Source organism: Scyliorhinus torazame, chromosome 1 (assembly GCF_047496885.1).
Source record: "Scyliorhinus torazame isolate Kashiwa2021f chromosome 1, sScyTor2.1, whole genome shotgun sequence".
Classification (NCBI taxonomy): Eukaryota; Metazoa; Chordata; class Chondrichthyes; order Carcharhiniformes; family Scyliorhinidae; genus Scyliorhinus; species Scyliorhinus torazame.
In genome coordinates, this window is record NC_092707.1 from 167,043,737 (window position 1) to 167,187,915 (window position 144,179).

The 144,179-nt window shown below is 45.6% G+C and overlaps 1 protein-coding gene across 7 annotated transcripts; it reads right to left on the bottom strand.

The window, feature by feature from the left end:
- Positions 1-28,125: 28,125 nt before the first annotated feature.
- srrm1 (serine/arginine repetitive matrix 1) lies at positions 28,126-111,260 on the bottom strand. Of its 7 annotated transcripts, none has more exons than XM_072501114.1 (18): positions 111,175-111,260; positions 98,140-98,229; positions 88,171-88,293; positions 85,243-85,413; positions 68,905-69,017; positions 60,294-60,509; positions 59,143-59,331; positions 58,930-59,058; positions 56,572-56,840; positions 56,103-56,183; positions 53,044-53,130; positions 41,762-41,912; positions 40,216-40,257; positions 35,834-35,926; positions 33,249-33,638; positions 32,727-32,925; positions 31,485-31,685; positions 28,126-29,491 (listed from the first exon to the last, which is right to left on the bottom strand). In XM_072501114.1, exons 1-18 carry the CDS (start codon positions 111,193-111,195, stop codon positions 29,390-29,392), a joined length of 2,667 nt encoding a protein of 888 aa, XP_072357215.1. In that variant the 5' UTR covers positions 111,196-111,260; the 3' UTR covers positions 28,126-29,389. The 7 variants fall into 7 exon arrangements, with proteins under 7 accessions (XP_072357215.1, XP_072357214.1, XP_072357213.1 ...); XM_072501113.1 differs by having other exon boundaries at positions 53,044-53,127; positions 60,294-60,548; XM_072501112.1 differs by having other exon boundaries at positions 60,294-60,548.
- Positions 111,261-144,179: the final 32,919 nt, after the last annotated feature.

Below are 144,179 nucleotides of genomic sequence, written 5' to 3' on the forward strand. Positions count from 1 at the left end.
TAAATAGTGAGAGGAACAAATCTGCAGGGAAATCACATATGTGTAAGAAATAGAGAGTGGTGATATTGGAGAACTTCAATTGCCAAAATATCAAATGGAGTAATGTTAAAGTAAAGGGTAAGGATGGGGAGGGATTTCGGAATCATGTTAAGGAGAACTTCCTTGACCAGGATGTTCTCAGTCAAACTAGGAAGGAGGCATTTCTGGATCTTGTGGTGGAGAATGAGGTTGGTCAATTGCACCAAGTATCTGAGTGGAGAGCACTTGGATAAGAGTGATCATTGTATCAGAAGATTTAATTTAGTAATCGAGTAGATCAAAGAATAATCTAAAGGAGAACTTCTAAATTGGAAGAGTGCAGCTGCAAGAGAGCCAGGGACCCAGGTTGAATTTAAACGTTGGGTGACGGTCTGTGTGGAGTATTCACATTCTCCCCATGGTTGCATGGATTTCTTCCTGGTGCTCTGGTTTCCTCTCAGTCCAAAGATGTGCAGACTAGGTGGATGGCCAATCTAAATTTTCCCTTAGTGTCCAACAATTAGGTGGGGTTACAGGCATGTTGCAGGAAAGTGAGCAGAGATAGGGTGCTCTTTCTGAGGGTTAGTGTCGACTCGATGGGCTGAATAGCCTCCTCATGTACTGTAGGGATTCTATGATTCTATGCACCCAGGCTAAAATGGATCCCAATGCTCTTCACAGCCAATTAATTACTTGAGGTGTAAACACAATTGTTATGCAAACAAATGTGGCAGCCATCTTACACAAACCTAGGTCTAATGATCGTTAATGAGCTGGTTGACTGGTTAACATATTTTAGTGCTGATGGCCGAGGAACAAATCTTGATCCTGATACCATGAGAACTCCCTTCTTTTTGAACAGATGCCATGAGATCTTTTTCAATCACTTAAACAGGCAGACTATCTGTGGCCTCATCCGAAAGAACTGAGCACTTCCTCCATGCTGCACGGAAGTGTGATTAGATTGTGTGTTCTAACGCAACTTGAACCTATGACATGATGACTAAGAAGCAAGATTGCTGCCAATAAGTGTTGACATATACATTTAGTATTTGGTAGATAAGAAAATAAAGCAATTGGATGATCAAAATGGTAAATGTTCCCAGTCTATTTTCCCAGATGGGAACAAGAGACTCAGTAATAATATTTTGGTGAGTCCATCGAGTATATTTCATTTTATTCTACACATTTAAATGCCTCATATATTTATTGGTAGAGGGAAAAAAAAAAGAGACTAAGGTTTCATGCACAATTTTAACCTTAATATTTGGATATATTGCATCCTTGCCACGAATGCTTTTCAAGCACCAAAATTGACCAGCTCTCAGATAGTATTAGCAATTGTTGTTTGTTGAAAGTTGAACTCTTTTTTTTTTTGATAAACAATTTTATTAAGACATTTTGACATAGTAAACAACAACAATATAAAACAGTGTGCAAAGAACAATCAATATAGCGCAAGAAAACCAGCTCCCTCCAAAAAGGACCAGCCTAACCACCCCCCCCCCCCTTGCTGATGATTAATTTTCCGCAAAGAAGTCAATAAATGGTTGCCACCTCCAGGCGAATCCTGACAGTGACCCTCTCAAAGCGAACTTAACTTTCTCCAGACCGAGGAAGCTCGCCATATCCGATAGCCAGGCCTACGACTTCGGGGCTTTGAGTCCCCTCATGCCAACAGAATTTGTCGCCGGGCTACCAGGCAAGCAAAGGCCAAAACGTCAGCCTCTCTCTCCTCCTGGACTCCCGGGTCCTCCGAAACCCCAAAAATAGCCACCTCTGGACTCATCACCACCCTTGTTTTCAGTGCCCAGGACATAACGTCCTTGAATCCCTGCCAGTACCCCGAGTTTTGGACATGCCCAGAACATGTGGACATGGTTCGCCGGTCCTCCCGAACATCTGGCACATCTGTCCTCCAATCCAAAAAATTTACTCATCTGGGCCACTGTCACGTGAGCCCGGTGGACGACTTTGAATTGAATCAGGCTGAGCCTAGCGCATGTTGCGGTCGCGTTTATCCTACTCAACGCCTCCGCCCATAAGCCCTCTTCTATCTCAGCTCCGAGCTCCTCTTCCCACTTAAGCTTCAGCTCCTCGATCTGCGTCTCCTCTGCTCCCCTAAGTTCTTTATATATATCCGAGACCCTCCCCTCCCCCACCCCCACCCATCCACTGGACACTACCCTGTCCTGGATCCTCCTAAGTGGCAGGCGTGGGAAGGATGGAATCTGTCTGCGTAGGAAGTCCCGCACCTGCAAGTACCTGAACTCATTCCGTCTTGCCAGCCCAAATTTCTCCTCTAATTTTTTTTATTTTTAAAATAAATTTAATGTGCCCAATTCATTTTTTCCAATTAAGGGGCAATTGAGCTTGGCCAATCCACCTACCCTGCACATCTTTGGGGTGTGGGAGCGAAATCCACACAAACACGGGGAGAATGTGCAAACTCCACAAGGACAGTGACCCAGAGCCGGGATCGAACCTGGGATCTCGGCGCCGTGAGGTAGCAGGGCCAACCCACTGCGCCACCATGTTGCCTAAATTTCTCCTCTAATGCCTTCATGCTCAGGAAGCGCCCTTCCAAGAACAAATCCCCCATCCTCTCAATCCCAGCCCTCCGCCAAGCTCGGAAGCCACCGTCCATATTCCCCGGGCAAACCGTTGATTGTCGCAGATTGGGGACCAAACCGATGCCCTCACTTCCCCCACGTGCCTTCTCCATTGGCCCCAGATCCGCAACGTCGCCACCACTATGGGGCTGGTGGAGTACCGTGCCGGTGGGAGCGACAGGGGTGCCAATCTGGTGCCCCTGCACGAAGCAGCCTCCATTCGCCCCCACACCGACCCCGCACCCACCATCCACTTCCTTATTATAGCTATGTTGGCCACCCAATAGTAGTTACTAAAGTTGGCAGCGCCAGACCCCGCTCGAGCATCAGTCTCCTCACCCACGGGGACTTTCCCACCCGCACAAATCCCACAATCATTTTATTGACCTTCTTGCAATAAGACCGCGGAATGAAAATGGGGAGACATTGGAAGACGAACAGGAATCTCGGGAGGATTGTCATTTTAACCGTCTGCACTCTCCCTGATAGTGTCAGTGGGAGCGCATCCTACCTCCGGAACTCAGCCCTCATTTGCTGCACCAACCGAGATTAAGTTCAACTTGTGCAGACGGCCCCAGTCCCGTGCCACCTGCATCCCTAAGTAGCTAAAACTGTACCCTACTAGCCCGAATGGCAGCCCCCTCAACCGACCCTCCTGGCCCCTCGCCTGGACTACAAACAACTCACTCTTTGCCACGTTCAGTTTGTACCCCAAGAACCGCCCGAATTCCTTCCGGATCCCCATGATTTCATCCATCCCAGCCACTAGATCCGTGATATATAAGAGCAGGTCGTCGGTGTACAATGAACCTCTCTGTGTTCCACCCCCGCCCCGTACCAGCCCCTTCCAACCCCTAGAAGCTCTCAGGGCAATTGCCAGCGGCTCTATTGCTAGCGCAAACAGCAGTGGGGAGTGGGGGCATCCCTGCCTTGTCCCTCGGTACAGTCTAAAATAGTGAGATGTTGTCCTATTCGTCCTCACATTCGCCTCCAGAGCCTGGTACAACAGTCTAACACAGTCGATAAAGCCCTCCCCAAACGCAAATCGTCCCAACACCTCCCATAAATTGTCCCACTCAACCCGGTCGAAAGCCTTCTCGGCATCCATTGCCACAACTACCTCTACCTCCCTACTCTCCAGGGGCATTATGATCACATTCAGCAGCCTTCTTAGGTTGGCCACCAACTGCCTGCCCTTGACAAGCCCAGTTTGATCTTCCATCATGACATCTGGCACACAGTCCTCAATCCTAGCATCCAAGAGCTTGGCCAGTATTTTAGCAGCTACGTTGAGCAGAGAGAGAGATCAGCCTATAGGACCCACATGCCTCCGGGTCTTTATCCCGTTTCAATATCAGAGAGATGGTGGCCTGTGACATCGTCGGGGGTAGCACTCCTTTGTCTCTTGCCTCATTGAAAACCCTAACCAGCACTATCTCGGAGAACTTTTTGTAAAACTCCACCTGATACCCATCCAGCCCCAGGGCTTTACCCGATTGCATGGCCCTGAAGCCCCCCAAATTTCTGCAGTCCTGACCGGAGCCCCCAACCCATCTACCAATCCCCTGCCCACTTTTGGGAAGTCCATCCAGAAAACACCTCACCCCCGGAGGGGGTTCCGAGGTGTAAAGCTTACTATAAAAGTCCCTGAACACCTTGTTCAGCCCTGCCGGATCTCCTACCAAGTTTCCCTTCCCCATCGACTATCATCCCTATTTCCCGAGCCTCCTCCCTCTTCCTCAGTTGCTGTGCCAACATTTTACTGGCTTTCTCCCCGTGCTCATAAATCACACCCCTCGCCTTCCTAAGCTGCTCCACAGCCTTACCTGTGGACAACACCCCAAACTCAGTCTGTAGCCTTCGTCATTCCCTCAGTAGCTCTGCCCTCGGGGTCTCCGCATATCTCCTGTCTAGCTATAAGATCTCCTTTACCAGTCGATCCGTTTCTGCCCTGTCTCTATGTGCTCGAATCGAAATCCGCTCCCCTCTCACCACAGCCTGCAGCACCTCCCAAAGCACTGCAGCTGAGGCTTCCCTTGTGTCATTGGCCTGCAGGTAATTTAAAGTTGAACAACTCTTAATTGTCAAAGGCACCGAGACTGATTTAACTAGTATCAGCTGTCATCTGGTATTTTAAAGATCACAAAACAATTGTATCCTTCGGACAGCACATTTTAAAAGTGGACTTCTCCATGTGACCCAATTCATCTTTTTTAATCAGTGTTCATTCGAACCACAGGAGTGCCAAATAACTAGTCTGAATCGCTAATGATCATTTTAAAATGCTCTCATCGAGCTGCTGTTTGTTTGATTAGACAGCTGAATAAATTTTTATGTAATATATTTAGCCATTAATTGTTAGCAAGGAAATAGCAGATTACTAGCCAGAAGTGAATTATGAGCTTAAGCTCTGGAAATAATAGGCACTATTTCAGGAGTACAGATCATGGTTACTTACATTTCCTTCAATTAAGCATTTGCATCAAGGTTAAGAGGAGATTGAACATAGATTTTTAAATTTATGAAAGGTATGTAAGAAAAGGTTGTTTCTTCTGGGAGGGGGGAGGGTTGTGGTTAATGATGAGTGTTCATCAATTTCAAATTGTCACCAAGTGAATGAGAAGAGATAGGAAAATGATCTTATTGCAAGAGTGTTGTTAAAGCATGAAAAGCTTTACCACATGAAAACCACAGCACGGTAGCATAGTGGTTAGCACAGTTGCTTCACAGCACCAGGGTCCCAGGTTCGATTCCCGGCTTGGGTTACTGTCTATGCAGAGTCTGCATGTTCTCCCCGTGTATGCGTGGGTTTCCTCCGGGTGCTCCGGTTTCCTCCCACAATCCAAAGGTGTGCAGTTTAGGTGGATTGGCCATGGTAAATTGCCCTTAGAGTCCAAAAAGATTAGGTGGGGTTACTCGGTTACGGGGATAAAGGGGGATAGGCTGGAGGTGTGGGGCTTAGGTGGGGTGCTCTTTCCAAGAGCCGACTCGATGGGCTGAATGGCCTCCTTCTGCACTGTAAATTCTATGATTCTATGATGAAGTACTTCAAGCAAAGGCTATCATACCTTTTGAAGTAAAACCAAAAATTTCAAGCAAAGGAAGATACTGGGCATTGGGGAGAAGAGAACAGTGGGATCGATTTGAGATTCTCTCACAATGAAGTCAGCACCAGCAGAGTTGGCCAAATGGCCTCTCTCTTGGCTGGACACTTCTCTGCTCTTAAACATCTGAAAGAACAAATATTCCTGTTCACCATAACCAACAAAACACGCGCTGAGTTTAAAATATTTTTCATCTGGGAAAATGGTTTTCCCAAATTGTTGTGAAAAGTCACATTTACAAAGACTGGATTACACTGTCATTCCCTGTGCAATTAGATGTGTGAGAATTTATGCCTCCTACTAGCCTGAGTAAGGCAGAGTTTATACCCACCTCAACTCTACTTGTGAGGTTATACACTCTGTAGATAAAAGGTGTTGGCAAGGTTATACTTCCTGTAGATAAGAGTACTGGCAACGATATACACTCTATAGATAAAGGTGATGCCAATGTTGTAATCCCTATAGATAAAAGTGATGACAAGGTTATATACTCTATAAATAAACGTGCTGATGAGGTTATACTCCCTATAGATAAAGATGCTGGCGAGGATATCCACCCTATAGATAAAGGTGCTGGTGAGGATATCCACCCTATAAAGGTGCTGGCGAGGATATGCACCCTATAGATAAAGGTGATGCCAATGTTGTAATCTCTATCGATAAATGTATGACAAGGTTATATTCTCTATAAATAAATGTGCTGACGAGGTTATACTCCCTGTAGATAAAGGTGCTGGCAAGAATATACACCCTATAGATAAAGGTAATGCTGATGTTGTAATCCCTATAGATAAAGGTGCTGGCGAGGATAAACACCCTATAGATAAAGGTGCTGGCGATGTTGCAACCCCTACAGATAAATATGATGGCAAGGTTATATACGCTACAAATAAATATGCTGACGAGGTTATACTTCCTATAAATAAAGGTGCTGATGAGGTTATACTCCCTATAAATAAACATGCTGACGAGGTTGTACTCCCTATAGATAAAGGTGCTGACGAGGTTATATTCCTTATAGTTAAAGATGCTGAGGAGGTTATATTCCCTGGAGATAAAGGTGCTGGCGAGGTTATACTCCCTCTCAAGCTGCTGGCAAGGTTATACCCCTGTAGGTAACTGTGCTGGTGAGGTTAAGCTCCTATAGATAAAGGTGTTGACTCCCTTCTACATAATGATGCTCTGCAGCAATGTTACATAGGAACAGAAGTAAGGAATTCTGCCCTTCGAGCCTGCTCTACCATTCAATCATTTCATTGCTGATCTCTAATCCAGCTGCCTGCCTGTTCCCATAATCATTAAACCTATTTTTTAAAAATCAGAAATATGTCTAACTCCTTCTTGAAACCATTTGATGATTCAGACTCTACCGCACTGTGAGGCAGCGGGTTGCACAATCTCACCATTCTCTGTGTGAAGTAGTTCCTTCTGATCCCAGTTTCAAATATACCTCCTCTCAACCTATATCTGTGACCTTTCGTTCTAGATTGCCCCACAAGGTGGAACATTTGGTCTACGTTTACTTTTTCAATCCCTCTTAGTATTTTATATCCCTCGATCAGATCCCCTCTCATACTTGTAAACTCCAATGAGTATAAGCCCAAACTGTTTAATTTCTCCTCATAGTCAACCCTTTCATCCTCGGAATCAATCTGGTGAACCTCCCCTTAGCTGCTCCCTCCCACAGGCTTAGATAAGGTTGACGAAGCAAAGATGTTCCCATTAATTAATTAATCATCTTTACTGTCACAAGCAGGCTTACATTAACACTGCAATGAAGTTACTGTGAAAAGCCCCTAGTCGCCACATTCCGGCACCTTTTCGGGTACACAGAGGGAGAATTCAGAATGTCCAAATTACCTAACAGCACGGTCTTTTGGGACTTGTGAGAGGAAACCGGAGCACCCGGAGGAAACCCACGCAGATACGGAGAAAACAAGCAGACCCGGCACAAACAGTGATGGGACCCTGGCGCTGTGAGGCAACAATGCTAACCACTGTGCTACCATGCCACCCGATTAGCTGGTGCTACAAGGACCAGGGTACACAGATTTAGGGTTTTAGGCAAGAGATATGAGGGGTGAAGGGAAGGGAAAGAACTTTTAATGCAGTGAGTGGTAATGACCTGGGACTAGCTGCCTACGAGTGGTGCAAGTGGAAGCAATCAATGATTTCAAATTGGGTAGGCAGTCGGGAACAAACTTGCAGTGCTACTGGGATAGAGCAGGGAAATAACATCGAATGAATCAGTGAGCTGACATGGACTCAATGGGCTGATTTATCATCTTCTGACCAATAGGGCTCTATGATTAAGGTGCATGACTGTGCAACCTGAAACTTCCAATGCAGGCTACACACAAGTTGGCCCCTTTGTTATTTAAGTTACACATGTGCGTAGCTATGCAAAAATATTTAAAGTGCCCACTCGCTACAATAAAATAAATTAAAGAGTACATTGCTCTGGAGTCTAGCAAAATGTGGCTATTTAGCACTGCTGCTCCCTGTCCACGCCCCTCATAATCTTATTCACCTTGATCAGGTCAACCCACAGTCTTCTCTGCTCCAACAAAAACAACCCAAGCCTATTCAACCTCTTTTCATAACTTAAATGCTCCATCCCAGGCAACATCCTGGTGAGTCTCCTTTGCACCCCCTTAGTGCAATCACATCCTTCCTATAATGTGGCGACCAGAACTGCACACAGTACTCCAGCTGTGGCCTCACCAAAATTCTATATAACTCCAACCTGACCTCCTTGCTTTTATAATCTATGCCTCAGTTGATAAAGTCCCATATACATTTTTCACCACCTATTAACCTGCCCGTCTGCCTTTGGAGGTCTATGGACAAACATGCCAAGATCCCTTTGCCCCGTGGAACTTCCCAGTGCCAAGATCCCTGATATACACTGCTCGGAGTCGCCGGTCCGTGCTGCGTGTGTCTGATGGGGTACATGTCTTCCCTCCCAACAGGGAATCAGGTACCAGTTTCAACTGTTATGGTGCTACGAAATTCAATGAATACTTCCTTGTCACTTTACTCCTTCCAAAGTGTACCACCTCACTCTTTTTAGGGTTAAATTCCATCTGTCACTCTTCTGCCTATTTGACCATCCCGTCTATATCTCGTGTAACCCAAGACACTCAACCTCACTATTAACCACTCATCCAATCTTGTGTCATCCACAAAGTCACTGATCCTACTACCCCCTACAGTTATCTATGTTGTTTATATAAATGACGAATAATAGGGGACCCAGCACAGATCCCTGTGGTACGCCAATGGCCACTGGCTTCCAGTCACTAAAGCAGCCGCCTGTCATCACCCTCTGTCTCCTACAATTAAGCCATTTTTGAATCCACCTTGTCAAATTACCCTATATCCCATGTGCATTTGCCTTCTTTATAATTCTCCCAATGGGACCTTGTCAAAGGCTTTGTTGAAATCCTTATAAACTACATCAACTGCATTACCCAAATTTACACACCTATTCACCTCCTCAAAAAATTCAATTAATTTGGTTAGGCATGACCTCCCTCTGACAAAGTAATGCTGACTATTCCTGATCAAACCGTGCCTCCCCCAATGGAAATAGGGTCACTCCTTCAGAATTATCTCCAATAGTTTCCCTACCACTGATGTGAGGCTCACTAGTCTGTAGTTCCCTGGCTTATCTCTATTCCCTGGCTTATCGTTATGATGATGTGGCGATGCCGGCGTTGGACTGGGGTGAGCACAGTAAGAAGTCTTACAACACCAGGTGATTTGAAACAAACCTGTTGGACTTTAACCTGGTGTTGTAAGACTTCTTACTGTGTATCGTTATGATGGAAGACTTTAAGTGTGCATCATTACGTCCCAATGTCACAACAAAAAATATATTTTATGCAATTTTATGCCTACAATTGTTTCATACCACAGACAGACTTTCTCCCTTAGACACTCACCAACCCTCCACTTAAAATGCTTGTTCTTAATCAGTCGCTCTGAAAATGTCTTCAGTCCTCTTCCCCAAGTATCCTCTCCTCCACAGGATCCATGTCTCCACTGATGAGCAGCATTGGGATGTTTATAGGCTAAAGGTTCTATATAGCATAATCGTAGCACTATGACTTACATAGCAACCTAACTTGGGTCATGGGACAGTTCAAATAGTTAGGTTGTGTTCAATGCATCTGAAAAGTTACAAGAGAAGTAGATTTGACATGTGACAGAAAGCATGTTAACCATAATGATCTTCCCTAGTGTTGTACTGCCCTCTGATGGTGAAGCAATTAAATGTAAGTTAGCTTTTGAATATTTGCAGCAATGTGAAGCTGGATATTTATTATCATAGAATCCCTACAGTGCAGAAGGAGGCCATTCGGCCCATCGGGTCTGCACCGGCCCTTGGAAAGAGCACCCTATTTTAGATTATTGAATACATTAAACTCTTAACATCCAAGAGATGACTAAATGGATCTTGTCAGCCAAAGGTGGTAACGCTAAATAAAATATGTAATGCAGTTTGTTATGTGCTCCACAGTGACCAAAAAAGTATCTGTAGTAAAGCAATGATTGGGGGGTGGGATTATGTACTCCTGCAGGAGTCCCAAAATAGATTAACAGCAGCGGGGTTTCCCATTGCGATTGTCCCCGTCCTCCCGATAATGACATAATGGGTATCCTGACGTTGAACGGCGGGATCACAATTTGAGAATATTTAAGTATCATTGGGCACAATTTAACTTAATGGAAACAAAGTCCCACAGCATGCTTGTTTAGCCGTGAGATTGCTGGCGCCCGCAGTGCCAAGAGACACAATGCTGTAATGTCATTCAGGTTAGATAGGGGGCCTGTGGGGAATGCACGGCCAAGGCCGCACAGAGCCCTGTTTCCTGCACTGAGGAATTCCGCTCACCGGAACGCATTAGTGAAGTGAGAGTGTAGCTCTGTCAGGGTGCCAGGCTGGCAATGCCAGGGTGGCACCAGCAGTACCAGGATACCACTTCCCAAAAGACATGATCGAGAGGCCTCCAATCACCTGGAAGACCCCAAAGAGTGCCGTTTCGTCTGGTCCCCGGTTATGGAGACCAGTACTGAACGGCGCTCACCCCAGGTCGTTGAGGCGAAGGGGATAGATCTCAATGCGTCAGGAAACTGCATAACATGCAGATTTGTCAAAACGATCCCTCCCACAATGGGCGGAATTTACATCCTAAAGTCTTGCAAGATCACGTTAGACCTTGCGAGGCGTTGTGATCGGGTAGATCCCGGGAGCGGGATCTTCTGGCTTCTATCTGCTGTGTGAATAAAGAACAAAGGACAAAGAAAAGTACAGCACAGGAACAGGCCCTTCGGCCCTGCAAGCCCGTGCCGACCATGCTGCCCGACTAAACTACAATCTTCTACACTTCCTGGGTCCGTATCCCTCTATTCCCATCCTATTCATGTATTTGTCAAGAAAAGAACAAGTGGTACACTAGTTTTTGCGCGCAGCATGACTGCACGATCCCGCTTGTTATCAGGCCTTTTATGCATAGTAACCCCACCTTCCTGTTAAATTGTCCATTCACGCCGTCGTGAATCATGACAGGTCCCCAACGACGTGCACCTGGCGAGCAGAACAGGCCAGACGTACAGGTGAGCCAGGAGAGCTGAATGAGCTTGAGCTCATTGAGCTTGAACCTGAATGAGCTTGAGCTGCACACAGACTCCTGTCTCCAACATCTCAACTGAAGTGAAAGGAGGTGAATCCAGGGAGGGTGCAGACTCTGCAAAGCTTGGCCCAGGTCTCTCAAAGACATTGACGTCCTTTGCTCCCTCAGCTTGACACATTTATTTGTCTGGCTAAAAGGATGGTCTCTTTCCGAATGTTCATAATTAATTAGGACTCTGAAAACAGCACGGGAGCTGAGTGAGCCGGGACTCTGAAAACAGCGCGAGAGGTGAGTGAGCCGGGACAGTGAAAACAGCGCGGGAGCTGAGTGAGCCGGGACAGTGACAACAGAGCGGGAGCTGAGGGAGCCGGGACTTTGAAAACAGCGCGAGAGCTGAGTGAGCCGGGACATTGAAAACAGCGCGGGAGCTGAGTGAGCCGGGACAGTGAAAACAGCGCGAGAGGTGAGTGAGCCGGGACTCTGAAAACAGTGCGGGAGCTGAGTGAGCCGGGACAGTGAAAACAGCGTGGGAGCTGAGGGAGCCGGGACTTTGAAAACAGCGCGGGAGCTGAGTGAGCCGGGACTTTGAAAACAGTGCGGGAGCGGAGTGAGCCGGGACAGTGAAAACAGCGCGGGAGCTGAGGGAGCCGGGACTTTGAAAACAGCGCGGGAGCTGAGTGAGCCGGGACAGTGAAAACAGCGCGAGAGCTGAGGGAGCCGGGACAGTGAAAACAGCGCGGGAGCTGAGGGAGCCGGGACTTTGAAAACAGCGCGGGAGCTGAGTGAGCCGGGACAGTGAAAACAGCGCGGGAGCTGAGTGAGCCGGGACAGTGAAAACAGCGCGGGAGCTGAGGGAGCCGGGACTTTGAAAACAGCGCGGGAGCTGAGTGAGCCGGGACAGTGAAAACAGCGCGGGAGCTGAGGGAGCCGGGACAGTGAAAACAGCGCGAGAGGTGAGTGAGCCGGGACTTTGAAAACAGCGCGGGAGCTGAGTGAGCCGGGACAGTGAAAACAGCGCGGGAGCTGAGTGAGCCGGGACAGTGAAAACAGCGCGGGAGGTGAGGGAGCCAGGACTTTGAAAACAGCGCGGGAGCTGAGTGAGCCGGGACAGTGAAAACAGCGCGAGAGGAGAGTGAGCCGGGACAGTGAAAACAGCGCGGGAGCTGAGGGAGCCGGGACTTTGAAAACAGCGCAGGAGCTGATGGAGCCAGGACTCTGAAAACAGCACGAGAGCTGAGTGAGCCGGGACTGTGAAAACAGCGCCGGAGCTGAGTGAGCCGGGACTCTGAAAACAGCGCGGGAGCTGATGGAGCCAGGACTCTGAAAACAGCGCGAGAGCTGAGTGAGCCGGGACTGTGAAAACAGCGCGGGAGCTGAGTGAGCCGGGACAGTGAAAACAGCGCGGGAGCTGAGGGAGCCGGGACTGTGAAAACAGCGCCGGAGCTGAGTGAGCCGGGACTCTGAAAACAGCGCGGGAGCTGATGGAGCCAGGACTCTGAAAACAGCGCGAGAGCTGAGTGAGCCGGGACTGTGAAAACAGCGCGGGAGCTGAGTGAGCCGGGACAGTGAAAACAGCGCGGGAGCTGAGGGAGCCGGGACTTTGAAAACAGCGCGGGAGCTGAGTGAGCCGGGACTTTGAAAACAGCGCGAGAGGTGAGTGAGCCGGGACAGTGAAAACAGCGCGAGAGCTGAGTGAGCCGGGTCTTTGAAAACAGCGCGGGAGATTTAAAAAGCGCGGGAGCTGCGAGTCGGAGCGGAGATTTTAAAAGATCGTGGCCTAGTTTCGGGAGCCGTTCGGAGGAGGAGCAGTCTCTGTCAGGGAGAGAACCTGAGAACATCTAAGACACTCAGAGGGTAAGAAGGTAAGTAAGTGATTTTTTTCTCATTTTTACTTTTATACCTTTTTCAAATTGTGTGTGTCGGGGGAAACTGAAGTGACATCACAGAAAAGCTGTGACCTGAGTGGCTGGTTGGGAATCTACACTAAATTAAAAAAATTAAGCATTGGTAACTAATTAAACATAATTACTTAATTATAATTTAGAGGGATATCTAAGCCAGAGATCGGAGAGTACTATATTTAGCTTTCGCATTTCTATTAGAAATCTAGTGCTAGGAAACAGATAGTTAACAGTAACTTTGAATTAAAAAAAAAAAAAAAAAATTTTTTAATTTTTTTAATTTTAATTTTAATTAATTGACGCAATGTCAGTTAGAGGGGTGCAGTGCTCTGACTGTGAGATGTGGCAGGTCCAGGAGGCTTCCAGCGTCCCGGATGGTTTCATCTGCAGAAAGTGCACCCAACTGGAGCTCCTCACAGACCGCATGGTTCGGTTGGAGCAGCAATTGGATGTACTTAGGAGCATGCAGGTGGCGGAAAGCATCATAGATCGCAGTTATGTAAATGTGGTCACACCCAAGGTGCAGGCAGAGAAATGGGTGACCACCAGAAAGGGCAGGCAGTCAGTGCAGGAATCCCCTGTGGTTGTCCCCCTCTCGAACAGGTATACCCATTTGGATACTGTCGGGGGGGATAGCCTATCAGGGGAAAACAGCAGCAGCCAGAGCAGTGGCACCACGGCTGGCTCTGATGTTCAGAAGGGAGGGTCAAAGCGCAGAAGAGTAATAGTAATAGGGGACTCTATAGTCAGGGGCACAGATAGGCGCTTCTGTGGACGTGAAAGAGACTCCAGGATGGTATGTTGCCTCCCTGGTGCCAGGGTCCAGGATGTCTCCGAACGGGTAGAGGGCATCCTGAAGGGGGAGGGCAAACAGGCAGAGGTCGTTGTACATATTGGTACTAACGACATAGGCAGGAAGGGGCATGAGGTCCTGCAGCAGGAGCTCAGGGAGCTAGGCAGAAAGTTAAAAGACAGGACCTCGAGGGTTGTAATCTCGGGATTACTCCCTGTGTCACGTGCCAGTGAGGCTAGAAATAGGAAGATAGAGCAGCTAAACACGTGGCTAAACAGCTGGTGTAGGAGGGAGGGTTTCCGTTATCTGGACCAGTGGGAGCTCTTCCGGGGCAGGTGTGACCTGTATAAGAAGGACGGGTTGCATCTAAACCGGAGAGGCATAAATATCCTGGCCGCGAGGTTTGCTAGTGTCACACGGGAGGGTTTAAACTAGTATGGCAGGGGGGTGGGCACGGGAGCAATAGGTCAGAAGGTGAGAGCATTGAGGGAGAACTAGGGAATAGGGACAGTGTGGCTCTGAGGCAGAGCAGACAGGGAGAAGTTGCTGAACACAGCGGGTCTGGTGGCCTGAAGTGCATATGTTTTAATGCAAGAAGTATTCCGGGTAAGGCAGATGAACTTAGAGCTTGGATTAGTACTTGGAACTATGATGTTGTTGCCATTACAGAGACCTGGTTGAGGGAAGGGCAGGATTGGCAGCTAAACGTTCCAGGATTTAGATGTTTCAGGCGGGATAGAGGGGGATGTAAAAGGGGAGGCGGAGTTGCGCTACTGGTTCGGGAGAATATCACAGCTGTACTGCGGGAGGACACCTCAGAGGGCAGTGAGGCTATATGGGTAGAGATCAGGAATAAGAAGGGTGCAGTCACAATGTTGGGGGTTTACTACAGGCCTTCCAACAGCCAGCGGGAGATAGAGGAGCAGATAGGTAGACAGATTTTGGAAAAGAGTAAAAACAACAGGGTTGTGGTGATGGGAGACTTCAACTTCCCCAATATTGACTGGGACTCACTTAGTGCCAGGGGCTTAGACGGGGCGGAGTTTGTAAGGAGCATCCAGGAGGGCTTCTTAAAACAATATGTAGACAGTCCAACTAGGGAAGGGGCGGTACTGGACCTGGTATTGGGGAGTGAGCCCGGCCAGGTGGTAGATGTTTCAGTAGGGGAGCATTTTGGTAACAGTGACCACAATTCAGTAAGTTTTAAAGTACTGGTGGACAAGGATAAGAGTGGTCCTAGGATGAATGTGCTAAATTGGGGGAAGGCTAATTATAACAATATTAGGCGGGAACTGAAGAACATAGATTGGGGGCGGATGTTTGAGGGCAAATCAACATCTGACATGTGGGAGGCTTTCAAGTGGCAGTTGAAAGGAATTCAGGACCGGCATGTTCCTGTGAGGAAGAAGGATAAATACGGCAATTTTCGGGAACCTTGGATGACGAGAGATATTGTAGGCCTCGTCAAAAAGAAAAAGGAGGCATTTTGTCAGGGCTAAAAGGCTGGGAACAGACGAAGCCTGTGTGGAATATAAGGAAAGTAGGAAGGAACTTAAGCAAGGAGTCAGGAGGGCTAGAAGGGGTCACGAAAAGTCATTGGCAAATAGGGTTAAGGAAAATCCCAAGGCTTTTTACACGTACATAAAAAGCAAGAGGGTAGCCAGGGAAAGGGTTGGCCCACTAAAGGATAGGCAAGGGAATCTATGTGTGGAGCCAGAGGAAATGGGCGAGGTACTAAATGAATACTTTGCATCAGTATTCACCAAAGAGAAGAAATTGGTAGATGTTGAGTCTGGAGAAGGGTGTGTAGATAGCCTGGGTCACATTGAGATCCAAAAAGACGAGGTGTTGGGTGTCTTAAAAAATATTAAGGTAGATAAGTCCCCAGGGCCTGATGGGATCTACCCCAGAATACTGAAGGAGGCTGGAGAGGAAATTGCTGAGGCCTTGACAGAAATCTTTGGATCCTCGCTGTCTTCAGGGGATGTCCCGGAGGACTGGAGAATAGCCAATGTTGTTCCTCTGTTTAAGAAGGGTAGCAAGGATAATCCCGGGAACTACAGGCCGGTGAGCCTTACTTCAGTGGTAGGGAAAGTACTGGAGAGAATTCTTCGAGACAGGATCTACTCCCATTTGGAAGCAAATGGACGTATTAGTGAAAGGCAGCACGGTTTTGTGAAGGGAAGGTCGTGTCTCACTAACTTGATAGAGTTTTTCGAGGTCACTAAGATGAGGGCAGTGGATGTTGTCTATATGGACTTCAGTAAGGCCTTTGACAAGGTCCCTCATGGTAGACTAGTACAAAAGGTGAAGTCACACGGGATCAGGGGTGAGCTGGCAAGGTGGATACAGAACTGGCTAGGCCATAGAAGGCAGAGAGTAGCAATGGAAGGATGCTTTTCTAATTGGAGGGCTGTGACCAGTGGTGTTCCACAGGGATCAGTGCTGGGACCTTTGCTGTTTGTAGTATATATAAATGATTTGGAGGAAAATGTAACTGGTCTGATTAGTAAGTTTGCAGACGACACAAAGGTTGGTGGAATTGCGGATAGCGATGAGGACTGTCGGAGGATACAGCAGGATTTAGATTGTTTGGAGACTTGGGCGGAGAGATGGCAGATGGAGTTTAATCCGGACAAATGTGAGGTAATGCATTTTGGAAGGTCTAATGCAGGTAGGGAATATACAGTGAATGGTAGAACCCTCAAGAGTATTGAAAGTCAAAGAGATCTAGGAGTACAGGTCCACAGGTCATTGAAAGGGGCAACACAGGTGGAGAAGGTAGTCAAGAAGGCATACGGCATGCTTGCCTTCATTGGCCGGGGCATTGAGTATAAGAATTGGCAAGTCATGTTGCAGCTGTATAGAACCTTAGTTAGGCCACACTTGGAGTATAGTGTTCAATTCTGGTCGCCACACTACCAGAAGGATGTGGAGGCTTTAGAGAGGGTGCAGAAGAAATTTACCAGAATGTTGCCTGGTATGGAGGGCATTAGCTATGAGGAGCGGTTGAATAAACTCGGTTTGTTCTCACTGGAACGAAGGAGGTTGAGGGGAGACCTGATAGAGGTATACAAAATTATGAGGGGCATAGACAGAGTGGATAGTCAGAGGCTTTTCCCCAGGGTAGAGGGGTCAATTACTATGGGGCATAGGTTTAAGGTGAGAGGGGCAAGGTTTAGAGTAGATGTACGAGGCAAGTTTTTTACGGAGAGGGTAGTGGGTGCCTGGAACTCGCTACCGGAGGAGGTGGTGGAAGCAGGGACGATAGTGACATTTAAGGGGCATCTTGACAAATACATGAATAGGATGGGAATAGAGGGATACGGACCCAGGAAGTGTAGAAGATTGTAGTTTAGTCGGGCAGCATGGTCGGCACGGGCTTGGAGGGCCAAAGGGCCTGTTCCTGTGCTGTACATTTCTTTGTTCTTTGTTCATAGTGGTGGATAGTGGGGGCAGGTATGTGATGGTGAGTGGCAGATTGCAGGGTGAGGCGGTTGTGCTGGTGAACGTATATGCCCCGAATTGGGGTGACGCGGGATTCATGAAGCGAATGCTGGGACGTATCCCGGACCTGGAGGTGGGAAACTTGTTAATGGGGGGGGACTTCAACACAGTGCTTGACCCAGGGCTGGACCGGTCCAGATCCAGGACCGGGAGAAGGCTGGCAGCGGCCAAGGTGCTTAAGGGATTCATGGAGCAAATGGGGGGAGTAGATCCGTGGAGATCCGCCAGACCGATGGGTAAAGAGTTTGAGAGGGAGCCATGTCCGGCCATACCCCAGTGCTTAGAGTCAGGTGTAGCACAAACTAGAGATATTAAAGTTATTGCCACTCTTGAGTTTCTAAACTTAGTTACAACAATTGGAGGGGGGGGGGTGCAGAAGAAACCAGCTGTTTCCGCTGAGGAATAGAGAGAAACTGACAAAATGTATGTCGAGCAGTATCACTCTCACAAACTTAGTCACTGATGCAGTAACTACTGGGTTGGGAACAGGTGTGTGGCAACATTCCTCTTTGTTTATCTTTGTTTAGAAACGGTTCATAATTTCACATTTCTGCCTGTGGGGAAGAAAGGAAATTTCTAAAACATTCAATTTAAAAAAAAATATTTTCATTGAAGTTTTTATATTTATACACTATGCATTCGGTTACAATGTAAAGGTCATTTTCCGCGGTGCCGATCCCCCCTTCTCCCTTCAGTCGATATTTCACGAGTCCCTCACTGTACAATGGGCAGGTATCTGCTCGTTACCTGTGGGCGGTGCCCTCCCCTTTGTCATTTGGCCTCTCCCCCGCCCCGCACTCCCTATCCTGTTTTCGGCATTTCCCTGGGGGTTCCTTGTTCTCGGCTCCCTGGCCTCTCTATCAGCGTTTTCCAGCCTCCTCCTCCTTTTCCCCTAGCCTCCACCCCATTTCCTGTCTGCTCCCTGTGGTCCTGTGCGTCTCCCACCCCCACTCTGTTGGCTGTCGGCTTAAAACAGGTCCTGGAACAAGTTGGTCAATGGCCTCCACGCTTTGTGGAAGCCATCCTCTGACCCTCAGATGATGAACTTGATCTTCTCCAGGTGCAGAAATTCCAATAGTTCTGCCAGCCAGACTGCAGTCTGCAGCTGTGGGTGGTGCTGTTGATCGCCATGCGAGCAGGATTCTCCAGCATGTGATTAGGGAAGGAAAAGCCAGGGCATCGTCCCTCTTCCCCATATGTACCCCGAAGACTGCCATGCTTGTGCATGGCTCCACCCTCACCACCTTGGACATTGCCTCGAAGAAGGCCATCCAGAACTCAACGATTCTGGGGCATGCCCAGAACATGTGGGCATGGTTGGCCAGGCCTTCCTGGCACCATTCACATTTGTCCTCCATCCCCGGGAAGAAATGAAATGAAAATCGCTTAGTGTCACAAGTAGGCTTCAAATGAAGTTACTGTGAAAAGCCCCTAGAACCTGCTCATTTGGGTTCTTGTCAGGTGTGCTCTGTGCATCACTTTGCGCATGTGGTGGAGTTGGCCCTGCAGGGTATCACTCCAGAGTCCCCACCCTATTTCCGTTCCTAGTTCTTTCTCCAACCTTTTCCACGCCATGTCCAGTGGAGAGTACGTCCTTTCTAAAAGTCGTCCATTCAGGTCCCGTTTCCCTTCCCCAGACTGTCCGCGTCCAGTAACTCCTCTAGCATTGGGCTTCACGGGGCTCATGGGTATGCGGTCGTCTCCTTGCGGAGAAAGATTTTGACCTGCAGATGTCAAGAGTTCACTTCTGTTTGGTAGTTCCAGTCTCTCAGTCTGTTTCTCTAAGGTTGCTAGTCTGTCTTCCATGTAAAAATCCATAACCATCAGTTACCATCCCCAGTCCTGTCTCTACCTCTTAAAGGTGGCATCGAGCTTGGCTGGTGCAAACTTATGGTTGTTGCAGATGGGGGACATGATGGGCATTTCGGTTAGACCGAAATGCTGCCTCATCTGGTTCCAAGTTCTCAATGTAGCTACCACTGGGCTTGAGTGTTTTGCTGGTGGGGATGGGATCGCTGCTGTGGTGAGGGCCTGGAGGGTCATTCCTGTACTGGAGGACTCCTCCAGCCTCACCCATCCCCTCACTCTTTCCGCCATGGCTGCCCAGTGGTAGTGTTGTAAGTTCGGGGGGGGACTAGGCCCTCCCATGTTTCTTCTTCTTTGTAATACTACATTGGGGATTCTTGGTTGCTATAATCATCTTATCTATTGAACGGAAAAAGGCCTTGGAGATGTAGATTGGTAGGGTTTGAACAAGAGGAACCTGGGCAGTACGTTCATCTGATCGTCTGCACCATCCCCGCCAGGGAAAGCGGGAGTGCATCCCATCTCAGTAGATCCTTTTACTTCCTCCACCAGACTGATCAGGTTCCACTTGTGGATCCGTGTCGAGTCATGGGCAATCTGGATCCCCAGGTAGCAGAATTTGCTTTGGGCTAGTTTAAATGTTAAACCTGCCAGCTCTGCCCCTCCCCCTTTCGTATTCAGCAGGAATATTTCGATTTTGCCCAGTTAAGTTTGTAGCCCGAGGGGGTGCAACGGTTAGCACTTCTGCCTCATGGTCCTGAAGACCCATGTTCGATCCCAGCCCCGGGTCACTGTCCATGTGGAATTTGCATTCTCTCCACATGTCTGCATGGGTCTCACCCCCCACAACCCAAAGATGTGCAGAGTAGGTGGATTGGTCACGCTAAATTGAAAAAAAAATTGGGGACTCTAAATTTAATTATTTAAATGTTTATAGCCCCGGAAGGCTCCGAAGTCTTCCAGGAGCTTCATGATTTATTTTATGCTGCTTTGCGGGTCCAAGATGTAGAGGAGCAGGACATCGGCATAGAGCGAGACTGCGCTTTCTGCTTCCTCTTCAGATTCCTTTCCAGCCTCTCGCCACTCTCAGGGCAATCGCCAGTGGCTCAATCATCAGAGCAAACAAGGGGTCAGAGGGCATTTCTGCCTTGCACCTCTTCAGTTGGAAGTAGCCAGAGCTAGTGACGTTGGTCCGTACACCCGCCTTGGGGGCATTGTAAAGGAGTTTCACCCATGAGGTAAACCCTGTCCCTAACCCAAACCGTTCTGGTATCTCAGTGAGGTACTTCCCCATGACTGTCAAAAGGCCTTTTCTTCTGTTCTCTTATTTATCAGTATGGTTACCCCCTCCCCCTAGTCCCACAGCAGGAATGGTAGGTCTGTCGCAACCAGCCCTTCCTTACTCACAGTCGAACATTCTCCCTCAAGTGTGTCTCTTGGAGGAAGACTATGTCAGCTTTCATACGGGCGAAGACTCTGGATCTTTTCACTAGGCCATTAAGTCCCCTGATGTTGCAGGTGACTATTCTCATTGGGGGGGGGGGTTGTCACCTTCCTCCTACAGGATCAACCATACATACCTTGTGGATGTGCCCCTGCACTCGGGGGTTTCCGTTTGTTAGGTGGCCATCCAAAATGGCTGTGGTCACCGTTCTCACCATGAGGTCAGGCCCCTGCGCTCCAGGATTTGCCGTTGTCCAGGGGCCACCCAACATGATCACCAACTGTATGTACAGCATGTGGACGAGCCCCTGCACTTTGGGGTTTGACTTTGTTTACGGACCCTACAAAGTGGAATGGGGCAGGGGGAGCGGCTTATTTTCCAGGTCAACGCTCTCTCCCTCTTGGGGGTGGCTGGAGACCCTTCCTCCCCACTCGTCTCCCGACCTGCTAGCTCGCCGCTCCTGTCCTTTGCCGCAATTCCTTGTGTCCGTGTGGCCTCTCGAGCTGCTGCTTTTTTGACGTGTTATTGTTGAGGGTGATGGGATTTTTCAGTCCAATTTTGCAGGCTAAATTCAGTCAAAATGCCTATTTTGTTGTTTTATGGGGAAGGGGGGGAGCCACTTGATGTGCGACAAGTCAGCACATCCCCGGTACTAGAAGTCCCGAGAACGATCAATTTAATATATATATTTATTAATTCAATCAAACAAGTTCCTTTCCTGTCACCAGCACAAAGTATTCTCATCCTATTTTTGAAACATAAGACTGGTGAAATTTAAACCCATGTTCAGGAGGCTGAATAACTTTAGAACAAATATGCCTTTATTTGACTCTGAGGGGTAACTGGCAATTGAATTACAACGACTGTCATTGGCTAAGTTGCACTGCTTCTTGCTCAGGCAACAAGACAGGGCATTAGAACTCCAAACTGGCTACAACAGCAGCAAGCTGGTGGGTTCAAATTATGGAGCCATATTCGTATGATCTAATACAATTTCTGAATTTTGACTTGCAGTTTTTAAGTTTCAAGAATCAGAGTAGCAATAATGGGACTTAAATTATCCTTAATTTAGGATGTTATAGTAACAATGCAAGGAGGAGGAGTGGGGGTAGAGTTCCTGAAATGAGAACTTTCTTGATCAATGTTCCCAGCCCAACAAGGAAGCAATAATGGATCTTGTTCTGTAGAATGACACGTGGGGCAAGTGTCATATTTCATTGGAACATTTGGGGAACAATAATCACATCATTGGGTTTAGAACATTTATGGAAAGTTTATTCAGTGTGAAAATACTTAACTGGTCTAACTTATGGGACATGGATTGGAATCAAAAATTGGTAGGGAAAATTGGAAGTGAACAATGCAAGATTTTGAAACGTGATGGCTTGGAAGCAGAGCAAACAACAATCTTTCATTCAAAGCTGGACCTCCTTTTATAACGAAACGGGGATATTAAAATGAAACTGGAAAAGGCTTATGGCAAACATAACTCAGTAGAAAACCAAGCCAAATACATAAAATACAGGGAGATCTTAAAAAAAGAAATGAAGGGTACAAAGGTTGAGAATACATTAATGGTTAAGAAAAATAATCTGTCTTTTGTAAACATTGAAGGTACAGTAGTGAAAGGAATTGAACAGGGACCAAAAATGTAACTTTGTGGAGTCAGAATGCATAGCGCGAGTACTTTTTGTCTGTCTCCAGTAAACAAGAGGATGATGCCAATGTTACAGTAAAGGAGGTGAGAGAAATTGGATACCCATAAGACAGTCAGCACTTTATCACCCAGTTCAGAAGAGATGCATCCTTGATTACTATGGGGACTTAGAGTAGAAATGCAGATGTTCTTGTCACAATCTTCCAATCCTTATATATAGAGGTGTCAAGAGGATTGGAGGATGCAAATGGATTGGATTTGATTGTCACGTGTACCAAGGTACAGTGAAAAGTATTTTTCTGCGAGCAGCTCAACAGATCAAGTACATGAAAATAAAATACATAATAGGGCAACACAAGGTACCACAATGTAACAAGATAACACTGGCATCGGGTGAAGCATACAGGGGTGTAGTGTTGATGAGGTCAGTCCATAAGAGGGTCATTTAGGAGTCTGGTAACAGTGGGGAAGAAGCTGTTTTTGAGTCTGTTCGTGCGTGTTCTCAGACTTTTGTATCTCCTGCCTGATGGAAGAAGTTGGAAGAGTGAGTAAGCCGGGTGGGAGGGGTCTTTGATTATGCTGCCCACTTTCCCCACGTAGCGGGAGTGTAGATGGAGTCAATGGATGGAATGCAGGTTTGTGTGATGGACTGGGCTGTGTTCATGACTCTCTGAAGTTTCTTGCGGTCTTAGAGTGAGCAATTGCCATACGAGGCTGTGATGCAGCCAGATAGGATGCTTTCTATAGTGCATCTGTAAAGGTTAGATCCATTCAATCACGTTAGATCCATTCAAATGTAAGATCCATTCAATGACAGACCAGTCAGCCTAACAGCAGTGATGGGGAAACTTTGAGACACTATAATCTGGGGCCAAGTTAATTTGCAGTCGAAAGTTATGGACTAATGAATGAATATTAACAGATTTGGAGGCAAATCATGTTTAACAAGCTTGATTTATGCTCTTTGAAGTAAAGTCACAATAGTCACAGATGACCATCAGCTGCTTTCCCCTTTGAGGGGGAAAAGCTGACTGGGGACTTAACCTGAGGATCACACCTCAGGCGAAGGGCAAGATTGAAAAGACCACAAGATATAGAATAATTCGGTCATTTGGCCCTTTGAGTCTGCTCACCATTTGATCCTGGCTATGTTTCTCATCCCATTCTCCTCGTAACACCTTCTATTTCTCTTAAAGACACTGTGACATTGCCTTCACAACTATCTGTGGCAATGAGTTCCACAGATTCACCACCACATGGCTGAAGAAATTTCTCATCTCAGTTTTAAAGGATCGTCCCTTCAGTCTAAAGCTGTGCCCTGGGGTTCTAGTCTCTCGTACTAGTGGAAACATTTTATCCATGTCCACTCTATCTAGGCCTCTCAGTATTTTGTAAGTTTCAATGAGATCCCCGAGAGCTTCTAAGCCGAGTACAGACCCAGAGCCCTCAACCGCTCCTCATATGACAAGTCCTTTATTCCCAGCATCATTCTTGTGAACCTCCTCTGGACTCCCTCCAAGGCCAGCACATTCTTCCTTAGATATGGGGCCAAAGCTGCTCACAATATTCCAAATGGTGTCCGACCAAACTGTATGTAACCTCATCAGTACATCCCTGCTCTTTTATTCGAGCCCTCGCGAAATGAATGCTAACATTTAATTTGCCTTCCTAACTGCCAACTGAAGCTGCATGTTAAACCGGCAGTTCATGAACAACCTCAGCCAGAACGGGGATTGAACCTGGGCTGTTGGCCTTGCTCTGCATCACAAACCTGCTGTCCAGTCAACTGAGCTTGATGAAATAATATAGAAAAGTCACAGCACAGGAGTCCATTCGCCCCATCTTGTTCATGCGAGCCCGAGGACATACAGGTGCCCTTTCTAACCCAACTTTCCTGCACCCAGTCCATAGGCCTGTAGCTTACAGCATTTAAGGTGCAGGTCCAGGTTTTTTTGAAAAGAGTTCAGGGTCTCTGCCTCCATCACCAACTCAGGCAGAGAATCCAGACACCTACAAAGTGGGTTGCTGAGGTAGCAGTGTGTGTGTGGATTTGAAAAATGTAAAGTACCATCACAAATAGGCGTGTAAAGGAATTAATCCATGAGATAAAATGGAAAGTGGCAGTGTAGATACAAAATTAGCAAAGGGGCAAGCAGTAGTGGTGCTTATCAGACTGGAGGGAAATGTTCTCCAGGCATCAAACATAAGCGCTACTGCACTTTATAAGAGATAATGACCTCATCTTGGGTATAACACAGCATAATTTCAAAGTCTGCAGTTGCCACAAAATTCAAATGTAGTGGAGAGGATAGCAAGACTTCAGGACAGACAATGTGAAATGATCGGACACATGGCAACTGAAAATTAACAGTGAAGTGTAAAGCGATGCGTTTTGGTGGGAAGAATAAGCAGGATTATATGGAGAAGGTTGTTGGAGAGTAGGAGTAATTCAATACCGTACCCCAGGGTTAGAGAACAGGGAGAAGCCCAGTGGCCTCATGCTGTATCATTGATTTTATCCCTACATTCCACCCATCGAGTCTGCACCGAACCTTTGGAAGAGCAACCTGCCTCGGCCCATACGCCCATCCTATTCCTGTAACCTAATAACCTAACCTTTTGGATACAGAGGGGCAATTTAACATGGCCAAACCACCTAAACTGCACATTTTTGGACTGTGGGAGAAAACCCACGCAGACATGGGGAGAATGTACAAACTCCAGAGACAGTTGCTCAAGGCCAAAATTGCACCCGGATACATGGCACTGTGAGTGCTAACCAGTGTGCTACCATGCCACCCTGTTGGAGACCAGCAGATTTTGAGAAAGTAGAGCAAGCAGGGAAACAAAAGGGAAGGTCTGTGATGGGATGGATGGCAGGAGTATAGTGCAGCCATGCACTACGATCCATACTAATCTTTATTGTCGCAAGTTGGCTTATATTATCACTGCAATTAAGTTACTGTGAAAAGCCCCAAGTCGACACATTCCGGCACCTGTTCGGTACACAGACGGAGAATTCAGAATGCCCAATTCACCTTGCAGCATGTCTTTCGGGGCTTGTTGGAGGAAATCGGAGAACCCGGGGGAAACCCATGCAGACACGGGGAGAACGTGCAGATTCCGCAGTGACCCAATCCGGGAATCGAAACTGAGACCCTGGAGCTGTGAAGCAACAGTGCTACCGTGCTGCCCAGAACAAGATCTGTCCAGTACCTAAGGCTAAGCAGCCTTACAGGAACATTAGACCAGAGGTGCAAATAGATTATAAGGGGAGGGCAAGTCAGCAAGGCCACTCCCTTGGTCCAGGAATTTGTTAGAAGGCAGGCAGAGCCCACGAGTGTGATTACCCGACTATCCCACACCGCCTCCATTCCCACTAGCTCTGATGCAGCTGTCCTCTATTACCAGTGCCTGCACTATGGAGAGAAAATGGGAGTGGTGGTTAAAATCTAAAGTTGTTAAACACAAATATACAGCCAGAAAGAATGCAAGATCCCCAGTAGATGAGTTTCTGATCAGGGTTGGGATGAATTGGAACGGAGTAGGAGGCTGAGGGCACAGGTCAGAGTGGGATGGATAATTATTAAAGTGGTAAGTGGCCACACTGTGGATGATTGGAGTTGTGCAACACAGCAACTACCGAATCTGCAAATGGCCTTCCAAATCTATATGAATTTTATGTACTGTGGTCAGCATACCTTTGAGAAAGACGAATAGTGCAGACTTTTACGACAACACAATTTCTTCTCGGCCCATTTTTTCCATTGCTCCGTTGTGTTTCAGAGCATTGGTTGTCATCCAAATCTTAAATTAACCATGGCTCCAGTTACATGCTTTCCTCTGAATCTGACATGATTGGTTCAAGTCCTGCTCCAAAAGTTGAGCACATCATGCTTCAGTGCAATACCATAGGACAAATATGTTGTCAAAGGTGCTGTTTGTCAGATTACATGTCAAGCTAGTGTGTCTTGTCCGTCTGTTCAAGTGGATATTTTTTAAAATCTCGACAGTGGAAGAGTAGCAGGGAATTGTGGCATACATTTCTTCCTTGACCAACAATGCTAAATCAGGATTATCTTATTTATTTTTTGTGGGACCTCAGTACACTAATTAGCTGTACAACAAAAATGAGACATCAGAAGTACTTTGCTAGCTCTGAAGCACTTTGGATTGCCCTGAAGATGCGACAACTGCCATATAAACATAAGTTTGTTCTTTCTTATCGGAGTGCTTGTGTATTATGTGGCTGAAACTGAACTTTGCATGAGACAGTATTTAACTGGTCCACTCCACCCGCCCTTTAGGGTCCTAAGATGCCTCGCAAATTTTGGAATTAATGATATATTGCACATTATGGAGTGGAGAAATACACCTTAACTTGGTGAAATATCTAGGCAGGATCTGTGTAGAATATAAAACCGAAATTTAGTTGCTGATAATCAGGCAGTACTGAGAAGGCATATAGAAATCAGACGACGTGACCATCAAGACTGCAAACAGGATTAGAAGTTTAAAAGCTAATTTAAAAGGATTATGCTACAAAATCATTGAACACAAATAACTGATCACAGGCAATTTAAACGTTTTCCTTCAGTGGAAGTGCTGCCAATTACTAAAGATTCTCATGGATCAGTAACTTGGAATGATCACACAATTATTGCAAAAACAAAGTAAAGGGTGAGGGTCCCACAATATCCCCAGTCACACTGTTATGAGGATAAATGAAGAGCGTTTGTTTAATTTGTTGGATTATCTGAACATCCATACTTATCCTTATTAATAAAAGTAGCATATTCCATTTACTTTGTCCCTATTACTTTTGGTCTATAACATGAATTTATATGGTGCCTTTAGTATAACCAAACAACTACCTCAAATTGCTTCTCTTGATAAATTTATCCTAGGAAGTAATAATTTTAATATTTTCTCCCTTTGACGTGATTGTAATTAACTTTTGATAACCTGAGCTCATTCATCTAACTGGGCAGAAGAAACATATTTTTGTACTCGTGGATTGAAAGTAAGTTCTAGTTCTACAAAAAGGTGCAGGAACACATCACAAAATCAAATGTCCCTCAATACGAAACATGGATTTAATCCCCAGTACCACAAAAAAAAACAATATAACCTCATGTACTTTAAATTAAGTTTCCAATACAACAGTAATTCACCTATTTTAGAACACTGCACCAAGAACCATTGAAAAATCACCCTGATTCGGGAATAAGTATCAGTTTAATATAATTATATTTTCTCTTGCAGCAAATGAGACTTCTTCTGGTGCCCTGGTTTTGCTTGGCTCTGTAGTGTAAACATCTACACCCAAAGCCCTTTGGTACATAAGTAACAAAGTACAATATTGTTGGTAACTAATTCATTTTAACAACTTATCATTGCATTTCAAATTTCTGTTCCATTTTCTTCTTTAATTGAAAAAGGTACATGCTAACATATTTCTCAAACTGCTGTACAAAAATGTTTAAATTGCTCTTTAAATAAAGAATACTGCTTTTATATTCAGTTTTCATATTCTTTGCTGAAACAATATTTATAGTTTACCAAAGATATGGGCAGACACCCCATTAATAAAAACTACAACTACTTCCTGTGGGGGTGAAAAAAAGAGCCCAAAGGGAAGAAATTGAATTTAGAAATTTAATTTCCATTTATTACCTCAGCTTTTTACAGCTTTATAATTCAACGTTTGTAAAAAAAACCCTTTTAAGTCAAAAGATGATAAATTCAAAATATTCATTACAGATTTTGTTAAGCTCCCACAAAAGAACAGCATCTAAACAAGTTTTTACTCCCAGAACAACCGTAACAGTAGAAGACATTAACAGTTTGGGTGAAGCCAGCCTGTTACACAAAGCAAAATACAATCCAAAGCTACTGTCAACCAGAGAATCTTAAAATCCTTCAGATCCTGGTAGTACCATCCCCTTCCTATAACAAGTTTCATTTTCTTAAAAAAAAAGAGACTTCCAGTGTTCTAGATACAGCGCATTTTCACCTGAAGCTCTTTATAAAGAATGTTGTGGACAATCAAACGGCTCAAATAAAACTCAAAACTCTGCAGAAACTACACTACAGGTCATATCAGTGGATTAAACACAAAGGATTTGTACAGTTACATAAACAATGTCACAAAATACCATTACATAATGACAGCCAAGACAAAAACTGCAAACGGAAAGAAAAAGGTACCAACACATTAAATGTTCCATCACAAACGGCATAAATTCAGTCAATTCAGTGCAAATCCAACATAGCTTATGGCTGCATTTGAAAACTGATTTACTCGAAATTCACTTAACTTATTCCATATAAATCTGATTTTATCAAAATTAGTTTCCCACAAAGGTTTTCCCATCTTCAAGCAGACAATTTCAAAAGGAGTCGGGACATTCTGGATCACAGACTACCCCAAGATCTCTATCAGTCTGTTCCATAACCAGCTGGCAGAAACCACGATGTTAAGTTGGCGGAGTTGATGGAGAAAATGAAACATCTCTGTGCCACAGAGCTGTATCTCAAGGTCAGATATGAATGGATGAATCTCACTCAATCATGGTAGATGAGGTTAAGCAAAATACAGCTTGGATTAAAACCAACCATCAAACCATCAGGACCAATGGCTTTCAAAATATTATTGCATTTAAATGAGATGGAGTTGTGAAAATGAAAGCCGTGTAGGAATTTTGTTTTAATTTGTAATAAAACATTATGATTTGCCTTTATGAAAAATCATTTCTGGTATAAGTAAGAGGCAGTGTCAATGTTCATGAGTGGCATGGCAGCCATCTTAATATACTGGCATTACTATAGCAGCCAATTAAAAATGTACAAAGCCCTTGTGCCTAATCCAATCAGCTCCTTCAGTTAGGTTTATTCAGTACTCTCCTTCATGATGGTGGTGAAGCTTGAGCCTTTCGCATTGACCGTAGAGCCTTTTCTCGGAGATGTTTTTCTAGATCATCTAGGTTTTCTTCTTCACTTTCTGACTCCTATAATAAATTGATCAGATGAAACTCATGTAGAACTATGTTATAATGTCATTTTTAACAGAAAAACTCCAGCACCAAGTGCTCAGCGGTTTAACTGAAAAGAATCAGGATGCCAGACATCCAAATTTTGCATGTCAGAAGGAGCCAAATTTATTTGAGCAGCACATTTTATATTGCTCAAATTAATTTGACTACTTCTGCGTTATAACATTTGGATAGTAAAGAATATGCTTTATTACAATCTAAATAATGGTTATATCATTACAAAGCAACACTTTTACCTAAAGTACCCCCATCTCCATGAAGGAAGTGCATTAAATGTACATCTGGCTCCCAAATTATTTTTGAACTTCATAACATACAAGTGGTACAAGTAATGATCACTCTAAACTTTACATGCGCGCGGACATGCAGCAATCTGCAAAGTGTAGAGTGCGGACCACTCAAGTGACACACCTTCCCTTTCATATTTACAATGATCTAAGTTGCCATGGTAGCCAGCAACAGCTTGTATCACAAAGGCCTCAATCTGCTTCTCTCCCACCTGGCAAAATGTATTTTGAAAGCCTGAATCAACCTAGTCACCATACCATGATAGTAACAGAAATTAGTCGAGCAATATAGCTTGAAATGAGCAAAACCAACACAAAAGAAGGCATTTCTAAAGCGTACTCTTTGAAGTTGTAAATTACACATGCCACTGTAATTATGTTACAATCCCAGTTGATGTTACTACTGGACGGGAAGGTCCCAGAATGGAACCCTGGCTCAGAAGACCGTAACTTTTACTTTTTATTGAGAAAACGTGGATGAACAGAGTCACAGGACTGCCAATTAGCTTTTAATAACAAAATGACATTTATTAAACATGGAAAGTTTATTTATAATACAATGCTCCTTCACTCCCACTTATCGTCACAAATGTACACAGATTTAAAGGATAGCACAGGTTACAAAATATATCTTATGCTATAAGGTTTGCAATAAATACAGTCCTTGCAAACCAACGGGCTGTGGTCACACGCATCCCACTCTGCAACCAAGTGGTAGATGTCACCCAATCGAACTTCTGTGGATTTCTCCTCAAATTCCCCCCAGATGATTGTCTCACGAGTGTTTCCAAATTCCACTCTCAAAAAGACACGCTTTAGAATCTTCTTAAAAAGCAATGCTTTCCCTCAGCTGTTTTGAGCAAGGATCCACCTCCAGGTTTTACACCTCTCCTTTCAGTGTTCCTTTGTCTTGAATAGGCATGAGCTTTCAACCGTTCACACAGTCTCTCTGGGTTTCAGTCACCAATAGAATACTATTGTTTCAAAGACTGGAAATAAGGACACCAAACCTTACGATTGCTTCAGATCTCTGGCTTTTCTCTAGCCAACCTCATCAGCTCTGCTCTTCTTAGTTCTGTCTTTAACTCCAATGAACAGAGTACCCTGCTCAAATTCCAGTTCCTGGTTTCCTTTTTACATCAATCTTCATGGAAACCTCCCTTTTCATTACCACTTTACTGGAACTAGCTTTCTTGCTCATTATTCTATCTTATGGTTTTCCTGCTTCTATCAGGGATGCGAGAGCGGCCTTCTCTCTCACAGCTAAGCTCCAGCTGCTATAAAATCAGCTAAAATTAAACTCAAAAAGCCTTCCGACCCTAAAGGTGCCTCTGGTTTCTAAGCAAGTTTGTTCTTTCTCCAAGCTGGTTTACACTTTTCATGTTGCAAACTCTTTAAGCACAATATTGACAGTCTAAACTGAAACCCCAAACCCCCCATGCATGCAAACACCTTTGTTTAACAGGAATCTAACTAGTTTTACCCTTTCTTACACAAAAATGCTAAATTAAACTCACTCAAATCTATACTTTATTTCTAATATCCAACAATACAAACATAGATTAGTTACAATTACCTCTACTCCCTGACAATTACAAGGAAACGCCAAGTTTCATTTCTATTGGTTTCTGGTTTTAACTATTCTTGAGACACTGACTTACCTTTACGGGTTCTGAAGCTTCTGGCTGGGGTGACTTTTCTGGAGCTTCAACTGGCTCTACTGATGGTTCTTCAACTACTGCTGCCGCTGCTGCAGCCTTTTCTTTCTTATGCTTCTTGTGTTTCTTGTGTTTTTTGTCCTTCTTGTGTTTCTTATCTTTCTTCTTTTTCTTCTTCTTTCCTCCAGTTTCCTGGTCAGATATCTTAAAGGTACAAGGCAGTCATTACCTCAAAGCATTCATAAGCAAAAAAGAACTAGAATTTTTTTACGTTGATGATCTGCGCTTACAAAATGTATTTTAAATAGCTGGTAACTGAGCTACTAGAATAGATATACTTTCTCATTAGTGCAGTATAAATATGCCAAGACAAAGGCAGTTTCTGAATGGCATATTATCGAATATTATTTTCCCCCTATCTTGGTACCCTGCAGGCAGACGGAAAGCAGGTTTGTAAAGTCGAATGTCAGAAATGCTGCTGACACAAATTGAAGAGCCTACATATTATCATGGATTGATAATGCTAGGGTTCATAACCAAATCAATCTTGTGCCTAATACTAAGAAATAGGAATGACATTCGAACTGCTTCTGTACCCCAACAAGGCAATACAGGTGCAATCCTGGCAGCTGACTCCACAACCACAGATAAGCAGTAACAAGAAGAAACTAAAGATTGTTGAGTAAAACTGTCAATGTGGGACTATTATCAGCAGGAAAGAAATTAAGTATCATGCAAATGAGCAATACTCTGCCCACTAGCTCTCGCGTCAGTCAAATATGACAGCTGCTACTGTGCTTAAAGAGATTTCCCTATTACTTTAGTTTGTAATCTAAAAATTCCTTTGGTCTAATGAATTTTATAATTTCCCAAATTATATTCTGTGGAATTTAAATGAAGTCCAAGTTACATAAATTAATCCACCCAATTTTAATTGGAGCATCTCAGACCATTCACAACTCAACTCAGTTTTACAACATTGAACAAGGCATTAGCTACAGATACTCTTCATCACTTAAGAATGCAGTAAAATTGAAACTGGCTCAATGATGGGAATTCATTTTCCCACTGCTAGTTACACAAAAGTGTAAGTAAAGATTGTCATAGATGGAAATGAAGGGTCACTCAACACGGTGCAAAATGCATTTTCATTGTGGAGGTTATTTACTCTGTTGGACTTGATCTACAGAGAATCTATTTTCCGATATTAAATGGAGGAATACTGAAGTATAATAGTACAATTACCTTGACAGGAGATGGACTAATTGAAGCACTCTTTGCCTTTTTGTTTTGTGGTGGCGGAGGAACAGGTGTTGGTGACCTGCTGACAGACTGTGACCTGGAGACTGAAGCAACTGGCCTTTTCTTGGGAAGAGGTTCTGGCGATCTAGATATGGATCTGGATGATGTAGCCCTTCTCACGGCTTGTGGACTTGGTGAGATCCTAAGAAATTTACAAATTAGTGTTTCCAAAATGAATGGTCCTTGTGAGTTAGTATCAGAATCTATAAAAATTAATTTTCACATCAATTGGATTGAAGTTGCCAAGTATTCTACTGCAAGTTTCCAACTGAAACCAAAAAGGCACATACTGGAGTTAAGAAACTACATGCCATAGTTGCAACAATTATTAGAATGGCTAATAGATTGATAGAAAAGCTTGAAAATCCATAAAATAAATTCATGCAGTAGGTGGGAAAACATTTGTTTTGAAATTAGAGTCAACAACGACACAGTAATCATTGTATTAAGCATTGATGCCCTTACTTTTTGGGTTTTTTGGGTTCCGGGGTTCGCGAAACACGTCGGATAGGCCTGTTACTAGGGGATGGAGACATATGACGCCGTTGTGGTGGTGGTGGTGATATTGACACTCTTCGTGCTGGTGGTGGACTAATGGACCCACGCATCATCCTTGGTCGTGGGGATGGTGAGTGGCGTTTGTGTAGCAGTGGTGAGCGAACATCTCGGTTGGAACGACTAGGTGGTGATCCTCTCCTACGCCTGGAAGAGGGAGAAGGTGAACTCCGGCGCTTTGGTGCTGGTGATGGGGAACCCCTCCTTCTAGGTGGTGGTGATGGAGTATATCTTCTCTGAATTGGAGGCGAATAGCGCCTAGGTGAGGCTGAACGCCTTCTTGGTGGCAGAGACGGAGATCTAAAAAGACAAATGAATAACAAAAATCGAATTAGTAATTGTTCAGATACTCATGATCGAAACAGATAAATCCAAATTTATATAGTTCCTATTAATCTTTGACTTTCTTTCCTGTCAAGCGCAAACCAAATTATTAACTTTTGTTCCTTTCAATCAAATATGTAGAGAAACAGTATTTTGCAACCATAAAGGGAAATAAAATTTCAAGTTGGGCTATTACAGGGTAGTAATAATAATAGTAATTATTGAACTAAAAAACTCAAAGTACCAGAGGCATAATTAAGGAGCTCCACATGGGCCAGATAACTGCCAGCTTTGGTCTTCAGGCAGCATGGTCATAAGTGATCTCAGACCACATCAGGCAAGGCAGTAGAGGTCCTTTCAGATTACAATGATCGTAATGCGATGAATTCATATATACGTTGGATGTAAATGGGCTGATATTTGGCTGTGACCCCTTCCAAAGCCGAACAATGTTTGATCTAAGCAGTACGCTGACATGGAGAATTTCTGAGCAAGGCAGTGGAAAGCCACTGGTGACAACATATGTCACTGTCCTTGGAAGGGAAGAGAAAAAATGGCAAAAACTGAACATGGGGAATGTGTGTTTCATCTGGAAGAAGGTACAACTAAAACATGCTGCACATAAACAATGAGGCACGATTAGAATGGTTTATCGGGGTAAACCAATGTTAAAATCTGCCTGTTGGGATTGTAAAACCATTACAACCATTTCTACATGTTTATACTTAAATGCTCACAGGCCTGTTGCCATTCATGAATAGATAGCAAGTGCGGAATTATTTCATAAAGCAAATCATTCCTGAATTGGAGAAGGTAGGAAAAGAAACAAAGCAGAATAGTAAATTTTAGATAATGTAATACAGCAAAGCCCAATTGCCACATTGATATAGCTTCCAATATGGCAGGGTTCATAAAACTGGAACGGAAGAAGTTTGCGCTGAGAGAATTGGTTCAGGGGTTCTCCAGGCGGTGGCAACCGTTCCTTGACTATCTCGCGGAACGTTAAGGGAAAATAGATCGTCAGCAGCAGCAGCCCGGGGGGGGGGGGGGGGGGGGGGGGGGGGGGGTGCAACCTGTTTTGTTCTGGTTGGGGGGGGGGGGGGGAGCACTATTTTTTGTTACTTTGTTAGTTCACTATTTTATTTAAATAATGTTATCTATGAGTTATTGTGTTATCTTTTTTTTTGATTGATTTGTAAGGTGGAAAAATTGTGTTTGAAAACTTTAATAAAATATATATTTTTTAAAAAAGATATAGCTTCCAAAACATCACTGGCTTTGGACTGGAGATTCACAATGTGAAAATTAAAATGCAGCAATTACAGCAAAAACTCAATTTATATAGAATGTTACAAGCAAGTATGCTATGCTCAAGACTAATAATAATAATTTTTATTATCACAAGTAGGTTTACATTAACACTGCAATGAAGTTACTGTGAAAAGCCCCTAGTCGCCACATTCCGGCATCTGTTCATGTACACAGAGAGAATTCAGAATATCCAAATTACCTAACAGCACGTCTTTCGGGACTTGTGGGAGAAAACCGGAGCACCCGGAGGAAACCCACGCAGACACAGGAGAACAGGCAGACTCCGCACAGTGACCCAAGCCGGGAATCAGACCTGGGACCCTGGCGTTGTGAAGCAACAGTGCTAACGACCGTACTGCTGCGCCGCCCAAAGAATTACCATTCACTTTTGTTCAGCATGATTTTTGCGTCGCCTTTATAAACAACAACATAGTTCATTTGGAAGGGGAGCAGATGCTGAAATTGTGAACAAAATGTTTTTACACTATGTAAAGTTACAATTTGGGGGGCATTTCTTGAGAAGTGACATCAATGTTGAAAGTAAGCAACTGCACCTGTATCTGTTTCATATCAAAATTTTGCCAAACTATCCATCATGCCACAACACATTCAATTTCCATCTGCTCTACTTCAAAAGACATGCAAATTTCATACTCTATACATATTTTGGAATAGCAGATAGAATGAAATTATCTGTGCGCATGGATAAAAGGAATCCACAAAATTTGAAATAAGAAAACAATACAAATTCTACCACCACCGTCACATTTATCACCTTGGTGCTCCCAAAAGTGACCCGGTTATTAGTTTTCCGTTAATTAGGACAGCACTTGACAACTGGAAGGCAAACATTTACTAACCTGCGCCTCAACGGAGACGGTGATCTGCGCCGTCGAGGAGGAGGAGACGGGGTTCGCCGGCGCCTTGGTGGTGGTGACGGGCTTCTCCTTCTCCTGTTTACCATACATCAGCATGTGAACATACATTCAAGGCGTCAGCACAAAATAAATATTTCAGTGTAGCTTTCTCACTGCTCCCATTAACTCCCAGCCTCAAGAGTTAAAACTAAGTTTTAGCCAAAGCAAATAAGCATAACCCTGAAATAAACTACTCTTGGAATACATTCTGGTACAGGATGCCTTTTTAAAAGACCTGTTTTCTGCCTCACTGTATCCAAAAATGATTTTGTGTATCCCCACAGTACAGAACAAGTTTTCGAAGCTCATGTGAAATTTAGGTTTACAAATTGAACAGAATTGTTACTGTTTAACATGTGTGTGAAAGAAATCTACTGTTTAGGCAGAATTGTAACGGTATTCCCAATGCACTTATTCTTTAAAATTAAACCATCAACAGCCACAATAGGGGGAATCTAGTGCATGGAACCAGGCCATTTGGACTATTCTGGAGTTTATGCTTCACACGAGCATGTTGCCATCCGACTTCATCTAACTTTATCCTTAACAATACCCCTCCAAATTTTATAGAATTCTACCTAAACTATGTATTTCTTCTTATGCCAACTCTGATCTCTTGTCTGACTTCAGCCAGTTTGGATGCTACAACCAGCCTCAGTACTTAGACAGGTGAGAGCTTATTTTAAAACAGCTATCAGTTGGTAATTTCTATCTAGTCACCTAATTTGTGAATCACGTGAAGACTGAATGAGGCAGTAATACCCTGTAAAGCCCAACACCGTATCTAGGTTCATACAGTTTTCACGCAGCAGAAGGTGACAGATCGCTATCACCACCTATAAATTATACCCCAAAATATCAAAGCTTATGGGAATAGAGAAATATGGAGAAGGGCATGTTACTTTCAACATACATAGCTTAGATGCAGTTATTAAACCGTATAAATCCCTTGGAATGCAATTGTGCAAGTATAAAACATGATTAGAATTTCTATTGTTTGGAGAAATTAAATAATGCTCTCCAGCTTCCTCAAAATCCACATTCAAAATTCTAGGTTATTCAAAGCAATTTTTAAAAATACCAGTTTCAAGGTTGAAAAAGGCAAATACAAATTTCATAGGGTTCTCCAAAATGGGCCTTGAATTGAGTTTTGATTTTTAAGTAATCAATTAAGAGGGCAATTTCTCAGCCTGCCATTAAATCTATGCGCCCATTGTTTAGTTGAAACGGAGCAATAACTGCAGAATATCACAAGCAACACATTGTTATTTACTTTTACTCATTAGATTATGGGCCTTTCACACCAAATAAAACTGGCCATCACCATTATGATATCCCACATACAGTGAAAACCACTTGTGCTTTTTGTATCCAATATGAATGCCAAACTACATATTTCTGCAGAATGCCTTCTACATGTCCTGAACTATTTGAAATTATGTCAAAATGAAAGCACTCAAGAGTACCCACTCTACAATGCACACTAACCCACCTTAATCAATAAATGTATACTGCTCCTATATTCTATATTAAGAATTCTGCTGATTATAGGTGTACTTCAGTTTGGCTTGTATTCCACAGAATCAGTTGGCCCACAGATTAAAGATAAATGAAATAAATGGAATATATTTGGCCTAATTCAAGTAAAGAAGAAACGGATGTCTGACAGAAATGCCTCGTAAATAATCATGATGTGATGCCGGCTTGGACTGGGGTGGGCACAGTAAGAAGTCTTACAACACCAGGTTAATGTCCAACAGGTTTGTTTGGAATCACTAGCTTTCGGAGCGCAGCGCCTTCATCAGGACTCCTGGTGTTGTAAGACTTCTTACTGTTCCCAAATAATCAACAGTAATTTAAGTACACTGACATCTACAAAAATCGCTCAAAAACAGGAACCCAGGAGTTTGAAGCTCTGGACCAGTAGGCTGGAAATAAGTTTGATTTCATTGTTGGCACTATAATCATTTATGCGTGCACCTAGTCCTAATGTCCAAATTAGATTCTTTAATTTCATTTTACAGCATACTTGCAATATATTTCTAGAATTATGTACTTTATTCTTTGATGGTGGTGTTGTGTTATGTCACTGGGCGAGTTAATCCCAGGCTCAGGCTAATGCTCTGGGGGTATGGGTTCAAATCCCACCACTGCAGCGGTTGGAGTTTAAATTTAATTATTAAATCTGGAATTAAAAGCTAGCCTCAATAATAATGGCCATGAAACTAACAATTGCTGCAAAACTTCACCTGGCTCACTAGTGTCCTTCACTGCTCTGTCCTACATGTGACTCAGACCCACAGCACACGATGTTGTGCCGACCATTTATCCTAATCTAAAATCAACCTAACCGACACCCCTTCATGTGCCTGTCCAAGAGTCTCTTAAAAGTCTCTAATGACTCCACTACCTCCGCAGGCAATGCATTCCACGCACCCATCACTCTCTGTGTAATGAACCTATCTCTGACATCTCCCCTATACCTTCCTCCAATCACCTTAAAATTATGTCCCCTCGTGACAGCCATTTCCGCCCTAGGAATAAGTCTCTGGCTATCCACTCGATCCATGCCTCTCATCACAGCTCTATCAAGTAACCTCTCTGCCTTCTTCGCACCAATGAGAAAAGCCCTAGCTCCCTCAACCTTTCTTCATAAGACATGCCCTCCACTCCAGGCAGCATCCTGGTAAATCTCCTCTGTGCCCTCTCCAAAGCATCCACATCCTTCTTATAATGAGGTAACCAGAACTGGACACAGTATTCCAAGTGTGGTCTAACCAGGGTTTCATAAAACTGCAGCAAACCCTCACGGCTCTTAAACTCAATCCCCCTGTTAATGAAAGCCAACACACCATACGCCTTTTAACAACCCTTTCAACCTGGGTGACAACTTTGAGGGATCTATGTATGTGGACCCCAAGACACCTCTGTTCCTCCACACTTCCAAGAATCCTGCCTTTAAAGCTGCATTCAGCATGCAAATTCGACCGTCCAAAATGAATCACTTCACATTTATCTAGGTTGAATTCCATCTACCACGTCTCATTCCAGCTCTGCATCCTGTCAATGTCCTGTTGTAACCTGCAACAGTTCTTGACACTATCTACAACCCACCAACCTTCATGTCATCGGCAAACTTATTAACCCACCCTTCCTCTTCCTCATCCAAGTCATTTTAAAAAAACACAAAGAGCAGAGGTCACAGAACAGAACCCTGCGGGCCACCACTGGTCACCAACCTCCAGACGGAATACTTTCCATCCACTACCATTTGCTGTCTTCTTTCGGCCAGCCAATTCTGTATCCAGACAGCCAAATTTCCCTGTATCCCATGCCCCCTAACTTTCTGAATGAGCCTACCATGGGGAGCCTTATCAAATGCCTTACTGAAATTCATATACACCACATCCACTGCCCAACCTTCATCAATGTATCTCATCACATCCTCAAAGAACTCAATGAGTCTTGAGGCATGACCTGCCCCTCACAATGTGGTTGATTCTTAACTGCCCTTTGAAATGGCCGATCAGTGGCACAGTGCTACCTCAGCGCCAGGGTCACAGGTTCAATTCCGACCTCGGGAAACTGTGTGGAGTTTGCACTTTCTCTCCGTGCCTGCGTGGGTTTCCCCCGGGTACTCCGGTTACCTCGCACAGTCCAAAAATGTGCAGGTTAGGTGGATTGGTTATGGTAAATTGCCCCTTAGGATGGGGTTGCAGGAATAGGACAGAGGATTGGTCCTTGGTGATGTGGTCGTTCAAAGTGTCGGTGCAGACTTGGATGGGCCAAATGGCCTCCTTGTGCAATGTAGGTATTTTATGAAAGATCAGGGTTCAAGGGCACTCAGTGCAATGACAATTAAGGGACAGGCAACAAATGCTGGCCCAGCCAGTGACATCCACATGCCATCAAAGAGTAAAAAAACCTTCCTTTTCATTTTTGATTATGTAACCCTAAATGTTAAAACTTGACAATTTTAGTACAAGTGGATTCCACTGTATTTATAGTTCCTCAAGAATTTAATTAATCAAAAGCAGGTAACCCACAATTAGTTCTTTGCAATTCAGTTTAAAGTTCCCTTTGCAAAATTTTAACAAATTTCAATTTCAAGCATACACCCTAAGAAGCAAGTGCTTTCAATTTCCAGTTAAATTAAAAATTTGATGCAATAATTACTTCAGCACTCCAGCAAAAGTGGATTGCGTCGTCTAAAACGCAGTGCAATAATTCAACTAATTAGTAGTTGGGCTGAGGTTGCTAATTAAAGGAACCTTAAACAGGCTAATGTTTTCAGTGATCAGACAGCAACTCATTTTCAAACCAACCTTTTCGCCACTGGGAAGTGCCACCTCTTTCCAAGCGGCATCCTGATAGCAAGAGAAAACAAAACCAAGCTGTGTTTTTTCACAGATCAACCTCTAACCAAAGTATCTTAAACCAATAATTCATACAGACAGTATCTCTCTGGTTGATTTACATTAATTCATTAACTATAATATAATTATTTAAATGTTTTAATACCTTTCTGCACCATTTTCGATTTCCCAGGTCACACATTGAGAACTGGCCAGGAAGAGCAGCCGGCAGCAGACATCAATGCCCACATAAGGGTCAACCAGTAAGAAATGATGAGTGTAATCTGATGTGGAACAGGGATGAATTATCTCTCCCACAGGCCAGACACCCAGCCTCTGCTTGGTGCCATGCCTGGTGACTCAGTCAAAAGTAGAAAATCCCAATCCACCCTGTTACAAGCAACTAGAGTTATACACTAAATTTAAAAAATATTGTTCTTCTGATTTTACACAATATTTCATGCCTTTAAATTGTTTTAATGAATTATCCACCCAAGGGATTCCAGTACTTGGAAAGAGGATCTTCACCCTCGCAATGCCAATTTTTAATTTTAGGAAAGGATTACTTCCAATTTGCAATACTCAGCCAGAAAAGTTGTCTTGGTGGACAAATTTGGGCATTTTAATTACAGGGAGAAAGAAATATTAAATTACCCAATGATGTGTCAGATGGAACCAAGAACTCCTTGAATAATCTGTCTGCTTATACAAAAGCAAATTAACTCTTTCAAGTAGGGAGCACACTACATCACACCTCCAGCAGGGTAACTCATAACATTCCAAATTTGGAAACTCATCTAGAAAATAGGAGGGAAGACAACTTTTCTAGTTGGAGTAGGGAACATTTAAAACTAAGAGCACCATTGTCCTCCAGCATTACAGATCACCTTTTAAGTGACCTGGTTTTTAATATAGTTTCCCATGTGATAAAGAAAATCCAACACTATAAACTAAATGAAATACCTCCAAATAGGGCAAGAAATGTAAGAGTTGATTAACTAAAAGTTATTTTAATATTTGACTAATATGGTCCTTACTTGTCCTCCAACCCAAATGACCAAAAAGCTTAATTGTCGTCTTGACAAGTTTTAGATTTTTCAATTTGCAAATTGACTTATTGATGTACAATGAGGACTAAAATTAAGCAGACACTTAACCACAACCCCCAACCCTGGATTTTTACCTTTACTTTGGGGGGGGGGGGGGGGGGGGGATCCAGTCTTGTTGCGACAGTCGAGGAAACCGTTATTCAGATGATAATAACTTTCAAAAAGCAAAAGTCAGATTGTAGTAAATGGGAATGTGTTTAAGTTATTGAGAAGGAAGGCAGAGAAAAATTTGATATATTTCAAGGGACCAATTGCACCAAGCCTCATATTTTAGTACAAAAATGAATGGTGATACAAGATACGTTAAAATGGGGACTTCAGTCTCTGAAACATAACTACAGGCTTTACATACTCCTGAACTCCGAAGTAACGCAACAAAAAAATTGTCCCAACTGTTTGCATTTTACCTTGGTGAAAAATCCTTGTGCCGTTTTCGCATTGCAGGAGGCGGGGTCATGCTCCGTGATAATGAACGTTGGCGCCTTCTTCGAACTTCACCATTCTTTGCACTTGACCGTTTTGGTGCTTCATCTTCAGATGAGGATGAAGATCCAGACTCTGCAGAGGGAACATTTAACTAATTAAAATGAAAAAAATGAATCAGCATTAAACGGCACATTCATCAGTCCTTATAGGGTAAAAACACAAAATTGCAGAATAAATGGAAATTAATCTTGCACTCAAATGTAGTGCAAAAAGTGAAGCAATATTCCAACCAATATTTGTATATGAATACAACTAATTATTTCTCTTAGCTTACTGATGGTCCGACTCACTAAATGCAGACTCACTCTAAATCGTACTAACAGATAGTTGCAATAGTTTTAGCTAAAAGTGGTTTGTGGAATAACAGCATTAACTAGACTTATCTTACACCACACTGCAAAAACAATTGAGATTATATTAATATACTTATTTGCTTGCACACTCAAAATTCATCATTTCAAAAGGCTTCCACCAATAATAAACAACAAGATCACCTGGTATTGTAGCCTCAAGGACACTTTTCTGGATATATATCTTTCACTGGAAACAGGTTTGATTTAGTATTGATGAGCCAAAAAAACAAGTGTAGCACATCATAACTTAATTTACTTAGCAACGGTCTATCAAGTCTAACAGATATCAACAGTGGCTCAGCTAGGTTTAACTCTCGCTTTAAAATCAGAAGTTGCATGTTCAAGTTCCACTTCAGCACTTGAACACAAAAACCAAAAGTTCACACTCCAGTGCAGTACTGACAGTGTTGCATCATTGGCGGTGCCATCTTTTGAATGAGACGTTAAAATGAAGACCCATCTGTCCAGTGGATGTAAAAGATCCCACAGCACTATTTCAATGGGCAGGGGAGTTATCCCAAGTTTTCCAGCCAATATTTGTTCTTCAAACATAACAAGGATAAATCTGGTCATCATCACATAGTTGTTTGTAGGAACTTGCTGTGTGTAAATTGCCCGCCGGATGTCCTAAATCACACTTCAGAAATATTTAATTGGCTGCAAAATGTTTTTATGATGTTCTGTAATGGTGAAAGGTGCTTTATAAATGGGAGTCTTTTTTATAGTACATTTTAACAGCGCATAGGATTGACACTCAAAAGGTCCCTACCCATTTAGAAACTGCAGAATGATGCAACACACTGTGCCAAATTTTTAGTCTGGATGTGCATTTACAATAAATATATTCAGATCATTTACTTCAGCATTTTAGGCACCTACATGGCCAAATACACATGATAATTTTATGATCCTATTAGAGACCATTAACATTTAAAGATAAATCTACACACCCAATGATTTAACCAATAGAACTATGCCACAAGATTACATGTTTTTAAAACTTTGAACAAATTAAACAAAGGGAGTATGCCAAAGTTAGTGATATAGATTACAACCACATATGCTACACTCAGGTTGACTTCTTACTTCCCCCAAAAATTCTCTGATATTTTACAATACCCTACAAATTATTTACTTTTGTAAGGATCACCCAAAAGTATGCCACTGTCCTCTGGAACCTATTTTAATTCTCCCCAGTTTCAGCTATTCTTAGGGGTAAAACTTTAATTTGCATCTCTAGACTGTGGATGTTTCAGGCCCTTGTTCTGGTTACTTTCTCGATACTTCCAAACAAATTTGCTGGTTACTTTTTTTTGCCTCAGGACTCTGAGAACCCCTGTAGATTTTTTAAACAAATCTTTCAATTTCTGTGTTGCCCAAACTGAGTTCAAGTTTCTCATGTGATGAATGATATAGTTAGTATTTTTGCTGCATAAACTACAGGTGTAACTGCAATATACTAGGCTACCTTCTCTCAAATGAATTGAAACCATATAATCTCCCCAAACACCCATCTCCATGGCGACTTGGCATTCTCTGAGATGTCCTCAAAGAGACCTTTCAGCCAAGTATCCCTCATTTAAAATCCCTTCTTAGATCTGAAGAATTGGATTTTTAATGCTTTTAAATTAATTTCATTGTAACTACCAAAACATCTCTCTGAACTGCCCCTTCTCTAAGGATTGCAGAAGTCATGTCTCCACCAAAAGGCCCACAGATAGGCCAACCATGGTTGAAGTTTCTCCTTACCTTCTACTCTAACGTTGGAAGTCAGTGTTGATAAACATGACCCATTCTTTGAAGTGTAATTAACTCAGCCTTGTTTGTTTGTGTTCATATTAGATGTTTACAAGTTTAAATTAGGTTTTTCCTGGTTCTCTACAGCAATAACATTGCATTAGAGATTGTTTCCTGGAACAGTATGTTGTGGAACCAACCAGGGAGGAGGCTACTCTCGATTTGGTATTCTGTAATGAGGAGGGATTAATTAATGACCTCATAGTTAAGGATCCACCAGGGAGTAGTGACCATAGTATGGTAGAATTCAGATTCCGCTTGGTGGCGAGAAAGTAGAGTCCCACACCAGCATTCTGGAATTAAACAAAGGAAATTAGAGGCTTGAGGACAGATTTCGCCAGTATAGACTGGGCAGGAAGGCTAAAAGATAGGACAGCTGATGAGCAGTGGCAGTTGTTTGAGATACTCAATTCTTCACAACTAAAATATATCCCAAAGGAAAAAAGATGGTAAAATGGCAATAGACATCCATGGCTAAACAAGAATGACAAGGATGTTATTGAGACCACTTCCAGTGGCGGCCATAGAGTGAGAGGTCGCTTATTTGGTAGCTCCTGCTCGTGGTGGACTTTTGTGACCTTTTCCCCTGACTTATGGGGCATCTGTCCTTAAAATTGGAGACTAGTAAGGGAGAGAAGAAGAATCTCCCACCAGTTTATGGAGTTGTGGACCAGAAGTGATCTGCAAAGGAGAGATTGTTGGGCAAAGAAGAGAGTGAAGTCTGCAGCACAGGAAAACATGGCGGAGGCTCAGGGACTGAGATTGCTGGCTGTGGTCAACAGAATTTCTTCAAGAGAGCTTTGCCAAGCAAAGATGGGAGTGCCCGGACCCGATTAAGATGGGGATTGACCGGGTGGAGCAAAGATTGGAATCCCAGGGACAGGCGATTCAGAAGATGGAACAGGCAGTGGCGGGGTACGAGGATCAGCTAAACGTGATCGTGGAAGAGATGGAGCTGATGAGGGACCACCAGAAAAGGCTGCAGGAGAAGGTGGAGGATTTGGAGAACAGGTCACGTAGGCAGAACCTGAGGATCATTGGCTTCCCGGAGGGCATCGAAGGATTGGACCAGGGGCATATGTGGTGCGTTATGTTCGAGAAGCTGCTGGGGGAAGGTGCATTTACTCTACCCTTGAAAGTGGACAGAGCGCTTGCAAGGAAGCTGTGGATGAATGAGCCGCCGAGGGCGATGGTGGTACGAATGCACCGGTTTCTGGATAAGGAACAGATCTTGAGGTGGGCCAGGCAGACGAGGAGCTGTAAATGGGATGATAACGAGCTGCGCACTTGGGTGCGTAACTGGCCAATAGAAGGGCAAGTTTCAATAAAGTCAAACGGCCCTCTTCAAGAAGCAGGTGAAGTTCGGCATGTTGTACCGAGCTTATTTGTGGGTCACTTATGAGGTCAAGAGCTTTATTTTGGATCGCCGGATGAGGCAATGAACTTTGTTAAGGACAGGGGACTGGCAGATGATGGAGGACATTGAACTTGGGGGTGAGTACTTCTGTGCCTATGCTGATAAATTTCTTTTCTTTTTGTCCCAGTTTTTGGGCCGTTGCTCAGTTTTGTATGCGGGTTAGCTTTGTTCTTGTGGGGGGGGGGGGGGGGGGGGGGGTGGAATTTTATTCTTTGTTTGTTGGGGACTGTTATGTTTTGCCCATGTAAGTTTGAGCGGGGGGGGGGGGGGGTAGAATGCTTGGCGCCATGGGCAGGGCTATCAGGCTAGCTGGGTGGTCCAACTCACAGAAGCACAGTGCGGAGCGAGCAGGTGACCAGTTTGATATGGGGATTGAGATTGTTGTTTTGTTGGTAGTGGTGGGGGGGGGGGGGGGGGGGTGGGGGGGGGTAGAGAGGAAGGAGGGAGAAGAGTGATTTGTTCTATGACGGTGGGCGCCCGACGGCGGGCCTGAGGAGGTGCGGGACGAGAGCTGGAGGCTGGCCTAAGAAGGGTGATGATTGATCGGCTTGGGGGGGGGGGGGGGGGTTGCCGCCTCCGACCAGGCTGATCACATGGACCGTGAGAGGGCTGAATTGGCCGGTCAAGAGGGCTCGCGTGTTCGCACATTTGAAGAGGCTGAAGGCGGGCGTGGCAATGCTACAGGAGGCACAGCTGAAGGCAGTGAATCAGACTAGGCTGATGAAGGGGTGGATCGGGCAGGTATTTCATTCGGGGCTAGACTCTAAAACTAGAGGGGGGTTGCAATCTTGATCAATAAGCGGGTGTCATTTGAGGTACATATAGTGGCGGACTCAGGGGGTAGGGTACGTCATGGTGAGTGGGAAGCTGGAGGGGATGCCAGTGGTATTAGTGAATATTTACGCACCAAATTGGGACGACGCGAAGTTTATAAGGCGGGTGTTAGCACAGATTCCGGACCTGGACTCACATACGTTGATTATATTGGGGGGGACTTTAATACGCTGGCTGGGGTGGATGCCGAGTACTCGTCGATTGTTGTGCCCCACACTGGGTGGATCCACGGGTGAGCAAGGAGAGGGGTCAGCGGCCGCAATGGAGATTGGATGTAGGGCTGTTAGCGGATGAGGGGGTGTGCAGACCGGTGAGGGAGGCCATCCAGAATTATTTGGAGATAAATGATACTGGGGAAGTTTCAGCAGCAATGGTATGGGAAGCGCTGAAGGCTGTGATTAGGGAGGAGCTAATTTTGATAAGGGCTCATAGGGAGAAGGTGGAGCGGGCAGAGATGGATAGGCTGGTTAGGGAGATACTCCAGGTGAACAGAAGATATTCTGAAGCACCGGAGGCGAGACTGTCGAAGGAGCGGCAGAATATACAGATGGTCTGATATCCACAGGGAGTTGCGGTGGGGCAGTTGAGGAAGGGTAGAGGGGCGATATGAGTATGGAGAGAAAGCCAGTAGGATGTTAGCACACCAGCTAAAGAAAAGGGAGGCGGCCAGGGAGATAGGAAGAGTGAAGGACAGAGCGGGGGTACACGGTCTTGGACCCAGTGGGGGTGAATGGGATGTTCAAGGAGTTTTATAGTTGGCTGTAAGAGTCGGAGCCTCCAGCTGGGGTGGAGGGGATGAGGCAATTTTTGGAAGGGTTGGAGTTTCCGAAGGTGGGGAAGGCTTGGTGGAGAGGTTGGGAGCCCCGATCAGGATTGGAGAAGTAGTAGAGGGATTGGAGGCCATGCAGGCAGGCAAGGCCCCGGGACCGGACGGCTACCCAGTGGAATTTTACAAGAAGTTTTCTGGGATGCTGTGCCTGCTGTTGGCGAGGGCATTTAATGAGGAAAGCAGGGTGTTTTTTCATTGATTCTGAAACGTGATAAGGACCCAGGGCAATGTGGGTCATATAGACCAATCTCTCTACTGAATGTCGATGCCAAGTTGCTGACCAAAATTCTGGCCTCGAGGATAAGAGGACTGTGTTCTGGGGGTGATAGGGGAAGACCAGATGGGGTTTGTTAAAGGCAGGCAGCTAACAGCCAATGTTAGAAGGCTCCTGAATGAGATCATGATGCCCTCCGATGGGGGGAGGCAGAGGTGATGGTCGCTATGGACGCGGAGAAGGCTTTCGACCGGGTGGAATGGAATTATTTGTGGGAGGTTCTAAAACGGTTTGGGTTGGGCAGGGTTTTATTGACTGGGTTCGGTTGCTGTACCAGGCGCCGGTGGCGAATGTGCGGACGACCCGGGTGAGATCGGTCTACTTTAGACTGCACCGGGGGACACATCAGGGTTGTCCCCTCTCCCCTCTGCTGTGTGCCCTGGCTATAGAGCCATTGGCGATGGCGCTGTGAGCGTCAAAGGACTGGAAGGAGCTTGTCCCGGGGGGGGGGGGATATATTTCTGGCCCACTTGGGGGGGGGGGGGGGGGGGAGAGAGAGAGAGAGAGAGAGAGAGAGAGAGAGAGAGAGAGATGATGCGGATCTTCGGGAATTTGGCCGTTTCTCGGGGTACAAACTGAATATGGATAAAAGCGAGGTTTTTGTGATCCTAGCAAGGAGGCAGGCGAGGAGACGAGACTGTGGGAGTTGCTGTTTGAAATGGTTGGGGGGGGGGGGGGGGTGGAGTTTGCGTTCTTGCGGATTCAGGTTGCACGGGGTTGGGAGCAGCTACATAAATTAAATCTGCCCCCTTAGTTGAATAGATGGAAGGAATTTCAGAGGTGGGATTTACACCCGTTATCACTGGCGGGGATGGTACAGACCATAAAAATGACGATCCTCCCGAGATTTTTGTTTGTTTTCCAGTGCCTCCCTATTTTCATACCAACGGCCTTTTTTAAGTGGGTGAATAGGGCGATATTGGGGTTTTTGTGGGTGGGTAAAACACCGCGAGTAAAGAAACTCAGACTGGCACTGCCAAACTTTAGGAACTACTACTGGGCAGTAAATATAGCCATGATTAGAAAGTGGGTAGTGGGGGAGGGGTCGGTGTGGGAACGGGTGGAGGAGGCCTCATGTAAGGGCACAAGTTTGGGGGCATTGGTAATGGCTCCTTTGCCATTCTCGCCGGCCCGGTACTCCACAAGCCCAGTGTTGGTGGCAGCCCTGGGAGTTTGGGGCAGTGAAACATATGGGAGTTGAGGGAGCGTCGGTGTGGGCTCCAATTTGTGGTAATCACCAGTTTGTCCCGGGGAGGATGGATGGGGGGTTCCGGAGGTGGCAGAGAGCAGTGATTGAGAGGCTTGGGAATATATTTATTGATGGGAGCTTTCCTTGTTTGGAGGATTTGGAGGAGGGAATTTGTAGGAGGGGTTTGAATTGCCGGGAGAGAATGGGTTTCGGTATCTGCAGGCAAGGGATTTTGTGCGAAGGCAGGTTTCGACCTTTCCGCTTCTACCGCCTCAGGGGATACAGGACAAGGTAGTTTCTGGAATGGGGGTGGGGAGGGTAAGAGATAATGATAATCAAAATCTATAAAGAACTTATGGAGTGGGTGGAAACTCAGATAGGCGAGCTAAAGCGTAAATGTGAAGATGCACTGGGTAAGGAGTTTGAGGCGGGCCTGTGGGAGGATGCTCTGAGCAGTCAACAAGTCCTCATCATGTGCCAGGATCAACCGATACAATTCAAGGTGGTTCACCGGACACACATGACGGTGGCCCGGATGAGCAGGTTCTTTGGGGTAGAGGACAGGTGTATGAGGTGTGCAGGAGGGCCTGCAAACCATGTCCACATGTTTTGGGCATGCCTGAAGCATAGGGGATTCTGGCAGGGATTTGCGGATGTCATGTCCACGGTACTAAAAACGAGGATGGCGCCGAGCCCAGAGGTGGCGATCTTTGGAGTGTCGGAAGATCTGGGAGTCCAGGGGGAAAGAGAGGCTGACGTTTTGGCCTTTGCCTCCTTGGTAGCCCGGAGACGGATATTACGAGCGTGGAGGGACTCAAAGCCCCCAAAATCTGGTGTATGGGTTAGTGACATGGCTGGGTTTTTCAGACTTGAGAAAATTAAATTTGCCCCGAGGATCAACGTTAGGGTTCGTTCGGAGGTGGCAACCGTTTATCGACTTCTTCGGAGAAAACTAAACTGTCAGCAGACTCAATAAGGGGGGTTGGGGTTAGGCTTAGATTAGGTGGGAATAGTGGGAGATGGAGAGATGTGTTACGCACTGAACTACGTTTACATTTGTATTTGTATCTTTTACTGTTATAAAACCATAAATGTCTTAATAAAATGCTTGTTAAAAAAGGGATATTATAAAGACAAAAACTAAATTATATCATATTGCAAAAGCCAGTGGCAAGCTGGAAGATTGGGAAACTTTCCAACATAAACAAAGGGCTGCTAAAAGAAGTAATAAAAAGAGCTAAATTATGGGGGGGAAAACTAGCACAGAATATCAAAAAGGATAGCAAAAGCTTCTCCTGGTACATTAAAGGGAAGAGAGTCGCTAAGATGAATGTTGGTCCCTTGGAAGATGAAACTGGTGAATTAATTGTGGGGAACACAGAAATGCTAAATCAATACTTTGCCTCAGTTTTCACGGTGGAGGACACTAGAACCATTCCTATAGGAATGGGCAATTCAGAGGTAATAGAAAGGGTGGAACTTGGAACAATTGGCATCAATAGGGAAACGGTACTCAACAAACTCTTGGGATTGAGGGCAGACAAGTCCCCAGGGCCTGATGGCTGACATCCTAGGGTGTTAAAGTGGTAGCAAAGATTAAATGAAATGAAAATGTTAGTGGATCCTTTGGTTATAATAATCCAAAATTCCCTGGTCACGGGAGGTGTTCCAGTGGATTGGTAAAATGCTAACACAACGCCCTTATTTAAAAAGGGAGGAATGTGGGAAATTACAGAGCAGTTAGTTTAACATCTGTTGTTGGAAAATTGTTGGAATCAATTATCAAGGACGTAATATCAGGACATTTGGAAAGCCAAAGCGCTATCCATCAGAGTCAGCTTGGTTTTATGAAGGGCAAATCATGTTTGACTAACTTGCTCAAGTTCTTTGAAGATGTAAAAAGCAAAGTGCATAATGGGGATCCTGTAGATTTAATATATCTGGACTTCCGGAAGGCGTTTGATAAGGTGACACATAAGGTTAACTCACATGGTGAGATCACATGGGAATAGGGGTAACTTATTAGCTTGGATAGAAGACTGGCTGACGAACGGGCGACAGAGAATAAATGGGTCTTTTACTGGATGACAAGATGAAACTAGTGGGGCACCACAGGGTTCAGTCCTTGGGCCCCAGCTATTCACAATCTACATTAACTTAGATACAGGGATGGAAGGTTCTATTGCCAAATTCACAGATGACACAAAAATAGGTGGGACAGTAAGTTGCAATGAGGAAATAAGAACTGTACAAATGGATGTAGATAGGTTAGTAGTGGGCCAAACTGTGACAGATGGAGTTTAACGTGGATAAGTGCGAAGGCATGCATTTTGGTCAAAAAAATGGAACGGCAACTTATTATCTAAATGGAGGGAGACTTCGGGGTGCTTCGATGCAGAGGGATCTGGGTGTCCTCGTGCATGAGTCACAGAAAACGAGCATGCAGGTGCAGCAGTTAGCAAGGAAAGCAAATGGAATGTTGGCATTTATAGCAAAATTAATTGAGTATAAAGGTAAGTGTTGTTGCAACCATAGAAGGCACTGGTAAGAACGCATCTGAAGTATTGTGCAGTTTTGGTCCCCTTATTTGAGGAAAGATGTAGTGGCATTGGAGGTAGTTCAGAGGAGGTTCACTAGATTGAACAGTTTAGGCCTATACTCTCTAGAGTTTAGAAGAATGAAGGGAAATCAAATCGAGGTATACAAGATGCTAAAGGGCATGGATAAAGTAGAGGTGGATTTGATGCTTCCTCTTGTGGGGCATTCTAAAATGAGAGGTCATAATCTTAGAATCAGAGGAAGCAAATTTAAAACAGATTTGAGGAGAAACTACTTCTCCCAAAGGGTTGTGAATGTGGAATTTGCTACCCCAGAATGCAGTGGATGCACTCTGCAGTGGAGGGACAGCGAGTCAATTTAAGGAGGAGTTAGACAGATTTTTAATTGGTAATGGGTTGAAGGGTTATGGAGAATGGGCAGGACAGTGGAGTTGAGGCCATGAGGGGATCAGCCATGATCACATTGAGGGTGTTAGGCTTGGGAGGCTAAATTGCCTACTCCTGCTCCTGAGTCATGTGTTCTAGGGAGATGCTCTGGCTGATTTTGCAATCCAGCTCTTGGTCTGTAGCATTGTAGATAACAGATGAGGAACATATCAGCCATCACAGAATGGCGGAGCAGACTTGATGGGCCGAATGGCCTAATTCTGCTCCTATGTCTTATGAACTTACAATTCCTAAAACCATGAGTGATCATCTAAAACATGTAAATTATGAACTAAATTATGAACCAAATTATGAACCAAGTAATTCTGACAATTTGAATGAGTCACATCATATGAAGTGCATAGTTCCATACTTAATCCCTTGTGCCTTTGCCTCAACTTTCCAATAGTCAGAAATGAGTCCACACAGTTTCTGGCAGTCACAAGTCTTACTGAGTATTGAGAAATATTAGTATTTCTTTTCCCCTCCCAGTTCCTTTTTCACTGTCACAGATTAGTGATAAAAATGGTAACAGGCAACATAACAAATATCATATGAGCTAAATGAACCCCAAATACAATTACTGCATCCAGAATTTATTTGATGTCTTACAAATAATAACTGTTGTTCCAGTTTTTAGCTGCACATACATATCTAATCCAGTTCTATTACTTGCTTTAGTATCCAATTAAAGTTCACGTTTACCCCTTTTTAGGGAATTAGTTGGGGAAAGCATCACAATTGGGAATACTGGATGCACTGAAAATAGCCTAGTAGACATCTCATTCCATATTGCCTACTGGAAATAAAACCTTGTAGGGTCCTACACGGTAAGATTATAATTGAAAATCACTACAAAAACGAGAACAATTACAGAATGTTATAATTAGGTTTGTCATTGTACTTTACACCCTTTTCCAAAGCAAGATACTTTGCTTCACTTCTTTTATTTGATCATTCATTCCTTTTCCAAAGCTTCACACTAAGATTGATTTAAGCTCCTCATTCCTTTTCTGAAGCTTCACACAAAGGTTGATTTAAACTTCTGATTACAAATATATGAACCTGGTCAAAGCTGAACACTCCAGTTAATATTCCACTTACTATTGTTGCTTCAGTTTGTTTTCTATGATGACAGTAAGTTAACTCTGCATAATACTTTGGAATACTAATGCATTAATTATTCAAGATCCGAACTGCAGAGGAAATTCAATTATTTGCCATAATGGAGGAATCCACGAGTGACCAACGGAATTGGCAGTCTCTAAATCTAACTTCAGTGGGAATTTTAAATTAATCTTGCGAATATTCTTGTCGACACGGATTCCACAACAATTGTAGATAACAAATGCAAATACTAAATCTTCATTACAGTCTTGCAGTGAAATTGTTCCCTTTCTAGTACCAAGGTGTTATCTGTAGTCACAAATTCATTTAAATCTTCAAACATTTAATGTAGTAGGTCAAGCGACACCTCTAAAAACATAAACGCGAAGCGATTTAAAAACAACTGTTAAGAGTCCCACCTGAAGAGGTCTGCTGGTTCTGTTTGCGATACTGGCGTCTCTGCTGCACTGATTCCACTCCTGCAGCTTTGCCCCCTTTATCATCTTCTGCAACAATAAAACATTCTAATAACTGTTTTCAATTTGGAAGCACATGCTGCAACTTGACAAACTAGGCTGTGAGCATTAAAATAAATATTAGCTGCACTTTGGCTCAAAGGAGCAATTCACTATATTTCAAAAACAAATAACAAACACAAACCTGGAGTTACAAACTTCGTACTCGTAAGAGTGACCAGGAAGCCTGTGTTCCACAAATAGCTGTACCCTTAGCTAAGCTGTCAAGGTACAGCTCAACACTGACATCTCAACATAGTGGAAAAATTATCCATGCATGTCCTGAACACAAAAAGCAGGACAATCCAAAATGGTAAATTATTGCTGCATTAGCTTGCTCCCAGTCGAAGTCACGGAGGAATCAACATTGCTATCAAGTGGCATGTCATCAGTTATCTTCTTCCATTGTTTGAGTTCAGCCAGAATCACTGAGTTTCAGACTTCATTACAGCCTTTGTTCAAATGGAGGTGTCAGTGACTGCTCTTAATGTCAAGGCAGCATTTGACAGTTTGGGGCACCCAGGAGCCCTAGTAAAACAGAAGGCAATGGGGATCACGGGGGCAAGATGCTAGTGATGAGACATTCCTGACACAAAGGAAGATAGGCCCAGGATATTGGTGTTGGTGAGGCCGCATCTGGAGTAGTGTGTTCAGTTTTGGTCTCCTTTCCTGAGAATGGACATATTGGCACTGGAGGGGTGCAGAGGAGATTCACTAGGTTGATCCCAGAGTTGAGGGGATTAGATTATGACGAGAGGTTGAGTAGACTGGGGCTGTACTCATTGGAGTTTAGAAGGATGTGGGGGGGGGATCTTATTGAGACATATAAAATCATGAAGGGAATAGATAGGATAGATGCGGGCAGGTTGTTTCCACTGGTCGGGGAAAGCAGAACTAGGGGGGATAGCCTCAAAATAAGGGAGGTAGATTTAGGATGGAGTGTAGGAGGAACTTCTTCACACAAAGGGTTGTGAATCTCTGGAATTCCTTGCCCAGTGAAGCAGTTGAGGCTCCTTCTTTAAACGTTTTTAAGAAAAAGATAGATGCCTTTCTAAAGGATAAAGGGATTCGGGGATATGGTGTACGGGCCGGAGAGTGGAGCTGAGTCCACAAAGATCAGCCATGATCTCATTAAATGGCGGAGCAGGCTCGAGGGGCCAGATGGCCTACTCCTGTTCCTAGTTCTTATATTGTTGGAGACATTCCTGCAGGCAGCATCCTCGGCCAAAGTATCAAAGTGGCTTCATCAAGGACCTCCTCTCTATCATAAGGTCAGAAGTGAGGCTCTTCACTAATGATCATTATGTTGAGGTCCAGTCATAATTTCTCTGGTGAGGATGTAGTCCATGCACATATTTTTCTACGATTCAAATGCAGCAGGCTTCATAGATTATGAAGTAGCAATCATGCCACACAAGTGTCAGACAATGAGCATCCCCAGCAAGAGAGACTAACCACCTCCCCATGACAGTTGAGGACATAAGTCACATTAACCTCCTGATGCAATCAATAACCAGAATCAAAGTTGGCCGGTCGAATAAATGCCATGGTTACCAGAGATTGATATTTAACGCTGAGTGGCTCAATTGCTCACTAGTTAAAGCTTTTATACTGTTTAAAATGTGAATCGGGATTATGACCGAACATTTTCCCTTGTCTGGATGGGTGAAGTTCTTGTACGAATACTATTCAAGCCCAAACAGTCCACTTTATTGGCATCCTACAACATCGACTCTCCCTACCAGTAGCATACTCTGGCTGCATTATGTACTATCAACATGATGCACTGCAGCAAATCCTCATGGCTTGGCTTCTTTGGCAGCATATCCCAAACCCACAATCTCCACCAAAAGGAGGAAAAGAAAAACGAGGCCAACATCAGCTCCAGATTCAGCCCCCCCTCCCCAAGTCACTTGAACAAAGATTATTGTTCCTTCACTGTCACAAGGCTGAAGTCACAGAACTTTCCTAACAGCAACTTAGCCATTTGGACTGCAGTTGTTGAATAGAGGACCCCAGCATCCTCTCAAAGAGCAATACATGTAGCTTTTTGCTAGCACCACCTATATTAAGAATTTTTTAAAACCCTTCCAGCAAAGAAATGCATCACAAAACACAAAATTTAAAAAATAGATGCAATGCCTAAGAAAGAGCCACTTGGAAGGAAGGCCAACGGCTTGATCAAAAAAAATTAAAGAAGGCTACACAAAGGTGAGAGAAAGTAGAGGGTTTCAGAGGGGAATTGTAGAATGCAAAGCCTAAATGGCTAAAGCTATTGTTGTCAATGGTGGGTGAATTGGGTATGTCAGCAGAACAGAATATGTTGGTGAGGTCTGAGCGACTGGAAGTTAGGGACAGGGAGCGGCAAGGAATTAAGGGATTTAAACATAATGACAAGAACTTTAAATTAGAGGCACTATAGGATAACTAGATTAATCGGCAAACTGGACAGAATGCTGGCAACAAAGTTTGGGGTGAACTGAAGTTTGTCGAAGATGGGAGGTTAACCAGGTGAGCACTGAATAGTTGAGTAGAGCGTCTGGAGGTGACAAACAATGTGAATGAGGTATCAACAAATCTGATGAAACGACAGAAACAGAAGATGAGAAATACGCACTCTTTGCAATGGAAAAAATATCGGGCCAGAGATCTCGGATCAGTAGGATGCCAAAGTTATAAACCATTTGGTCCAATCGAAGACTGACCAAGAACAGAACAGAATTATAGGAAGAAAATGGCATTTTGAACAAAAACAGAGCAATAAACTTCATCCTCCTCAACACTAAATGAGTTAACATTGGGATCAAATTACAACTGCAGTTGAGGGGGGGACTTCAGGTCACATTATTTGTACTTAATAGAGCACCCAGAATCACATTTCATCATATACTGTTTGATACAAGTCAGCTGACAGTAATTTAATCACTAATCATCCACATCCATCAAAGTGTGGCAACACTAACCAGAGTCTGACGGTTCCGATCTTCTTGGTTTAGGAGGGGGCGAAACAGAATCATGCTTCACGCTCCCTTTCCGTTTTGGTGCTGTAACAAAATAATTTAAATAGTCTAAATAGTATTTAGATTAATCGGAGCATCTGAAAATGCTGACAACATGTTACCTGCATCTTATTTTTAAAAGGACAGTTTGGATGACCTTTTCTACCAAAGTGGACTAGGTAAAAAGTAAGATGTGGTACAAAATGTACTAGTAACAGATTGAAACTATCTAAAATAAAATAATCCAACTGATCATCAGGGCTGAATTTCAATTTGTGCACTCTAATAAGGGTGAAAAGAACCAGCCTTTCAAATCTGATTAATCCACTACTTCAGAGAAAATAATTTTATTTAAATCTAGGTTGCAGAAAACAAGTGTTCTAATTTCTTAAAATGCCAAATACGTCTGCATAGTTGGTAGGATAAAATTTACCTGGTCTAGGAGGAGAAACAGAAGTGTAACCTTTCCTTGACCGATTCATATGTGGAGGCGATGACAATCGTGGTCCCTTATGAATTGGACTTGTTGTAGACACAGGTGACCTATGTCGTCTCCTGGGTGGAGTGGCAGGGGATGGAGAAGATCGGCGAGGTTTTCGGGGTGGACTGATTGATATGCGTTTTGTCTTCTTTGGAGGTGACCTTGATCTGGAAGAGGAAGAGGAACTACTGCCCGAGGAGGAAATTGAGGGAGATCGGCGCCTGCGGGAATAAAGTTGAAACATACTGTAGAACTTCTTTTATATTATTTTACGACTGCCTGCCTCCGCCCTCTATTGGTTGAACAGAAATTGGGAGAGCAATCAACATAATAATAAGCATAGAATTTACAGTGCAGGAGGCCATTTGGCCCATCGGGTCTGCACCGGCCCTTGGAAAGAGCACATGACAATAGACATTAACTCTAACAAATTGACTTTGGAATAATTGGAAAATGGCCTGCTGACAACATGAGTTTCAAGTCACTTTTAAGACAAAAAAATTCACTACCAACAATCTTTTTTCCCCCCAAGGATCTACAGCACTACAGATTCGAGCCCAACCCAAGTTACTCCCCCTGGCTGTTTTTACCAGCTGAAGACAGCAACTTAAGGCCTGGAAGCACCCACACACCTGGCCAAGCTTCTTCCACATCACCGGCCATGTTCAAGGCAGTCAGGAGACTCCACCCCTTACAAGGTCACATCAGGACTCCTGGCCTTATTAAAGACCAGTCTTTCTCTCAGAGGTTGTGGGTGAGTGAAGTACAAATTATCAGTAGATCTGTGCTATTTCAATTATCAATTTCTACTAGAGAACAATGCCATAGAAATGCCCTACGTTACAGGCAGAACATGACAAGCAATTCTACTAAGTGCCAAATCAGGATGTCTTCTCGAAAATTATTTGAATCACCAACTTTTGGAATTTGAACGGGAGAATAGCTGTTTTGGTCAAAGTTAAAACAGATTTGCAGAATGTGCAGACTATTGTGAACTCCAAAAAGTAGACTCCATTGTCACAACGTTAGAACAGCAATTTTACAGTATGACGGCGACATTTATGACATAGGTTGCTAGAGTACACCAGAAGAAATTGAAAATCTAAGAAATTTAAATTGTAGGTGGCACGTTGGCTATCACTGCTGCCTCATGACGCTGTGGACCCAGGAACGTCCCGAGGTCACTATCCATGTGGAATTTGCACATTCCCCCTGTGTCTGCGTGGGTCTCATCTCCACAACCCAAAGATGTGCAGGGTGGGTGGATTGTCCATATCTTTTTATTAAAAGAGTAAAAAAATATATACAAGGCCAAACGATACAAACACTAATTTAGTGTTGGAGAAACCCTCATTACCAATGTACGGGGAGGGGGGGGGGGGGTAATATACTGATTATTAAAACAGTTCACAGTACAGTTGTACAAAAAAAAAAAACCGGTACAAGCACTAAACATTGCGCTGGAGAGACCACATACCTTCACCTCTACCAACAGAAGGAAAAGGAAGGTGTGGTGGGGAGAGAAGGGAAAGGAAGGTGGTGGGGAGGGAGGAGCCCAATAGGACACTGCCTGAACTAACGGAGGCAGAAAAACAAAAGAACCTTCAATTATGATATGCCAGATTACAGGGGTCTTCCAGGGGGGGTGAGGAGCGACACAGTATCGGGCACGAGTAAGCCCTGCACCCAATGCAGAAAGCCTCATGAGCACCCTCCGCTCCTGACACTGGGCGGCTGACAGCCTTCGGACAGTTGCCCTCCCGGCCCGAATCCTCCACCACACTGAGTGCGGCGGACAACACGGGCTCACCAACCAAGCCAGGGCCTGCCTTGATCCCGCCACTGGGATCATCGACAGGCAGGATCTCAACAGGCTCCTCCCGGGGTCCCGGGCCATTGGGTGGCAGCGGTGCAGATGCCTGCTCCGCCCGGTCTCCGGAAGGCCCCGAAAATAACTCCGGAAACAGGTCTGGGATGGTGGCAGAGGTGCCCGAAGACAGCGTTTGGGGACAGAGGGTTTGCCATTTAATTGAAACAATTAAAAAAGAAATTGAGACTATTGATAGCTTCTATCATTACAGCACTCATTTGGATAGTGCAAGTATTCTTAAAAGTGTTGATCTCCACAGCGCTTTCCAAATATTCATCTCACATTCTCTTTCTCGAAATCATTAAAGCTGTGAACTTTAAAAGTATATTGAACACATTCATCTGATCTGCAAGTAAATGTTTAAAAGTTATCTTCTGTGAATGAGGAATAAATATTAATTTTTACAATATTCTTTCGAAGGTTTGAAATTAAAAGTGTACCTTCTAATAGGTGATCTACTCCTTCTATGCCTGGATGGAGGTGGTGGTGGTGGTGGGCGCCTTGGTGGACTCCTCCTTCGAGGAGGAGACCTTCGTCTTGGGCTGGGTCGTCTTCGAGGTGAATATGACCTGAAATTGTGCAATTGTAAATCATAACCAGAAATTATAAACCGTGGTCTTAAAATGTCAATGTCGAAAAGAAAAATACTTTACCTCGATCGGGACCTAGGGCGCCTCCTTAGCCGTGAATGAGACCGTGAACGGGACCTCGACTTTGATTTTGAACGGGAACGTGATCGATGCCGATTCCTTTCTTTTCTTTCCTTCTCTTTTTTTGTTGGTTGTTCTAATAAAATTTCCTTTACCTCTGGTGTTGCAGACTTGATTTCTTTCAGTATATCACTACAGGAGAGAACATAAGCATCTTAATTTTTTTAACTGAATTTAGGGACTTATTAGGTGTAGCCACAACATGTACACCAGAATGTTTACATGACTCTCACTATGTTTTCGTCACAAATTTATCCTCATGATGTTTTCCTGCTTTCTCACCAAAAACGTGCCTGGGACCAGGTTTTGATTCCTGGTGTGTAGAGTTTGTACATTCTCCCAGTATCTGCTTGGGTTTCCTCCGGGTGCTCCGGTTTCTTCCCACAGTCCAAAAATGTGCAGATTAGGTGGATTGGCCATGTCGAATTGCCCCTTCGGCTGGGGTTGCAGGATTAGGGCTGGGCATAGTTAGGGCGGCCTTTCAAAGGGTCAGAGCAGACTCGATAGGCCAAATGGCCTCCTTCTGCACTGTAGGGATTCTATAATTCTATGAAAAGTTTGATGATCATTATTCGAATTCAAAGATTCAAATGCTTAAACACAAGTGTGACTCAAGCAGTTTATAGTCATTCAAATTTAACGAGTTAGAGCTGATACTAGTTACGGCTTCACCATACTTAAATTGTATTTTTGTTCAGCTCTTGAATTTTGGTGTTTTAGGTTAGAAATGTACAGAAAAGCCAATGAAGAAAGAACTTCAGTGACTTAAAATTCACAAAATTCTTACTGTTTCAATATTTTTCATGATGCTTTTTAAAAGGCATCCTATAAATGTTTTCTCTCCAAGCTTGACCTTGGTTCACAATAACAACCCCTGCCCTCGAAAGTAAACAAAGTCCAACACAGCAAGTTAATTTTCATAAGATAAAAAATGTAGCTTTTTAGGAAAAACTTAATTCATCAGTAATTATTGAGAATTAATCCATAATGTTTCCTGATTTATTTCTTAAATTTTGTTAACTAATTTGAAGTCTTTACTTCCATAAAATCGCTCCACTGAAGTTAAGGAAGCTTAAGTAAATCCAATTGTTCACCTTGTTGAAGTTGCCTCTGGGGCAGGAGATTCTTTCCTTTCTTTAAGTGAGAGATCTGGCTCAGGTGATAGTTGCTCTGGTTTCTTAACTGTAGACATCGGAGAAGCACTTCTGCTCCGGCTTCTGGTCCTACGACGAGGAGACTTGGAGACAGAATGCTTTCGCTCCTTTCTTGCTGGGGACCGCCTCCTTGGTGATGGGGATCTTGACTTACGTCTGCAAGAGTTTATATTCTTTAAATTTGGATGTCGTGAGCTTGATGTTTAAAACAATAGAAATGTTTTACTTAATTACAGTATAGATTTTGTTAAAATGCTTCTAGCATTTTATAAATAGTTGTGATCACCGTTTTTCTATAAAAATAGTGCTCAAACTACCACTGAAATTTGTCAGACTAGGGGACCAATAATACGATTTAAGCAAATGGTTCTAGTGGAAATTGCTGTAGTCCTTCCTTGAATTCTACAGATTTTCTGGATCAGAAATCACAGAAAAGCCCTGGAAAAAGATTTTCAACTTCACCCTAAAATTCATCAAATGGTGAGGATAATCAATATTTTCATGACTATCTAAATGCTTTATATGAATGAGAAAACTCATGAAGTCACTCAGCATTTATTTATGGTACCCTCAACAGGAAACGATATAAAATGCATAATTCTCTTCAGTAATGCATACAGCTATGAGTGATGTATGTTTTAATATTTTTGGAGGGAGCAGGAGATTATGCCGCGATCCAAGGCAAAGTAGTACTTTGGATTCAAAACCGGCTGAGAGGCAGGAAGCAGAGGGTGATAGGGGGATGTTTCTGTGGCTTGAAGTCTGTTTTCAGTGGGGTTTCACAAGGCTCAGTGCTGAGGCCCTGGCTTATTTTTAGTGTACATTAATAATTTGGACTTAAATGTAGGGGTAGAGCAGTGGCAAATGGAATTCAACCCACAAAAGTGTGAGACAACACACTTTGGAAGGCTATCAAAGCAAAGGATTACACTATAAACTGGAACTGAATATCAAAGGGAGCCTGGAGTGCATATCCACAGATCCCAGAAGGGTGGCAGGGCATGAAGATAAAGGGTTAAGAAGGCATTTGGGATACTTGCCTTTATTAGCTGACACTTATGATACAAGAACAGGGAGGTCATGTTGGAACTGTTAGGCCACAATTATAGTGTGTGTAGTACTGGTCATCACATTATAGGAAGGATAGATTGCACTGGAGAGGGTGAAGAGGAGATTTACCTGGATGCTGCATAGGCTAGAGGTTCTAAGCTATGAGGAAAGATTGGTGGCTAGGGTTGCTTTCCTTGGAGCAGCAACGGTTGAGAGAGGACTTGATAAAGGTGTATAAATTATAAGGGGCAGTGATAGAGTGGATAGAAAGGCACTTTTTCCCTTAGAAGGGTCAATAACTAGGGAGATTTGTGCTAAGAGGTAGAAAGCTAGGAGGGGGGTTGAAGAAAAACATTTCCACCCAGAGGGTGGTGGAAGTCTAGAACACTGCCTGAAAGGGCGGTTTGGTCAGAAATGCCCATGGCATTTATGAATTTAGATATTCACTTGCGCTGCCATAACCTTTAGGGCTACAGGCCAAACTTTGGAAAATGGGATAGTGCAGTCAGAACTTCATTGACCAACGTGGACACGATGGGTCAAATGTGCTGTTAACGTCTATGAATCTATGAATTTTGTGATGGTAAAGAAAGCTGTAGCTGTATATGTATCCAGGGTTAATTAAACAAGGGGAAGTGACTGGAGACAGGTAGTTTTAGATCGAAGAGATGAACGGTTAAAAGTATTAGGTTGATGCATTTGTAATGAGGAGTTAGTGAGTTTGAGTTAGAAGTAAATAGGTTGAATCTGAAATTGGCATCGTGAGATAAGTGGCAAAATTGATTTGCAGCTGTTGAATTTCAAAGAGAGTTCAGGGATGACAAGAAAAATTTGTATCTTACAAAGGTTCTATGAGCAAACAGGAAAATATATTTTAAATTTTATTGACCCAAAAGTAGAAGAAAATTAGAAAACCTGAAAAAATGTTACATTTGAAGAAGCTGAGTTCAAAGAGGTGCTCGAGGACAACGAACCGGAGATGAAAGTGCGAAGATATTTAAGGAAGGATGTTTAACTCAGTGGGGTGGAGGTGGGTTAAAGCCCTGAAGACCAGCTCTTTTGTGTATGAACTGTTGCATAGCTGTGAAAGCTTTGAAGAGGAGGCAGCCACTTAATATTAAACCAGAAGAGTTGGAAGGTTGAACTTTGGAGCCAGAAGGTTGAAAAACGGTTTCAACCTCCTTTTGGAATTCCACATCAGAATGGTAATGTTCGAAACGCCATGTGGTATACTTCTATTGAGGTGACAACAATTCTTTGATGGGGGGGGACGGGGGGACAGGCGTAATTTTTTAATATTCTACAGGTGATACTGGAGATCTTGCTTTTGGGATCTGTAGCATTTCTCCTTATTCTCACAATAAAAAGGGTTAATGATCAGTGAGACAGACCTCACTCTGGCTTGTTTAGCAATAAGAAAGAAGCTTCAAGCAGAGACCAGTCACGACAACATTGAGCAAATATGCCCGTAACCAAAGCATTTCATAGATGAGCCACTGATATAATGGGTAGTTAAGTGCTTAATTGAAAGAATTGGATACATAAGCAAAATAATAATAAAGCATGATGAAAAATACTCAGCACTTAAGACAGCATCTATGGACAGACAATATAATAACTCAGGTTTGGACTCAGTCAAAACTAGAAGCCATTATCGAGGAGCAATTAAAAAGGAACTGAAAAAGGGAAGTGAGGGGGTAAATAAACACAGACGAAGAAATATAATGTTCCATAAAAGTATAAAACAGGAGATGGTTAAACTGCAGAAATATTAACGATAGACAAAAAGGAGGTATAATGAGTGAACATAATAATACTATCAAAACCATTTTCGTTAAAAAAGGCGTGGACGACTGTCCGGTTGCTGCTATGCCTAAGTAGGTCGCACGTTCGGCAGCTCCCGCCGGGAACGGACTTTTGGGCTCTCTAGAGGGGCCCTAACGGCACTTGTTCGACGGCTTCCAGTGTGGGAAGGTGACAGCAAGGTCCCCCCGACAGTATATGGATTGGACCAGGAGTGGTGCGCTGAAAAAAGGGATCTTGGAGCAGCAAAAAGTGAGAGGGAGAAAAAGCAAGATGGCGGCGGGTGGAGACCAAGCAGCATGGGCGCAGTGGTCGCAGGAGCAGCAGGGGTTTCTTAAACGCTGCTTTGAGGAGCTGAAAACCGAAATGCTGGCGCCAATGAAGGCGGCGATTGAGAAGCTAGTGGAGACCGAGAAGGCCCAATGAGCGGCGATCCGATAGGTGTGGCAAAAAGCCTCGGAGAACGACGACGAGATCTTGAGCCTGGCGGCGAAGGTGGAGGCACACGAGGCACTGCACAAGAGGTGAGCGGAAAGATTTGAGGACCTGGAGAAGAGGTCGAGGAGGAAGAATCTTTGGATTCTGGGTCTCCCTGAAGGAGTGGAGGGGCCCGATGCCGGGGCATATGTGAGCACGATGCTCAATTCGCTGATGGGCGCGGGAGCCTTCCCGAGGCCCCTGGAGCTAGATGGGGCGCATCGGGTTCTGGCAAGGAGACCCAAGGCCAACAAGCCGCCAAGGGCTGTAGTGGTGAGGTTTCACCGCTTTATGGACAGAGAGTGTCCCCTGAGATGGGCCAAGAAAGAGCGGAGCAGCAGGTGGGAGAACACGGAGATCCAAATGTACCAGGACTGGAGTGCAGAGGTGGCCAAGAAGAGAGCTGGCTTTAATCGGGCTAAGGCGGTGCTTCATCGGAAGGGGGTGAAGTTCGGTATGCTGCAGCCAGCGCGATTGTGGGTCACATTCCAGGATCGGCACCACTATTTCGAAACGCCCGAGGAGGCTTGGAGTTTTATACAGACTGAAAAGTTGGACTCAAATTGAGGGTTTGTTGTTGATGGGGGGATGTTTGCTGTATATATGGTTTTAACTACGTGTAGGGAATGTTCCCTTGGTTGGGTGCTGGATAGGGATGGATGAAGGGATTTGATGAGGAGACTGTGGGAGAGTGTGGGCGTCGGTGTTGGAGGGAGGGGAGGCCCTGGGATGGGGAATTGAGGTAAAGCCGCAAAAGGAGCAGCACCAGAGGGAGCGGGGCCGGCTCAGGAAAGCGCGGGAAAATGAAGGACGGAGGTGGGGGTCAGTGGGTGGGGGGGGGGGGGGGGGGGGGGGGGGGGGGGGGTACTGGAGAGGAGCGCACCCTGACTGCCAGGGAGGAGGGATTCCCACTCTGGGGGGTCGATGGGAAGGCGGGAGAGGCTGGGGTCAGCAGGAGTCAGCTGATTTACGGGAGTGTTATGGGGGGAGCAAAAGAGCTAGATATGGATATAGCGGGGGGAGGGGGGGGGCGCGCGAGGGGGGGGGGGTATAGGGTTGCTGCTGCATTGGCCAAAGGGGAACTGGAAATAGGAGAAGTGGTCGGGGCGGGGGTCCGCCGTCTGGGGGACTGGAGGGTGCGGGAGGCACGGGCACGTGACTGGCCTAGAAATGGAGATGGCTAGTCAGCAGGGGGATGGGGGCTGAGCAGCCCCCCAATCCAGCTGATAACTTGGAATGTGAGATGTGAGGGGCCTGAATGGGCCGGTTAAGAGGGCCCGAGTGTTCGCGCACTTAAAGGGGCTGAAGGCAGACGTGGTCATGCTTCAGGAGACACATTTGAAGGTGGCAGATCAGGTCAGGCCCCAAGGAGGGACTACTCAGGGAGCGGCGAAGCCTCCAGACGGAGTTTGACCTGTTGACCACAGGGAAAGCAGAGGCACAGTGGAGGAAAGCACAGGGGGCGACATACGAGTATGGGGAGAAGTCGAGCCAGATGCTGGCACACCGGCTTCGTAAGAGGGAGGCAGCGAGGGAGATAGGTGGAGTTAAGGATAGCGGGGGGAATACGGTGCGGAGTGCGGTGAGAGTAAATGAGGTATTCAAGGACTTCTAGGAGGAGCTGTACAGATCTGAGCCCCCAGCGGGGGAAGAGGGGATGCGACGATTTCTGGATCAACTGAGGTTTCCGAGGGTGGAGGAGCAGAAGGTGGCTGGTTTAGGGGCACCAATTGGGTTGGAGGAGCTGGTTAAAGGATAGGGGAACATGCAGGCAGGGAAGGCCCCGGGGCCAGGTGGGTTCCCGGTCAAGTTTTATAGGAAATATGTGGACCTGCTAGGCCCGTTGCTAGTGAGGACTTTCAATGAGGCAAGGGAGGGGGGGGGGGACCCTGCCCCCGACAATGTCCGGGGCGCTGATCTCTCTGATCCTGAAGCGGGACAAGGACCCACTGCAATGTGGGTCGTATAGACCGATCTCACTCCTCAATGTGAATGCTAAGTTGCTGGCAAAAGTGCTGGCTATGAGAATTGAGGACTGTGTCCCGGGGTGGTCCATGAGGACCAGGCGGGATTTGTAAGGGGCAGGCAGTTAAACACTAATGTGCGGAGGCTCCTCAACGTGATTATGATGCCATCGGTGGAGGGAGAAGCGGAGGTAGTGGCAGCTATGGACACGGAGAAGGCCTTCGACCGGGTGGAGTGGGAGTATCTTTGGGAAGTGTTGCGGAGGTTTGGGTTTGGGGAGGGGTTCATCAGTTGGGTCAGGCTGCTATATAGAGCCCCGGTGGCGAGTGTGGCTACGAATCGGCGGAGGTCGGAGTACTTTCGGCTGTACCGAGGGACGAGGCAGGGGTGCCCCCTGTCCCCCTTGTTGTTTGCATTGGCAATTGAGCCTTTGGCCATGGCACTAAGGGAGTCCAGGAAATGGAGGGGATTGGTCCGAGGGGGAGAGGAACATCGGGTGTCGCTGTATGCGGACGACCTGTTGCTGTATGTGGCAGATCCAGTGGAGGGGATGGTGGAGGACATGTGGATCCTAAGGGAGTTTGGGGACTTCTCGGGCTATAAGCTCAACGTAGGGAAAAGTGAGCTCTTTGTGGTGCATCCAGGGGACCAGGGAAGGGGGATAGACGACCTACCATTGAAGAGGGCGGAAAGGAACCTTCGGTACTTGGGGATCCAAGTAGCTAAGAGTTGGGGGGCCCTGCACAAGCTCAATTTGACGCGGTTGGTGAAGCAGATGGAGGAGGATTTCAAAAGATGGGATGTGCTGCCACTCTCGCTAGCGGGCAGGGTACAGTCGGTTAAAACGATGGTCCTCCCGAGGTTTCTCTTTGTGTTCCAGTGCCTTCCCATTATGATTACCAAGGCTTTTTTTAAACGGGTAGGTAGGAGCATCGTGGGTTTCATGTGGGCAAATAAGACCCCGAGGGTAAAGAGGGTGTTTCTGGAACGTAGCAGGGACAGGGGGGGCTGGCGCTGCCAAATCTGTGCGGCTATTATTGGGCAGCCAACGTGGCGATGATCCGAAAGTGGGTAATAGAGGGAAAGGGGGCGGCGTGGAAGGGGTGGGAGATGGCGTTGTGCGGGGCGCGAGCCTGAGGGCACTGGTGACGGCACCGCTGCCGCTCTCGCCGACAAGGTACACCATCAGTCCAGTGGTGGTGGCAACGTTGAAGATCTGGGGGCAGTGGAGACGGCATGGGGCGAGGTGGGAACCTCAGTTTGGTCCCCGATTCGGGAGAACCATCGGTTCATCCCGGGAAGGATGGATGGGGGGTTTCGGAGCTGGCATCGGGCAGGGATTAGAAGAATGGGGGACCTTTTTATAGATGGGACGTTTGCGAGTCTAGGGGCGCTGGAGGAGAAGTTTGGGTTACCCCCGGGAAATACATTCAGGTATATGCAAGTGAGGGCGTTTGTGAGGCGGCAGGTGAGGGAATTCCCTTTGCTCCCGGCACAGAGGATTCAGGACAGGGTGATTTCGGGTGTATGGGTCGGAGAAGGCAAGGTTTCGGCGATCTATCAGGAGATGAAAGAGGAGGAGGCGGCCTCGGTAGAGGAGTTAAAGGGCAAGTGGGAGGAGGAGCTTGGGGAGGGGATAGATGAGGGTCTGTGGGCTGATGCCCTGAGTAGGGTTAATTCCTCTTGCGCCAGGCTCAGCCTAATACAATTTAAGGTTACTCACAGAGCGCATATGACAGGGGCGAGGTTGAGTAGGTTCTTTGGGATGGAGGACAGGTGTGGGAGGTGCTCGGAAGCCCGGCGAATCACGTCCACATGTTCCGGTCGTGCCCGCAAGGGATGGGTTCTGGAGGGGTTTCGCGAGGACTATGTCCAAGGTGGTGAAAGTCCAGGTCAAGCCGAGTTGGGGGTTGGCACTATTTGGGGTAACGGACGTGCCGGGAGTGCAGGAGGCGAAAGAGGCCGGTATCCTGGCCTTTGCGTCCCTGGTAGCCCGGCGGAGGATCTTGCTATTATGAAAGGACGCGAAGCCCCCAGTGTGGAAGCCTGGATAAATGACATGGCAGGGTTCATTAAGCTGGAGAGGATAAAGTTTTGCCTTGAGAGGGTCTGTGCAGGGGTTCTTCAGGCGATGGCAACCGTTCCTAGACTATCTCGCGGAGCGTTAGGAGGAGGTCAGCAGCAGCAGCAACCCAAGGGTGGTGGGGGGGGGGGGGAGGGTCTCTTTCGAGGGGGGTATCTGGGTGGGGGGGGGGGGCTTCCCCAAGGGTACCTTTGAAAGTCATATGGGGGGGGTTACTATATACGGGGGAAACCCAATGTTTAAGTTTTGTCTTATTTTCGATTGTTGTGTTTGTGTTCTTTTTGTTATGGAGTGGGGGGGGGGGGGGGGGGTTGTTAAAAATGTTGTTGGAAAAATCTGAATAAACATTTTTTTTTTTAAAAAAGGCGTGGACTATTTTCAAAGAGAAACTAAAACCTTGTTGCCAGCCCTGAAAAAAATGCATACCAAATATTCATGGGGCAGCACAGTGGTACAGTGGTTAGCACTGCTGCCTCACACCACCAGGGACCCGAGTTTGAGTACGGCCTTGGGTGACAGTGTGGAGTTTGCACTATTCTCCCGTGTCTGCCTGTGTTTCCTCTGGGTGCCCCGGTTTCCTCCCACAGTTCAAAGATATGGAGTTTAGGTGGATTGGCCATACTAAATTGTCCCTTAAATATCCAAAGATGTGCAGGTGTTTACAGGAATAGGGTGAGGGCATGGGCCTCAGTAGGGTGCTTTTTCAGACGGTCGGTGCAGACTCAATAGGCCAAATGGCCTCCTTCTGCACTCTAGGAATTCTATGTTCTATTTTATTAGCTAGAATATTTATTTCACACTAAACCTAAATACACAGCACTGTCATTAACACTTCAATTGACCAATATATGCAAAAATGCCTTGGGTTATAGTAAATAAGATGTTCTGTATGGTAAAAAAGGGGATGTGAACAGGAGAATATATTATCCTTCCGAGTGCATCTGTTTTGCACGGCATATATACTGCAAGAATTGAAGGTAGCACTGGTGCATTATATGCTGGTCTGCCTGCGCATCGTTCCATTGGGAAATCATGGATTTATCAAGCTAATAAATTAAATACCATATTATCTCAATTGGTAGACTGAATTAAGAGGTCTACTCTATATATGCACCATGCAACTACTGAACTCAACCATAACCTTACAATGTAGACTGCATTCTTAATCATCACCTCTTTGGACTTCGGGAACGATCCCTTTTTTCTCGGTTTTCTTTGTCTTCCTTGTCCTTTTTTTCCTTCTCTTCATCTTGTTTCTTTATGGTAGCCAGTTTTTCCTGTTCAATCTGCAATGATAGGGAATTTAGAAGTGCTAAATAGAAAGAAATATATTGAAATGTGTTCCCTAATGTTGTATTTCATTGTTGATAATTGCCATGCCTTTTCAGCTATTTCCTAGAATCGTAAAATTATAGGAGAAAACCATTTATAAATTAAGGAATGCTCTGAACCGAGCAAAATTATTCTGAACATTCTTTATCTTCGTACGTATAAACAACAAGCCCAGAATGAATGCACAGCATTACTTCTGTCAGCTTTGACAAAGGGTCACCTGGACTCAAAACGTTAGCTCTTTTCTCTCCCTACATATGCTGCCAGACCTGCTGAGATTTTCCAGCATTTTCTCTTTTGGTTTGCATCTGACAGTGCTGCTTTATGACCATCTTATACCTCAAAGCAATCAAATCCTTAATATCTGTTGCCAGAGCTATGAAGCATGAAACTATGGAGTGCCACAGACCAACCAATTAGTGAGCTTATGATCTGGTCACCAAATTGGACCCAGAGTCAATTGTCAACTTAGCTTGAAACTGGATGATTCTCAATGCCAAAATTAAACCAGCAACCGTCAACCTCTCTACAAGCAATGCCCAAAAAGGTACGCAGACATACATTTTTTTTAAAAATATATATTTATTCAAATTTTTCAACGAATTTTCAACAAACCCCCCCCCCCCCCCCCACCCAACAAAAATAAACAAGAACACAACAATCAGACATTGGATTTCCCCCATATACAATAACCCCCATATAACATTTAAAAACACAAATAGGGAACCCCCCCCCCACCTCAAAAGAACCCCCCCCTCCCTTGGGCTGCTGCTGCTGACCTCCTCCAAACGCTCCACGAGATAGTCTAGGAACGGTTCGCACCGCCTGGAGAACCCTTGCACAGACCCTCGCAAGGCAAACTTTATCCTCTCCAGCTTGATGAACCCTGCCATGTAATTGATCCAAGCTTCCACACGAGGGGGCTTTGCATCTTTCCAGAGTAGCAAAATCCTCTGCCGGGCTACCAGGGACGCAAAGGCCAGAATACCGGCCTCTTTCGCCTCCTGCACTCCCGGCTCGTCCGATACCCCAAATAATGCCAATCCCCAGCTCGGCTTGACCCGGGCGTTCACCACCTTGGACAGAGTCCTCGCAAAACCCCTCCAAAACCCATCCAGCGCCGGGCATGACCAGAACATATGGACGTGATTTTCTGGGCTCCCCGAGCACCTTCCACATCTGATCTCCACCCCAAAGAACCTACTCAACCTCGCCCCTGTCATATGCGCTCTGTGAGTAACTTTGAACTGTATTGGGCTGAACCTGGCACAAGAGGAAGAATTAACCCTACTCAGGGCATCAGCCCACAGACCCTCAACTATCTCCTCCCGAAGCTCCTTCTCCCACTTGCCCTTTAAGTCCTCCACCGAGGCCTCCTCCTCTTCCTTCAGCTCCTGGTAAATCGCTGAAACCTTGCCTTCTCCAACCCATACACCCGAAGTCACCTGTCCTGAATCTCACGTGCCGGAAGCAGCAGGAATTCCCTCACCTGCCGCCTCACTTGCATGTACCTGAAAGCGTTTCCCAGGGATAGCCCAAACTTCTCTCTCCAGCGCCCCTCGGCTCGCAAACGTCCCATCTATAAACAGGTCCCCCATTCTTCTAATCCCTGCCCGATGCCAGCTCCAAAACCCCCCCTTCCATCCTTCCGGGACGAACCGATGATTCTCCCGAATCGGGGACCAAACCGAGGCTCCCACCTCGCCCGTGTCGCCTCCAGTGCCCACAGATCTTCAGCATCGCTGCCACCACCGGACTCGTAGTGTACCTTGTCGGCGAGAGCGGCAGCGGTGCAGTCACCAGCGCCCTCAGGCTCGTGCCCACACAGGACGCCATCTCTAGCCTCTTCCACGCCGCACCCTCTCCCTCCATTACCTACTTACGGATCATCGCCATATTGGCTGCCCAATAATAGCCACACAGATTCGGCAGCGCCAGCACCCCCCTGTCCCTGCTACGCTCTAGAAACACTCTCTTCACCCTCGGGGTCTTATTTGCCCACACAAATCCCATGATGCTCCTGCTTACCCGTTTGAAAAAGGCCTTGGGGATCATAATGGGAAGGCACTGGAACACAAAGAGAAACCTCGGGAGGACCGTCATTTTGACCGACTGCACCCTACCCGCTAGTGAGTGTGGCAGCATATCCCATCTTTTAAAATCCTCCACAATCTGCTCCACCAACCGCGTCAAATTGAGCTTGTGCAGGGCCCCCCAACTCCTAGCTACTTGGATCCCTAGGTACCGAAAGCTCCTTTCCGCCCTCCTCAGCGGTAGCTCGTCTATCCCCCTTCCATTGTCCCCTGAATGCACCACAAAGAGCTCACTCTTCCCTACGTTGAGTTTATACCCCGAAAAGTCCCCAAACTCCCTAAGGATCCCCATGACCTCCGCCATCTCCTCCATTGGATCCGCCACATACAACAGGTCGTCGGCATACAACGACACCAGGTGTTACTCACCCCCCCCCCCCCCCCCCAGACCAGTCCCCTCCATTACCTGGACTCCCTCAGTGCCATGGCCAACGGCTCAATTGCCAGTGCAAACAACAAGGGGGATAAGGGGCACCCCTGCCTCGCCCCCGGTCCAGGCGAAAGTACTCCGACCTCCGCCGGTTCGTAGTCACACTCGCCACTGGGGCTCTATATAGTAGCCTGACCCAACTGATGAACCACTCCCCGAACTCAAACCTCCGCAACACTTCCCAAAGATACTCCCACTCCACCCGATCAAAGGCTTTCTCCGCGTCCATAGCTGCCACTAGCTCCGCTTCCCCCTCCACCGAGGGCATCATAATCACATTGAGGAGCCTGCGCACCTTTGTGTTCAGCTGCCTACCCTTCACAAATCCTGTCTGGTCCTCATGAATCACCCCAGGGACACAGTCCTCAATTCTCGTAGCCAGCACCTTCGCCAGCAACTTAGCACCAACATTGAGGAGCGAGATCGGACTATACGACCCACATTGCAATGGATCCTTGTCCCGCTTCAAGAACAAAGAAATCAGCACCCTGGACATTGTCGGGGGCAAGGTCCTCCCCCTCCCTCGCCTTCTTAAAAGTCCTCACTCGCAACGGGCCCAGCAGGTCCACGTATTTCCTGCAGAATTGAACCGGGAACCCATCCGGCCCCGGAGCCTTCCCCGCCTGCATGCTCCCCAGTCCTTTAACCAGCACCTCCAGCCCAATCGGCGCCCCCAAACCAGCCACCTCCTCCTCCACCATCGGGAACCTCAGCTGATCTAGGAATCGTCGCATCCCCTCCTCCCCCGCTGGGGGCTCAGACCTGTACAGATCCCCATAGAAGTCCCTAAATACCTCGTTTATTCTCACCGCACTCCGCACCGTATTCCCCCCTCTACCCCTCTATCCTTAACTCCACCAATCTCCCTCGCTACCTCCCTCTTACGAAGCTGATGTGCCAGCATACGACTCGCCTTCTCCCCATATTCATACATCGCCCCCTGCGCTTTCCTCCACTGTGCCTCTGCTTTCCCCGTGGTCAACAGGTCGAATTCCATCTGGAGGTTCCGTCACTCCCTAAGTAGCCCCTCCTCGAATGCCTCTGCGTACCTCCTGTCTACCCTTAGAATCTCCCCCACCAACCTCTCCCTCTCCCTCCCCTCTCTCTTCTCCCTGTGGGCCCTAATGGTGATTAACTCCTGCTGACCCCGGCCTCTCCCGCCATTCCATCGACACCCCAGTGTGAGAATCCCCCCACCCCTTGGCAATCAGTGTGCACTCCTCTCCAGCACTGCCCTTCCCCCCCGACCCCGCCCCCATCCTTCCTTAACGCGGGAAAAAGCCCGCGCTTTCCTGAGCCCCCCCCCCCCGCCCCAGCTCCTTTTTGCAGCCTTACCCCAACTTCCCACCCTCGGGCCTCCACCCCCACCCTCTTCCTCCGTGGGGCCCTGCCCCTCCAACACCGATGCCCACACTCTCCCACAGCCCCCACATCAAATCCATTCACCCATCCCCACCCAGCACTCAAAAAAAAAGAACATTCCCCAAACGCGGTAAACACAGTAAACATCCCCCCACGCCAAACCCTCAATTTGATCCAACTTTTCAGTCTGTATAAAGTTCCATGCCTCATCAGGCGTTTCAAAATAGTGGTGCCGATCTTGGAACGTGACCCACAATTGCGCTGGCTGCAGCGTCCCGAACTTCACACCCTTCCGATGGAGCACCGCCTTAGCCCGGTTGAAACCAGCCCTCTTCTTAGCCACCTCCGCACTCCAGTCCTGATAAATTCAGATCTCTGTGTTCTCCCACCTGCTGCTCCGCTCTTTTTTGGCCCATCTCAGGACACACACTCTGTCCATAAAGCGGTGGAACCTCACCATTACAGCCCTTGGCGGATCATTGGCTTTGGGTCTCCTTGCCAGGACCCGATGAGCCCCATCCAGCTCCAGGGGCCTCGGAAAAGTTCCCGCGCCCATCAGCGAATTGAGCATCGCGCTGATATATGCCCTGGCATCGGGCCCCATCACTCCTTCAGGGAGACCCTGAATCCAAAGATTCTTCCTCCTCGACCGATTCTCCAGGTCCTCGAATTTTTCCGCCCACCTCGTGTGCAGCGCCTCGTGCGCCTCCACCTTCACCGCCAGGCCCAAGATCTCGTCCTCGTTCTCCGAAGCTTTTTGCCGCACCTCCCGGGTCGCCGCCCCATGGGCCTTCTGGGTCTCCACAAGCTTCTCAATCGCTGCCTTCATTGGCACCAGCATTTCTGTCTTCAGCTCCTCAAAGCAGTGTTTAAGAAACTCCTGCTGCTCCTGCGACCACGCTGCTTGGTCTCCACCCACCGCCATCTTGCTTTTCCTCCTTCGCACTTTTCACTGCACCAGGATCACTTTTTTAGCCGCTCCACTCCTGGTCCAATCCATATAATGTCGGGGGACCTTGCGGTCACCTTCCCACACGGGAAGCCGTCGAACAATTGCCGTTGAGGCCCCTCTGAAGAGCCCAAAGGTCCGTTCCCGGCAGGAGCTGCCGAACGTGCGACCTACCTAGGCATAGCCGCAACCGGAAGTCTCGCAGACATAAATTAAGCGAGAGACAAAAGAGAAATGAACACAGATTCAACTTTCAATTTTCCTTTTAGTAGCCCGTTCTCCTCTCAGTCTTTGTAGTTGCCTTGGCCTAACCATGCCCCATTCTAAGCTATTCCCAGATCAAATACTAATACAGTAGAGTTGCAAGCAATTAGGCAAGAAAAGAAACCAAACTGCTTTCATGCAAATTACAACATTCCTGCCATATGTGTAAAAAGAATACAGCACAGGAACAAACCCTTCGGCCTTCCAAGCTTGTGCCGATCACGTGTCCTATCTAAACCAACTGCCCATATTACCCCGTCTGTTTATGTGTCTATCTAGATAAGTCTTAAATGTCACTAACGTATCTGCCTCAACCACCTCACTTGGCAGTGCAGTCCAAGCCACCACCACCCTCGGTGTAAAAATCTTTCCCTGCACATCTCCACTGAACCTATCCCCCCTCACCTTGAACTTGTGCCCCCTTGTAATTGTCATTTCCACCTTGGGAAAAAGCCTCCAACTGTTCACCCTATCTACACCCTTCAATTTTATGAACTTCTATCAGGTCACCCCTCAGCATCCGTCTTTCTATGGAGAACAATCACAGTTTATTCAATCTCTCCTCATAGCTAATACCCTCCATACCAGGCAACATCCTGCAAAACCTTTTCTGTACTCTCTCCAAAGCCTCCACGTCATTCTGGTAGTGTGGTGACCAGAATTAGACAGTATTCTGAATGTAGCCTAACCAATGTTCTATATAGTTTAAGAACTTTTATACTCGATGACCCTCTGATGAAGGCAAGCATGCCATATGCGTTCTTTACCACCATTTCCACCTGTGCTGTCGCTTAAGTATCTGTGGATCCGCATGCCCAGATCTCGGTGTGTCTATGCTCCTGATGGTTCTGCCATTTAGTTTATAACTCCCATCTGAATTGGACCTACCAAAAGGCATCACCTCGAGTTCACCTGACCTACAACTTTTCATAGATTTTGGTTATGGGGAGCACAAGGGCCACTTTACAGGTGTAATGCAACAGAGATCTAAAGTATTTTTTTTAAAACAAAACAATGTTTATTCTATGAATCCAGTTAACATTTTATAAACCCACACTAAACGTCATACCAACTACCAACACTGATAACCCCCCCAAAAAGATACAGAACTCTATAGGTAACCCTTAGTAACTTTCCAAACAACATCCATAAGCCAAAACACTTTTTAACAAAGACAGTAGGCTTGAATTCTCTACAGAGACCAATTATCACTTTTAAATTATCAAGTGATCTAAACACCTTGTTTAACATAGAGAGTATACATCTGTTTGGTTTGAATGCAGCTCTCCAACTGAAAGCAAAACTAAAACAGAGCCAAAAAGAGCTTCCAGCTCAAAACAAAAGTAAAAAGCAGAATCACATTCCAGCTCCACCCACACAATGACATCACTGCATCCATATGATAAAACACACTTTTCTTTAAGGGACTCTCACATGACACCTCCCCCCAAGAAAAAAAGTAAACCATCAACTTCAAGATGATTTCATTTTTCACCTTTTCACTTTTCTTTAAGAAATATTGACAGTAAATATACTTTTTGTTCGACAAAACAAAACACGCAAACATTTATAATAACATAGTCCACTTCAGTTCTTCTTCCTCCAACTGGGATCCCTCTTGATTGAGAGTCTCTTTGGACAAGAAGGTCTCTGCATGATCCATCCATTTCTCTATGCCTCGGCATTTCTCTTTAAGATCAGATACTTTAGTTCAATCCGATCACAGAGCCCCTGGTAATTCTCCAACACAGGAGCACTGGTTAACACAGCCTTCAGGCAGTCAAATGCCTGTTGACACTTTGCTGTCCATTTAAATCTGCTACGTTTCTTTAGCAAGTCCGTCAGTGGCGCAACCATACTGCTAACGTTCGGCACATATTTCCGGTAAAATCCACTCATGTCAAGAAATCGCATTACTTCCCTTTGTTTCGAGGGTATTGGAAACTCCCTAATAACTTTTGTTTTCACATTCCATGGGACCATTCGACCCTGTCCGATTGTATGGCCAAGGAAAATGACTTGGGCTTTTGCGAATTAACTTTTGGCTAGGTTTACCATCAAACCCACATCCTGAAACAACTCCATCAGATGTTTTAAATGTTCTTTCCATGTCTGACTGAAAATTACCAGATCGTCGATGTATGCCGCACAATTGGATAATCCTGAAACGACTTTGTTAGTTAACCGTTGAAATGTGACTGGGGCGTTTTTCATGCCATGAAAGATCTCGAGGTGATGCCTTTTGGTAGGTCCAATTCAGGTGGGAGTTATAAACTAAATGGCATACAACCCTGCCAACCACAGGGCTCAACAACCAGGCATTTCAAAATAATTATTATAATTAATAAATTAGTCGGGTTTGATACTGATTCGGTATTAATAAATTATACAATATAATACAGTCAAACAGTTGATCGATCAGTAACATTTCAATAATAGTATTTCAGCTCAAATTCATCGATTGGGGGTACAGTTGGAAGATAAATTGGGGTGGATCAAGTTTTTAGATTTCTTTTTGGACATGTAATGCCAAATCTTTAACTTCTTTAGAGTTATTGGGAATGAAAGTACAACATTTTGCACTTTGACATCTTCTGGATTATGCACAAAAGCTTGTTGAAAGGGTTAATTTTCTTGCAGAGACAAAAAGGCGTATAGCTTGGAATGATGCCATTCGCATCTCCAAACTTTTTTTTTAAAAAAATAATTGTCACTCAAATGGACTGGGAGTAAAAGTTGGATTGCTGCCAAATTCCCGTTATCAAATGTCCTTGAACGGTCTGTTCTTTTGGAATATAGATTTGCCTTTAATTAGAGTTTTTTTTTTAAAAACCAGCTTCCACATTGTTTGAAGTTTTAATTTCCAGGCTAATTCTAAACATTTATTTTAAAATATCAAACACCATAACTTATTAAACATATAGGTTTTCTGTAGATGAATTCGTCGATTCTATTAAAGAAGGCACTACTAGCAAGATATGTTGGTTTCTTAAAATTAATAAAGCAATATTCAGAATAATGACTGTTCTCTTAAGTTGACAGTTCTTGACTATACCTGTAGAATTCACTAGAGGCACTTATACAGAATCTTATTCGGCAACAAGTTTTGGTTCCGTGTCACTCTCCTTGTAATACTCCAATACTAGCAGTCCCGAAGCCCAGCAAGCCAGATCAATATCGCCTCGTCCAAGATCTGCGCTCAATTAATGCCATTGTGCAACCCCTTCACGCATTGGTCCCAAATCCAGCCCACATTTTAGCCCAAGTCCCAGCGGACGCTACAACATTTTCCCTGGTGGATCTCCAGCATGCCTTTTTCGCCCTCCCCTTGCACCCGGATTCACAGTATCTCTTTGCCTTTGCATATCAAAATCAACAATACACATGGACTAACTAGGTTGCCTCAAGGATTTATACATTCGCCTACTCTTTTCTCCCGCTGTCTCCAACAACAATTACAGTCCCTGGAATTAAAAGGGGATCCACCCTCGTACAGTATGTTGACGATTTACTGATCGCAAGCCCGTCAGAACAAAGTTGTAAAGAAGATACGGCTCAATTATTAAATTACGTTTCAATTTTAGGATACGTTGTGTCACCCGCCAAAGTAGTAGTAGCCCAACCAACAGTCCGGTTTCTGGGTATCCTTTAATCCGCCGATACACGGGCGCTATCACCAAGTCGAGTTCAGCCCATTTGTCAGTACCCTGCACCCACAACGGCTAAGGATGTCCGTAAATGGCTCGGAATGGTTAATTGTCGGCAATGGATTCCGAATATTGCCCTAGATACCCGGCTATTGACCCCATACACCAATAACGCTGGAGAGTTCCAGTTAAGTACGGAAGCCCAAGAGGTCTTCCATCGGCTAAAAGACGCCTTAATGAGGGCGCCAGCACTAGGACGCCCCCTTTATGATCGACCTTTCCAACTTTATTGTACTGTTTTAGCCGGTTGTGCCACCGCGGTACTTACCTAGAAACATGGGGATCGCCACCATCCGATAGCTTATTACTCGTCTAAACTTGATCCAGTTGCACTCGGCTATCCTGGATGTACTCAGATTTTAGCCTCTATTTATAACAGTCTCCAGTCAGCGGCTAATCTCACTCTTCAGCAGGATATTGTTATTTATAGTTCATATTCAGTCACGGCCCTGCTCGGTCAACTTCAGGCTCAGTACCTAACTATGGCGCGTCAAAATAAATGAGATTTCTCTCCTCAATAACCCGAAACGTCAGTTCCGGCACTGCACTACTATTAACCCCGCTAGTTTCCTTTCCGACCTGCCTAACGCCACTGAGTCTCACTGAGACTCATGACTGTCTTTCTCTCTGACAAGACGATGCGTCGTTATGCGTTGATCTCACTGATTCTCCAATACCAAATGCTGATCTGAACCTATTCACCGATGGTAGTTCATCCATCGGTGAAAGGGGGGTTAGATTATCAGGGTATGCAATTGTTAACCAACAAGGAGAAACACTTGAAGCAGCAGCATTCGAAACTCCCTTTTCCGCCCAACAGGCTGAACTTTTTGCACTTATCCGAGCGTGCGTGTTAGGAGAGAATAAGAAAATAAACATTTACACAGACTCCAGATACGCATTTGGAGTCACACACAACTTCGGTCAATTATGGAAGAACAGGGGATTTCTTACATCTGCAGGCACTCAGATATCCCACAAAGTTAGTTACACAATTACTACAGGCTTTAATGCTCCCTAAACAAATAGCCGTAATAAAGTGCGCTGCCCATACGACAGGCAAAACACTGGTGGACGCGGGTAATCGGCAAGCGGATCACCAAGCCAAAGAGGCTTCTCGCTTAAAAGACAAGGTGGTACCAAAAATGATGGGCCAGACTAAAAGCTCAAAGGGTCAGTCTCCCTCTGAAAAGCCAATGCCGACCATCACTGACGTCATTCAATTACAGGAGGACGCTCCTGGCTGTGTAAAACGATTGTGGGAAGAATTGGGATGTTGTTATGATCCTGTAAACAAATTGTGGGTCACCCCGGCAGGGCAATCTTGTATGCCCGATGCATTAGCACCCTGGGTTACCGAATGTGTTCACTTTGCAACTCATTGTGGTGCGCGAGCTACGGGTGATGTATTGCTAAAAACATGGTGGCATCCAAGACTGCAAGACATAGCACAAAACATTAGCAGTCGTTGCCTAGTATGTCAGCAGTATAATCCTGGTAAAGCAATACCCTGTAAAATGGGTAAAACCCCGCTACCGGAAGGTCCCTTTGAGACACTCCAGATGGATTGCATTGAGTTGGAAAGATGTTATAAACATGTATTAGTTATTGTTGATGTATTTAGCAAATGGATAGAAGCTTACCCCACTGTAGATAACAAAGCTTCCACGGTAGTAAAAGTTTGATGTGAGAAATTGTTCCTAGATTTGGGATTCCATATCGATTAAGCTCTGATAATGGACCTCATTTTGTGGGACAGATCAATGAGGAATTTTGTACTCAGCTGGGAATAAAACAACAATTACATTGCGCATACCGACCCCAAGCAGCAGGAATGGTAGAAAGGGCTAATCAAACATTAAAAACAAAACTAGCAAAACTACAGGCAGAGACTGGAGCCACTTGGCTCAAATTATTGCCTATTGCCCTCTTCCAAATACGTGCAACCCCAGCTGGAAAGACACGACTGAGTTCCGCCGAAATTTTATACGGAAGACCCTTGCGTACTCCTTGGGATCAAGGGAAACATAAGGAAGTACAGTTTCATCATATGACTACTGAAATGGCCAACTATGTGATAGCCTTGACTAAAGTACTAAAGGGCCTCCATTCACGGGTACGAGCCGCTTATGAGGAGATACCTCCCTTGTCCAGTTCTGTCACTATTAATCCGGGGGAGTATGTTCTGATTCGTAATTTGGTTTGGAAAGGATTAGAACCCCGATGGGAAGGACCACACCAGGTCCTACTCACTACTCCCACTGCTGTAAAAGTGGAAGGCAGAAATGCCTGGATCCACATCCACCATTGTAAGGTTGTGAAAATGCAATAGAGAATAACTCTCTGTTTCAAGCCCCAGGTAATAACTTCCGCATCATTCACGGGATGAAGGACAGCCTTATTATCGTAACCCTGCTGGGACCTTTGGAAACTGGAGGAGGCCAAGCGAAGAACCTGCGGCCCCAAGGGAAGACGGACTCATCACCCCTGTCGAGGAGACACCTTACAATGCACCAGTCAAAGCCCAGGAGAAGGACCGTGGAACGCGACCCCTGCGGTCGGATGTTCGGCCTACGTACAATGATGCAATCGGACCATACTCATCAGTGGAGTGACTAAGGGCAACCTACCCTGTCATCAGGTCAACTGTAAATGGGACTATAGCTGCAGAAAAAAAAAAAAATTCATTTGAGGTATGTCAAATTCAAAGTCATCTGGATTTGGTTCTTTCCTTCGAGTTAGAATCATTAAAACTTCCTCCTTTTTCTCTCCTTCCCTTTCAAAGTACCTTTTGAGCATATTCACATGACACACTCGATGGGTTTTCCTTCTATCTGGCGTTCTTACCACGTAGTTCACCACACTTAATTTCCTTTCAATCCGACACGGTCCACAAAACCTTGCTTTTAAAGGTTCACCTGCCACTGGTAACAATCCTAAACCTTTATCGCCACTGGCAAAACTACGAACTTTTGCTTTCTTGACCGTTACCCGTTTCATCACATGTTGTGCAACCGTTAAATGTTGTCTAGCCAATTCACCTGCTCTATTTAATCGTTCCCTAAAAATTGACACGTTATCCAATAATGTAAGTTCCAACGACTCACTCACCAATTTTTCCTTCATCAATTTAAGTGGTCCTCTTGCCTCATGATCAAAACTTAGTTCAAAAGGGCTGAATTTGGTTGACTCATTAGGTGCACCCCTAATTGCAAACAGTACGAATGGAATTCCTTTATCCCAATCCTCAGGTTAATCTTGACAATAAGCCCTCAACGTCTTTAATGTCTGATGCCACCTTTCTAATGCTCCCTGCGATTCTGGATGGTACGCAGTTGTTAAATTGTTTTATTCCTAAACTATCCATAACTTCTTTGAATAACCTGGAGGCAAAATTTGATCCTTGATCCGATTGTATTTAATCTTTCTAGGTGTAATATTGCGTACTGGAATGGCCTCTGGAAAACTAGTAGGCACGTCCATTAGTCAAAAGATCTTGATTCCCATTCTTTGTTTCAGGAAGCGGTCCCACGCAATCAATTAAGACCCGTGTAAAAATTTCCTCAAATGCTGGAATGGGTATTAAGGGCGCTGGTTTTATCACAGCTAGAGGTTTCCCCATCACTTGACATGTGTGACATGATCAACAAATTTAACTACATCTTTATGTAGTCCAGGCCAATAAAAATGTTTTTGTATTTTAGCTTGAGTTTTCCTTACTCCCAAATGACCTCCCCCTGGTACCTCATGAGCTACTCGCAACACCTCCATTCTATACTCTACCGGCAATACCACTTGATGAACTTCTGCCCACTTTTCATCCGCCTGCAAATGTAAAGGTCTCCATTTTCTCATCAAGACATCATTTTTACGGTAATAACACTCTGGTATACACACAGATTCCTCTTCCGTGTATGCTTTCCGATACATCCGTTTTATTTCTATATCTTTCTGTTGTAACTCCGCCAATTTTCCTGAACTAAAAATATCCGCCTCTTCCTCCGCCTGTTCTTTTCCAACCATCTGATCAAAAATCGTTTCTGATAATTGAACTTCAACTTCATCTTCACTCTTTGATTTCTCCTCGTCTTAACCTGTGACTTTGCGAACTTGTTACTACACAATCAGGAAAAATACCAGGATATTCGTCCTTCAACACTTCAGTTGTCTGATTTTCCACTGGCTTATCAACCACAGTAGGCATCACTCCCACCTGCGATCCAGCTTATCATTACCCAAGATAAACTGTATTCCTGGACAAGATAGTTTCTCTATTACTCCTACTACCACTTCACCACTCTTCATTGGACTTTCCAACCGTACGTTATATAATGGAACACTACTCTTGAGAGTTTGGCTCAAGATGGATTGGAACTTTATGCGAAAACAAAATGTTAGATAAAGCTTTATGTGAAGAAATGTCAAGACAGGCTTTTGGTAGCAAACTGTAATCACTTGTTTTTGTACCAGACAAATTTGCAGTAACGGCCTTGGGAATGGTTGCGCTAGGCTTGAAGATAATTATAATTAAGCTAAAGGCACAGATGGAATGCGAGGGGGGCTGCCCTCAGCAAAATGGAATGCGAGGGGGCTGCCCTCAGAAATGAACCAAAAACTGTATAAGAACTGCTGTTAGATGTATTGATTTTGGCTTACTGTTGTAACTCTCAAGAGATAGTGGTCTTAGCACCGGCCGAGAAATAAACATGTGTTAAAGTAACAAGGTGTTCGACTGATCATTTCATCCGGACTGGCAGCAAAGAATCCTCACTCTTCTCACCCTGAATTCCACATATTACCACCTTTTCTGGCAACATTCTTCCCAAACTACATAACTCCTCATCTCTCAACATCAAAGATTGACTAGCTCCCGTATGTCTTAAAATTGTGACTTCTTTGCCTGCTCCTTCTGGTACACGAGTAAACTTTACCCACACAAGTAAATTATTTAAAGAGATCTGGCACCTTCTTATCAATCACCTCTTGATCAGGCTGTACAATCTTTTGCACCTCCTTTGCTTCACTTGGGCTTTCCTTTACCATTTTAACAAACCCCACTGACTTATCCTGTTTTATCACATCAGCCTTCCCAGTACCTTTCTTCAACCACCAACACTGTAACTTTACATGGCCTAGTTTATTAAAGTGAAAACATTTGAAACTTTTCATTTCTCTTCCACCCTCCTGGATTTCCTTTTTAATCTGAGGTATACTCTCCCTATTATCTCCCATCAGATCTCCGTTACCTCTACCACTTGAGTATTTCTCTTTCCCCAGTTTCTATCCCTCACAGGTTGAAACTGATGTCGGAAACCAAGCTTTGATTTATGAAATAATTCATAATCATTTGCCATTTCTGCTGGTAACCTCGCAGTTTTAACCCTCTGCTCTTCCACATGAGTTCTCACTACTTCAGGAATTGAATTTTGAAACTCCACCAAAAGTATAATTTCTCTGAGAACTTCATATGTTTGCTCTATTTTCAAAGCCCTTATCCACCTATCAGAATTACTGGTTGATCCTTTCAAACTCCATGTATGTTTGACCAGGTTCTTTCCTTAAATTTCTAAACCTTTGTCTGTTGGCTTCAGGCACTAGTTCATATGCACCTAAGATGGATTTTTTCACCTCCTCATACATCCCAGATACCTCCTCCGGTAGTGATGCAAACACTTCACTAGCCCTACCTACCAGCTTTGTTTGAATCTGTAATACCCACATGTCCAGTGGCCATTTCATTTGTTTAGCTACCTTCTCAAATGAAATGAAAAAGGCTTCTACCTCCTTCTCATCAAACCTTGGCAATGCTTGGATATATTTAAATAGATCCCCACAAGGCTTCGACTGTAACGCACAAGCTCATTATCCTCATCACTCTCCTCAAACTGTACATTTCCCTTTAAATATGCCAACTGCATTGTTTTTGCCAAATCTAGTTTTTAGTCTCTGTTTGTAAGGTACTGCGTGTGACGTTCTCCACCCCAGAAAACTTCAGAGCCATCATGCACAACACACTCCCTACTTAAAACTGGAATACCACACCTGAAAAGCAAACACAAATATGCTCACCCCCCACTGTCTTTAAGTTCACTAAGCCAACCCAATCACAAAAGATAGACTTTTACCCCATGAGCCCCCTATTTATTATGGACTAGGGTTTAGAGAACACCAAAGTTTATCATTGAGTTCACCTGACCCATAACGTTTAATAGATTTTGGTTATGGGGAGCACCAGGGGCCACTTTACAGGTGTGATGCAACAGAGATAGAACGTATTTTTAAAACAAAACAATGTTTATTCTATGAATCCAGTTAACATTTTATAAACCCACAGTAAACACCTTACCAACTACCAACACTGATAACCCCCCAAAAAGATACAGTACTCTACAGGTAACCCTTAGTTTACTTTCCTAACAACATCCATAAGCCAAAACACTTTTTAACAAAGACAGGTTTGAATTCTCTAGAGACCAGTTATCACTTCTAAATTATCAAGTGATCTGAACACCTTGTTTAACATACAGAGAGACACCAATATACATCTGCTTGGTTTGAATGTAGCTCTCCAACTGAAAGCAAAACTAAAACACAGAGCCAAAAAGAGCTTCCAGCTCAAAACGAAAGTAAAAAGCAGAATCACATTCCAGCTCGACCCACACAATGACATCACTGCAGCCATTTGATAAAACACACTTTTTTTAAAGGGACTCTCGCATGACAAAATTCCATCTGCCATTTCTCTGCCCAATTTTGCAGCCTATCTCTATCCTTCTGTACTCTCTGACAATCTTCATCACTGTCCGCAACTCCAGCAATCTTAGTATCACCCGCAAATCTGCTAATCAGACCCGTTACGTTTTCTTCCAAGTCATTTATATATATATTACAAACAGCAGAGGTCCCAGTACTGATCCCTGCGGAATATCAGTAATTACAGCCCTCCATTCAGAAAAAAACACTTCCAGTGCTACCCTCTGGCTTCTAAGGCCAAGCCAGTTCTGAATCCATCTAGCTAGTTCACCCCTGACCCTGTGTGATTTAATCTTTTTGACAAGCTTGCCATGAGGGACCTTTGTCAAATGCTTTACTAAAGTCCATGTAGACAACATCCACCACCCTTCCCTCATCAATCATTTGTGTCACCTCCTCAAAAAGCTCAATTAAATTAGTGAGAAATGACCTGCCTCACACAAAGCCATGCTGTCTGACGCTAATAAGACCATTCACTTCCGAATGTGCATAGATCCTATCTCTAAGAATCTTTTCCAATAATGTCACTAATTTGCACGTTGTCTAGAATGAAGTCTCAACATATCTGATCAACCTAGAATAACAACCCTATCAACTTTAGAGATCTACAAATAGATTTACCTGTCTCTGCTTGATCTCTTCTTTCTTCTGTTCTAGAAAGGCAGAGGGGATTCCTGCGATGTTTTCTTGCGCACTCAACAGCAACGGCCACAGCTCTCCCATGAACATTCTTGCATTCTTCCCATTCAAAAACCCCGTCAAGTTAATCTGCATCAGCTTTGCGTCTGGGTTCTGTAACAGACACAATATGAAGGCAGGAAGGTTATTCGGAAAAATCCAAAAGCAGTTTGTTTCATTACTTTCAATCTACCTCAGTATTCTTTAAAGGCAAAATTGACAGTTTCAATGCTTTAGATAATAGCAAATTACATTATTGTTTTTCTATCTATGCTGTGTACCATTTCCCTCATCTATCAGCCTATATAATTTAGCTGAGTGTCAGCTGTGTCTTAAGATTTCTTTCAATATGAACTATACACTTAAATCCCATTTACGAGGCCAGGCGGCCTCTCACTATTTCCTGACAATAGCCAATGGGCCTTCTGTAGTTTTAGTGAATGGGTACTGCACATAGGTTGCCAGAGCAACGAGGTCCAGTAAAAAAAACACACAAACGTGTCAGAACACCATAAAGCAAGTACAGAGTCCTGAGGTCTTCAATTTCTTCTGGTCGACTCCTGAACCCAAAGTTCCAAGTCCCCTGTAGAGAAAGATGTTCCCTTGGGTTGCTTCCGACTCCCTACTGCAACTCAATCACCTTGAGTATAATGTTATATCATTTATCTAAATTGTAAGAGACGAACAAGCAATAATGAGTAAACAGCCACAAAAAAGAAAAATGAACAGTTTATATTAAACTTCTGCTTAAATAAACTTGCCTTCATGCTCCAAGTGAGAGCTGCTGCTGTTACCTCTCCAAATCTGAGTTTTACATTAAACTACAATATCTAATAACATGCAAGCACCTCAGCTATGTTACAATGTATTAATTCAACAAACTTTCACATATACATGCTGATCCTTCCACTGATTTATAATCTATCGCATGACTATTAGAATTACTTTACAATTTGAGATATATGCTCTGATTTTAGCATACTGCAGCACTGCTAAATTAATTGATTATGCTTATAGTGATCAACATATCTAAATTTGTTACCACTGGGTAGATACAGGGCTGCAAAGATAGTTCTGCTAATCTGGACTAGCCCTGACATTTTAATAATATTCTACCATTAATGCCAAGTTATTTTTATCTTTGTTCAATATCTACGTACATAGGGCATACATGCTATGGTTTAAAATGCTTTCAGAAGATAGTTTAATTTGTAAGCAAATGCACAGAAATTTGGTTGCATTACAATTTAACACTACTTTGAATCTTCTGGCAGCTCCGAGGGGTTTCAGACATGTTAGCAATAGCACCCACACGGAACCTACCAATGCAACAGACCGACAAAGAAATCTACACTACTTTTCTTTTCTTGCATCCTCCTGCAACTGGGAGGGCAGCATGGTTTGGGCTATAAACTTTTCTTTATTCACCATTAATGCCACTCCATGATCAGTTATTAAGAGGTACAATTCAAGCAGAGCAAACAGGATAATTTTTCTTTCTTTCAAAGATGTACGCCTTGCTTCCATATAGAATTCTATCCAGCAGTACAGTTGCTGCCATGTTATTCATTTATAAAATAAAAAAGCCTGAACATTTCTACTTGGACAAATTAGATCAGACACATTTAAATGTTAAGGATACATTTCAGTCGCATGAAAATAGAACCTTAGGGTGGGAGGCACAAATTCAATATGTACCATCTGTAGTTCCACATCAAGCATGACTTTCCTCCTATATACCATGCCTAAACATTCTTCCCCAAAATGAAAGATGGAGTCTCAGTATCCCTTGGGTTGCAGTGGCGAGTTGAAGTTTTGAGTATTTTTTTTAAGAAAACAATTAGCCCTCCAGAAATAATCCAGCATCCTGATTTTTAATTAAGGATTCAAAAAACAGCACTTTTTTCACATTGGTTATTAATAAGCCTAAAGCTTCACTAAAGAGCCATATCCAGTTTTCAGATTACAGAAACAATTTTATCTGCAATGGTACATTTTTCCTTATCTAGACTGGCTAATGTTTTGCTTTCCACTTTTTACTTCTGAGCAGTGTAAAGTTTGTCCGAGTGCTCTTCATTGAGTGGCATGAGGATTTTCGTCTGGTCACTTTACACAACTCACCTCCAAACACACACTGCATCATCAAGGGAGGAGGGTCAGAGCGACATTGGAATTCACTTTGCTGTGACCTAACAAGGTGATGGTGCTATACTTCAGACGGAATAACATCCATTTTGGTTCAGGCCTTTTAAATCATAAATCACACGATCATTAGAAAAATGCTGTCAAAGGCGCTTATTATACAACAAAACAAGTAAGAACACATACAAGATGGATTTTCTTTTGTTACCTGAGGGCTAACTGAGGGGTCATTCAATATTTTCAACTGTTTCACAAGAGTATATTAAGCACTCTTAAGGAAGAGCACCCAACCTTGTATGTGCAAATACATTCAGCTTACTGATCAAAAAATAATTAATCAGCATTCATGTTAATTTCTTTAAGGTAAGGAAAACGACAAAAAGGAAAACTCAATTGAAGCTATGCGAGTACCTTTTTAAAAGTCTGTAACATTCATAGATCTCATTTTGGAGCCCAAATTAATTTGCAATGGGTATTTTCAGAAGTCAGGAAAAATTTCTCAATGTACCCTTGTGAAAATAGCTGAAAGTGCTTAATGGTCCCTAAAGAATCCTATCATATTTAAAGCTATCCTTGCAGCTTTTTAACCACGTTTTATACTGTCTTCAACATTAACTGTGTAGAAAACAAGCAAACCTGACACTTTACATAACTTTCTTTCACCAAAAGTCCAGGTGAAAACCACATCACAATAATTATTAAATACTCTTTCGTGTTTCCAATGATTACCTTCTCTTCAAGGTGGTTGAAGATGAACTCAATCACAACATCATCCTCGAACCCAAGCATTTCTGTCACTCTCTGAGTAATCCACGGCTTGATAACTTCCAGGTTCACTTTGTGCATGTCCACCTGGAAAACCCAGTTAAAGAAAAACTTTTAACATTCACTTGCAACTTCCAAATCATAGCCTCAGTGGAAGATTTTGTCTTAGTCTGTTGAAATATTTTGCAACCAATGCAGCAGAATGGAACACCAATACACACAACCAAATGACATAGAATTATATCTGATTTTTGATTTCACCCATACTGAGTGCTAAACAGAATTGCAAAAGGAGAAATTAAAGAGGAAATGTTATACCACCTCCAGCTTCTCCTTGACAGCCTGTTTAGCAACTGCAGAAGCCTAGCAGTAGGCCACTCAATCATCCTTCCAGTCATTGAAGAAGAGATAAAAACTGAAGGAAGTGTTTTCTTACACGAAAAGCAAAAGTGCATTAAAGTATTACAATGTGCCTTACCTAAAAAATAAGATTTTTTTCCCTTCAAACCTGAATATTATTTTATTAAATTTTGTTATATTTGATGATTATAAAGCACTGGTAGAATGTGTTCATTTGAGTTGCATTCATTTTTCAATATTTCTAGCTGTTGGTCGAAATTAACTACGCGTACAACCATTGCAGAAACTCCACATCTATTATCACACATAATTTGAGTAACTGGGTTCCCTATAAAAATAAACCTCAACACGCTAGTGTGTTTTGCATTCCACCAAGTGACTTCTTTTCCTTCAAATTTCTTATACATTTGTTACTTCATATTATATTAATCGCACCTGGAGTAGACTGTTTAGCCCCAAGCTGTTCCAGCATCCAATGAGATCACGTTTGATGTGCAACCTAACTCCATAGACACTTCTTCCGTCCTATAATCCTCAGCCTTTCGTCAACAAAAAGATATCAATCTCGGATTTGAGTGATATATCAATTGCTGGTTGTAGAGTTTTAACCTTTTAACGCCAATTGTGTAAAAGATGCATCTTCTACTATTGCAACAGGATCTTGCTCAATTGGGCTAGTGGGCCAGTGAATGGCAGTGGAGTTTAATGTATATAAATGGGAGGGATGCATTTTGGTAGATCAAATCAGGGCAGGACCTACTCAGTTAATGGTAGGGTGTTGGGGAGAGTTATAGAACAAAGAGATAGAGGAGTACAGGTTCATAGCTCCTTGAAATGGAGTCACAGGTGGACAGCATGGTGAAGGAGGCATTCGGCATGCTTGGTTCATTGGTCAGAACATTGAATACAGGAGTTGGAACGTCTTGCTAAAGCTGTACAAGATATTAGTACGGTCACACTTGGAATACTGTGTACAGTTCTGGTCACCCTATTAGAAAAGGATATTATTAAACTAGAAATAGTGCAGAAAAGATTTACTAGCATGCTACCGGGACTTGATGGTTTGAGTTATAAGGAGAGGCTGGATAGACTGTGACATGGAGCGTAGGAGGCTTAGGGGTGATCTTATAGAGGTCTATTAAATAATGAGGGGCATAGAGAAGGTAGATAGTCAACATCTTTTCCCAAAGATAGGAGAGTCTAAAACTAGAGGGCATAGGTTTAAAGGGAGATACACAAAAGGGTCCAGAGAGGCAATTTTTTCACAGAGGGTGGTGAGTGTCTGGAATGAGCTGCCAGAGACAGTATACAGGCGGGTACAATTTTTTCTTTCCTAAAACATTTACAGTTATATGGGCAAGATGGGTATAGAGGGAAATGGGGCAAATGCAGGTAATTGGGACTAGCTTAGTGGTTAAAAACTGGGCAGCATGGACAAATTGGGTCGATGGGCCTATTTCTATGCTGTAAACCTCTATGACCTCCAATATCTCCCAAAAAGGTCTGGCTCTAATTTTTAGACCAAATCCCAAGTTCTACACTCCGTTACCAGAGGAAATGTTTTCTTTCTATCCACCCCATCTGTTCCCTCAATATCTTAAAATGCCTTTGATGCAAATAGATTACAACTACCAGCATAACTGCTGCAAACGGCTCACAGCATGAGCTGTGAGCAGTACCTGTTATGCAAACAACTAATGGTACCATTTTCCACAGTACACTATTTTTGTGCTCAGTTATTTTACCTTTAATGTTGTTACCGCCAAGCAACCTGCTATGTCTTACATGACTCCAAGATCTAAGCATAGACCTAGTGTCAAAAATCTGTTGGGGTGGGGGGAGCAGAGGGTGAATTAGGGACAGAATGACTGTGACGGCACAGTCAATGTGGATTTGAAAGAGCCAGCAGAATGGGTCAAATGGCTTCCTTCTGTGCTGTATGACTCCTAGATATGCTGTCTGAGTAGGATTCTGCCTGATCTGAAAACATTTTAACCATATGATTGCAATATGTATATCAGTTTCAAGTCTAAACTCAATCTCAAAAGGGCAAAGTATTTGAGTTGAACTGAATGTGTTGCCAAACCTTCAGGTTTAGTACTGGGGAACAGCTCAAGTGTAACATTCTAATACAGTGCACCATTAGCTCTTTTAGCTCATCTCGTAGTGGATGTCAGACAGGCAATGTGTCAAATCAGTGGCAATAGGGATGTTGAGGGAGCTGGTTGTAAGTCAGAACTCCGTACGGACAGAACACATGCAGCTTCTCGGAGGATCGAGAATCTTTGGAATTCTCGCCCCCAGTGAGTAATGAAGGCTGGGTCACTGAATATTTTCAAATCCCTCCATGCGCTCACCCCTTCATATCCCTGCAGCCTCCTCGTGCCCGACAATCTTTGCAGGCCTCCAATTCTGGCACCTTGCCTAATTTTAATCCCTCAACCAGTCGCAACTGAGCCTTCAACTGGTTTAGTCATAAAAATGTAAGAGATAGGAACAGAGTAAGCATGCATCCCTTCCAGTCAATAAGATTATGGCTGATCTGATCTGCCCCTCATAGCCCACGACTGATACTCTTGTCAATCAGAAATCCATCTAATAGGACTTCCGGTGGTGGCAATGTGCTGAGCGGTCGCACATCAGGTGGCTCTCCTCCCAATCGGACCCAAAATAGCATATTTTCTTAGATTTTGGGCTCACAAAGCCACCCAAAACTCCTCTAAACCCAAAAGGTATTAACAGCAAAGAAGTGGAAGGGAAGACGCCAGCAAACGGTGGTTCAAAGGGCCGGCGAGAAGGCAGAAGCGGTGGAAAGGGGCAGGAGCAACGAGCGGACGGATCAGCGGACCCACGAGGTGAGTCAGAGGCCCTGGCGAACCAGGAGGGGGGCGACCGGCGACCCGAACAGCGGAAGAACAGGCAGCGACACCCCTTCCACCACACCAGGGGATGGATGGAAGGCTTTCCTAAAAAAAGAACTGATCGCCATGAGGGAGGTGATTAAAATGGAGTTCCAGTAGGTGTTGAAAGAGATGGTGGGGGAAGCGATGGCCACCCTCCAGCGCACAATAGACGGCCTGGGAAGGAAGGTGGAAGCCCAGGAAAGGACAATTCTGGACCTGGAACAGGCATCAACCGACCAGATAGGATCGTGGCTCTGAAGACCAAAGTGAAGAGGTTGGTGGCAGCTCAAGGGAACTTGAGGAGAAAGGTCGATGACCAGGAAAACAGGTCCCGACGACAGAACATCTGTATAGTGGGACTGCCAGAGGGCGTTGAAGCAAGGGACCCATCGGACTACATCGCCCAACTGCCGGGGAACTTAGACAGGAGGCAGTTTCCCAAGCCCCCCCAGAACTCGACAGGGCACACAGGTCGTTCCAACCTAAATCGCGACGCTGACCCGGTACAAGGACTGGGAAAAGATCCGGAGGTGGGCCCGACAAACAAAGTCGTGCTCGTGGGAAGGCCACAGAATAAGGATATATCTAGACATTGTGGCAGACCATGTAAAAATGAAAGCCAAATTTAATAAGGCAAAATCGACACTCAACAAGAGCAGGGTGACGTTCGGCATGTTGTTTCCGGCCAGACTCTGGGTAACGTACAAGGGTTAAGAACACTACTACGGCACCTCAGCGGAGCCCTAAGAGTTCGTGAGAACAAACAACCTAGAGAAGGAACAAACATAGCAACGGTGAGGGCAGCTGGGAAAAAGTAGGAAAGCGGAGGACGAATCGGGACCGAGATCTATTGTACGGACTCTGCTTGCGCGGGACTGTGCTGCATCGTTCTTGGATTAAGTAGGAAAACAGAAAGAAGGGAGAAGAAAGAGGAAACAGGTTCAGGGCGAGGAAAGGGAATGGAAATAGGCAGACAGAACAGGTTCAGGGCGAGGCCAGCACAGAGAGGGGAGCCACCGTATTAGCAGGGAGGGCTAGCACAGGAAGACAAGCATTAAAGGGGGCCGCGGTGCAACTCTCAGGGGAGGGAGCATGTGGCCAAGCATGGGGGGGGGAAGACAGAAAGGGACGCAAATACGCAGTGTGGGGGGGGGAGAGAGAGAGAGAGAGAGAGAGAGAGAGAGAGAGACAGGGAAGGAGGGGACAAGGAGGGGAACGGGGGAGATTCAGAACAAAAAAGGGGCAGAAAGATAGGAAAGGATTGACAGCGAGACAGACACAGGCCTCCGCGAGCAAGGAACAGGCCGAGTAATCAAGATGGCGCCGCAAGCAGTCATTTTGGAGTGTCCTTAAACAGAGGGCGGCTCGGACTGCAGGGGCGCACCCAAATGGCGTACACACAGTTGGTGGCAATGTTGGGTGCCCCCTGGACAAAGGGAAATCCCGGAGTGCAGGAGCACGTCCACCAGGTAAATATGGTTTATCCCAGAGGACCACTGGGGGGCCAGAAACCCCCTACCAGGAACGTAAGGGGACTTAATGGCCCGGTGAAAATATCCAGAGTCTTCGCACACTTGAGAAGCCTGAAGGCGGACATAGCCTACCTGCAGGAAACAGACCTGAGGGAGAAGGAGATTACTGGTAAGGGTTGGGTGGGACAGACGTACAATTCATGCTACGGGACGAGGGCTAGGGGAGTAGCCATATTGATTAGCAAGTGGATGAGATTCACGGAGACTAGGACGGTTCCGGACCCAGGGGCACGGTGTCCTGGAAGAGGCACCGGTAGTACTGGTGAACGTCTACGCTCCCACTGAGACAACACAAATTTTATTAAAAAGACCATGCCGGAAATCCCAGTATTGACTGATTATGGGGGTGCAGCTTTAACTGCGCACAGGACCCGCTTACTGATCAATCGAGCCCCAGAACAAGGAAAAAGGCAGGCATGGCAAAGTAACTGGGAGCATATGGGGACTGTGGGCCCATGGAGGTTCCTATGCTTGAGAGAAAAGGAATTCTCATTCTTTTCACAAGAGCACAATGTATATACCCATGTCGACTTCTTTACAGTGGGGAAATCGGTGCTTCCAGGAATCATAGGATCGGAGCACTCGGCGATAGTCATCTCCAACCACGCTCCACACTATGTGAGTGTGAGGTTGGAGTCAGACCATGGCCAGTGCCTCACATGGAGGCTGGACATGGACCTCCTGGTCGACAAGGCTACTAGACTAGAAGGGCTTGAGGTTCATGAGGAGGTGTTAGCAATTCTGGAAAGCGTGAAAATAGATAAGTCCCCTGGGCCGGATGGGATTTATCCTAGGATTATCTGTGAAGCTAGGGAGGAGATTGCTGAGCCTTTGGCTTTGATCTTTAAGTCATCTTTGTCTACAGGAATAGTGCCAGAAGACTGGAGGATAGCAAACGTTGTCCCCTTGTTCAAGAAGGGGAATAGATACAACCCCGGTAACTATAGACCAGTGAGCCTTACTTCTGTTGTGGGCAAAATCTTGGAAAGGTTTATAAGAGATAGGATGTATAATCATCTGGAATGGAATAATTTGATTAGAGATAGTCAACACGGTTTTGTGAAGTGTAGGTCGTGCCTCACAAACCTTATTGAGTTCTTTGAGAAGGTGACCAAACAGAGTTGATGTGGTGTATATGGATTTCAGTAAAGCGTTTGATAAGGTTCCCCACGGTAGGCTACTGCAGAAAATATGGAGGCATGGGATTCAGGGTGATTTAGCAGTTTGGATCAGAAATTGGCTAGCTGGAAGAAGACAAAGGGTGGTGGTTGATGGGAAATGTTCAGACTGGAGTCCAGTTACTAGTGGTGTACCACAAGGATCTGTTTTGGGGCCACTGCTGTTTGTCATTTTAATAAATGACCTGGAGGAGGGCGTAGAAGGATGGGTGAGTAAATTTGCAGATGACACTAAAGTCGGTGGAGTTGTGGACAATGCAGAAGGATGTTACAAGTTACAGAGGGACATAGATAAGCTGCAGCGCTGGGCTGAGAGGTGGCAAATGGAGTTTAATGCAGAAAAGTGTGAGGTGATTCATTTTGGAAGGAATAACAGGAAGACAGAGTACTAGGTTAATGCTAAGATTCTTGGCAGTGTGGATGAGCAGAGGGATCTCGGTGTCCATGTACATAGATCCCTGAAAGTTGCCACCCAGGTTGAGAGGGTTGTTAAGAAGGCGTACAGTGTGTTAGCTTTTATTGGTAGAGGGATTGAGTTTCAGAGCCATGAGGTCATGTTGCAGCTGTACAAAACTCTGGTGCGGCCGCATTTGGAGTATTGCGTGCAATTCTGGTCGCCGCTTTATAGGAAGGATGTGGAAGCATTGGAAAGGGTGCAGAGGAGATTTACCAGAATGTTGCCTGGTATGGAGGGAAGATCTTATGAGGAAAGGCAGAGGGACTTGAGGTTGTTTTCAATAGAGAGAAGGTTAAGAGGTGACTTAATTGAGGCATACAAGATGATCAGAAGATTGGATAGGGTGGACAGTGAGAGCCTTTTTCCTCGGATGGTGATGTCTAGCACGAGGGGACATAGCTTTAAATTGAGGGGAGATAGATATAGGACAGATGTCAGAGGTAGGTTCTTTACTCAGAGTAGTAAGGGCGTGGAATGCCCTGCCTGCAACAGTAGTGGACTCGCCAACACTAAGGGCATTCAAATGGTCATTGGATAGACATATGGACGATAAGGGAATAGTGTAGATGGGCTTTAGAGTGGTTTCACAGGTCGGCGTAACATTGAGGGCCGAAGGACCTGTACTGCGCTGTAATGTTCTATAAGGCCTTTTGCCAGAAAACATCACAGGCCATAGGCGATTACGTTGGTAACAACCGGAACAGGGAGGTCTCATCCTCCAAGTTCTGGGAGGCACTGAAGGCTGTGATCAGAGGGGACATTATAGCCTACAAGGCATAGAGATAAGGAAGAAAGGGAGGCCAAGCAACAACTCATGACTCCATTTTGGAGGTGGACAGAAAGTACTCTGAGGCCCCGACCATAGAGCTTCTGGCGGAGAGGAAAAGCTGCAAATGGACTTCAACCTGCTATCCACCAGGAAAGCAGTGTGCCAACGCCGCCAGACAGGAGGGGCATTTTACAAACACAGAGGAAAGGCTGGCGCCTACTGGCTCACCAGCTGAGAAAGCAGGCAGACAATAGGGAAATAGCCCAGGTAACGAATAGCAGAGGCAGACTGGTAGAGGAACCAAAAGAGGTCAATCAAGCATTCAAAACCTTCTACCGAGGGCTATACACCTCCGAGCCCCCCCCCCCCCCCCCCCCCGATAGGGTGCAGGAAGGAAACAGTACCTCGATGGACTGGAAATGTCAGTCGTGGGGAGGCTAGACAGGGGGAGCACCAATAGATCTGGGAGAGGTCATGGAAAGCATCAGCTCCATGCAGGCCCGGAATGCACTGGGACCGGACGGATTCCCGGCGGACTTCTCTAAACAATTTGCATACCAGCCCTGGCCCCACACCTAAGGGACATGTTCGCAGACTCACTAGCAAGGGGCTCTTTGCCTCCCATGCTAGCGCAGATCACAATCTCATTGATACCCAAAAAAGACAAACACCTAACGGAATGTAGATCATATAGACCCATTTTGCGGCTGAACTTGGATGCAAAAATACTCGCAAAGATCCTGGCTAAAAGACTGGAGAACTGTGTACCAGAGGTGGTCGCTCAAGACCAAACGGGTTTTGTCAAGGGTAGGCAACTCACTGTGAGCATCAGGCGGCTGTTGCCCCCCCAAAAAAAGAACACCAGAGGTGAATTGTCTCCCTGGACACAGAAAAGACGTTCGACAGAGTCAAATGGAAGTACTTCCTTGAGGTACTGGAATGGTTTGAGCTAGGAACAGGTTTCACCGCCTGGGTGAGACACCTGTACAATGCTCCCAAGGTGAGCATTCAAACCAACACCACCAGCTCGGAATACTTCCAGCTACAAAGAGGCACAATGTTACAAACTCAACCTGGGCAAAAGTGAGGCATTCCCAGTGAACCTGAACGGGGAAGGAACTACACTGGAGGGACTCCTGTTCAAAATAGCCCAAAACAGATTCTGATGCCTGGGGGTCCAAATAACCAGAGACTGGACACAGATCCACACGTGGAACCTGACCAGCCTGGTAGCGGTAGTCCCCTGGTGGGGAGAGTGCAAAATGAACGTGCTGCTGAGGTTCCTCTTCCTGTTTGGATCCAGACTGATCTTAATCCTCAAAGCCTGCTTCCAAAATGTACTGCAAAGGAGGAAAATTTAAAGGAGGCCTGGCACTGTCAAACTTGCAATACCACCACTGGCAGCAACGGCGGAAAGAGTGAGGGGATTAGTGCACAAACCCAACTCGGGAGTGGATGCAGATGGAGGAGGCCTCCTGCAAGGGAACGCCCCTCCGGGCCCTAGCCACGGCAGCACTCCTCCCACTCGCCTCGACGAAATACACATCGAGTCCAGTGGTAGCAGCCACACTGAAAACGTGGGGACAACAACTAAGACAGCACTTCAGGCTGACCGAAATGTCCCCATGGCCCCCATCTGTGGGATCCACAGATTCCCGCCAGCCATGCTAGATGCAACTTTTAACAAATGGAGACAGGATGGGGGAACGCTGACAGTAGTCAACATAGACTAGCGACGCTGAACGAATTGACGGAGGAATGGGAACTACCGACAGGACAGGAAATGAGACACTTACAGATAAAACACTTCCCCTGCAAAGAGACAGTAGGTTACCCCTGGGCCCCGGAAACCACACTATTAGAGGACCTGCTGAGCACGGACAGTAAGGAAGGGGAACTCTGTGGGAAATATATGGACAGCTATTGGACAGAGCCCAAACACCACTGGACGGAAATAGGAGGACGAACTGGGGTGGGGACTCTGGAGCAAAGCACTGAACAGGGCCAACTCCATCTCCTCCTGCGCATGGCTCAGCCTCATGCAGTTTGAAGTGGTGCACAGAGCACACCTAACCAGAACCCGAATGAGCAGGTTCTTCCCGGAAGAAACGCACGCAGACACGGGGTGAATGTGCAAACTCCAGAGGCCAGGATCGAACTCCAGTCCTTGATGCCGTGAAGCAGCATTGCTAACCACTGTGCCACCGTGCAGCCCTAATTGTACCAATTTAAATACTCTGCTTTTCTATTCTTCCCGCCAAAGGAGACAACCTCACACTTTCACATATTATATCCACCCAATTTTTGCCCACTCACTTAACCGATCTGTAGCTCTTTGTATCTTTAGCACAGTTTGTTTCCCCAAGTATCTTCGTATCACAGCAAATTTGGGTACAATGCAGTCAGTCCCTTCATCCAAGACATTAGTGCAGATTGTAAATTGTTCAGGTCACAGCACTCCATGCAAGTTAGTCGCAGGCTCAGGAACAAACCCCATCCTACAGAACCTTTTTTCCCTCTCTTCTGTTCCATTAGGCATTCCTTAAAAATTACCTCTTCTACCAAACTTTGTCATGTGTCCTAATTTTACCGTATGTAGCTTGGTGTCAAATTGTGTTCCATAAAGAAGTGTTCCTTTAAGAACTTTGCAATGCTTTACTGCATTAAATACATGATATATATGCAAGCTGTGGTGGTAGTACTGAAGTACAAAGCTAAAATTAGAATATATTACCTTTTTCTCAAGACATTCTGCAAATTTCAACTGTTTTAGGAGTTTCTTCTGTTTGTTGCTGAAACGGTTGTCTTGCTCTGCACTGGTTCCCTAAAAGAAAAATTTAAATTATTAAGTAAGAGCACCGTACGTATTTTCAAACCACATTTTTTAATGGAATTACAATATTATCCCTCCCCCAGTATCAGACTGTTAGAAATTAAGAATGGGATCTTACTGGAGAAATACAAGCCATTTTGTGCATAATTGTCCACTAAACACTCCATGGAAAAAGTGTCAACAGCCTTGTCAATCGCTCTGGCAAGAAAAAGTGAAGTTTTTTCCTACCTCATTTCTGAACATAGTCAATTGTCAAGTTTTTTAAAATAGCAAACCTACAATTCAGTACACTTCTCTCATGCTTTCATTTTTCTCGCTCCTAAACCAAATTTCCTTTCCTTCCCTAGTTTATCCAATGTACCCAATTTGACTCCAACTCACACACTATAATTCACCCTCTGCCATTGTTTCCATTTCTCAGTCCTTAAATCTCGGTGTTAAGGAAATAGACAGTTTGTCCCACCATTCTTTGAGGTCCTAGATTCCTTTACTACACTCACCACTTATCAGCTCACTTGTTCAGCAAGCTACGGCACAAACGTTCCGAGCTGAAGGATGCAGAAAACTAAAGACATACATGAGATGCCTCATGCCAGCAAAATGCAAACCCAGTATGCTGATCATACCTCTTAAGGCATCAAAATACCAGAGAATAGTCAGGCAGCTGACCAATAACACAAACTAATGCAGCCATCCACTTTTATATAACAGTTCAGGTGAACTAACAGGAATGTCAGCTGCCTTGTTAATAAATTATAAGATATAAAAATTCAGGCGCATAACATGAACCTTAATGCAGATTTCATAACCTAAATGAAATGAAAAGTGAATGGACATCGCAAAACACCAAATTTATTAGGTTAGATGGCATCAAAGGTGGTGAAATCCTGGAGCATTTTGAACAACTACCTGAACAAGATTAAATTACAATCATCTCAATGGATATATCACTTCTTCTAACACAAAGTAACCCATGGGTCAACATTTTTCCACAAGCAATTTGTAGTTTCCAGGTGGCAATAGTTAATAAACTCTTAATGCATAAATAGAAGACTTTTCCTTTTCAAAGGCATCCACATTGGTCTAGGTTTGCTATGTGATATCCCACAATTGTTTGTACATAACTGATATTTTTAAACAAAATTTCTAAATTGGTAGAAATAATTCTATTTCTCTAGGCCGATTAATAGTCTGATCAATAACTCATCTTCATCTCTTTATATGTCTATTTGCAATCATTGTTAGAGACAAATTTAATACAAAATGATAATTTTCAATGCTGTCATACAAGCGTGTTTATCTACCTCCAAATGTAAAGATGCTTGAAGCTGCCCGAAATAATGCTTTAAAACTGATATGATAGGTTCTTACTCTAGATAGGTTCTTACTCTAGATGCTAGGTTTTATAGTCGGCATATTTTAGATGGAAAAGGAAGATCAAAGGAAAATAATTCCTAAGTGCATCAGATTCTCTTGAAACACTGTTCAACGAGTCTGACTGCTGCCAAGACAACTTGGAAGTGTATAATTTTGCAAATATGCAGCTGTTATAAGGGTGCAAGGCAACCAAGACTACAGACCAGTTATTTAAGATACTGCGAAATCTACAACCATCATACAGCAGCGGTAGATTAGCTTGTTCAGCTCATAGAATCATAAAGCACAGGAGGCCTCTTTGTAAGTTAGCTAATTAGTATACCCTAACCCCACATTTCTCCTTCAGCTCTGCAATTTACTGTCCTTCACGCATTTAACCAATTCCCTTTTGAAAATTATCGCAAAATCTTTCGCAACTCTTTCAAGCAGTGCCTTCCAGATCATAGCTTGCTGTGTAAAATAAATTCTCATCTTTCTTCTGATTCTTTTGGCAAATTACATTAAAATTCCATTTGCATTGCTTGGTGGTGTCACTGTGCGCAAACCTTTCAAAGGGATTTCCTGGGACATAATTAGCAAGGCGTTTACCTGGGAAATATTGCAATTAAACTGCTACAGGTTGAAGCAGTTGTTTCTTGTATTTGCATTACACCTTGTTTCAATGGATTTGAAATGTATAGCTTTCAAACGGGGAAGCAGTGTTTAGCACTGCTGCCTCACAGTACCAGGGACCCGGGTACAATTCCGGCCTTGGGTTCTCCCCACATGTGCGTGGGTTTCCCACGGGTGTTCCAGTTCCCTCCCATGCCAAATTGCTCCTTAGTGTTCAAAGATGTACAGGTTATTAGGGTTGCCCATGATCAATGGAGATAAAGGCGAGGAGTGGGCCTAAGTAGTGCGCTTTCGATGAGTCGCTGCAGACTCGATGGAGCGAATGGCCTCTTTCTGCAGTGTAGGGAATCTATGGAAAAACACAACAGCTATCTGTTATTCACTGGGATAAATACTGCCAAGCACATACCATAACCGGCACTGATAATAGAGATGGGCTACACTAGGTTGAACGCAGCTGGGAAATGATATTGTCCTCAACTACAAAAGAAAACCGAATTATTTATTCAAAGTAAAACACAAAGCTATTCTGTTTGTAACATATTGATGTTTGCTTTGCCTTTGATTGCAGGTGTAAAAAGTATTTGATAGCTGCACAAACTGTATTTTGCTCAGCCCTTACTCAATATCTGCTTGGCAAGCAGGAGTTAAACGATTCCTTGCAAGTCACTGGTTATGTGCAAAATGAGTCATTCATCACACATAGAAATGGACCCAATCTCAATTAATTATCAATATACCAATTAATTGCAGCTTCTTTTAATTAATGCTCCCCATTACAATTTTATCTTCTGCTTTCCCAAAGAACAGATTCTTCCTCAAATACAATGCCATGAGGTACTAGCAGTGCTCTGATATCTTAACCAAATGTGCATTCATTAACTGTGATGCTAGACAATATCAGCAAATCACTGAACTATAAAATGGAATACACCCATGCTGAATCCTTTCCACATACAAACTTCCCAGTACTGGTTCATTGATATTGAACAGAAATGGGAACCAATCCCTGCCAAGACCAAGGACACTGGAGCTAATTATGATACCCTGAATGCTGCCCTCGATGAGATAAGCCAGTGTAGCACAATGGGGAATAAGACTCATTTGCTAATATCACAACATTCAGCCATCTCCGAACAATTAATATATTTTTGGATGCCACTTTTTCTAAACTAATGGCCATTTTCTGGTGTCCAAGTTTATTTCAAATGTGTGTTTAGAAAGACACTTCTAGATATCAAGATTCTCTAGATTCATGTTCCTGATCAGTGTGCCAAAGAAAAACCAGGCAATGTGCCTCAATGACTACCGTCGATGGCCCTGACTTCAGTCGTAATGAAGTGCTTTGAGAGGTTGGTCATGAAGCATATGACCTCCATACTCCCAGAATGCCATGATCCACTGCAGAATACAGGAGGGAGATTGAGAACCTAGTGGAGTGGTGCAGCGACAACAATCTACCCCTCAATGCCAGGAAAACTAAAGAGCAGGTCAGTGACTTCAAAAAGCAAAGTATTGTACAAACCCCTGTCAGCATCAACAGGGCCGGGGTGGAGATGGTTAGCAGTTTCAAATTTCTAGAGGTACACATCTCCAAAAATCTGTCATGGTCCACCCATGTCGACGCGACCATCACGAAAACACAACAGTGCCTGTACTTCCTCAGGAAATTAAGGAAATTTGGCATGTCCACATTAACTCTTACCAACTTTTACAGACGCACTATAGAAAGCATCCTATCTGGCTGCATATGGCAACTGCTCGGCCCAAGACCACAAGAAACTTCAGAGAGTTGTGAACACAGCCCAGTCCATCACACGAACCTGCCTCCCAACCATTGACTTAATCTACACCTCCCGCTGCGTGGGGAAAGCGGGCAGCATAATCAAAGACCCCACCCACCCGGCCTACTCACTCTTCCAACTTCTCCCATCGGGCAGGAGATACAAAAGTCTGAGAACACACACGAACAGACTCAAAAACAGCTACTTCCCCACTGTTACCAGACTCCTAATCGACCCTTTTATGTACTGGCCTGATTAACACTAGACCCCTGTATGCTTCATGCAATGCCGGTGTTATCTAGTTACATTGTGTACCTTGTGTTACCCTATTACGTATTTTCTTTTATTTCCTTGTCTTTCATGTACTTAATGATCTGTTGAGCTGCACGCAGAAAAATACTTTTCACTGTACCTTGGTACACGTGACAACAAACAAATCCAAAGCCTGCAAAAAGTATCTTTAAATTGAAATCAGCACTTGATGAAAACAGAAGAAGATTCTGCGGCGTGATTTAATGTAAATTAAACTTCCACATGGTACCAATGGTAACCCATTTTCAAATAGCCTATGAAATGTGGATTTGACGAATGTGATAGGATGAAACAATCTCCTCTCTCTCTCTATAAGGTGCCTTAAATAAATGACCAAGCCATCTCAACCAATACCTTCTGGTTGTGGGTTCAAGACATAACATTTGGCAATCCTAATCAGCAAGTTCCAAGGATAGCTCGTACAGGAAATGGCAATATCGACACTGTGGTAAGTCTAGAATTAGGTAGAGAGCTCTTTGCTTCTTGCCTGAACTCTACTTGAGATAAGAACACTTCAAGCAGTGTGGAAAGGTGCTCCATTCAGCTTGATATGTAATAAAAGATGTTTCCTTCCCCAAAAATAAGATTTCTACTGCATTGCCATTCTTGTGATTTACCAACTCCCAGACTGGCCAAGCTTTTCTGAGTCCTGAAATAACATTCATCGGATTATCAGAGCCTAAAGAAAATTTCAAACAAATATTATTCACTGTCTCTTCATATTGAGTAAAAACGGTCATAGATACAAAATAAGGTCGCTACTTCCACCCCATATAAAGATGTCATCTATGACTGCTAACCAGCTGGGTTAGAATTTTTTTTTGCTAAAGATTATTGGCAAGAGATACAGTATCTCATAAACAAGTCAAATCATATACAAGATCCGAATTTAAGCTATGAAACCAAAATGTCCCAAGAGGCTAGGTTTGCTCAGAAACAATTCAAACATTACAGAAAATAAGGTTATAGTAACCCAGAAGAATTAACAACAATTGTAACTAAGAGGGAGGCAATAAAGAATTTACAGACTACAGTGAAGTTGTAGATCTAGAATTAAACCGAAAACCTAATGTTATATTAGTGGATGAAAACAAAATCCTGGTCAAAAGAAAGTCCTAAACTTCCACCATTTAAAAAAATTAAAATAGCTAATGGCAATAGCAGCATAAATACATTTCAGTGATATATCACTTGTTGAGATTCACAATATCATACCATCAAGCAAGAGAACACTAAATAAGCCTTCACGAAAGGAATAATCCACATACCTGCGTTAGAAACTAATTTACTACCAAAATAAAAATTTATCACACAATACCATGCACTTTTATATATAACAATCTACTGCGTTATCTTTTCACATCACACTACCTAGACAGCTCACTGGTATAATAAGGGCATTTAAAACAAAATATATATTCAGTATATAAATTATAGAGGATACCTTATGGTTAATGCTGTCTTGTAATCTGATCAGTGGAAGAGAAAGGAATTCAGATTAATAAGAAGCCAGAACAACAAACCTCAAACTATCCTCTGAATTTTGATTCATAAACATTTAGTGGATTTCCACTTTTTATTGAGCGATTTGAAGTGAACACCAATGACTTAGAAAAAAAGTGTCAGAAAGCAATTGCAATTACTATACATAAAATATGCTAATATATATTATATGATATATAGGTACATAGGAGTGAGTCAAAGGCTACAAGTCTTGTCTCAATATTTCCGTTAATATTCACAAACTTCACACAAGATTTTGGGCCAGAATTTACTGTAGCAATGAGTGAGTGAATGAATGACTTAGTAAATGTCAAGGATGGTGTAGCATCAATCCACAAAGGCCAAGGAAGTTCTAAATGCAACCCGAGCTCTATTCTAATTTCAGCTAAAACAGATGTGCATGAAAAACATGTTGAGGTTCACAGACGCTGGTGGGAAAGTGAGGCTGGTGGGAAAGGGAGGGTAAAGAAAACCTCCAACATAAACTGGGGGAGCAGCACCTCATCTTCCAATTAAGCACATTATAGCCCGCAGGACTCAATTTGAGTTCAACAACTTTAGGCTGTGACCTTTCTCCTTTATCTTAACCTTATTATATCCCAAACATTTTTTTGTCCCAATGCAAAAATCCTCCCACCTTTCGCAACTGGGCTATCTGCCACTTGTTCTTAAGTTTTGCTACATTTTTGTTGCAATATCTCCTCGCCCCCATGAATCAATGACCTTCTATTCTGCTCCAGCTGTTCCACCCCCTCTTATGCAGTATATAATCCAACACATTTCTCCCTCTCTTTAGCTCTGAAGAATCATACAGACTCAAAGCGTTAACTCTGTTTTCTCTCTCTACAGATGCTGCCAGACCTGCTAAGTATTTCTAGCATTTTCTCTGTTCTTGTTTCAGATTCCAGTATCCACAGTATTTTGTTTTTATTGAGAAAATCCTTTTTGGCACTGTTCAGACCTCTACTGAAAAAAAGATTTCAGTGTACTTGGTAATGACAAAATAAAGTTTGGTTGATGCCCTGATAATATTTCAGAGACAGATCGAAATATTGCAATCTAGTAGATGAAGACATTCATTGCAGATTTGCACCATTGCATGGCTCACCAACTTGAGAGTAGGAATAGGGAAAGGACTCAGCTATTCAAACAATAAATGAAACGTAAATCAGCACAGGACGATTTGGAACATGTCTTGGATGTAACAGTGTTGCATGTCCCTTTCAATGTATAATGCGACAATGGAATTAAAATGTCTAACAATGCTAAGGTAGAACACAAATCTATAATGGATTGGGGCAGCACAATGGTTAGCACAGTTGCTTTACAGCTCCAAGGTCCCAGATTCCATTCCCGGCTTGGGTCACTGTCTGTGTTGAGTCTGCATGTTCTCCCCGTGTGTGCGTGGAGTTTCCTCCAGGTGCTCCGGTTTCCTCCCATAGTCCAAAGATGTGCAGGGTAGGTGGATTGGCCATTCTAAATTGCCCTTCGTGTCCAAAAAGGTTAGGTTGGGTACAGGGATAGGGTGGAGCGTGGGGCTCAAGTAGGGTGCTCTTTCCAAGGGCCGGTGCAGACTCAATGTGCTGAATGGCCTCCTTCTGCACTGTATATTCTATGATTCTATGCTGTATAATACACTGGCCCTTGGAATACTATGTTATTCACAAAAAGGATACAGTTGCATTAGACACAAGCAACACAATCCATCAACGTTAATGAAATAATACATTGCAAGAGATTAGAGAAGCTCATCATTTACAGGCAATGCCCAGTTCTACCTTTCTGAACTATTTCAATACCTGAGCTGCCAGAATCAATCAGTTCCACTTTCATTCAGTTAAATACTGATGGATCAAAGCATCAACTATAGTCTCCCTGCCACAAACTATCCCATTAATTTCACCCTCACCCCATGTGAACCACTAAAGAATTCCAATACTCTGTGCAATGCGAAGCAAACCCAGCTTCCTTTCCATCAAAGACTTCCATCAGAACATGGGAGGAGGCTATTCAGTCTCTTGTACCCATCCAATTCAATCACTCAATTCACAGCGCAAAAGGAGGATATTCAGCCCATCTGATCTATGCCCAGTTCCATAACAAGCTCCAGAATAGCACTATATTGTATGAAAATGATCATTTCATTCCTATATGGCCTAACTAATTTTAAGACTGTGCTCTCTCATTCTAGATCCCTTAATTAGAGGATAAGTTCCCTGTATCTACCTTAGATTAGCCCTCATCCTAAACCCAAAGAAATAACTTACGTAGCACATTTCATAACCTCAGGACTTCCCAAAACCAACAATATTTAAATGTTATTGCAAAGTAGGAAACTTAGCAATTTGCGCATAGCAAGTCCTCACAAATAGTAATGAGAGAGAACAACCAGATAATCTGTTCTAGTCATGGTGACTGATATAAACATAATAGCCAGAATAATTTACGTCGACTTGAGAGGACAAGTGAGGCTTCAGTTTAATGTTTCATCCAAAAGATGGCACATCTGACAACACAGCGATCCATCAGTACTGCACTGAAGTGTCAGCCTAAATTATGTACTCAAATATTTGGAGCGGCAGTTGAATGCAAAACCCTTAAAACGCACAACTGAAAATGCTATCAATCGAGTCATGGTGAACTCAAGGGAATATAAACCATATTCATGTAATCTATCCTTGTAATTTAACTAGTTAAGCTCTGGTATCATTCTAATGAATCTGTTTTGTATTGATTCCCAAGGAAAATATATCCTTCCTGAGACATGGCATCCAAAAGTTAACAGTACACCAGATGGTGTCTGACCACAGCTGCGTACACCTGAAACATCACGTCTTTGCCTTTGAATTACAATTCCCTTGAGATAAAGACTAACTTTCCATCAGCTATTTTGATTGCCCTTTGTACCTATGCACTGGCTTGTAGAAATGTATATACTGTTCACCTTTGTTTCTCCACTGTGTGACTCAGATACAAAGCATTGAAGTCCATCAGCCAGTTTTGCCCTCTGATTTAGAACACTTTGTAACATTGCTCACTAACAGCTGTGCCTTTTTCATACCTCCCCAGACTTCATTATTACCATATTCTTGTGGTGGCCCTCCCACCTTCCAACCACCATAAACCTCAACAAATCCAAAACTACATTGCCCACATCTTCGGTTCTAAAACATTGACTCTGTTACTCTCCACAGGTACTGCCATTCCTGAGTATTTCCAGCATTTTGGTTTTGTATTACCAAGCACCACCCACTCATCAATCCTGTCCTGACGAATCCACACTGGCTGAAACTCAAAAGTAAAATTCTCTTTATGTTTAAATCTGATTATCTCACCACTTCACACCTCTAGCCTGACAATCATCCCTAGAGCTCAGCAACCAAGCTTATTTGGTCAAAGCTCTTACTGCTACTTTATTTGATTGAGCATTCATGTTTTCCTTGCACCTCTAATAAATTATCTTGGGGTAATTCTTTTCCACATTCTACGTGTGCAGATTGGTGAACCTAATTAAATATATCAAATATTAAATATCTACGTTTTAGTTGCAAAATTCTTGGGTCACGGAAGAAGCAATTGTACAAAAGCAAATTACTGCGGATGCTGGAATCTGAAACTAAAGAGAAAATGCTGGAAAATCTCAGCAGGTCTGGCAGCATCTGTAGGGAGGGAAAAGAGCTAACGTTTCGAGTCCAATGCCTCTTTGTCAAAGCTTTGACAAAGAGTCATTGGACTCAAAACGTTAGCTCTTTTCTCTCCCTACAGATGCTGCCAGACCTGCTGAGATTTTCCAGCATTTTCTCTTTCGAGGCAATTGCATAATTGGTTAACTCAGCCTGTGGCTGTAACCAAGACTGCACCATCAAAGTCTTGTAATTTTAAAAGAGGTCAAAGGAAAAGCTGGTAAATGTCAGGTTTTAGTCAAAACTTGTTCCTCCTTTTTATAAACAAAATATTAAGGATGCTGGAAATGAGAAACAATAAGCAGAAAATGCTAGAAATACTCAGCAGGTCCCACAGCATCTGTGGAGAGAGAAAACCGATTTCAAGCCTGCAACTTTTCATCAAAACTGGGAAGTTAGAAACGTTATTGGTTATGAGTGAAAGTGGTTCAAAGAATTAAAGGTAAGATCTATGAAAGAACTGAGGCAAGGAAAGTTCAAATGACAATGGGAGTGATAATGGAACTAAGCAATTAAATAAGTTTGGGGGATACGTGAATGGCAGGATCAGAAAAAGCTGCCACCCAAAAGCAAAGGAAATAAAGAGAGAAAAAAATCAAACCAGCAAAAAGAAACAAAATGGGAGCAATGGGTATGATCTAAAATTGTTGAACTGTGTTCCAGAAGGTTGTAAAGTGTCCAGTGTTACTCTGGTTACGCATATGGGTCCTTGGTTCTGCACTTCAATTTCCATTTCTAGAATATTGGCAATAAAATATTCATTAAAAGTCCACTGATTTCCATAGGTACCTGAACTGCACCTTCTTGGACCCCATTTCTTGTCAGAATTCTACTCCATTCCCCCAGTTTCTCTGTTGCAAGCTTCAATGTTAGCATGACCAATATGTTCTTTTTCCTCAAGAGGATTCCCCTTTACTATGGCTGACATGGTCCTCAATCTTTTGTGCTCAATTCCATGCACTCTTGCTCTAATGCCCTACCCACCCTTCCAGAACAATGACCAGGTTCCCATTGTCCTCAGCTTCCACCAGCCTGTGTTCAATGGATCATCCTCCTTCTGCACCACCTCCAAACATATCTCCCCATTCACTTCCCTTTAAGCATGCCAAAGGGACTGCACCCCTCCCCACAGCACCTTCCCATGTCACAGAAAATGCAACACTCATCCTTTTACCAAATCCTTTCTCACCATCTGAGGCCCCAAACACACGTTCCAGGTGAAATACCATTGGCTTTCAATTTAGTGTCCTGTATTCACTGCTCATGATGTGGTCTCTTCTGCAATGAGACCATCACGGACTGGATAAACCCTTTGAGGAACATCACTCAGTTCAAAAGCTAGACCAAGTTTTCAGTTACCCAACATTTTAATTCTCCACTGTACTCCCTCTCTTGATCTTTCCATCCTCTGCCTCCTGCAATGTTCCAATTAAGTTAAAGGAACAGCAACTTATGTTTTGACTGGGCACTTAACCTTTAAGAATAAAGATTTGGTTTCTTATTTGTCTATGTTCTCTCATTTATCCTTTTGTTTTCATGACCCTGCCAATCACATCTCCCCAGACATAATCTAGTTTATTTGCATGCACCATTATCAATCGCTTTGGCCTTGCACCATGATCACTTCTCATTTACCCTGTCCTATCTTCCACCCTGACCCACCCTCCTGCCTTTCACTTGCCAAAAATGATAGTATTTCTAACTTTTGCAAGTTTGGATGAATGGTCAAGACTTGAAATGCTTCTCTTGACCCAGTTGCTGCCAAACCTGTCGAGTTCTAGGGAGAGCATTTTGCTTTTATTTCTTAAAAGGCTATTTTGCAGCAAATTAATGACATGCATAAGATTTTGTGGTAGAAACCAACTTCCATAACTTGCCAAGCTAAAGAGCAAAAGTTTTAATCATCCAAGACCCAAGATACCATGACAAGAGAATCAATGGACAAGAGGAATGAATGTATTGTGCAGTTTTGGTCCCCTCATTTGAGGAAAGATGTAGTGGCATTGGAGGCAGTTCAGAGGATGTTCATTAGATTGATTCCAAAGGCTTAGGGGTTTGTCTTAAGAGGACAGATTGAACAGTTTGGGCCTATATAGAGTTCAGAAGAATGAGGGGAGATCCAATTGAGGTATACAAGATGCTAAAAGGGATGGATAACGTCGAGGTGGAGCTGATGCTTCTTCTTGTGGGGCATTCTAAAACAAGAGGTCATAATCTTAGAATAAGCGGTAGCAAATTTAAAACAGATTTAAGGAAAAACTACTCCCCCTAAAGGGTTGTGAATCTGTGGAATACACTACACCAGAGTGCAGTGGATGCAGGACAGTGAGTAAACTTGAGGAGTTAGACAGATTTTTAATGGGTTGAAGGGTTATGGAGAACCAGCAGGACGGTGGTGTTGAAGCCAGGATGGGATTAGCCATGATCACATTGAGGGTGTTAGGCTCGGGAGGCTAAATTGCCTATGTCATGTGTTCTAGGGAGGGGATGCTCTGGCTGATTTCACAATCCAGCTCTTGGTCTGAAACATTGTAGGTCGTAGATGAGGAACATATCAGCTATGATAGAATGGCAGCGCAGACTCGATGGGCCAAATGGCCTAATTCTGCTCCTATATCTTCTGAACTTATGAATTTTTAGGCTCAATTGGTTCAATAAAGTGTTGCCATGTGTTCAGTTTCCATGAAACACAATTTGCATTTAACACTCGCGCAAGCATTTAAGTGTCCCATAACAGTGAAGCTTGGGATTTCCCAATCATCGACGCAAAGAGGTTAGCGACGATTTACTTTTGAATCTATTTTGAACTCCACAAAAGCTACAATGGAAATCAAGAATCCAGTATAAATTGTAACTTTGTAACTCACTCCCGAGTACCTGCTATTGCCGATTCCAGTGAAAATATTTTTAAAAGTTCCTTTGAGCTAGTCACTGATCTAAATGCATATGTATAATGCATGTAAACTGAGTTCGAAAGTAATTTTCAAGGGTTATCTTTTCCCAAGCGAGTTGTACACGGTAACTCGGGCCCACTTCGGAGTCTCCAACCACACCGCGCTCTATTTGCCACCACGCTGTTTAACGGAATCAGACCCGAGTGGACTCATTTAATTTCACCTTTAAAAAAAACCCAAGGATAACGTTTGAAACATTCGTGACAAAAACGGGACGGAGTTCAAACGACTCGAAGGAAGCGGGTTAAGATTCGAATTATGTCCAACTATTTGCTCGGTATCGGATGGCCACTTCCTGAGCCTTTGCCTCAACTGCCTGCCGCAGTGGAATCAATTCGTCAGGAAAATTAAAACCGGCCCCGAGGGATTGGAGCAGAACTAAATTACCACATGGCGCTCCCTAGTTATATTCAATGTGAGTTTGATTAGACTGAACGGAGGAGCTGGGGAAACAGAAACCAATCTCACACGACGGTTCCCCCCCACCCACCAAAGCGCCTGCCAGCCACCCGCCGCCATTTTCATTCCCGCTCGGTTGCTAAGGCCGAATCCGCAGCTTTGTGTGTTCGGGGGAAAAGACTCGAGTTTTATGCGTTTAAAACACCGGAGCAGATCCGCCGGTGGCCTGAAATGTTTCAACCGCCACTACAATGGAGGAACTTGCTAGTCGTGTTCGACAAGAAGGCTTCGTTTGACCGCTGCTTTACTTACGCGGAAAAACCCCGCGTCCATCTTGTCTGTCTGTGGAGGGGCTGCCTGATCGCTCACTTCCGGTTTACCCGACCGTTCCACACGGTGCTTCCGGTGGACGTAGACAGACGAGGCCGCGCTGCCCGAGTGATGGAATCGGCCGAGGCCGCGCTGCCGAGTGACGGAAACGGCCGAGGCGGCGCTGCCGAGTGACGGAAACGGCCGAGGCGGCGCTCTTCCTACTTCGGAAAGACGTGACACTCACACTTACTCCTTCCAACACCTCATCAATTTACATTCACCTGAGGAAGGAGCAGTGCTCCGATTCGAAACAAACCTGTTGGACTTTAACCTGGTGTTGTAAGACTTCTGACTGTGCTCATCCGTTTGAGTTGATTTAATATTAATAATAATCGCTTATTGTCATAAGTAGGCTTCAATGAAGTTACTGTGAAAAGCCCCGAGTCGCCACATGCCAGTGCCTGTTCGGGGAGGCCGGTACGGGAACCCGCGCTGCTGGCCTTGTTTTTTGCATTACAAGACAATTGTTTAGCCCACTGTGCTAAACCAGCCCCTGGTTTATTTGGTTAACGTAAAGAATGACCCTACCCACTTCACAAGTGCTACAGCAACTTAAAAATAACTAGTTACATTCAAAAAATTGCTGCTTGCCTCACATATCTTTCATTTAAAAATATGACCTCTTGCTGCAGGGATTCTATAATCCGTTATAGTTCTGAAAAACTCACTGCACATGTTTAGGTAGACTTGACATTCGTCTCACTATATAACAACTGGGGTTACAAGACCGGGTCAGAGGCTAAGAATCCTGCAGCAAGTACCATGCCTCTTGACTCACCAAAGCCTGTCCGCCATCCACAAGAAACAAGTCAAGAGTCTCCCCTTGCCTGGATGAGTGCTGCTCCAACAACACTCAAGCAGCTCAACATCATCCAGTACAAAGCAGCCCCCTTGATTCGCACCCACAAACATTCACTCCCTCCACCATTGACATTTAGTGGCAGACATGTATACTGTCCACAAGAAGCAATGCAGGAACTCACCAATAACAATAATCTTTATTAATGTCACAAGTAGGCTTATGTTAACACTGCAATGAAGTTATTGTGAAAATCCCCTAGTCGCCACATTCCGGCGCCTGTTCAGGTACATCGAGGGAGAATTGAGAATAACCAATTCACCTAACAAGCACGTCTTCCAGGACATGTGGGAGAAAACCGGAGCACCCGGAGGAAAGCCACGCAGACTCAGGGAGAACATGCAGATTCCGCACAGACAGTGACCAAAGCGAATCAAACCCAGGCCCCTGGTGCTGTCAAGCAACAGTGCTAACTATGGTAATATGTCTGTGAATAAGATTGTATGCAGTTAGCAATGCGACCTCCAACCAGCTGGTGGCGTCAGACCTTGGTCACGTGATGTGGCAGACTCACCAGTCGGTAGTAAGGCGTACACAAAGACAGTCACACATTGAGTTATTGCCAGAGCTAATCAATCTGTATATATTCTATGTGTTATCCTTTCACGTGTTTAATCAACAAAACATTCTAAGTAAGTCATCAGCAGTTCTGCGAGCATCATTGCAACGGCAAGACAACAGAACACAACATTAACCACTGTGCTACCGTGAGGTTCCTTAGACAGCACCTTCCAAAGTCTCGACCACTACCAGCGAGAAACACAAGGACAACAGACACCTGGGAACATCACCACCACCTGGAATTTCCTATCCAAGTCACTCACCTCCCTGACTTGGAAATAGATCACTGTTCCTTCACTGTCGTTGGGTCAAAATCTTGGAACTCCATCCATAAAAGAACTGTGGGTGTACCTATACCACCTGGAATGGAGAAGTTCAAGAAGGCAGCTCACCAACACCTCAAGGTCAAGTAGGGATGGGCAATAAATGCTGGCCAAGCTTGCTATGCCCACATCCCATGAATTAATTTTTTGAAATCGGAAGCAAGGGTGATTGTTAAAAAAAAATAACTAGCATTTATATGCCATCTTTCAAGATTGCCAGACATTTTGAACCTGATGTATTATTACTGGGCAGCAAATGTGGAAAAGATAGTGAGTTGGGTTAGAGGGGTTGACTCCCAATGGGTCAGAATGTAGGGGTCGTGATTGAAGGTGGTAGCAACAGCACCGCTCCCGACGGCCTCGGGGAAATACTCAGGGAGTCCGATAGTAATGTCTTCATTGAGAATTTGGAGGCAGTTTTGCCAGCACTTCGCGTTGGGATCAGGATCAAGGGAAATGCCGATTCGGGGGAACCATAGATTTTAGCCAGGGAAGTGGAATGGAAATTTTCGGAGATGGGAGGAGAAAGGAATTAGGACACTAAAAGATTTGTTTCTTGGGGGCCGGTTTGCAGGATTGAAGGAGCTGGGAGAAAAGTACGGGCTGGAGCTGGGGGGAAATATTTAGATACATGCAGATGCAAGACTTTGCCAGAAAGGAGATACAGAGCTTCCCAGTAGAGCCGGCTTCCACATTGCTGGAGGAGGTGCTGATGACAGGGGGACTGGAGAAGGAGGTAGTATCGGCGGTTTACGGGGCTATTTTGGAAGTGGAGAAGGCGCCGCTGGAAGGGATCAAGGCAAAGTGGGCGGAAGAGTTGAGTGAGGGTATGGAGGAGGGGTTTCGGTGTGAGGTGCTCCGGAGGGTGAACGCCTCCACCTCGTGTGCAAGGTTGGGGTTGATACAGCTGAAGGTGGTGTATCGAGCACACCTCACAAGGGAGAAGATGAGCCGGCTCTTTGAGGAGGTAGAAGATGTGTGTGAACGTTGGGGGGGGTGGGGGGGGGGGGGGGGGAATCATGTCCATATGTTTTGGTCCTGTCCAAAGCTGGAGGGTTACTGGAAGGAGATTTTTAGGGTAATCTCTGTTGTGTTATGTAATTTGGATTAACACAAGCTGCCACTGTCGTGTTCAGCACACTGAGATAACACGGGCTGCAACTGGATGCAGCTATAACTGAAATATACTGCAGGCCTTGAAGTTTGTTCAATTTGATTTATTGAACCTGTCACACAGTTAGCACAGTTCTCTGTGAGTTCGACTCTCTGCTAACCTAAGTGTGATTACTCTGTCTGACTGAACCAGACTAGCTCTTAGCCACGTGCTATAAGTGTTACGTGATATATACACCTGACTCACTCTGTAGATGTCCCCAATGGAAAGAGGCAGAGTGTGAGTGCCTCGTGCCTTTTATAGTGGGAAACCACCCACAAGTGTTCTGCCTGCTGATTGGTTATGTCCTATTCTCTGTGTTCATTAGCTGCCTGTCTGTATCTCATTATGTGCATGTCTGCATATCATGACATCTCCCCTTTTGGAATGTTTTTCTGTAGCATATGTGAAAGTATTTACATGCGTAGGCCGAAAAACTTACATGAAATGGCAGAGGGGAACATATGTACATGTGAAAACAGGTGTCTAATGTGCAAAAACAGAACATAACAAACAAAACAAATGTTCATAAGTCCAGTCTCTGAGGTTTGAGTCTGATCCTGGTAGACCGCCGGAGAGGTGGTGGTGGGGAAGACGGCGCCTTGATGGGCGGGATTGCAACCGGACTGGTGGCCTCGTGGTTCGAGGTGTCAGGAGGTGGCACAATAACAGATGGAAACAACAAAGAATGTGGTTGCGGGCGGGCTACTGTGCGCAGTGCCCGTCTGTTTCACCGCACAACAGAGCCATCAGCCATACTCACAACATACGATCGAGGAGCAGCCTGGCAAACAACTACCGCTGGAGCTGACCAGCCTCCATCAGGTAGCTTGATCCGAACAGCATCCGCCGGGATAGCACAGGCAAATCGGTGGCGTGAGCATCATAGCCCTGCTTTTGCTGGTCCCTGAGTTGCTGCACCTTCTGCAGCACCGGAGGTGACCCAGATCAGGCAAGTGTATGGCTGGAAGAGTCATCCGCAGGTCCCTGTTCATCAGGAGTTGAACCGGTGACATGCCGGTAGACAGAGGTGTTGCCCTGTACGCAAGCAGCGCAAGGTTGGTGTCAGAAGCAGAATCCGCGGCCTTGCAGATGAGCTGCTTCAGTATGTGCACCCCTTTCTCAACCTTCCCGTTGGACTGCGGGTAATGTGGGCTGGAAGTGACGTGATGAAACTGATATAGCTGGGCAAATCTTGACCACTCTTGGCTGCTGAAGCAAGGACCGTTGTCACTCATGACAGTGAGTGGAATACCATGCCTGGAGAATGCCTCCCTACAGGCCTTGATGGTGGTCTTGGATGTGAGGTCCGAGAGCTTCACGACTTCTGGGTAGTTGGAAAAATAATCGATGATTAGCACATAATCACCACCATTGGCGTGAAAGAGGTCGATGCTCACCTTGGACCACGAGGAGGTCACGATTTCGTGCTGCTGAAGCATCTCCTTGCTCTGTGCTGGCTGCAAGCGTTGACAGGTCAGACAGTTAAGGACCATATTTGAGATGTCCTGACTAATCCCAGGCCAGTAGCCAGCTTGCCTGGCTCTGCACCTGCATTTTTCGGCACCCAGATGTCCCTCGTGGATTTGCCGGAGCACCAAGCTCTGGAGACTGAGTGGAATGACAATGCGATCTGGCTTGAGGAGGATACCATCAACCACCGCCAGGTCGTCCTTCACATTGAAGAATTGAGGGCACTGCCCTTTTTGCCAGCCATTGGTGAGGTGGTGCATGACACGCTGCAGAAGTGGGTCTTTTGCTGTCTCGTCGCGAATGCGGATCACTTTTTCATCCAACGCCGGGAGGTTGCTGGTCCACAGCTGCACCTGTGATTCGATCTGTTGGATGAATGCCGGTGGGTCGGCAGGCAAGGTTATGGAGCGGGCAAGACATCCGCAATAATGAGCTCCTTGCCAGGTGTGTACACTAAGTCAAAGTCATACCGTCTGAGCCTGAGGAGGATGCGTTGCAGCGGGGCGTCATGTCGTTCAGGTCCATGTGGATAATGTGGACCAGAGGTCTGTGTTCCGTCTCGACGGTGAACGTTGGCAGGCCGTAGACATAATCGTGGAACTTGAGAAATCCAGTAAGAAGGCCCAGGCATTCCCTTTCAATTGGGGCGTACTGCTGCTCGGTGGTTGTCATCGCCCGTGATGCGTAGGCAACCGGTGCCCAGGATGAGGTGTCATCGTGCTGGACCAACACTGCGCCGATGCCGTCCTGGCTCGCATCTGTCGAGATTTTTGTTTCCCTGTCAGGGTCAAAAATGCCAATACAAGTGCAGTGGTGAGCTTGGCTTTCAGCTCCAACCACTCTGCTTGATGAGCTGCCTGCCACTCAAAGGCAGTAGACTTTTTCACCTGGTGTCTGAGGGCCGTGGTGTGTGAGGCGAGGTTTGGGATAAACTTGTCCAAAAAGTTCACCATTCCTAGGAAGTGCAGCACCGCCTTCTTGTCTTCAGGGGTCTTCATGGCTTTGATGGCCTTGACCATGTCTGTGTCCGGGCGCACACCATGCTGAGATATCTGGTCACCCAAGAACTTCAGTGTCGACATGCCAAAGCAACACTTGGCCCTGTTCAGCTTGAGGCCATTGGCATGGACACGGCGGAATACCTGCTGGAGATGAGAGATGTGGTCTGCAGGGGCTGTGGACAAAATGATAACGTCGTCCACATACACACGAACCCCTTCAATGTCCTCCATCATCTGCTCCATGATTCTATGGAAGATCTCTGAGGCAGAGACAACGCCGAATGGCATACGATTATAGCAGTACCTGCCAAACGGTGTGTTGAAGGTGCAGATACTTCTGCTGGACTCACCCAACTGGATTTGCCAGAACCCGTGTGACGCATCTAACTTTGTGAAGAACCGGGTGTGTGCCATCTCACTTGTTAGTTCCTCCCGCTTCGGGATGGGGTAGTATTCCCGCATTATATTCTGGTTGAGAACCTTGGGATCAATACAGATGCGCAGCTCCCCCAAAGGCTTTTTTGCACATACCATCGAGCTGACCCAGTCAGTCGGTTCTGTAACTTTGGAGATGATGCCCTGGTCCTGAAGATCCTTTAACTGCACCTTCAGGCGCTCCTTCAGTGGAGCCGGGGCCAGGCGTGGAGCATGGACGCCAGGCGTGGAGCATGGACCACAGGCGTGTCATCAGGCCGCAGCAGGATCTTGTGCCGCTATGGCAGAGTGCCCATCCCGTCAAACACATCCGGATACTGAGCGAGGATGTCGTCAATGCCGGCTTGAAGATCCATGTCGGGGGAGGTCATTGTGTAGACCCGCTGCACAAGATTTAGCTGCTTGCATGCATGCGCGCCGAGCAGGGAGGCCCTGTCTCGCTTGACGATTTCAAACCTTAGCTTTGCGTGAATGCTCCTGTTGGAGACAAGCAGATGGCAGGATCCCAGTGCTGTGATAGCATTGCCGTTATAGTCCAGGAGCTGGCAGACTGCTGGAAGGAGCTTGGGTGGCTTCTTGATGCGGTTGAAATCTGCCTATGAAAGGACATCGGCAGAAGCACCTGTGTCCAGCATGAACGGATGGAGCATTGATTTACTTGCATCACCGCACGCCATTCGTCCGCAGAATCCACAGTGAGGATGGGCAGGGTCCGTGATGATGTCGGTGAGGCATGTTCACGTGTGGTGATGATGCCCACATGGTAGGGGGACTCCAGGCAATCGTCCTCTGGACCCGTTATACTGCTAGGATCAGAATCCTGTCAACCTTGTTGGACACTCCGAACGCGCCTGCGTTGGAATTGGGAATGCTGATCCTTGACTGGTGGTGCAGACCTGCACAAGGCTGCATAGTGTCCAGGCTTTCCGCAATTTAAACCGCCTGCCTCTTGCAGGGCAGTGTTTCTTTAAGTGGGCGGTGCCGCAGTTTGGGCACGTCATGACGTCTTAACGCTCCTTGCATCGTCGCACATGCGCAGTCCGGTCGGCAGACATTCGCACCTGCGCAGTGTGGTGATCGGCCGCTTCGTTATCCCATTCCCTTCGCGCATGCGTGGGGCTCCGGGAAGAGCGTGCGAAATGGCCGCTTTCATCAAGGCTGAGGAGCTGCATCCGGATGATGACCTGCACACTCTCTGTCTCGTGGGAGGCAAGTTTCACAGTTTCAGCTGATTTGTATTGGGAATACCGATTTTTGGCGTGCTCATGCTCTGTAGATGTTTCAATCGCGACTGACATAGGGTACTTTAAAAACACTTACCTTTGCAGGAGCAGCCCTTTGGATTTCATCGGGAGTGGTGCGCAAGGGCCTTCTGGGAGGTGAGTATTTACTTTAAAATCACTTACCTGGTCCCGTTTCTGTTCTTCTTTTCTGTTTTTTTTTTAAATATAAGGCGGGAACCGGAAGTTTGACCCGCTGACTTCTGGGAAGGCCCCCCCCCCCCCCCCAACCAATACATTCTGTTGGAGAGGAAACCCGAGACACTACACGTGTAGTGTCTCCCACCCACCCTCCTCCTCTAACCTAATAATAAGACCCATTGGTGTGAGGTAAGTGCCATATTATTATAATTTTTTAAAAAAAATTTTAAATTTATTTATTAACCAGATCTTGGTTAGAAGTTAGAGGGATGACTTCCGGGTGCGGCGATGACCAGCTGAGTCGCACGTTTCGGCAGCTCCCTGTGAAACGGACTTTTGGGCTCTTGATAGGAGCCCCAACGGCAATTTTAACGGCTGAAAACACCGTGCGGTAAACCAGAAGGGTGTTCCCCCTGGACACGGATGGAAAAAGGAGAGGAAAGTGGCCGGATTGCAGCGGATCCTTTGGAACAACGGCAAGGAAGGCAAGCAGAAACCAAGATGGCGTCGGAAGGTGGCAGTTTCATATGGGGCCCTGAACAACAAGAGTTTTTGAAACGCTGCGTGGAGGAGATAAAAAAGGAAATGAAGAAAGAGTTGTTGGCCCCGATATTACAGGCGATTGAAGGGCTGAAAGAGGAACAAAAGACCCAGGAGCAGGAGCTTCGGGTCGTGAAGGCGAAAGCAGCAGAGAATGAAAACGACATACAGGGCCTGGTGGTGAAGTCGGAGATACAGGAGGCACACCAGAAACGATCTGTGGAGAGGTTGGAGGCACTGGAAAATAACGCAAGGAGGAACAACTTGAGGATTCTTGGCCTTCCTGAAGGTGTGGAGGGGGCGGACGTCGGGGCATATGTGAGCACGATGCTGCACTCGTTAATGGGAGTGGAGGCCCCGACGGGTCCGTTGGAGGTGGAGGGAGCATACCGAGTTATGGTGCGAGGACCGAGAGCAGGAGAAGCTCCCAGAGCCATAGTGGTGAGATTTCTCCGTTTTAAGGATAGAGAAATGGTCCTTAGATGGGCGAAGAAAACTCGGTGTAGTAAATGGGAGAACGCGGTGATCCGCGTCTATCAAGATTGGAGTGCGGAGGTGGCGAGAAGGAGGGTGAGCTTTAATCGGGCCAAAGCGGTACTTCACAAAAAAAAGATAAAGTTTGGAATGCTGCAACCGGCAAGACTGTGGGTCACATATCAAGGGAGGCACCACTACTTTGAGACGGCGGATGAAGCGTGGACTTTTATTGTAGAAGAAAAATTGGAATGATTGGACTACGAAAATGAGCGTTTGGACAAAGTGGTGGGATGAGTGGGGGGGGGGGGGGCGAAGAGGGATTGTATGATTAATCCTGCGGTATGGTAACTTTTCTTTCTCCCACAGGTGGTGATGGGGGGAGGTGGGGAGGGAGAGGAGATGGGGCGTTGGCCATGGGAGGCGGGGCCGAGGGAGAGGCGCGGGCTTGGTTCCCGCGCTATGATAATTATGGCGGGAATAGAGAAGCAGGAAGGAGGGGGCGCCGCACGGGGCGAGCCGTGATCACGGGGGGAAGCCGAGGTCAGCCAGAGTTTGCTGACTTCTGGGAGCAACATGGGGGGAGTAATTACGCTAGCGGGGGGTCTAGCGGGGGGGGGGGGGTGGGGGGAATTACTGGGTTGCTGCTGCTGGGGAAAGGGGAGTGGGTGCGGGAAAGGATGGGCGGGGGGGCACCGTCTGGGAGAAATACAGCCGCGTGGGAACTGGGCGAGAAGCTGGAAAAGGATGATGGCTAACCGGCAAGGGGGGGGGTGGGAAGCCCCCCAACTCGGCTGATCACGTGGAACGTGAGGGGGCTTAACGGGCCGATAAAGAGGGCACGAGTACTCGCACACCTTAAGAAACTTAAAGCAGATGTGGTCATGTTACAGGAAACGCACCTGAAACTGATAGATCAGGTTAGGTTGCGCAAAGGATGGGTAGGGCAGGTGTTCCATTCGGGGCTGGATGCGAAAAACAGGGGGGTGGCTATATTAGTGGGGAAGCGGGTAATGTTCGAGGCAAAGACTATAGTGGCGGATAACGGGGGCAGATACGTGATGGTGAGTGGCAAATTACAGGGAGAGATGGTGGTGTTGGTAAACGTGTATGCCCGAACTGGGACGATGCCAATTTTATGAGGCGAATGCTAGGACGCATCCCAGACCTAGAGACCGGAAAGCTGATAATGGGGGGAGACTTTAACACGGTGTTGGAACCAAGGCTGGATAGGTCGAAGTCCAGGACTGGTAGGAGGCCGGCAGCAGCCAAGGTGCTTAAGGATTTTATGGAGCAGATGGGAGGGGTGGACCCGTGGAGATTCAGTAGACCTAGGAGTAAGGAGTTCTCGTTTTTCTCCTATGTCCATAAAGTCTATTCACGCATAGACTTTTTTGTGTTGGGTAGGGCATTGATCCCGAGGGTGAGGGGAACGGAATATACGGCTATAGCCATTTCGGATCATGCCCCACACTGGGTAGACTTGGAGATAGGGGAGGAAACAAGAGGGCGTCCACCCTGGAGAATGGATATGGGACTAATGGCGGATGAGGGGGTGTGCTTAAGGGTGAGGGGATGCATTGAAAAGTACTTGGAACTCAATGACAATGGGGAGGTTCAGGTGGGAGTGGTCTGGGAGGCGTTGAAGGCGGTGGTTAGGGGGGAGCTGATATCAATAAGGACACATAAAGGGAAGCAGGAGAGTAAGGAACGGGAGCGGTTGTTGCAAGAACTTTTGAGGGTGGACAGACAGTATGCGGAAGCACCGGAGGAGGGACTGTATAGGGAAAGGCAAAGGCTGCATGTGGAATTTGACTTGCTGACCACAGGCACTGCAGAGGCACAATGGAGGAAGGCGCAGGGTGTACAGTATGAATATGGAGAGAAGGCGAGCAGATTGCTGGCACACCAATTGAGGAAAAGGGGAGCAGCGAGGGAAATAGGGGGGGTGAGAGACGAAGATGGAGAGACGGAGCGGGGAGCGGAGAGAGTGAATGAAGTGTTTAAGACATTTTATAAAAAATTGTATGAAGCTCAACCCCCGGATGGGAGGGAGAGAATGATGGAGTTTTTGGATCGGCTGGAAATTCCCAAGGTGGAAGAGCAGGAAAGGATGGGATTGGGAGCACAGATCACGGTAGAAGAAGTGGTGAAAGGAATTAGGAACATGCAGACGGGAAAGGCCCCGGGACCGGACGGATTCCCAGATGAATTTTACAGAAAATATTTGGACTTGCTCGCCCCGCTACTGACGAGGACCTTCAACGAGGCAAAGGAAAGGGGACAACTGCCCCCGACTATGTCAGAAGCAACGATATCGCTTCTTTTAAAGAAGGAAAAGGATCCGCTACAATGCGGGTCCTACAGACCAATCTCCCTCCTCAATGTAGATGCCAAGGTCTTGGCCAAGGTAATGGCAATGAGAATAGAGGAATGTGTCCCGGGGGTGGTTCATGAGGACCAAACTGGGTTTGTGAAGGGGAGACAGCTGAACACGAACATACGGAGGTTGTTAGGGGTAATGATGATGGCCCCACCAGAGGGTGAAACGGAGATAGTAGTGGCGATGGATGCCGAGAAAGCATTTGATAGAGTGGAGTGGGATTATCTGTGGGAGGTGTTGAGGAGATTTGGGTTCGGAGAGGGGTATGTTAGATGGGTGCAGCTGTTGTATAGGGCCCCAGTGGCGAGTGTGGTCACGAATGGACGGGGATCGGCATATTTTCGGCTCCATAGAGGGACAAGGCAGGGATGTCCTCTGTCCCCATTACTGTTTGCACTGGCGATTGAACCCCTGGCGATAGCGCTGAGAGGTTCCAAGGGATGGAGGGGAATACTTAGGGGAGGAGAAGAACACCGGGTATCTTTATATGCGGATGATCTGCTACTATATGTGGCGGATCCAGCGGAGGGGATGCCAGAAATAATGCGGATACTTGGGGAGTTTGGGGATTTTTCAGGGTATAAATTGAACATGGGAAAGAGTGAGCTGTTTGTGGTGCATCCAGGGGAGCAGAGTAGAGAAATAGAAGACCTACCGTTGAGGAAGGTAACAAGAGACTTTCGTTACCTGGGGATCCAGATAGCTAAGAATTGGGGCACATTGCACATGCTAAATTTGACGCGGTTGGTGGAACAGATGGAGGAAGATTTCAAGAGATGGGATATGGTAGCATTGTCAATGGCAGGGAGGGTGCAGGCAGTTAAGATGGTGGTCCTCCCGAGATTCCTTTTTGTGTTTCAGTGTCTCCCGGTGGTGATCACGAAGGCTTTTTTCAAAAGGATAGAAAAGAGTATCATGGGTTTTGTTTGGGCCGGGAAGACTCCGAGAGTGAGGAAGGGATTCTTACAGCGTAGTAGGGATAGGGGGGGGCTGGCACTACCGAGCCTAAGTGAGTATTATTGGGCCGCTAATATTTCAATGGTGAGTAAGTGGATGGGAGAGGAGGAAGGAGCGGCGTGGAAGAGATTAGAGAGGGCGTCCTGCAGGGGGACCAGCCTGCAGGCTATGGTGACAGCCCCATTGCCGTTCTCACCAAGGAACTATACCACGAGTCCGGTGGTGGTAGCTACACTGAAGATTTGGGGACAGTGGAGACGACATAGGGGAAAGACCGGAGCACTGGGGGGGTCCCCGATAAGAAACAACCATAGGTTTGCCCCGGGGGGAATGGATGGGGGATATGGAATGTGGCAAAGAGCAGGTATAACGCAATTGAAAGATCTATTTGTGGATGGGAAGTTTGCGAGTCTGGGAGCGCTGACCGAGAAATATGGGTTGCCCCAAGGGAATGCATTCAGGTACATGCAATTGAGGGCTTTTGCGAGGCAACAGGTGAGGGAATTCCCGCAGCTCCCGACACAAGAGGTGCAGGACAGAGTCATCTCAAAGAAATGGGTGGGGGACGGTAAGGTGTCGGATATATATAGGGAAATGAGAGACGAAGGGGAGACTATGATGGACGAACTAAAAGGGAAATGGGAAGAAGAGCTAGGGGAGGAGATTGAGGAGGGGATGTGGGCAGATGCCCTAAACAGGGTAAACTCGTCGTCCTCGTGCGTCAGGCTAAGCCTGATTCAGTTTAAGGTATTACACAGGGCACATATGACTGGAACACGGCTCAGTAAATTTTTTGGGGTGGAGGATAGGTGTGCGAGGTGCTCGAGAAGCCCAGCGAATCATACCCATATGTTTTGGTCATGCCCGGCACTACAGGGGTTTTGGATGGGGGTGACAAAGGTGCTTTCGAAAGTAGTAGGAGTCCGGGTCGAACCAAGCTGGGGGTTGGCTATATTTGGGGTTGCACAAGAGCCGGGAGTGCAGGAGGCGAAAGAGGCCGATGTTTTGGCCTTTGCGTCCCTAGTAGCCCGGCGCAGAATATTGCTAATGTGGAAAGAAGCCAAGCCCCCGGGAGTGGAGACCTGGATAAATGATATGGCGGGGTTCATAAAGTTAGAGCGGATTAAGTTCGTCCTAAGGGGGTCGGCTCAAGGGTTTACTAGGCGGTGGCAACCGTTCGTCAAATATCTTGCGGAAAGATAGATAGGGGAGAACAAAGAAGGCAGCAGCAGCGGCCCAGGACTTGGGGGGGGGGAGGAATGGGGGGGGATGGGGGGGGGTGTGGCCTGAGACAAGGCAGGTGCCAATTAGGGCTAGTTTTTATTTTTTGTTATTTAATATTTATTTATTTGTTGTTGTTTTTGTTTAAATTTAAAAAAGGTCATTATTATCTGTATTGTTACAATGTTGTGTAAAGGATGCACAATGTACTGTGTTGGTTGACCAAAAATTTTCAATAAAATATTATTTAAAAAAAAAAAAAAAACAGCGATGTCAGAGAGTGGGTGGAGCTGGGCTTTAGATCGGCCATTTTGCAGTTTAGTTTTGCAGTTTGAAAAGAGCTGGTGTGTCTCTGTGTGTTTCCAGAGAGCTGCAGCTTGGAGGAAAAGAGCTCGGGGAGTGTCTGTGTTTTGCAGTGAGCTGGATGTCTGCCATGAAAGACTATCTCTGGATCATTTGGGTGATTTAAACTCATAATAGTGAAGCCTTTAACCTGATGTGTTTCTGTTTAAAGGTGTTAAGTCTCTTGGATGTTGAAAGGAATAACTGAAGGATTATTTACTGTTGCAATATTTTCTGAGTTATCTTTGAAGTAAGGGGTGTTAAGAGATCCAATGTTTATTTAAGATGTAAAGTTGAGTTCATGGAATAAACAGTGTTTTGTGTTTAAAAAAAAAAAAAAAAAAGAAGTTAGAGGGATGGCAGGGAAGGGAGTGCAATGTTCCTCCTGCAGGATGTTTGAGGTGAGGGGTGCCGTTAGTGTTCCTGCTGATTTTACCTGCAGGAAGTGCAGCCATCTCCAGCTCCTCCAAGACCGAGTTAGGGAACTGGAGCTGGATGAACTTCGGATCATTCGGGAGGCAGAGATAGCAGCTTCAGGGATTTAGTTACACCAAAGATTGGAGATAGATGGGTAACTGTAAGAGGGACTGGGAAGAAGCAGTCAGTGCAGGGATCCCCTGCGGTCGTTCTCCTGAGTAACAAGTATACCGCTTTGGATACTTGTGGGGGGGGGGGACTTACCAGGGGTAAGCCATGGGGTACGGGCTTCTGGCACGGAGTCTGTCCCTGTTGCTCAGAAGGGAAGGGGGGAGAGGAGCAGAGCATTAGTAATTGGGGACTCGATAGTCAGGGGCACAGATAGGAGATTTTGTGGGAGCGAGAGAGACTCACGTTTGGTATGTTGCCTCTCAGGTGCAAGGGTACGTGATGTCTCGGATCGTGTTTTCCGGGTCCTTAAGGGGGAGGGGGAGCAGCCCCAAGACGTGGTCCACATTGGCACTAACGACATAGGTAGGAAAGGGGACAAGGATGTCAGGCAGGCTTTCAGGGAGCTAGGATGGAAGCTCAGAACGAGAACAAACAGAGTTGTTATCTCTGGGTTGTTGCCCGTGCCACGTGATAATGAGATGAGGAATAGGGAGAGAGAGCAATTAAACACTTGGCTACAGGGATGGTGCAGGCGGGAGGGATTCAGATTTCTGGATAACTGGGGCTCTTTCTGGGGAAGGTGGGACCTCTACAGACAGGATGGTCTACATCTGAACCTGAGGGGCACAAATATCCTGGGGGGAGATTTGTTAGTGCTCTTTGGGGGGTTTTAAACTAATGCAGCAGGGGCATGGGAACCTGGATTGTAGTTTTAGGGTACGAGAGATTGAGAGTGTAGAGGTCAGGAGCACAGATTTGACTTCGCAGGAGGGGGCCAGTGTTCAGGTAGGTGGTTTGAAGTGTGTCTACTTCAATGCCAGGAGTATACAAAATAAGGTAGGGGAACTGGCAGCATGGGTTGGTACCTGGGACTTCGATGTTGTGGCCATTTCGGAGACATGGATAGAGCAGGGACAGGAATGGTTGTTGCAGGTTCCGGGATTTAGGTGTTTTAGTAAGCTCAGAGAAGGAGGCAAAAGAGGGGGAGGTGTGGCGCTGCTAGTCAAAAACAGTATTACGGTGGCGGAGAGGATGCTAGATGGGGACTCTTCTTCCAAGGTAGTATGGGCGGAGGTTAGAAACAGGAAAGGAGAGGTCACCCTGTTGGGAGTTTTCTATAGGCCTCCAAATAGTTCTAGGGATGTAGAGGAAAGGATGGCGAAGATGATTCTGGATAAGAGCGAAAGTAACAGGGTAGTTATTATGGGAGACTTTAACTTTCCAAATATTGACTGGAAAAGATATAGTTCGAGTACATTAGATGGGTCGTTTTTTGTACAATGTGTGCAGGAGGGTTTCCTGACACAATATGTTGACAGGCCAACAAGAGGCGAGGCCACGTTGGATTTGGTTTTGGGTAATGAACCAGGCCAGGTGTTAGATTTGGAGGTAGGTGAGCACTTTGGGGACAGTGACCACAATTCAGTGACGTTTACGTTAGTGATGGAAAGGGATAAGTATACCCCGCAGGGCAAGAGTTATAGCTGGGGGAAGGGCAATTATGATGCCATTAGACATGACTTGGGGGGGATAGGTTGGAGAAGTAGGCTGCAAGTGTTGGGCACACTGGATATGTGGAGCTTGTTCAAGGAACAGCTACTGCGTGTTCTTGATAAGTACGTACCGGTCAGGCAGGGAGGAAGGCGTCGAGCGAGGGAACCGTGGTTCACCAAAGAAGTGGAATCTCTTGTTAAGAGGAAGAAGGAGGCCTATGTGAAGATGAGGTGTGAAGTTTCAGTTGGGGCACTTGATAGTTACAAGGTAGCGAGGAAGGATCTAAAGAGAGAGCTAAGACGAGCAAGGAGGGGACATGAGAAGTATTTGGCAGGTAGGATCTAGGAAAACCCAAAAGCTTTCTATAGGTATGTCAGGAATAAGCGAATAAAAGAATGACTAGGGTAAGAGTAGGGCCGGTCAAGGACAGGGATGGGAAGTTGTGTGTGGAGTCTGAAGAGATAGGCGAGATACTAAATGAATATTTTTCGTCAGTATTCACTCAGGAAAAAAGAGAATGTTGTGGAGGAGAATGCTGAGACCCAGGCTATTAGAATAGATGGCATTGAGGTACGTAGGGAAGAGGTGTTGGCAATTCTGGACAGGCTGAAAATAGATAAGTCCCCGGGGCCTGATGGGATTTATCCTAGGATTCTCTGGGAAGCCAGGGAAGAGATTGCTGGGCCTTTGGCTTTGATTTTTATGTCATCATTGGCTACAGGAATAGTGCCAGAGGACTGGAGGATAGCAAACGTGGTCCCTTTGTTCAAGAAGGGGGGTAGAGACAACCCCGGCAACTATAGACCGGTGAGCCTCACGTCTGTTGTGGGTAAAGTCTTGGAGGGGATTATAAGAGACAAGATTTATAATCATCTAGATCGGAATAATATGATTAGGGATAGTCAGCATGGCTTTGTGAAGGGTAGGTCATGCCTTACAAACCTTATCGAGTTCTTTGAGAAGGTGACAGAACAGGTAGACGAGGGTAGAGCAGTTGATGTGGTGTATATGGATTTCAGTAAAGCGTTTGATAAGGTTCCCCACGGTAGGCTATTGCAGAAAATACGGAAGCTGGGGATTGAGGGTGATTTAGAGATGTGGATCAGAAATTGGCTAGCTGAAAGAAGACAGAGGGTGGTGGTTGATGGGAAATGTTCAGAATGGAGTTCAGTTACAAGTGGCGTCCCACAAGTATCTGTTCTGGGGCTGTTGCTGTTTGTCATTTTTATCAATGACCTAGAGGAGGGCGCAGAAGCGTGGGTGAGTAAATTTGCAGACGACACTAAAGTCGGTGGTGTTGTCGACAGTGCGGAAGGATGTAGCAGGTTACAGAGGGACATAGATAAGCTGCAGAGCTGGGCTGAGAGGTGGCAAATAGAGTTTAATGTAGAGAAGTGTGAGGTGATTCACTTTGGAAGGAATAACAGGAATGCGGAATATTTGGCTAATGGTAAAGTTCTTGGAAGTGTGGATGAGAAGAGGGATCTAGGTGTCCATGTACATAGATCCCTGAAAGTTGCCACCCAGGTTGATAGGGTTGTGAAGAAGGCCTATGGAGTGTTGGCCTTTATTGGTAGAGGGATTGAGTTCCGGAGTCATGAGGTCATGTTGCAGCTGTACAAAACTCTGGTACGGCCGCATTTGGAGTATTGCGTACAGTTCTGGTCACCGCATTATAGGAAGGACGTGGAAGCTTTGGAGCGGGTGCAGAGGAGATTTACCAGGATGTTGCCTAGTATGGAGGGAAAATCTTATGAGGAAAGGCTGATGGACTTGAGGTTGTTTTCGTTAGAGAGAAGAAGGTTAAGAGGAGACTTAATAGAGGCATACAAAATGATCAGGGGGTTAGATAGGGTGGACAGTGAGAGCCTTCTCCCGCGGATGGAAATGGCTAGCACGAGGGGACATAGCCTTAAACTGAGGGGTAATAGATATAGGACAGAGGTCAGAGGTAGGTTCTTTACGCAAAGAGTGGTGAGGCCGTGGAATGCCCTACCTGCAACAGTAGTGAACTCGCCAACATTGAGGGCATTTAAAAGTTTATTGGATAAGCATATGGATGATAATGGCATAGTGTAGGTTAGATGGCTTTTGTTTTTTGACTTCCCATGTCGGTGCAACATCGTGGGCCGAAGGGCCTGTACTGCGCTGTATCGTTCTATGTTCTCTGTTCTATATGCTTGATTTTTAAAAGCTGCTCTCTCAGAGGATCAGAGTGAACTCCAAAAATGATTTCATCCCTGATCATGGAGTCAGCAATATCACCAAAGTTGCAGGACAGCGCTAGTAGACAGAGATTACAGTACGAAGTCTTACAACACCACGTTAAAGTCCAACAGGTTTGTTTCGATGTCACTAGCTTTCGGAGCGCTGCTCCTTCCTCAGCTGAATGAAGAGGTATGTTCCAGAAACACAAATATAGACAAATTCAAAGATGCCAAACAATGCTTGGAATGCGACCATTAGCAGGTCATTAAATCTTTACAGATCCAGAGATGGGGTAACTCCAGGTTAAAGAGGTGTGAATTGCATCAAGCCAGGATGCAGACAGATTAGTTAGGGAGGAGTTCAAAGATTCACCTTTACCTTGCTCTAAGCCACGTGCTGGGGTGTGATGCTCAGGATACACCCTGTCTCACTCTACAGATGTTGGTCTGCGGAAAGAGGCAGGGTGTGAGTGCCTCATCCCTTTTGTAGTGAGATACCACCCCTGAGTGTCCTGACTGCTCATTGGTCGTGTCCTATTCTATGTGTTCATTGGCTGCATGTTTGAATATCATGACATCTCCCCTTTTTTTAATGTTTTGTTGACGTATGTGAATGTATTTACATGTGAATGAGTCTGTCTAATGTGACTGACGGAGGACAACAGAACAAACAAAACAAATGTTGACAAGTCCAGTCTCTGAGGCTTGCGTCTGATCCTGGTCGACCCCCGGAGAGGTGGAGGAGGGGACGACGGCGCCTTGACAGGCGGGATGGAAGCCTGACTGGTGGCCTCTTGGTGCAAGGTATCAGGAGGTGTCAATTCAACATATAGAAATGGAGGAGAAAGTGGTTGCGGGCAGGCAACTTTGCACAGTGCCCGTTGATTCCTTCAGACGATGGAGCCATCAGCCATACGTACAACATAAGAGCGGGGCGCGCCCTGTCGAATAACGACAGCTGGGGCAGACCACCCACCATCCGGTATCTTGATCCTGACAGTGTCTGCCGGGGATAGCACGGCCAGATCGGTGGCATGGGCATCATAGCCCTGCTTTTGATGGTCTCTGAGCTGCTGCATCTTCTGCAGCACTGGGAGGTGATCCAGGTTGGGCAGGTGTATGGCTGGAAGCGTCGTCCGCAGGTCCCTGTTCATCAGGAGTTGAGCCGGCGACATGCCAGTGGACAATGGAGTCCCCCTGTACGCGAGCAGTGCAAGGTGTATGTCAGAAGCATTGTCCACAGCCTTGCAGATGAGCTGTTTCACAATGTGCACCCTTTTCTCAACTTTTCCATTGGACTGCAGATAGTGCGGACTGGAGGTGACATGCTGGAAATTATATGACCTGGCAAACGTGGACTATTCTCGACTGGTAAAGCACGGGCCATTGTCGCTCATGACGGTGATTGTGATGCCATGCCTTGAGAACGTTTCCTTACAGGCTTTGATGACGGCCTGAGAGGTGAGGTCTGGGAGCTTCAGCACCTCAGAGTAATTCGAGAAATAGTCGATGATCAATACGTAGTTCAGACCATTCGCACGAAAGAGGTCGATGCCAATCTTGGACCACGGAGAGGTCACTATGTCATGCTGCTGGAGCGTCTCCTTGCTCTGCGCTGGCTGGAACCGCCGACAGGTAGCACAGTTCAGGACCATGTTCTTGATGTCCTGGCTGATGCCGGGCCAATAGACAGCTTGCCTGGCTCTGCGTCTGCACTTCTCGATGCCCAGGTGTCCCTCATGAATCTGGCGCAGCACCAAGCTCTGGAGACTGAGCAGAATGACAATCCTGTCCAGCTTGAAGAGGATACCATCAATCACCGTCAGGTCATCCTTCACATTGTAAAATTGTGGGCACTGCCCTTTCTGCCAGTCATTGGTGAGGTTGTGGATGATGCGCAGAGGAGGTCTTTGACTGTCTCGTCACGGATGACAACTACCTTCTTATCTGTTTCCGGGAGAATGCTAGAACACAGCTGCACCTGCGATTCGATGTGCTGGATGATCTCCAGCGGCTCACTGGGCGAGGTGATGGAGCGGGACAATGCATCAGCGATGATGAGCTCCTTGCCACGTGTGTACACCAAGTTGAAGTCATACCTCCTAAGTTTAAGCAGGATTCTCTGAAACCAAGGCGTCATGTCATTCAGGTCCTTGTGGATAATGTGGACCAGAGGCCTATGATCCATCTCGATAGTGAATGTCGGCAGGCCATAGACATAATCGTGAAATTTGAGGATGCCGGTGAGATGTATGGGTCGGGGAGGGCAAGGTGTCGGAAATACATCAGGAGTTGAAAGAAGAGGGGGAAGCGCTGGTAGAAGAGTTGAAGGGTAAATGGGAGGAGGAGCTGGGGGAGGAGATCGAGGAAGGTCTGTGGGCTGATGCCCTAGGTAGGGTTAATTCCTCCTCCTCGTGTGCCAGGCTCAGCCTGATACAATTTAAGGTGGTTCACAGAGCGCACTTGACGGGGGCGAGGTTGAGTAGGTTCTTTGGGGTGGAGGACAGATGTGGAAGGTGCTCAGGGAGCCCGGCGAACCATGTCCATATGTTTTGGTCATGCCCGGCACTGGAGGGGTTCTGGAGAGGAGTGGCGGGAGCAATATCTCAGGTGGTGAAAGTCCGGGTCAAGCCAAGCTGGGGGCTAGCAATATTTGGAGTAGTGGACGAACCGGGAGTGCAGGAGACGAAAGAGGCCGGCATTCTGGCCTTTGCGTCCCTAGTAGCCCGGCGAAGGATCTTGCTAATGTGGAAGGAGGCGAAGCCCCCCAGCCTGGAGGCCTGGATAAATGATATGGCTGGGTTCATAAAGTTGGAGAGGATTAAGTTCGCCTTGAGAGGGTCTGCGCAGGGGTTCTACAGGCGGTGGCAACCGTTCCTAGACTATCTCGCGGAGCGTTCAGCAGCAGCAGCAACCTTGGGGAGGGGGTGGAGGGGACGTCCTGTGGGGGGGGGGGGGGGGGGGGAGGGGGGGGGAGGGGGGGGGGAAGGGGGGACTGCCTGGGAGGGTGGATGAGCAAGAGATAACATGAAGGGTTGGGGAAACTGGCACGTACGGGTGAGGGCCAGTGTACAAAGCTGTGTAAATATATCATTTTGCCATGTATATATCTTGCTCTGCGCGATTTCTCGTTTTTTTTTTGTTACGGGGGTGGGGGGGGGGGTTATTGTTTGTAAGGGAGAAAAATTGTGTTAAAAAACTTTAATAAATATATATTTTTTTAAAAAGAGGATGCCGTTGAGAAGACCCAAGCACTCCTTCTCAATCTGTGCATAGCTGGTTTCAGTGGGCGTCATCGCCCTTGATGCGTAGGCTACTGGTGCCCAGAATGATGTGTCATCTCGTTGAAGCAACATTGCACCGATGCCATCCTGACTCGCATCTGTGGATATCTTTGTCTCCCGGTCCAGCTCGAAGAATGCCAGGACTGGTGCAGTGGTGAGCTTGGCTTTCAGCTCCAGCCACTCTGTCTGGTGTGCCGCCTTCCACTCAAAGGCAGTTGACTTTTTCACCAGGTTGCGTGGGGCTGTGGTGTGTGTGGCCTGGTTTGGAATGAACTTGCCCAGAAAATTGACCATACCCAAGAAGCCCAACACCGCCTTTTAGTCCTCAGTTTCCTTCATCGGCTCAATGGCCTTAATTTTGTCTGTGTCCGGGCGCACACCATGCTGTGAGATCTGGTCGCCTAGGAACTTGAGCGTCAATGTGCCAAAACAACATTTGGATCTGATAAACTTTAGGCCGTTGGTATGTATACGGCGGAATACCTTCTGGAGACGGGACACATGTTCTTCAGGGGTCGTGGACCATATGATGATGTCATCCACGTACACACAAACCCCTTCAGTGCCTTCCATCATCTGCTCAATGATGCGATGGAACATCGCCAATGCCGAGATGATGCCAAAAGGCATGTGATTGTAGCAGTATCTGCCAAAAGGTGTGTTGAAGGTGCAGAGCCTTCTGCTGGACTCTTCCAGCTGGATTTGCCAAAATCCCTGTGATGCATCCAATTTGGTGAAGAAGCACGCGTGTGCCATCTCACTCGTGAGTTCTTCCCGCTTTGGGATGAGGTAGTGTTCCCGCATGATATTCTTACTGATTTCCTTGGGATCAATGCAGATGCGCAGGTCCCCCGAAGGCTTCTTTACACTCACCATCGAGCTGACCCAGTCAGTCGGTTCAGTGACCTTGGATATGATGCCTTTTTGCTGAAGATCCTTGAGCTGTGCCTTCAGGCACTCTCTCAGTGGAGCAGGGACTCGTCGTGGTGTGTGGACCACTGGCTTGGCATCAGGTCGTAGCAGAATCTTGTATCGATACGGCAGCGTGCCCATCCCGTTGAACACATCTGGATACTGGGCGGGAATGTCGTCGATGCCGGCCTGTAGATCCACATGGGAGGATGTCGTGGTGTAAACCCTTTGAATGAGGTTCAGCTGCTTGCAGGCGTGCGTACCCAGTAGGGATGCCCTGTCCGGCTTGACAATTTCAAAGCGTAAGCATGCTTGTGTGTGTCTGTTGGATACAAGGATGGCAAGATCCCAGTTGGAAGGACCGTGGGGGGCTTGTTAATGCGTCTGAAGTCTCCCTGTGAGAGGAGGTTGACAGAGGCACCTGTGTCCAGCTTGAACTGGATGGGGCAGTGGTTGACCTTCATCACTGCTCGCCATTCGTCCTCGGAATCCACAGCTAGGATCGATTGGACTTGCGATGTGTCTGGTGTGGCATATTCACACTTTTTAATACTGTCCACACGGCAGGCATTTAGCATCTGGATCCATTGTACTACCGGGATCAGAATCCTGTAGGCGTTGTTGCACACTCCGGATGCGCTGTCGTCGGAATTGGGAGCGCTGGCTCCTGACTGGTGGTGCAGATCTGCACAGGGCTGCATAGTGGCCTGGCTTCCAACAGGTTAAACAGTGTCTGCCTCTTGCAAGGCAGTGTTTCTTTAAATGGGCGGTGCCACAGTTCGAACACGTCATGACATCGGCGTCCTGACGCTCTGTGTGTCGTTGTACATGCGCAGTGCGGTTCTCAGACGTCTGCACCTGCGCAGTGCGGGTTTCGGCCGCTTCGTTATCCCGTTCGCATTGTGCATGCTTCGGGCCCCGGGAAGAGTGCGCAAAATAGTCGCGTCGTCAATGTTGAGGGGCTGCATCCGGGAGATTAGTTTATCATTTTCTGCCGTTTTGTACTGGGAATAGCGATTTTTAGCGTGCTCCTGCACTGTGCATGTTTCAATCGCGACTGGCAGGATCATATGCTTGATCTTCAGTAACTGCTCTCTCAGAGGATCAGAGTGAACTCCAAAAACGATTTGGTCTCTGATCATGGAGTCAGTGATATCACCGAAGTTGCATGATTGTGCTAGCAGTCTAAGGTTAGTTAAATATGAGTTGAAGGTTTCGTCTTTACCTTACAATCGCTGCTTGAATACGTAGCGCTCGAAGATTTTGTTGGTGTCCACCTCACAGTGGCTGTCAAACTTGTCCAGGATGGTCTGAAACTTTGTCTTGTCCTGGTCTTCGGCGAAGTGAAAGGAGTTGAATATTTCCAAGGCGTGATCACCGGCTGTGGTGAGGAAAAGAGCTATCTTCCGTGCATCAGACGCACCATTGAGGTCTGATGCTTCGACGTAAAGCTGAAATTTCTGCTTGAATGTCCGTCAGTTGGCACTGAGATTGCCGGAGGTCCTGAGCTGGTGAGGAGCCTGAATCTTTTCCATTGTGCCGGTATGCATTCGCTGTGTTAATGGTTATGTATGTGTTAATGGTGACTATGAGTGATTCCTGATTCCTTTTTGGCATTTGTTTATGTTAATATGCGGGCTAATGTTTGAAGATCTGGTGGGAGGATGGGATCGTTGTTATTGATATGGGGATTGACATTGCATTCGTTACTGATTATTGTTTATTGGTGGGTGTAAATTTGGGAGAAAATGTAAAAAGGAGGAAAATAAAAAGATTATAAAAAAAGATTGCCAGACATCTCAAAATGCTTTACAGACAACTAAGTACTTTTGAAGAGTAGTCACTGTTGTAATGTAGGAAACATGGCAGCCAATTTGCATTCAGCAAACTCACAAACAGCAATGTGATGTGACCAGAAAATCTGCTTTTGTGATGTTGATTGAGGAATAGATATTGGTTAGGGCAACAGGCTTAATTCCCTGCTCTTCTTCAAGTTGGTGCCATGCGATATTTTGTATTCCCATAAGAGGGCAGGCAGGGCTTCAGATTGGTGTCTCATGGGAAAGACAGCACTTCCAACAGAGCTGCACAGACGCAATACCTGGAATGTCAGCATTGACTTTTGTACTCAAGCCCTGAACTGGGACTTAAACCCATAACCTTCTGATTCAGGAGGTGAGAGTGCTACCAACTGAGCCACTGTTGACACAATTGCTGGGATTTTACACAGAGGCTGCTGTCAATCCTGGAAACCACAACTCAATTTCTAGTTCATGAAGTAGCAACTAATGTCAACAAATTGCATTATGTAGGACATCAATCATAGTCAAAAATCCCAAAGTGCTTCACAGGAGTATTACCAAACAAAATGTAATATCATATCAAATTATATTCGGACAATTTTTTTTTATAAACGTATTTTAATACAAACATGTATCAAAGCAGGTTACAGCAAATAATCACCCTGGGAAACATACTTCCCAACAATCAACTATACAGTCTGTACAGATTTTTCCCCTTTTTCATCCCAGCCACTTATATGTGTACCCAATTTTCCCCTCACCTTCCACAATCGGAATCAGCAGTCGCTCCAGCAGGGTGTATCCCGGCAACCTAGTGAACCCCCTTCAGACCTTTTGCACAAAGTCCCTATCCTGCAGATACCTGAACTCACTTCCCCTTGGCAGCTCTACCCTCTCCCTTAGCTCCTCCAGACTCGCGAACCCTTCCTCCAAATACAAATCCCTCGCCTTGACCAGCCCCACTTCCCTCCCCGTCCTGTATACACTATCCATCTCCCCAGGTCAAACCCATGATTCTCGCACAGCGGCGTTAGCACCGCATCCCTTCCACCCTAAAATACCTCCTCAACTGATTCCATATCTTCACCGTGGACTGCACCACTGGTCTCCCTGAATACCTACTCAGAGTCAATGACAATGCTGCTGTCACCATAGCGCTCAAACTAGACCCCTCACAAGATTCCTCCTCCATCCTTTCCCACTCTACCCCTTCTCCTTCCCTCCACCGCTGCACATTGTCCACATTCACCGCCCAATAATAATGAAGCAAGTTCGGCAATGCCAACCCCCCCTGCTGCCTCTGTCGCTTTAGCAGGGTATTAGGACAATTAACCACAAACTTGATCAAAGTGGTAGGTTTTAAGGAGCATTTTAAAAGAGGTTTACGGAGACACAAAATAACTGAAGGTGATTCACTTTGACTGCTCAAAGTTTGTGGCTTAAAAGTCTATGGATTGTAGGATGATGGAAATAATTGGACAGTACTGAGGTCTTGGAAAAGTTCATATTTGTGCTGATTTGCTCTTGGGTAAAAATTGGACAGTGTTTCCCTGCTTTATTGCTGTAACAATGGGTAAAATGGTTGCAACAAGAGCCAATTTCAGAGCGCAATGTCCGGCACACACCTGAAGGATTACTAAAATATGTTCAACCCAATGTTGGGTCAGGATATAATAATAATAAATTTCTCCACACTATCCTAGCAGTGATCTAAAACTGCTGTTGCCCCTAATGAACATATGAAGCAGGAGCGGGGGTAGGCATTTTGGCTCTTCGAGCCTGCTCTGCAATTCAACAAGATAATAATAATGATAATAATTGCTTATTGTCACAAGTAGGCTTCAATGAAGTTACTGTGAAAAGCCCCAAGTCACCACATTCTGGCACCTGTTCGGGGAGGCTGGTACGGGAATTGAACTCGGGCTGCTGGCCTTGTTTTGCTTAACAAGCCAGTGATTTAGCCCAGTGTGCTAAAGGTCATGGTTGATCTGACTGTAACCTCCTGCCTACAGGTGACAGCTTGTTTACCAAGAATCTATCCATCTCTCCTTTGAAAACATACAAAGACTCTGCTTCTCTTGCATTTTTAGGAAGGCAGTTCCAAAGACTCACTACACTCTGAGAGTCGCCATAGTTCCAGATGACCATAGGTGGTTTTCCCCTTTGAAGCGGAGGTCTGACCAATGCTGATTCAACCTGAGGATCACCACACCTCAAGCGAAGGGCAAGGTTGAGAAGGGCGGGCCTTCATGAATAACCTCTGCACAGTCCTGTGGAATTGAAGTCCCGTCTTCACATTGAGGATACAGTTCATCGTGGTGTGAAGCATGATCATGCTAAATGAGATAGATTTCAAACAGATCTAGCAACTCATGATTGGGCAACCATGAGACACCGTAGGCCATCAATAGCAGCAGAATTATATTCAACCATAATCAGTAGCACTGTGACCTGGCTTTTCCCCCACTCTACCATTATCACCATGACAGAAAATCAATGAAATGTTCTGCTGGCCTTGCTCTGCATCACAAACCAGCTGTTTGGCCAAAGTTTGCCTGGGGCCACTGTCAGGGTGCCAGGTTCGCAGTCGCAAGGTGCCCGGGTGTCGGGGGAGTACCAGGGCACTATCCTGTCCTGTCCCCGATCACCCGGGGGCTCTAATGGCTTCCGAGACCCCCAAGATGTCATCACACCTGGTCCATAATTGTGGAAACCAGTACAAAGTGGCGCTCAATTGAGGCCCAGCAGGTGCAGCCGTTGACTCCAGGCCGTCAGACGAATGAGGCATTGGGATATTTAAATATGCTTAATAACTCATTTAAATACCACTATCTGGATCACGCCTAGCAAACTTGCATGAGATTTCGTGCCCAGCGTGGAGCCTGATTGAAAAAATGAAAATCGCTTGCCACAAGTAGGCTTCAAATGAAGTTACTGTGAAAAGCCCCTAGTCGCCACACGCCTGCTTGGGGAGGCTGGTACGGTGTAGCACCATCGATCACACACGAGGCGGGACGTAAAGAACTTCAATCGAGGCTTTATTGAGCAGACTTGTTCAGACTTGTTCCCCAGCAGCTCAGTCACAGAATGCAGCTGCGGGGAGTAAAACGGGTTCTTATACCCCGCCTATCTGGGTGGAGCCCAGTAGGCGGCAGATCCAATCAGGACCCAGCATCTGTCCTCCAATAGCTCCTCGGCATTCATGGTGTACCGTATTACCCCTAATACATACCACCACATACGGGAATTGAACCATGCTGTTGGCCTGCCTTGGTCTGCTTTAAAAGCCAGCTCTTTAGCCTTGTGCTAAACCAGCCCCTCCTGCGATTAACACAGTACATCCAACTCCGTGCCAGGCGTGATAAGGTGGGAAAAAGGGCAAATAGGCTGGTAATTAATATTTAGAAAGTCCCAAGAAATGACCAACAGTTTTGACGTTGCTTTAATTTGAAACTTAAGACCAATGTTATTTAAATCAAATGACACACATGAACACATTCTGAGACAGATATAAACATAACATGCTGTGCTAACTGTCTCCCAGATATCTTAATTCAGTGTAACAGTTTGAACTGGTCACATTCTCGGTGTCTGTAAACAGATCTCAAACCTGACCTCTTGGTCAGGAAGATTTGAAAATGGCCTTTCATTGTATTTACACCTGTAATCGTCCACGTGATTAATCTCCATTTTTATTTTGGGAGAATCAGTGCAGATATTATTCTGGAAAGCAGGTAAAGCCTGGTAACAGGAATATTTGTTCTTTGCTGTTGTATTCATTAAACAACCCACGTTCTTTGAAGATGTAACAAGCCAAGTGGTTAATGGACATTCTGTAGATGCACAAAAGGTAAGATCACATTTGGGGGTAATTTGGGGTCATTTATAGCTTGCATAAAAGACTGGCTGATTGACAGAAGGCAGAGAGTCAGGGGGCGGCAAGGTGGCACTGGGTTTAGCATTGCTGCCTCCTCGCTCCAGGGCCCCGGATTCAATTCTGGCCTCGGGTGACTGTCTGTGTGGAGTTTGCTCCTTTTCCTCGTATCTGCGTGGGTTTTCTCCGGGTGCTCCGGTTTAACTCCCTCAGTCCAAAGATGTGCAGGTTAGGTGGATTGGTCATGCTAAATTGCCCCTTAGTGTCCAAAGGTTAGGTGTGGTTACTGGGTTACGGGCATAGGGTGAAGGTGTGGGCTTAAGTAGTGCTGGCCTTGCTCTGCATCACGAACCAGCTGTTGGGCCAAAATTTGGCAAATGGAATTTATTAAAAAATTGTTTTTTAATGGCGTTTTGCAGAGTGGTACTTTTGTGTCCGATATTTACATTTTGTACATTTTCTTGTTTACATACATATTCCCTAGTATATCTACTCCCAGTCTTCCTTGCCCCCTCCCTGTCCCCTCGTTGGTATCCCCCTCTTCCGCCTTGGGTGTTCTATTGCTGAGCTCCTATCCTCTTTTCTGCCTCTTTTGTTCGCGGGGGGGGGGGGGGGGGTGCTTCCTGCCCCTTCTGCTCGCCACTCCTTCCCCTCATGCTTATCTCTGTGGCTCCCCTGGGTATCCTCCTCATTTCCTCCCCCCTTCCCCCTTTGTACATCCTTGTAGTGTATGTTTTTGTCTGCTCTCCCCCGCTCTCCCTCTTTCACTAGTCACTGTTAGCCTTGACCAGGTCTTGGAACAGGCCGACGAACTGCTCCCATGCTGTGAGGAAGCCCTCTTCTGACCCTAGGATGGCGTACTTAATCTGCTCCAGGTGGAGAACTTCCACAAGGTCTGCCAGCCAGTCTGCGGTTGTGGGTGGTGTTGCTGATCGGCGTGTGATTAGGGAAACAAAAGCACAGAGCATCGGCCCCCTTCCCACGTGTAGCCCTGTCTGCTCTGATACCCCGAAAACTGCCACTCTCGGGCACGCTCCACCTCACCCTCAGAACCTTGGACATTGCCTCGGAGTAAGGCTGTCCAGAACCCTACAAGTCTGGGGCAAGCCCAGAACATGTGGGTGTGGTTGGCCGGGCCTCCTTGGCACCATTTACATTTAACCTCCGCCTCCGGGAAAAACCTATTCATTCGGGTTCTGGTCAGGTGTGCTCTGTGCACCACTTTAAACTGCATGAGGCTGAGCCTTGCGCAGGAGGAGGTGGAGTTGGCCCAGCTCAGTGCTTCGCTCCAGAGTCTCCATCCCACTTCCGTCCCCAGGTCATCCTCCCATTTTCGTCTGGCTTCATCCAGTGGTAGTCTGACCCTATCCAGTAACTGTCCATAGATGTTCCCACAGTTCCCCCTTCCTTACTGTCCGTGTTTATCAGTTCCTCTAATCGTGTGTCTCTCGGGGCCTTGCTGTCTCCTTGCGGAGATTTGGAGGTGCCTGAGTTCCTGTCCTGTCGGTAGTTCCAGGTCTTCTGTCAGTTCGCTCAGGGTCGCTAGTCTGTCCCCCATGTAAAAGTCCCTGACTGTCAGCACTCCCCCCGCCCCCCCCCCCCCCCCCCCCCCCGCCCCCCCCGTCCTGTCTCCATTTTTAAAAAGATGGTGTCAAGCATGGCTGGTGGGAATTTGTGGTTTCCGCAGATGGGGGCCATGAGGGACATCTCGGTTCGACCAAAATGTTGCCTCATCTGGTTCCATATCTTTAGTGTGGCTACCATCACTGGGTCGGATGTGTATTTCATGGGGGGTTGGGGAGCACTGCCATGGCGAGAGCCCAGAGGGTCATTCCCTTGTGGAAGATTCCTCTATCCTCATCCATTCCATATTGGGTTCACGTATCCATCCCCTCACTCCCTCCGCCGTAGCTGCCCAGTGGTAGTATTGTAGATTCGGCAGGGCCAAACAGTCCATGACTTTCCTCCTTTGCAGTGTCGATTTGGGGATTCTTCATTCTTACCACCACACACAAATGCCATGATCATTTTGCTGTGGAAGAAGGTCGTGGGGATGAAGATAGGTATGAATCTGAACAGGAAGAGGAACCTATTATTCCATTCATCAGCCACCTGATGGTTGCAGTTACCTGCCTATTCTTGGCAAAGTCTGTCTGGTCCTCTGAGATCACCTCTGGCACGCAGCTCTCCAGCCTCTTGGCCAGGACTTTCGCGAGTATCTTCATGTCTACATTAAGCAGTGAAATGGGTCTGTACATCCGCATTCCATCAGGTCTTTGTCTTTTTTGGATATCAGCAATATCGTGGCCTGTGTTAGTGTAGGAGACAGGGTGCCCCTCACTAGTGAATCTGCAAACATATCCCATAGGTGCGGGGCCAGGGCTGGCGCAAAATCTTTCTAGAAGTCCGCCGGGCACCCATTGGGTCCCGCCGACTTCCCCGCCTGCATGGAGCTGATGCTCTCCATGATCTCTCCCAGACCTATTGGTGCTTCCAGTTCCCCCCACCTGTCCACCCCACAACTGGCATGTCCAGTCCATGAAGGAACTGTTTCATCCCCATGCCCCCATCGGCAGGCTCGGAGGTATATAACTCACGGTAGACGGTCTCAAACGCCCGGTTGACCTCTTTGGCTTAGTTACCAATCTGCCTCTGCTGTTTTTTACCAGCGCTATTTCCCTTGTGGCTGCCTGCTTTCTCAGCTCGTGAGCCAGTAGGCGACCAGCCTTTTCCCTGTGTTCGTAGAAGGTCCCCCGTGTCTGGCAGAGTTGGTGCACTGCTTTCCTGGTGGATAGCAGGTTAAAGTCCATTTGCACCATTTTCCGCTCCGCCAGCAGCTCTACAGTTGGGGCCACGGAGTACTTTCTGTCGACCTCCAAGATGGAGTCAATCAGTAGTTGCCTGGCTGTCCTCTCTTCCCTGTCCCTACGAGCCTTATAGGCTATAATTCCTCCCCTGATCAGAGCATTCAATGCCTCCCAGAACTTGGAAGGTGAGACTTCCCCGTTCTGGTTATTAGCAATGCACTCGCTCTGTCTTGTGATGTTTTCTGGCAGAAGGCCTTGTCGGCCAAGGTCGTGTCCAGCCTCCATGTGGGGCACTGGGCATGACCCGTCTCCAACCTCACATCCATGTACTGTGGAGCACCATTGGAGATGACTATCACATAGTATTCCACATTTACTATTCCAGGAAGCAGCGATTTCTCCAATGCAAAGAAGACGATCCGGGTGTATACCTTGTGGACCGGTGAGAAGAAGAGAATTCCCTCTCGCCGTGGTGTAGGAACCGCCATGAGTCTACGCCCTCCATCTGCTCCATGAATGCTCCCAATCCCCTAGCCATGCCTGTCTTTTTCTGTAAGAAGTCTTACAACAGCAGGTTAAAGTCCAACAGGTTTGTTTCGATATCACTAGCTTTCGGAGCGCTGCTCCTTCCTCAGGTGAATGAAGAGGTATGTTCCAGAAACATATTGGATTGGATGGATTGGATTAGTTTATTGTCACGTGTACCGAGGTACAGTGAAAAGTATTTTTCTGCGAGTAGCTCAACAGATCATTAAGTACATGAGAAGAAAAGGGAATAAAAGAAAATACATAATAGGGCAACACAACATATACAATGTAACTACATAAGCACTGGCATCGGATGAAGCATACAGGATGTAGTGTTAATGAAGTCAGTCCATAAGAGGGTCATTTAGGAGTCTGGTGACAGTGGGGAAGAAGCTGTTTTTGAGTCTGTTCGTGCGTGTTCTCAGACTTCTGTATCTCCTGCCCGATGGAAGAAGTTAGAAGAGTGAGTAAGCCGGGTGGGAGGGATCTTTGATTATACTGCCCGCTATCCCCAGGCAACGGGAGGTGTAGATGGAGTCAATGGATGGGAGGCAGGTTCGTGTGATGGACTGGGCGGTGTTCACGACTCTCTGAAGTTTCTTGCGGTCCTGGGCCGAGCAGTTGCCATACCAGGCTGTGATGCAGCCCGATAGGATGCTTTCTCTGGTGCATCTGTAAACGTTGGTAAGAGTCAATGTGGACATGCCGAATTTCCTGATGAAGTATAGGCGCTGTTGTGCTTTCTTGGTCGTAGCGTCGACGTGGGTGGACCAGGGCAGATTTTTGGAGATGTGCACCCCTAGGAATTTGAAACTGCTAACCATCTCCACCTCGGCCCCGTTGATGCTGACAGGGGTGTGTACAGTACTTTGCTTCCTGAAGTCAATTACCAGCTCTTTAGTTTTGCTGCATTGAGGGAGAGATTGTTGTCGCTACACCACTCCACTAGGTTCTCTATCTCCCTCCTGTATTCGGACTCATCGTTATTCGAGATCTGGCCCACTATGGTTGTATCGTCAGCAAACTTGTAGATGGAGTTGGAACCAAGTTTTGCCATGCAGTCGTGTGTGTACAGGGAGTAGAGTAGGGGGCTAAGTACGCAGCCTTGCGGGCGCCGGTGTTGAGGACTATTGTGGAGGAGGTGTTGTTGTTCATTCTTACTGATTGTGGTCTGTTGGTCACAAAATCGAGGATCCAGTTGCAGAGTGGGGAGCCAAGTCCTAGGTTTTGGAGCTTTGATATGAGCTTGGCTGGGATTATGGTGTTGAAGGCGGAGCTGTAGTCTATAAATAGGAGTCTATATATAGACAAATTCAAAGATGCCAGACAATGCTTGGAATGCGAGCATTAGCAGGTGATTAAATCTTTACAGATCCAGAGATGGGGTAACCCCAGGTTAAAGAGGTGTGAATTGTGTCAAGCCAGGACAGTTGGTAGGATTTCGCAGGCCAAATGGTGGAGGATGAATGTAATGCGACATGAATCCCAGGTCCCGATTGAGCTCATACACATTTACCAAAACCATCAGTGCCCCGTCTAGGACACCTCTGACCATGACGTACTGTCCCCCTTGGTCCATAACCATCCTTGTTTCAGTGAACCTCATCCTCTTGCTAATCAATATGGTTACTCCCCTAGCTCTCGTCCCATAGCATGAATGGTACGTCTTTCTCACCCATCTCTTTCTTACACGCAATCGGCCCTTCTCCTTCAGTGTGTGTCCTGCAGGAAGATTATTTCGGCTTTCAAGTTTCTGAAGTGGGCGAAGACTCTGGAACTTTTTACCAGGCCGTTGAGTCCCCTGACTTTCCAGGTGATAATCCTGATGGGGGTTTCTGTCATCCGTTCCTGCAGGATCAACTATAGTTACTTGGTGGATGCACCCCTGCACACTGGGGTTTCCCTTGTTTAGGGACCCTCCAAAGTGGCTGTTTGCGGCGCCATCTTGTTTCCTCGGCCTGCTCCCTATCTGCCGAAGCCAATCTGAGCACCAACTCTTTTTTCTCATCCTGTTTCCTATGAGTTCCTTCCCCCCCCCCCTCCTTGCATCCCCCCCCCCCCCCTCCCTGTGTCCCTTGCGTTCCCCCCTGCCCCTGTGATTCCCCCCTGTTGTGTTCTTTGTTTTAGTTCAGGATGGTGAAGGTTGTAGTGTTAACAAAGAATAGCAAGCAGTGTTTAACAAACAAAGCTAAGTTATTACAATATACTGAATTAGATTCGAACATATTACTAATGAATTAGTTAAGTAAAGATTACACTACACATCTACTATGCTATTAGTTAAGCTATCTCACACCAGCTCTGTC

Bases quoted from the DNA above. Each gene is read 5' to 3' on its own strand.
- srrm1 (XM_072501112.1), bottom strand. From the start codon at position 111,195: ATGGACGCGGGGTTTTTCCGC. The intron at 40,258-41,761 runs GTAAAATGCAAA...TCTTGCTATCAG, and splicing joins CACAAGGATTTTTCACCAAG to GATGCCGCTTGGAAAGAGGT. The intron at 29,492-31,484 runs GTAAGTCAGTGT...AATTTATTATAG, and splicing joins AAGCTTCAGAACCCGTAAAG to GAGTCAGAAAGTGAAGAAGA.